At 43.6% G+C, this 136958-nt stretch overlaps 29 protein-coding genes and 1 non-coding gene across 30 annotated transcripts in view; 18 read left to right on the forward strand and 12 right to left on the reverse strand.

Annotated features, from left to right (window-relative positions):
• The window catches only part of K441DRAFT_266698 (uncharacterized protein), a 2183-nt gene extending 1832 nt beyond the window's left edge, over positions 1–351 (reverse strand). Inside the window, exon 1 of the mRNA XM_067640851.1 lies at positions 1–351. This exon is cut by the window's left edge and continues 73 nt beyond it. Coding sequence (XP_067499376.1) covers positions 1–60 — 60 coding nt within the window. The 5' untranslated portion in view covers positions 61–351.
• Positions 352–775: 424 nt separating this feature from the next.
• On the forward strand, positions 776–8260 carry K441DRAFT_582219 (uncharacterized protein; the record flags this gene model as incomplete). The annotated part of the gene is made up of 3 exons (XM_067644452.1): positions 776–2120; positions 2173–7941; positions 7992–8260. The coding sequence occupies 3 exons, from the start codon at positions 776–778 to the stop codon at positions 8258–8260; spliced, it is 7383 nt and encodes a 2460-aa protein (XP_067499377.1).
• A 3857-nt stretch (positions 8261–12117) lies between these two features.
• On the reverse strand, positions 12118–14048 carry K441DRAFT_689753 (acetyl-CoA synthetase-like protein; the record flags this gene model as incomplete). Its single annotated transcript, XM_067652329.1, has 5 exons — positions 12118–12170; positions 12228–12454; positions 12507–13414; positions 13474–13769; positions 13826–14048. The coding sequence occupies 5 exons, from the start codon at positions 14046–14048 to the stop codon at positions 12118–12120; spliced, it is 1707 nt and encodes a 568-aa protein (XP_067499378.1).
• A 351-nt stretch (positions 14049–14399) lies between these two features.
• On the forward strand, positions 14400–15477 carry K441DRAFT_666996 (bola-like protein). The gene is made up of 4 exons (XM_067649746.1): positions 14400–14536; positions 14598–14693; positions 14761–14771; positions 14832–15477. Exons 1-4 carry the CDS (start codon positions 14492–14494, stop codon positions 15037–15039), a joined length of 360 nt encoding a protein of 119 aa, XP_067499379.1. The 5' UTR covers positions 14400–14491; the 3' UTR covers positions 15040–15477.
• A 552-nt stretch (positions 15478–16029) lies between these two features.
• On the reverse strand, positions 16030–17528 carry K441DRAFT_266791 (glyoxylate pathway regulator). Its single transcript, XM_067640853.1, has 7 exons — positions 17384–17528; positions 17209–17320; positions 17053–17140; positions 16807–16980; positions 16583–16748; positions 16300–16535; positions 16030–16219 (listed from the first exon to the last, which is right to left on the reverse strand). Exons 1-7 carry the CDS (start codon positions 17405–17407, stop codon positions 16114–16116), a joined length of 906 nt encoding a protein of 301 aa, XP_067499380.1. The 5' UTR covers positions 17408–17528; the 3' UTR covers positions 16030–16113.
• Positions 17377–18256, forward strand: K441DRAFT_266766 (uncharacterized protein). The gene has a single exon (XM_067640852.1). The coding sequence runs from the start codon at positions 17650–17652 to the stop codon at positions 18118–18120; it is 471 nt and encodes a 156-aa protein (XP_067499381.1). The 5' UTR covers positions 17377–17649; the 3' UTR covers positions 18121–18256.
• Positions 18257–29239: 10983 nt separating this feature from the next.
• On the forward strand, positions 29240–31214 carry K441DRAFT_667002 (P-loop containing nucleoside triphosphate hydrolase protein). Its single transcript, XM_067649747.1, has 5 exons — positions 29240–30163; positions 30213–30301; positions 30355–30527; positions 30580–30616; positions 30684–31214. Exons 1-5 carry the CDS (start codon positions 29452–29454, stop codon positions 31086–31088), a joined length of 1416 nt encoding a protein of 471 aa, XP_067499382.1. The 5' UTR covers positions 29240–29451; the 3' UTR covers positions 31089–31214.
• Positions 31215–32661: 1447 nt separating this feature from the next.
• On the forward strand, positions 32662–32967 carry K441DRAFT_582019 (uncharacterized protein; the record flags this gene model as incomplete). The annotated part of the gene is made up of 1 exon (XM_067644440.1): positions 32662–32967. One exon carries the CDS (start codon positions 32662–32664, stop codon positions 32965–32967), a length of 306 nt encoding a protein of 101 aa, XP_067499383.1.
• A 510-nt stretch (positions 32968–33477) lies between these two features.
• Positions 33478–34396, forward strand: K441DRAFT_618765 (uncharacterized protein). Its single transcript, XM_067645842.1, has 2 exons — positions 33478–33823; positions 33933–34396. Exons 1-2 carry the CDS (start codon positions 33603–33605, stop codon positions 34177–34179), a joined length of 468 nt encoding a protein of 155 aa, XP_067499384.1. The 5' UTR covers positions 33478–33602; the 3' UTR covers positions 34180–34396.
• Positions 34397–34415: 19 nt separating this feature from the next.
• K441DRAFT_581909 (WD40 repeat-like protein) lies at positions 34416–35983 on the reverse strand (the record flags this gene model as incomplete). The annotated part of the gene is made up of 5 exons (XM_067644434.1): positions 34416–34885; positions 34936–35125; positions 35178–35252; positions 35308–35528; positions 35581–35983. The coding sequence occupies 5 exons, from the start codon at positions 35981–35983 to the stop codon at positions 34416–34418; spliced, it is 1359 nt and encodes a 452-aa protein (XP_067499385.1).
• An 896-nt stretch (positions 35984–36879) lies between these two features.
• K441DRAFT_582190 (ER-derived vesicles protein-like protein ERV14) lies at positions 36880–37725 on the reverse strand (the record flags this gene model as incomplete). The annotated part of the gene is made up of 4 exons (XM_067644451.1): positions 36880–36972; positions 37194–37260; positions 37326–37481; positions 37625–37725. The coding sequence occupies 4 exons, from the start codon at positions 37723–37725 to the stop codon at positions 36880–36882; spliced, it is 417 nt and encodes a 138-aa protein (XP_067499386.1).
• Positions 37726–38196: 471 nt separating this feature from the next.
• On the reverse strand, positions 38197–40028 carry K441DRAFT_667007 (putative methionine aminopeptidase, type I). Its single transcript, XM_067649748.1, has 5 exons — positions 39602–40028; positions 39514–39544; positions 39143–39459; positions 38527–39073; positions 38197–38468 (listed from the first exon to the last, which is right to left on the reverse strand). The coding sequence occupies exons 1-5, from the start codon at positions 39740–39742 to the stop codon at positions 38296–38298; spliced, it is 1209 nt and encodes a 402-aa protein (XP_067499387.1). The 5' UTR covers positions 39743–40028; the 3' UTR covers positions 38197–38295.
• Positions 40029–41077: 1049 nt separating this feature from the next.
• Positions 41078–42334, reverse strand: K441DRAFT_582115 (uncharacterized protein; the record flags this gene model as incomplete). Its single annotated transcript, XM_067644444.1, has 2 exons — positions 41078–41896; positions 42119–42334. Coding segments are annotated over 2 exons (1035 nt in total), but the record flags the coding sequence as incomplete, so codon positions are not given.
• A 780-nt stretch (positions 42335–43114) lies between these two features.
• K441DRAFT_667009 (FAD/NAD(P)-binding domain-containing protein) lies at positions 43115–45244 on the forward strand. The gene is made up of 5 exons (XM_067649749.1): positions 43115–43291; positions 43341–43346; positions 43413–43532; positions 43675–43889; positions 43940–45244. The coding sequence occupies exons 3-5, from the start codon at positions 43415–43417 to the stop codon at positions 45146–45148; spliced, it is 1542 nt and encodes a 513-aa protein (XP_067499389.1). The 5' UTR covers positions 43115–43291; positions 43341–43346; positions 43413–43414; the 3' UTR covers positions 45149–45244.
• A 1452-nt stretch (positions 45245–46696) lies between these two features.
• K441DRAFT_618783 (uncharacterized protein) lies at positions 46697–47864 on the reverse strand. Its single transcript, XM_067645843.1, has 2 exons — positions 47488–47864; positions 46697–47433 (listed from the first exon to the last, which is right to left on the reverse strand). Exons 1-2 carry the CDS (start codon positions 47747–47749, stop codon positions 47036–47038), a joined length of 660 nt encoding a protein of 219 aa, XP_067499390.1. The 5' UTR covers positions 47750–47864; the 3' UTR covers positions 46697–47035.
• A 473-nt stretch (positions 47865–48337) lies between these two features.
• On the forward strand, positions 48338–49664 carry K441DRAFT_667012 (UPF0103-domain-containing protein). Its single transcript, XM_067649750.1, has 4 exons — positions 48338–48544; positions 48601–48669; positions 48732–48956; positions 49024–49664. The coding sequence occupies exons 1-4, from the start codon at positions 48363–48365 to the stop codon at positions 49544–49546; spliced, it is 999 nt and encodes a 332-aa protein (XP_067499391.1). The 5' UTR covers positions 48338–48362; the 3' UTR covers positions 49547–49664.
• A 102-nt stretch (positions 49665–49766) lies between these two features.
• K441DRAFT_t28 lies at positions 49767–49854 on the forward strand. Its single transcript has one exon. It is a non-coding gene; the product is annotated as a tRNA-Val (tRNA).
• A 466-nt stretch (positions 49855–50320) lies between these two features.
• On the reverse strand, positions 50321–52321 carry K441DRAFT_699516 (uncharacterized protein; the record flags this gene model as incomplete). Its single annotated transcript, XM_067653165.1, has 3 exons — positions 50321–52099; positions 52224–52286; positions 52316–52321. 3 exons carry the CDS (start codon positions 52319–52321, stop codon positions 50369–50371), a joined length of 1800 nt encoding a protein of 599 aa, XP_067499392.1. The 3' UTR covers positions 50321–50368.
• A 5508-nt stretch (positions 52322–57829) lies between these two features.
• On the forward strand, positions 57830–59202 carry K441DRAFT_734353 (uncharacterized protein). Its single transcript, XM_067654275.1, has 2 exons — positions 57830–58423; positions 58507–59202. The coding sequence occupies exons 1-2, from the start codon at positions 58215–58217 to the stop codon at positions 58826–58828; spliced, it is 531 nt and encodes a 176-aa protein (XP_067499393.1). The 5' UTR covers positions 57830–58214; the 3' UTR covers positions 58829–59202.
• A 1171-nt stretch (positions 59203–60373) lies between these two features.
• Positions 60374–61749, forward strand: K441DRAFT_667014 (uncharacterized protein). Its single transcript, XM_067649751.1, has one exon. It carries the CDS (start codon positions 60860–60862, stop codon positions 61415–61417), a length of 558 nt encoding a protein of 185 aa, XP_067499394.1. The 5' UTR covers positions 60374–60859; the 3' UTR covers positions 61418–61749.
• A 2148-nt stretch (positions 61750–63897) lies between these two features.
• On the reverse strand, positions 63898–67406 carry K441DRAFT_618790 (UvrD-helicase-domain-containing protein; the record flags this gene model as incomplete). Its single annotated transcript, XM_067645844.1, has 2 exons — positions 63898–64551; positions 64619–67406. The coding sequence occupies 2 exons, from the start codon at positions 67404–67406 to the stop codon at positions 64322–64324; spliced, it is 3018 nt and encodes a 1005-aa protein (XP_067499395.1). The 3' UTR covers positions 63898–64321.
• Positions 67407–68422: 1016 nt separating this feature from the next.
• On the forward strand, positions 68423–69342 carry K441DRAFT_680767 (uncharacterized protein; the record flags this gene model as incomplete). Its single annotated transcript, XM_067651398.1, has 3 exons — positions 68423–68855; positions 69026–69043; positions 69281–69342. 3 exons carry the CDS (start codon positions 68423–68425, stop codon positions 69340–69342), a joined length of 513 nt encoding a protein of 170 aa, XP_067499396.1.
• A 304-nt stretch (positions 69343–69646) lies between these two features.
• On the forward strand, positions 69647–70638 carry K441DRAFT_708035 (FK506-binding protein 2 precursor). The gene is made up of 2 exons (XM_067653758.1): positions 69647–70053; positions 70110–70638. The coding sequence occupies exons 1-2, from the start codon at positions 69705–69707 to the stop codon at positions 70160–70162; spliced, it is 402 nt and encodes a 133-aa protein (XP_067499397.1). The 5' UTR covers positions 69647–69704; the 3' UTR covers positions 70163–70638.
• Positions 70639–71413: 775 nt separating this feature from the next.
• K441DRAFT_451323 (uncharacterized protein) lies at positions 71414–72203 on the reverse strand (the record flags this gene model as incomplete). The annotated part of the gene is made up of 2 exons (XM_067641699.1): positions 71414–71821; positions 71907–72203. Coding segments are annotated over 2 exons (705 nt in total), but the record flags the coding sequence as incomplete, so codon positions are not given.
• Positions 72204–73262: 1059 nt separating this feature from the next.
• K441DRAFT_267375 (putative glutathione synthetase) lies at positions 73263–75325 on the forward strand. The gene is made up of 2 exons (XM_067640856.1): positions 73263–73282; positions 73495–75325. The coding sequence occupies exon 2, from the start codon at positions 73578–73580 to the stop codon at positions 75144–75146; it is 1569 nt and encodes a 522-aa protein (XP_067499399.1). The 5' UTR covers positions 73263–73282; positions 73495–73577; the 3' UTR covers positions 75147–75325.
• A 2140-nt stretch (positions 75326–77465) lies between these two features.
• On the forward strand, positions 77466–78614 carry K441DRAFT_667016 (uncharacterized protein). The gene is made up of 2 exons (XM_067649752.1): positions 77466–78468; positions 78559–78614. Exon 1 carries the CDS (start codon positions 77960–77962, stop codon positions 78395–78397), a length of 438 nt encoding a protein of 145 aa, XP_067499400.1. The 5' UTR covers positions 77466–77959; the 3' UTR covers positions 78398–78468; positions 78559–78614.
• A 554-nt stretch (positions 78615–79168) lies between these two features.
• On the forward strand, positions 79169–79567 carry K441DRAFT_689765 (uncharacterized protein; the record flags this gene model as incomplete). Its single annotated transcript, XM_067652330.1, has 2 exons — positions 79169–79345; positions 79451–79567. The coding sequence occupies 2 exons, from the start codon at positions 79169–79171 to the stop codon at positions 79565–79567; spliced, it is 294 nt and encodes a 97-aa protein (XP_067499401.1).
• A 1311-nt stretch (positions 79568–80878) lies between these two features.
• On the forward strand, positions 80879–87137 carry K441DRAFT_582046 (uncharacterized protein; the record flags this gene model as incomplete). The annotated part of the gene is made up of 3 exons (XM_067644441.1): positions 80879–82972; positions 83050–86781; positions 87012–87137. The coding sequence occupies 3 exons, from the start codon at positions 80879–80881 to the stop codon at positions 87135–87137; spliced, it is 5952 nt and encodes a 1983-aa protein (XP_067499402.1).
• Positions 87138–87606: 469 nt separating this feature from the next.
• K441DRAFT_581917 (uncharacterized protein) lies at positions 87607–88044 on the reverse strand (the record flags this gene model as incomplete). Its single annotated transcript, XM_067644435.1, has 1 exon — positions 87607–88044. The coding sequence occupies one exon, from the start codon at positions 88042–88044 to the stop codon at positions 87607–87609; it is 438 nt and encodes a 145-aa protein (XP_067499403.1).
• Positions 88045–89600: 1556 nt separating this feature from the next.
• Positions 89601–89921, forward strand: K441DRAFT_581993 (uncharacterized protein; the record flags this gene model as incomplete). Its single annotated transcript, XM_067644438.1, has 2 exons — positions 89601–89678; positions 89739–89921. Coding segments are annotated over 2 exons (261 nt in total), but the record flags the coding sequence as incomplete, so codon positions are not given.
• Positions 89922–136958: the final 47037 nt, after the last annotated feature.

Below are 136958 nucleotides of genomic sequence, written 5' to 3' on the forward strand. Positions count from 1 at the left end.
ACCCTCTTTGAGGTTTTTATCTATTTCCGGGCCCAACCAGTCGGTCAATAGATTAGCCATAGGCGCGCATAACTCCCAAATAACTGGAAGATGAAGGCAAAGAATGGACTTCAAGAAGGTGGTTCAGGATATGGATGTGGAGAGCGGTAGAGAGACCCGTCCGCCGCACGCATGAAGTGAGTTGGTTGGTTGGTGCGATGCATCTGACTATTTCGGAAACTGCAACTGAGGATAATCTCTAGACTGTGGTCTAATGCCACCGAAGATCGTTAGGTATTCTCAGATGAAATAAAGTGGTGCTTCATCTAACAGAGCCGGTGATCAGGTCGTCTCTCACAAAGGCGGAGTATTTGGCGGTGCAGTCAGCCCGTGCTTCGTGACGGTGATGCCAAGACATCGTCATGTTGAAAGTTGCCTTCTAGAGACGGACACATAAACAACACCACGAGCGCATGCTGGTTCACTTCAGCTTCACCTCTATTCCCTGCTCACTAAGGCACCAGAAAAAGATACCCCGGCTCGTGGCCCATCAACAGATCATACCTCGTTCTCAGCCTGAGCCCGTCCTACCAGCGCCAATCCATCTGATCACGTACTTGAACTGCGAACAATGTCCTGAAGGCATTTCCTATATGCTTCTCAACCATCGTCAGCGATCTCATGCTTTCTCATACCATCCATCAGGCTCATCAGCCTCCTTATATCCCTAAATCCTCGAGATACTCCAGCTTGCTGATACCGCAGTGCTTCCAACCTCCAACTTCCTCGAGCCTCCATGATTCCTAAAGACCCTCTTGGGCGTCATTCAAGACGTAGCTCTATCGCTGGGGCCCTGGATCACATACATACTTCTGCATCTCGCTCCGGTACTCTTACAACATTTGACGACTTCGCATCACCACCGCCTTCGACATCTGGCGGGGATGGAAAAGGAATCGAGCTCGTTCAGGGAGGTCTTAGTGGATTATACAGCCGGATAAAGGCATCCATAGAAGGTACAAAGGAGGGAAATGATAACGCAGGTGATGTATCTCTCAGCAGTTTCAGAGCTAGAGCAGCTTCGAAGACATCACAGACGCCAAAGAGTCCGACAGGCACCGATGTCTCCTCACTAGTGGTTGTTTCTGTTCCATCCTCGAGATTGCAGTCTCCTCTTGCGACAACATTTCCTGATAGCCAGCTCCCCCCCACAAAAGCCTCCAATACTTCAAGTCCCAGTGCCTCGTCAAAGGTATCTTTGAATGGACCCATGTCACCGCCCAACACCCAACCAAAACCAAAACCCTCGTCAGCAACAAGATTTGCGGAGCCGTTAAAGGGTGTCGTAGATGAAGACCTTCGATCGCAAAGTCCAGAAAGTTCGAATTCAAAGTCAAGGGGCAGCTCCGTCATTGATTCTTTCACCAAAAATACTCCCTTTAGCCTTGCAACATTATCCACTGGAAGAGATGCTTCGCGATATCAAAAAACCGGCCTGACAGCTGATGAACCCTTTAGGCAACCAAGGGCGGACCGCGAATTCAAAGATGAGGAAAGCGACACTACCGAGGATGACGTTGTCATAGTCGATGGTGGTGGTTTATTGGAGGGCCCCAGTTTTTCCTTTCCCCCTGAGGCTTCTAATACTGAGGATCCACGCCTAGTCCTTCAGAAAAAGTCTCGCAGAGAGGACAGCCAGATAGCATCCAGCCCCCCCCTCAGAGACGCCATTGCCCAGCGTCCTGTATCTCGAGAAGACAACCCAAAGGCTCTTCAAACGGTCAATACCCCTCTCAAAGACGTCACTACTCTTCTTGCTCCAAAACCCCAAAGGCCGCCTCTACTCCAGATTAGCCACTCACATCTCCCTGGCTTTAGGCTATCGCGTGCGTCGTCATCGGACGGTGGCCTAAGCTCTGTTACTACTGTTCCTGCCGCACGAACTCCAGCCGTTGAGACTTTAGAGGAACATCCACGTACTATTTTAGGTAATACCAGCACTGGGAATTTACCTAATAACGCCTTCTCGCAAATGAGACGGAAGATTTTAGGAAAGGAATTTTGGATGAGGGATGAAAATGCAAAAGATTGTTTCTATTGTGGCGATGCATTCTCAACGTTCAGACGAAAACACCACTGTCGTAAGTTATGTCAAGTTATAGCATAGGGGTAATGTACTTACATATGCTGTAGGGACTTGTGGTCAGATATTTGATGCTAAATGTACGTCACTTGTCTCTGGCAAGCTCTTTGGGCAGTCAGGTAATCTTCGTGTTTGTAAACCCTGCGAGGCTATTATCTATGGTAACGACGATGATTCATCTGTGTACACCGAAGATGCAGACCAAACTTCAATATACGAGCAGAAAGAGACATCTGGATTCATGGACGACTCGGAGCGGAGTGTTGACCCGACCGAAAGTGATCATACCAAGATTGGCACTCCCACCATTAGCATTCCAATGTCCCGAAAAGCTGGTGAAAAGAAGCGCCGCTCTGCTGTAATTGAACTTGGTGCACCACCTACGCTAGCCAGACCAAGTTCGTCAAGATCCCTTCGATCTCTTAGCGGAAGGCCTCGCTCCTCAAGCCACAAGCGCCACCACTCACGCCACCAGCACATGCGGAATGTAAGGTATGATGAGCGAGCACCGTTTCATCGACATGAAGTGGAAGAATCTAGTTCGCGATCGACTTTACCCGCCTTTCACCATGATAACATCATTGATCCAGATTTGGCACCGTTTATGTCCGATGAAGGTTCTAGTGAGGATGAGCAAGTGAGCATCTTTGCGACCTTAAGCGGAGACTCGCCGTCACACGCTAGTGGTGAGAGTGAAAGAAGTGGACTAGGAGGTTTATTAACGGCGATGAGGAAAGGCAAATCCCGAGCTGGCGAAAAGAGCGTTGGTGGACATGGTCGAGATCTGGACACCGCCAGCATAACAAGCCGTCACTTAACCCGTCATTCCAGGAGACGAAACCTCAGTGTGAGCAGTGTTGCTCATACACGACCTTCTCCAAGAAGAATGAAAAGCAACACTCTTCTTAAATCATTTGGTGTTGGATTGGGAGGCATAACTGGACAATCTCCTGCGCATCCAGCGCAAAGCACCTCAATTTTAATAACAAGCGGTTCCAAAATGACCCGTAGCGCTTCCATGAAAGGGGGTAACGCTCCAGCAATCGAACTGAACCAAGCTAGTCTCCAACATGTTCGCAGGCTTTTGAAGCAGATGCTTCAAGATGCAACAATTCCAAATTTATCAAGCTGGGAGAAATCGCTTATGCCTATCTTGCTACAGTGCACTGATGATGTCAACCCTGATGTTCAGCGCAACGACGATATTGACATACGACATTATATCAAACTGAAAAAGATTCCGGGAGGAAAACCCGGGGATACATCATATGTATCTGGTGTAGTCTTTACTAAGAAAGTGGCACTAAAGAGCATGCTCAGGAGTATTCCGAATCCACGGATCGTTATCGTCACATTTCCGATTGAGTATGCTCGCCACCAACAGCATTTCATGAGTCTGGAGCCCGTAATTGCACAGGAACGAGAGTATCTGCGAAACCTTGTCAACCGTATCGCGGCACTTCAACCTTCAGTTCTCCTTGTCCAAAGGAACGTTGCAGGTCTTGCATTGGAGTTTCTCGAAGAAGCAAAAATTGCTGTTGCATACAACGTCAAGCCAACAGTCTTGAACGCAGTTTCAAGATGTACTCAGACTCGTATGATCTCTTCAGTGGACAAGCTAGCAGTTGATCCCTCTTATCTGGGGGGGTGTGAAAGCTTCGACGTTAAAACGTATGTGCACAACAATCAAAAGAAAACGTACATCTACTTGTCCGGTTGCCAGAGTGACCTCGGCTGCACGATCGTCCTGCGTGGCGCTGATACCGAGACGCTGCGAAAGTTGAAGAGAATCACGGAGTTCATGTGCTTTGTTGTTTACAACCTTAAGCTTGAGACATGCCTTATGCGAGATGAATTTGTCCTCATCCCATCCACTACAAGAGGAGGGACTCTTTCACCAGACAAGAAATTGGGAAATGGAGCCGCTGATCCGTCTCAGGTCAAACGGACAAGCTCTGAGAACACTGCATCCCTACCCAGTCAACAGCCTCAGGATCATGCTGAGAAGATGATGGATACTGTGAATCTAACGGAAGATATTAACAGCAAAAATACTGCTAAGACCCCGAATGGTTCAAAAGATTCATCTACCTACTCGAACACTGGCTCAGTAGGTGATTTATATATACCGGAGGACGCCCCGACGCCATCTTTTTACGATGAAATGGTCGAAAAGCATCAAACCAAAATTCTTTCCGCGTCACCTTTTGTCAAGTTCATGCAGCCGTACCTTTTAATGCAAGCCCGAGAGCAAGAAAGACGCCTGCTCTACCTGAAAATTTTACGTGATCAATATTGTACTAATGATGAGAAGAACGTCACCGAAGGCTTGCCTCAAAAGTTCGAGTTGGTCCAGCCTGAAATGGTTCATGTCGTTGTGGAGCAAGCATCCAAGCAAGTGCGAGACTTCTTGCATGCTGTACATAACGCAGAATATAACAAAGCCCTACACAACTACCAGACTCAAAAACGCCAGTGGGAGGCCTACGTGTCTGGAAATATGAATCTTTTCGATCCGTTCAATCACCAGAAGATTGCCGTTCTCTACAGTGTAGTTAATTCCGTCACGTCGACTCCTTGCGTCGGGCCCGAAATAATTGCTATGGGATTCTATCACGAACATGACTACGATGATGGATTCACGCCAGATTGTACACTTGGCCAATACGTGGAGGACTTATGTCACGGTGCTAACACTGTTTGCGACGTGAACGGGTGTGACCGAAGGATGCTGGACCACCATCGCCAGTACGTGCATGGCGAAGGACAAATGAGTGTCATTGTACAGAAACACCCATCGAAAATCCGTGGTTTGCACAACACAATTCTTATGTGGAGTTGCTGCAGGATTTGTGGGCAAGAAACACAAGTAATACCCATGTCGGAGAATACTTGGAAATACTCCTTTGGGAAATATCTTGAGTTAACCTATTGGTCCAGCGAACTACATCCGCGAGCGGGTATTTGCCCCCACGACATTCATCGAGACCATGTCAGATATTTCGGACTGAACAATGTCGCTCTGCGGATTCAGTACGACACTGTACATCTTTACGAAGTTATTGTACCTAGGCCAACAGTGACTTGGAAAGTTGATAGCGATTTGAGACTGAAAAATGGGCAATTCTTGAAGATTGAGGATCGACTGGATAGGTTTATGGCATCGGTTAAAGCCCGCCTCAAGAGTATTCATGTGGAAAGTGTAGTTCCAGAAAAGATCGAAGCGTGTAGAGCAGAAGTGGAGAAATTGACAAAGCGTGCCAATGAGGAGCATGACTGGCTGAGATGCAAGCTGCAAGATAAATATATGAGCTCGAGGTACTACGAAACAATCCCGCTCAACCGGGCAATCAGAGCAATCCAGGAAAAGGCAATTGCTTGGGACGATACTTTTGCGGATTTTGAGCAGCAGTTCTTCCCATCCGAAAAGGATATCAGACGACTTGCAGCACTCCAATTGAAGAAGTTATTCCTAGAACGGGACGAATCAACAAGTTCTTTAACGTCGGTTGACGAAGGTAACGAGGAAACGTTGGAAGCAAACATCCCAGAGAAGGGTAACGCACTTACTCTAACACCGATGCCATCACATATGTCACCGGAACAGGCAAGAGACATGTTAACCTCTGTCGTTGAAGAGGATCAGTCTTCAGGTGCGAGGCAGACAAACGACCAAACAAACGCTGTTAAATCACAGCAAATTGATGACTCTCACAACACGTCTGATGAGGCAAGTGGAGCTTTACCTGCACAGACACCACTCGAGGCAATTGAGAGAGAAGACGTCCGTCACCTTGATTTGGCAGTCTCTTCCGATTATCCGGATAACCATCCAGAAAAAGAAGAGCAAGCTTTGAAGATGCCAGTGATTCCCTCAGAGTCAAGCACGATGCAAGAAGCCATTTCCAACACACCATCCCCAACCGCCAAACCAGAGCCCTTAGACCAATCCGTTTCAGATGCGGTCGAAAATATGCAGGCCACCACTCCATCCTTCAATCAGCCACCTGGCGGGACTCTTGAATCTAAGATACCACGTTTGGTAGATGCTATTCGACACGAAGGTGCAATGAAGCCTCCATTGAATCGCACCCAGTCACAGCCTAGCGGAATGTTACGGAGAGATCAACCTAGCAGTACGTCATCCAGCAGTACTGCAGCTTCCAGTACCCTAAGTAAAGGGGAGTCCCCTAAAATGAGCTTGAGTGAATCTGCAAGGGCCTTGGAGAAAAGAATGTCAGAGCGACTAGGGCTGGGCACATTTAAACCAGGGAAGGCAGCACCCCATTCAATGATTCCTCGGTCAGTACCCCGAAAACGTAACAACTCAAGGGTGTCAACTCTTGCAAAACACTTCGAACAGTTGAGCCGCGAATTTGAGAAAGAACGCCTGCGTGAACGACGTCAAAGGGCAGAAAGAAGCCGGCAAGCACGCGCTTATCCACTTGCATCGTCCAAACCGATCGTGGAAGTATACCGCGACGTCCATGAAGCTGTCCAAGAGCACAATCCATCTGATGAGGACCTTCAATCGATTACACCTCCCACTCGGCTGAGCACTGACACAAGCACGCTGGAGGATAGTAGCATGACTGAAACTACCGATCCGACAACTAGATCACATTCACCTGTAGATAGTCGCCATGCAAAGGATGCATCTACCAAATCCCTAGAAAGCGAGGACCAAACAACCAGTACAAGCCACCCTACGTCTGATGTCGAGGGCGAAGCTAGCGACATTGAGAATGCTGTTCTCGACGAGCTCGGTATACCTGACAGTATCGAAGAATCTCAGATGCTGTCTCCCACAGACTCTCAACTCGATATCAGCCTAGAGTTGCCAAAGCACGAGAAAACTTCCTTAATGAAAATGCTTACTAGTTTCTGGTCTGAACGCTCAGCAAGCGGCTGGGCGCCTCTCGACTACCCATTCGCGCAAATCGAACACGTATGGGAAGATTCGGATATCATCGTTCGGGAAGATGAGCCAAGCTCAATCATTGCACTAGCGCTATCAAGTCCCGACTACCTCACGAAACTGCAGAGCTTCCGATCGGAGCAGAGCTGGTCCGAAAATGACTCTGGCATGCCAGGCCTTTCAGACTCCGAAGCATCAATTGAACGCAATCTTCTTCATCAAGCAAACACAAACATTCGCTACGGTTTCACTAACCGTGGCGTCAAGGCACAATGCAAAATCTTCTATGCGCAATCTTTTGATGCGCTGCGCCGCAAATGCGGCGTCGCAGATCGTTTTGTCGAATCGTTGTCACGTTGCTCGAAGTGGGATTCTAAAGGCGGCAAAAGCAAATCGCTCTTCCTCAAAACGTTAGATGACCGCTTCGTGCTCAAATCGCTTTCACCGATCGAGGTCAACGCGTTCTTCCGGTTCGCTCCCAATTATTTTGCCTTCACGCACCAAAACTTATTCAAAGGTTTGCCCTCGGTCATTGCAAAGATGTTTGGCCTCTTCCAAGTTCAAATAAAAACTCCTACAGGCAGGGACTTCGACTGGTTTATGTTGGTCATGGAGAACCTATTTTATGATCGCGAGCCAAATCGCCGATTCGATCTCAAAGGGTCTATGCGTAACCGAAAAATCCAGAGCACGGGCGAGCGAGATGAGGTGCTTTTAGATGAGAATCTTGTCGACATTATATATTCCGAGACGCCAATTTTTGTACGTGAGCATACAAAGAAGCTCCTCAAAGCTAGTGTCTGGAACGATACCTTGTTCCTATCTCAGCAAAACGTCATGGACTACAGTCTTATGGCCGGCTTCGACGACACTAGGCGAGAAATTATAGTCGGCATTATTGGTAGGTCATCTCATCAATAATCGAGTTCCTACTTACATTTTCTTTTGCAGACTGCATTCGTACTTATACCTGGGACAAGAAACTTGAAACCTGGATCAAAGATCGTGGGAAGAATAAGCCTACCATCACGTCCCCTAAGGACTATCGCAATCGCTTCCGCATTGCAATGGCAAAGTATATTCTTCAGGCACCTAATTGTTGGCATCAGTTCCAAGCCCAGCAAATCCAAACACGGCATGTTAGATTAGAATCAAGGCCGCGCGGTGAGGGTTTAGATGCGGATTTAGATGCGGAGGCACAGGCTGCGGCGGGACTGTAAGTGATTTGAATCGCATTCTTAGCGCTAAGACAATTTTATCATGAGATAGGACGTGAGCTATGGCGCGAGGTTCTTTGACGGTAACTATTTATGCATGGCGCTGAGGAGTTTTTAAGGAAACTGCATGAGCGAGCATAGCCTGTTAGACATAAGCGAAGCTTTGAAATCCCAATCCTAGGAGGATGTTGGCATTTCTACATCAAAGCTACAGTACAGGCAACCGTGCGTCTCATGTCTATACAAAGCAAAGCGTACCTACCATTACATGACCAACCCCGGTTCACGGTTGAATCCCCGCCCCACCTCCCTAGTTCACCGCATTACCCACAATTGTTTCGCCTTTGCACTAGCCAGCAGTCTATACAAGCCTACAAAGGGTAGCATGAACAGATTATTAGCGGCTCGGCGGATTTGTAGAGAGAAAGTGAGCATTCTCATACATTCTATGCCAAGGCGCTACTAATCCGCGCCCCGGCTGTTCCGTCGTTAGAGATACCACTCGTAGCGGACATCATCTACAATTTCGGCGACTTTGTAGATTTTCCCCGTCGCCATGGGTTTGTCAAAGATAATGAAGAATATCTGAATGTTTTCCTACCTCGAGATAGGGTTGCCACCTTCCTTCAATCCTGGCTCTAGTTTAGAGTAGTCGCGGAATTTTCTGGACATCCTATGGGCTTTGATGAGTTTACTTGCCGGCCGATAGTTAACAACGGGAGCCAATGTGCCAGTTTGTAAGTGCTGGACTCTATAACCTTAAAGCCAATATTGCAGGAGTGCAATCAAGGTAATGCTTAGCCACATCGGGGATGTCTGTTGACGACCTGCGTCGACCTGTGTTATTATTAGATGGAGCTGTTTTCCGGAGCCAGTGGCTGGATCCCTACATAAACGAGGCACCATATCCAATTCCTGAAATTCTCCTCTGTCAAAATCCTTCTTCTCTCATTTTTGCCGTTTGTAAAGAACTATATCAGTAATTTCAGACCCCCTATGCCGTATTCGTTGGGCATAACACATCCAGTCCCACCTCCTGCACAGCTTCTTATTGATTGGATGTCAGAAATCGGCTGGTGCCCCTTTCGTGCGTACCAGAGGTGCCTCAAATTTAACTACCTTGTGATTTTGTCGATCGGTAGTCCGTGCACCGATTGTAAGAAAAGAAAAACTCGTGTGAAGATTGATCTATGAAGAAAAAGAGGCTATATATACACAAGGTAGATGCAGGTCCAGGGGGGGGGGGGGTACGTAATAGGGAGTCGGTGACTGAGTCGGTGGCCGAGTCAAGGGGTAGGTAACTGAGTCGGCGGCATGACACCCGACTCAGGTCGACAGATTTTCTATGTCGCTCAGATTCGGTACCACGATCCCTATAACCTTAACCACGATACTTGCTTAATACCCTCATGCGTCACAAAAAAGCCTAACAAAGACGGCTCGGTACAGCATACGAAGCGTGAGTGCCAATGCTCCTTCATCTCAGTTCTGACCGAGGATATCGCGAAAATCATTCAACTGGATGGCATTCCCTTGATTTCCGTAGAGATTCTTCCATACGGAAAAGGAAAGCTTCATGTGGAAAAAGCTACAGATAGAAGTAGCTACATCGCAATATCTCATGTATACTCACATGGCCTCGGCAACTTATCCACAAACTCTCTCCCACAATGCCAAGTAGAGCGGCTGTCTAAGGATATCAAATACTTGCCGGACCCGGTTTCAAATGGTTATCAGATCGCCGGGCGCAAGATTGATCCCTTGTCCCTTGACCCTGCCCGCAGTGATCTTGTTGGATTGGCGTGGCGTGGATCTGAGGCCAAATCCACGCCATCCACCAAAAAGACGATTTGCCGCCAGGATCGCCACGGCGCTCCAGTGTAGATATATACTATATATAGTAAGTCTTNGCATAGGCTTAGTGTTATAATTAAGGAGTAGAGTGTAGTTGAACTTACTAAAAAGGGTACTAGATTTGCTTACCACCTCCCTTTAAGCGTCCCTCTATAATCTTATCGTCCTTAATAACTTTTACCTTATCGCTAAGTGCACCCTCTACCTTAAAGCCCCCNATTGCGTTAAACTCTTCCTTAAGGCCCTTACCCTAAGCTTTACTAACTACTATATATAGCTAAGGCAGAGCTTCTACAGCCTTACGAGCGGCAGAGGCTTATGCGGGTGGGCGCGGCCAGGCTTATAGGAAAATATCGCTCTATATAATTGAGGGAGGCAAAATAGAGCTATAGCGCGATCGCGTATGGAGGAAGGACGTAGGAAGGAAAGCAATATAGGCGGCTCCCCAAGATTGTATAGAAAACACTCCTATTTTTAAACTCCGAGCTCCACCAATTGGCTTAACACCACGCTTTAACACCTTATTAATTCTTCCTCCTTAGCCTCCTTCTTCTAATTGGGTATAGAACTGGCGCTCCAGGAGCTCCAAAGCTTCAAGATCCACTCCGCGCCACCAATTAAATCAGTAGATCCACCGCCAAAGCAAATTGGATCCAGCCATCCACGCCATATTGCCGCCAATCCAACAAGATCACTGCCTGCCCGACTTAAGTGCAAAGCCAGAAGGGGTTAATACAAAATCCACCTTGATTTATTCGTTTATTTAAACATCTACCTCCTATAAAATAGAATCCATCTCCTGCCTATTAAGCCTCAATCAGCAGGTGGACGTCAAAATAAATGAATAAATTAAGGTGGGTTGTGGATTAACCCCTTTCTAAAATCCAAGATAACAAATTGGCCGCAGTCATTACCCCTGACTAAGCAATAGATAAAGTAAGAGAACTGTTTATAGTTATGCTGTTAACGACGGATTGTGGGTATAGTTGGCTCTCGATGCATCTTTATAAACAAACTGTTGGTATTTTTAAGGGATGTTGAATTCTTTTTGGTGTATTCTGCTTACAGCCTTGGCGGAATGCTATCCGGAAGCGCATCAAATGCTGTCACGGTACATTTTCCCTTAGTGAATAGAGATGACTCAATTATCCTAGTAAGAAGTCTGGTCTCTATTATAAGCCTCCCGCGTTTAATGAAATAAGCGTAGATTAAAAATTTACAGGAATGGTTGTCGTTTGAACGCATCAGATCTTGTCCGCTAAAGCTTAACGTGCACTCGTACGCGATTACGAAGTCACTCTGACTCGGTGATATACAAGGCAAATGCTGACGCAAGGTAGGCTTTTATATTACTTGATGCTCTTAGAGGGAGACTTTGTTCAGTCCCCAAAAGACTCTAACTCCGTCATATCGCCCCAAACGGGTTCTCCGATAACTCTCGCCAAGTTAATATTAACCACGACGCTGTATTGCATTTCAGGGACCGCCGAACCGTTCCGCCATCTCGTGTTAGGTAAGTGTTTTGATCATGAAGGGTTCCGCCCAGAAGTGGATACATAGGAGATGGCCCAAAGATGACGCGCCCGGAGACGAAGTGTGCGTTCTCTTCAGTGGGACACCGCTTTACATCCTTAGGCCCATGGCGGACTACGACGTTTTTGTTGGAGATACCTATCTGAACGATTAGGATATCATGTGGGGCAAAGCAACTGGGTCAGTGAAAGCGGGAAGAACTGGCACAGCTATCGAAACATTCGAACTTTGTTAATGCACTGCCGAACTATGATCCGGTCACAGATTGCACATACTAGGAGACAGAAATTTGCTTACACCACCGGGTTCTCTGCATTGGCTAAGAAGAACTGAAGTTCTGAGATAATAGCGGGGATTCTGCCTGATCTTGTTCCTACGTATGCGTAATAAAGGTCTTATCTATCGTGATTCACAATAGCCCTTGAGGTGCTAGTACTATTCTAACTAACTTGCATGAGCCTCAAAGGCCGTAATTAAGCCGAAGGCTGATCGCCCCAGACGTCCTTCACAAGGAGTTTCTTGTTAACTGCGACACGGCTTCATCAGAAAAATTTCCGTGCGGATAAAATAGTGGAGAACTCACTCTTGCCCATAGCATTCTTTGGGATGGATTCTACCACTTTCATTTCTTGCGGAATCTTGTAGTTTGCTAATTGCTCTTTGAGTGCTCTCCGCATATCCATGGGCCCCCAGGCTTTTCCTCCACGGCCTCCAGTCTTACCCTCTTCAGAGAGAACGACAACTGCGGCTACTTTCTGACCCCAGGCATCTGATGGGAGAGCAACAACAGCGCACTCTGCTACCTGAGGCCTGCACGGGATGTTAGCCTCCGAAATATCCAACAGAAGCCCTCGACACTTACAACGATAGCATTTCTCGCTCAATCTCAAGAGCGCTGACTTTCTCGCCTCCGGTCTTGATAATATCTGCACTCTTCCGCCCTTGAATAAAGTACATTGGACCTTTGGCCCAATCTTGGGAGCTCTTCCCCGCACTCTCTGCTTCGCGTCGCACTGCGACATCTCCGGTCTTGAACCACTTTCCCTTTCCATCCTCACCCTCAACAAACTCGCTGGCGGTCGCATCGGGATTCCTCCAGTACTCTCGGAAGATGGTTGGGCCTCTGAGTTGGATCTCGCCGTGTCGTTCCTTGCCGTCTTTGTCCAATTCTTCGCCAACATTGATGATTTCATTGGTCTCCGTGTCCACCAGGCGTGCTTCTACAGAAGGAAGTGGCCAGCCTACGCTGCCATCAACTCTATCCCTAAAATCAAGCCCACAGCTGAGTGCCATTCCAACTTCCGTCATGCCGTATCTTTCTAATAATACGTTGCCAGAACTGAGCTCGGTCCACGCAGCCTTTGTGGGCGTCGGCAATGCCGCAGACCCTGAGATATTTAGCCGCATATTCTCGGGCGATATCGCTTTTCTCGCTGCTTCCTGTAGCTCCGGAGATAGACTTTTATGTGCTTGTAGGAGACGGTTGTAAATTGTTGGAACGACGGTAAGGAATGTAATTTTCTCTTTTGATTTGTTTGTTTCTGGGAGGAAAGGTGCTGCCAAGCGTTCCCAAACGGCCTGAGCATTAAAGGGAAAGATGAATTCTATGGTGGAGCCTGCGAAAAGAGGGGTAAGGAGCGCGTTCACTGTGCCGTGGATATGATGAAGAGGAAGGACATGTAGCAGACGGTCTGTAGATATGTAGTTCCACGCTTTAAGCAATGATAGTGACTGTGCAGTAAGTACGGATTGTGGAAGAAGGACACCTTTCTGCCAGCGGTCAGCATCGAGTTTGGCGAGGAGATTAAATCTTGCGGCTCAATGCATACCGGCCTACTTGTTGTGCCAGAAGTGTAGAGCATCATGCCTCCCTTGCTACTAATAGGATTCTCTAGTGTTACAGTCTCAATTGTGTTTCCAGCCAATATCTTGTCTGGCTTATAATTTATCGGTTGGGTCTCAAGACCCTCCTTGAGAATCTCATCCGCTTTGTCTTGGAATTTGTCCGATGATAACAGCATCAGACTCTGACTCTGGTCGAGGATGTAGCGGAGCTCGTGAGCTGGGAAGGTTGGAGAAAGAGGTACGGCGACGGCATGACTCCCAAGGATAGCGAGCAGAGTCACTACATTCTGGTCAAACCGCCTGTTCTTCAACTTTTTGACGTAGAACTAAGCGCACCTACATAGTCGTAGCCATTCTCAACAAGAAATGCTATTCTCTCGCCCTGTGTAGCTTTGCCATTGGTGTTCCGCGCCAGCTTATCCTTAGCAGCAGCAACATCGTTGAGCAATTCGCCGTATGTGAAGCTCCGCCCGGACAGCGAGTGTACTATAGCTGTGGACTTTGGATTATGGCTCGCGACGGCCTCGAAAATAGGAATCTTGGGCAAAGTCGAAGCCATTCGGACGGAGTGGAGTATCCTGAGGCTGAAGGAAGCTGGGAGAGATCGCTTGGTGAATGCACGCGCAGCACCTTGCGCCCACATTGTCGATCGAAGGAGGGGTGTCAAGGTTCGGAGCTACGACCTTGTCCTCTGCAGCATTGTCATGCTGCCTCTATTCCTACGGTCACCGCGCCAATCCCGAATTTGCCGACTTAAGTTCCCGCTCGCTCCGTAATGCCGATGGTCGTTGTCACCGCCGAATTGGGCAGCCGGACGGTGGTGTGAAGCCCGAGAAGGTCGGGCGAGAGTATGCTTGGCAATCATGGCCCGAGTTGGCGAGGCTTCCAGCAGCCATCGCTTGTCTTCCTAATTCCATCACACCTCTCGTTGATCACAGTCTAACGTCTTTTTTTATGTTGCCGAGGGTCGCGATAGGAGCGCGCCTGAGGCTCATGTCCACCATGGCCCAGTCTTTAACACCCATGGAAGATGCTATGCGAGCAAAGGAAACTGATACCCCTGCCTTCAATGTTGCAGCACCAAGAATAACATTTTTTTAATTTGCAGATAACAGCAGCTCTTGCGCCGGCCACTCTAGAGATATACAATGATTCACACATGCATTCACATCACAAGGCTATGCAGGGCAGCACGTCTAAAGAGGTAATAAGCTACTTTTTATATTAATTATGTTAACATTTTAATTACGTGTAGCTAATGAGTCTCTCAGACCCATTTCCGGTAGCAAAGGCTTTTATTCCCGGGTGATCTTTGCATTTTCGAATACTTACGTTGCTTCAGAGTCGTCGTAACATCAGAGGCTTTTAGATCGAAGATGCAGCCGGCCAGGCATAGAATGGTTTACGCTTTGCTGAGGGACGAAATGGCACAGGTTGGTGGCATTCATGCTCTACAGCTCCGAACTCGAACGCCAGAGGAGGAGGAAAGACAGAAGCAGCGCGAAGAGGCTGAAAGTGGTGAACGAATCGCAGACGTGGAGTTAAAGTAAAGACAAAAGACCACGTGTTTGTGGCCTAGATGCAGAGGTAATGCGAGGGAGCGCGAGCACAATTTTGGAACCAGAGGTTCGGAGAGTACCACTGTTAATACATGTGGAAAAAACACAGGACTCGAGAGGTTATGGGCTTTTAAACCAAATCGATGGGTTTGGCTTCACAACAAGGATGTCACGATTTCTGGCGTCTTGAATGAAACCGAGGATCTTATATATGGAATCGGAAGCTTGCGCATACAAACGGAGGCACTGCTGGCATTTTGCTGGCCAATCTTTTTGAAAGACCTGTTGATATGGGGTGTCCCGGTAGCTAAGCCAGAGATTGATTAAGCCGAACTAAACCTCTTTGTTGCGTGTCGGGAGGTTTTTGTTTTTGTACTCCACATGCTCGACACGATCAAGTTTACTTTAAGACGCGAAGTCTAGAAGCAGGCCTTGTAGCAGAGTAGCACCCAGCATATTCCCCTGGGTGCCATCTTAGCAGGTCAACTTTGCTTGCATACAAAGCGAGAACACCACAGCTGCAGATATCGTTAGACAGCTAGTGCGCGTCGATTGAGGTATTTTGGTAATGCCGCCTCTTGTGCGGCTGCATACCCAATTTTCGTAGGCCTGCATCGGGATAGTGGACCATTCGATATCGTCCAAGGCGCTGCATTTTCGTCTTCATCCGGAAGCAAAACAGTATTGGTTCACATCACTGTTTTTTGTAGCGAGGTCGGTGCCGTGCGACCGGGAATGCTCGAGTCATGCCCAAAAGCCGATAGATCCGGGTAACCTCTTGGCCTTCGGAAGAAAAGATGCCAAAGTTGAAAAGGCGATCTTTGCGAAGGTCGAGATCTACAGCCCAGTCAAGTAAGACGTGAATCGGTACGTGAGCTCGTGATGTACTGGAAAACATAGAGGGGAAAAGAATTTGAATTTATTATGACGTCATGCCATAGGCATGCAGTAAATACTATTGGCGAAACCTCTCCCCGTAGCATCCAAAGGGCTTGGCTCGCCGCAGCCACCCGCAGGTCGCACCCCACTAAAAAGCAATTACTGACACAACCTGCATTGGTCTGCCTATGCTAGAACTGATGCATCGCGCGCGACATCATTGTTGACTTTCTGGCGTCGCTCACGGCCCTTGTCACTCCATGGGAAATGGGCGACGGGGATAACGAAGAAGCTGCGAGACAATTTATTAGCGGAATGCTCATAAAAGGAAAAAAGAGAGGAGGAAAACGCGCGACATCTTGGAGTAGTTACCTGTTGGAGTTGTCCGCAATACCGGCGAGCGCATTGTACCAGGCCAAGAATGCCGCAAGGATACCGAAAGCGCCTCCAGCCTTGATGCAGCCTTCGTTGGGAGCGCCGCTGCCGTTCTGGAGGTAGCCAATGCCGAGGAGGAGGAAGGCCATGTCAAGGGTGAAGAACAACAGGAAGAAAGCGACGGTTGACCTCAGGGTGCAGATGAGCAGGATAAAGGTGAAGATGAACCAGCCCTACGTTTTATTAGCTAACATACCACAGAAGAATGAGGCTTTCGCACCATTAAGTAAAGACCAAAGGAGTTGTAAAATGGGTAAGGGCTGGTTTTTGTGAGCGATTCCTCAATGTTAAAGCCACCAGGGGTAAGGACAATGGCGAAGGAGATCCAGAAGCCTCCGTAAGATGAGAGGGCTGTAGCACCGAAGGTGTTTCCCACTGCCATTTCCCTGAAATAGTTGTGAGTTCACATGCTTAAGTGCAATCAAATGCTAAGCTCAAACATACCACATGCCGGCCAAAAGCTGAACCAAGCCACCATAACCATAAGCAATAGCGACTACTAAATTAGGTGCAGCAATGTCGCGGGTGCCCAGGTTGATTAACGACAGGACGAAAGTCGTTAACGCGAAAGCTGAGAGACCCAAGGGAGCAGGGTTGGCGAACTTCCTAGATGGGGCCCTAGAGGCATGTTAGATATTTATTGGGGATATTTAAAGCTTAAGGCGGGTTGGCGCATTTGTGGTTTCGTACCTGTAGAGGCCCGGTTGGAATTCACCACCAAAGGCAGGCATACGAAGTTCAGGATCGTTCGTCCGGATGTGTGCGAGAGGATTGCCGCCTGCTGTTGTGAGCGGACTGTCGAAGCTAGGGGAGATGTTAGGTCTTTGGTATTCATTGAGTACGTACCATAGTCATATGGCTTCCTTTCTTTCGCTGAATTTCCCGCATAGTCAACGGCACTGGTGCCGTTGGTCTCTTCATTATGGAAGAGAGTCTCACCACCAGTAGCATGAACATCCTATTGTTGGTTAGACATTTGGCCTTGTGGCATGTTTTGGTATAAGACGCAAGATTGACATACAGTTGTTTCCTGGGCGGTCGCCATTGCTATTTACTAAGGCTGGAATGTAGACGAAATATAACAGCAGACACACTAAGAGTGATTGAAGAGGTAGAAGAAAAGGATATCGTGCAGTAAAGACAAAATGGAACCCGCCAAAGAAGTATCTGTCTCAGCAGAAGTCGCGTACGAACAGCTAAAAGAGGTGGAGCAATACGGGGAATGGGGACAGATATATTTCCAGGTAGGCCGGTCCGCGAGCTCAACCACTCAAACTTCTAGACGACATGATCAGGCCCCATGGAAGCACCATGAACACTAGTGTCGACGTAGGGGCAATTAATCAGGCCAAAACAGGCCGGGGTAGGCCAGTTCGAGGGGTCCATTGTGTGCTCTTCTCCAGGCCGGGTGAAGAGGTAGAAACTGCTGACCGCAGCGGCGCACTGGCGTCTACAAAGTTAGCATGCCGTTGCATCGAGGCCTCGCAAGCGACTGGCTTTAGTGGACCGTCCACTAAAATGACTGCCGAGGTGCCGGACGACCCCAGAGCTAAGGCCCATCGTCTTCCAACGGGTGCACGAACCGATCGACCCCAGTTCGTCATTGCAGTCTTGGTGTGCTGGCGTGTTGCTTCATCGAGGTGGTGCTCTAGCCGTCTTCCTATTCGAGCGAGGAACGATCTTCCACGCCGAACCGAGAGAGCCGTCATAATTATACTCACTTCCCTTGCTTTGCAGGATTTCCCCATCTCCCCTTAGGTAGTCGACAGGCACATAATGAGACGTTCGCCTCGCGCTTGGTCTTTCAGTGGACTTGAACTTCTTTTAATCCCAATATCATCATCAAATCGTCACAGTATGTGAATGGTAAATGGGCAACGGCCGTCTTGCCTGTCCCCTTTCTGCGCTGTAATTTATGGGGCTTCCGCGGCGCTGTCAGTGTCGAAAGAGACAGGTCTTCGATCCCCAAGTCACATACTCCCCGCAAAAAGCAGCCAGTATCTTTTGTCCTCGAAGCTCCCCGCTGCTGTTATCGCTGTTTATTCATCCGGAAGCGATCGCGATGTGGTATGAACGCCGAGCTTGGACATGCTTGGTTTGGCTTGGTGGCTGATGGCTCGTCTCCTGAGCCATGAGGACGGGGATACGTATCGTCAGCATGCCGGAAATAAGCTTTTACATAATATTTCGTTCTCGCCACCAAGCAGCGATAAAACATACCACGGGTTGATGTCAAGAGCCAGCAGGTAGTGCGCAAAAGATGGCTTCGATGGTGATGTGGGCATGACGGCCCCGGATTATCTTTGAGACCTCCACACAATGAATCCAATCGCATTCACCTCAAGCACCTTAAGCTTCTCGAAGCCGTCAACCTGAGATCTCAGAGGCGTGATCTCGCCTAGCCTCTCAGGCGTCAGCCCAGCGAGAGCACGGCAGTGCATAGTCAGGCTAGCGAAAAACAAGCGTTCGGTCTGCTCGAACCGAAAGGCCAATGTCGGGGGAGGCGCCGGCTGGAACGCACGTCCAAGAAACAAATTTCTCTTGTACTCTTCCAAAATTGGGGCTGGAGCTCCATTATGACCCTTCATTTGGCAACATCTGTGCTTGGTTTTTATTTATTTTTAACATGCCTCTAGGATCCTGCGACCGTGGCATAATCGTACTGCTTACAGCTTCTCTGGACTAATTGCATTGGAAAGAGTTCTTGCTGCTTGGCCCATTGAGCGACTAGGGGCGTCCAGGCGCCGTCTGGTAATTTAGGCTGTTTGGGTTAGACTGCATTATCTACATCCCTACTTCGGATCCCAAAAATGCCGCCAGGGTTTGGGCCTATCAGTAGTGGAACATAGTCCACTTCCAGATTTGGTATTTCCCAATCGACCACTGAAGAAGCTGCGACCTGTGCACTAATACTGCGGGATACGCGATCCTTTTAGATCCTCTTCAGACACCAGGAGCGTCTCTATTTAGGGCCGGAGACCGAACACGAGTTTGAACGCTTTCAGTTATGATACGGGGTAACTATTCGTGCACAGGCACACTCCTATACATATTTTGTGGTGCCTGCTTCTAAGAACTTAAATCCAAAACTTAAATCCAACTACTTTCACCAGGCTGATCCTACTCTGTTCAAATTTTTTACGGCGCTACCTCCTGGGCATCAGACCCCTTTACATCCGCGCACTCATCCATCGTTAGAGCAACTTCTTCCCCCGATTATCGATAAGTAGGGACAGATAGCCGATAATCATGGTCCTTGCGAAACGAAGCCTGGACTGTTTAATGGTTGCTGCAATATACATTTGAGAGGAAATGAATATGCGGAGCAGCTTTTGCAGCCATTTTAATGATATCTTTGCTTCTTCAAAGCCCTATTGTACCCACTTTCGCCTTTACTGAGCGACTTCAAGCCCTTGACGAGGTCGTGAGAGTGTAGGGAAACTGGCTAGCAACGATTAAACAACCTAGGCCTCGGGGCACTCCCCCTGGGCTTGATTGTTGTATGCACATCTACTGTGCCTCAACAATCGGACATGATTGATGCAAGTGGAATCATCGGTGTTCCTGACCCCTTTCCTCCAAAGCCTGGGATTCTAGCCAGCCTCCACCTTATTTCCATGGATCGAATACGATCTAGTGGGCGTTTGCAATGTCTGTGGGCATCTTGGAGATGCTGTTTGGGACCGTCTAGGTCGTCTAGCGCATATTTCAATGCGTATGCAGGACAGTGGGCCGGCGGCAATGTGGAGAGTTGCGGAGTGTGGATCTCTAAACAACGCGGTGGAAAGGAATGACCCTGTATCGCAGACGAAATGAGCTCGGCAGGATAGCAGGTTGTGAAGTGAGATGGTTCTCATGCCACCTGCGAAGTTATCTCTGGGCAAAGCAAGCTATGAAGTCAAAAACACGTGTGTCATGTGAGAATTGCGTGTGTGGTGCCACGAGGAGGCGCCTTGTAAAAACGTTTCCGCCCGTTGGGCTTTCACTGGACGGTCTTTTTACCATAATGATCGCGGCAGGGACCCCCTGGTCTTAGTGGATATGGCTAGCGATTTAAGGATGTAGTGCTGTGTAACATCAGACAACATCGTTTTGCGTGAAAAATATTTGAAATAAAGGTCTTCATTAGTAATTCAAATAGGGCCGAAGATCTCGAGGCTCAAAACATTGGATCTCACTACCTGATCATGTGAGCTTCAAAGTTGGTGATGTGAAACACCTAGAGGGTTTTATCTCATGAATCAGACCCCCGGGGAGAAATTGCGCCACGACGTAGCTAAGGGCTAGCGCTACGCTTGTGGACCTTACCCTAGTCCTATGGACTCCTGGACCAATCAGATCGCACCGAGAGGAATTTCTCCCTGAGGGTCTGAGAGCTTATGGGCGCCCTTTGTATGAGAACTCAATGTTTTTTATTAGGCGACGACTCTTCCATTACAACGCTGTATCTCGACCCTTTTATAACGTCTAGTTATTATAAAAATACTATAAGGTAGGAGCTCTTTAATTTCTCTATCTATTGCAATAAATAACGACGTCGTAGCTATATTAGTTAGTCGTATTTTCGTTGGTCGTATTTTCGTTAGTTGTATTTTCATTGGTCGCAAAAATCGTCAGTCGCAAAACTCGTCGGTCGCAATCTTACCTCATTGCTCTGCTCGAAGCTCTGCACGAGGCTCTGCTCGAAGCTCTGCACGAGGCTTTTCTTGAAGCTCCGCACGAGGCTTTTCCCGAAGCTCTGCACGAGGCTCTGCTCAAAGCTCTGCTCGAAGCTCCATACCTTATATACTTCTCTACGTCTAATTATCTCTAAAATACTACAAGTTAAAAGCTCTTTTTCTTCTCTATTACCTCTACGTTATAGTAATACTATAGCTCTATTTTATAAGAAGTTAGATATAGGCAGTTGGTCGTTTTAGTCTATTTTATTATAATCTTGCCTTACTACCAAAAATTACATACTTCTCTATGTCTAATTATCTCCAAAATAGTACGAGCTAAAAGCCCTTTGTCTTCTCTATCGCCTCTATATTATAGCGATATCGTAGCTTTATTATATAAGAAGTTAGATATAGGTAGTCGGTCAGTTTTGGCCTAAAATCTACAAATATTTAATTCTAAATCTAACTTAACTTTTGCGATAATGTATCTCGCCTTTTAATACTCTAGGTATAGGGCTATAATATATATTTTTAAAGATATAATTACCTAAAGAGCCTATTACATCGAACAAAGTATTAATAACTATTAGTTAGGCCTTAGTAGAGCCAGTTAAAGTTGAAATACGCGATCTAAAATAATTAAACTCACCAAAGCGACGCCTATAAGCTCTCAGACGCTCCGCAGAAGATTTTACTAGGTGACAGGGGTGCGCAGGGGGCTGATATTAGTGCGCTACCCTGATTGGTCTAGGAGTTAGCAGGAGGTCTGTGTCACCGGAATAAATCTTTTGCGGAGCGTCTGATTTATAAGATAAAGAGGGTTGCTAGACAGCGAATCCTTCGCGCCCCTCAGCTGGAGAGGGAGGTAGCCGATATTCGTCCATGCGCGCACTAAGCTATTTACACTATTTTAATATAAACAAGACTTATTACCACTCTCACACCTTACAATGCCTTCTTATAAGGTAATTAAAGTACGTAAATTAGTCGCGCGCCCTTATACACCCCCATAGGAGCTTTTTGCGGACTCTAAGATCCTTACTACGCCTTAACGGTGTAGTATTTTATAGGGGAAGCCTTTTAGCCGGCATTTAGGCCTCTTAATTAATTAAGAGATAATAGAGGTAGTTATAAAGGTCCCGCCTTAATTATAGATAAGAATTCTTACCTTAAAACAGCTAAGAATACTTTATAATTAAGAAGACCTTAGCCCTAATCCTTGTGGATATAAGAGAGCTCTTAAACGATCTAATATAGCTGCCTTGCTTTCTACCTTAATAACCTTACTACTACCCTTAATAATAAAGGCTAGCCGTGGCTTGACCTTGCTAAATCTGCGGGCATTACTTTACTAAAAACAACACATATTAAAGCCTCTAAATTTTAGGATATAGAGCTATAAATAGTATAGAGGGCTTATAAGGTAGACGAAGGGATAATTAACGCGGTATATAAGGAGGAGTAGGAGCTTATAGATAAATAAGCGAATAGTAGATTAGATTAGAAAAATAAATTACTTACCGTATAGCCTTACTATAAGAATTATGGCGACGTAGTCTTTATAAATAAGTTTTACGTTAGAATTATAACTTAAATAATAAAGAAGATTAAGCGTAAGATAGGTCCTAAATATAAGTATAAAAAAGAGAACGTCTACTATAAGGTCTCTTTTAAGGACGTTAAAGCTAAGGTAAGAGAGAATAAGCACCTGTCGGAACGTTAATCACGTAACGTAGTCACGAGGCCACGAAGTAAGACTAGCTATCTGACTTTAGAGCAACCCCTTTCTTCTAGAATTAACTACCAACTTCAACACCGCATACGTACCACTACAAGTAATATTCGTGCACGTTAATAAAGAGAGTTATACTAACACTAATTAGTAGACGTATAGATCAGGAAATACGTAATAGCAAAGCTTAAGAACTAGCACCACCCAGTATTCAATAATCGCCGAGCTATCGCCCTATTCTAGTTAAAGGAGAAAGCTACGTTACCCTTAAAGCTCGAGACTATATATCAGCTTACTGATATATAAAATCGCCTAGAGAATCGTATCTTTACTTAGAAAGAGCTACGTTATCCTTAAAGCTCGAGACCACGCATTAACTTAACCGTTGACGCGTTAGATCGCCTAGAGGACCCTTAAAGCTTAAGACCACGTATTAACTTAACTGTTAATGCATAAGATCGCCTAGAGGACCGTATCTTTACTAAGAATCGTCTTCGGTCTTTAGTTTTTAAGAACTATAGATTTATTAAGGGGACACGTATACACCCTTATACCCTTACTTTTATATACCTTAAACCTTAAACTTAACCTTAAACTTAAACCTTTAGAACCTCTACTTAATTCCGAACTATAATATCTATAAAGATATAATAATATAGAAATTGACTGGAAGGAAAGAATTGCTAAATACGGTAACGGAATTGACTTGGAGACGGCTACGGATAATAACCTAGCGGAGTATTTAGAGACTAAGATGCACCTATATATATAGTATAACCTTACAGACTTTTTATTATAGACAGCGTTTTAGGAAAACTTTAAAGACTTTATACCAGAGCTTTTTAAACGAGTACGATCCGAAACCAGAATAGGAATCCATAACTACCTAGTTAAGAGAAGAGTATACGTTATTAAGCAAGATAAGAGATATACCCTTGGTAGTGTGCTAACGGACGTTGCTAATAAAGAAGAGCCTTATAAATAAACGGACGAAGAGATTAACCTAACTATTATTAAGATCGGGCTAATAATTACTATGGCCCTATGGAACTAACTTAATTCGACCTTAGATAAGCTTGCTATACCACTAGCTACTCTAATCGCTGTACTACCAGCTACTCCGGCCGCTGCCCCCGCTACCCCTACTACCCCCCCCAGATCTACTCTAACCGCTACACTGCCAGCTACTCTAATTACTGCCCCCGCTACCCCTACTACCCCTCCCGGTCTTTAATCCTCTAATTATAACTAAATCCACGCCCTTATCGACTAATTACTATGGCCAAGAGAGTAGTAACTACAGCAGCTATAGTAACTGTAGTAGCTATATATATATACACTACCTAAACTAGCTATGCCTAGTATAGAGTAGGGACCTAAGTAAGGACCTAAGTAAGGACCTAGATATAGTAAGGAGGTGGCTATAATTATAAAGATCTATATAGACGACCAAAAGTATAATGGAGTTAATAATAGCTTTAACTTTAAGCTGACCATCTTTTATAACATCTGTAAGAGATCCGACTTACTACTAGAAGGCTACGTAGTGGCATTCCCTAGTATACTAAAAGGGCTTACTTAGGACTACTACTATAATAGTAACCTTAAGTTAAGACCTTTTACTAAAGCCTGTAACCATATATAATAGTTCTTTAAAGGGCTAGAATACTACCGTAAGAACCTTATAGAGTGGAATAGTATAACCCTTTAAGGAGTTATGGACGAGAACCCTAATAAGTTAATCTATTAGAACTTCTAACTACTTATAAACAAGCTGTTAAAGTAACGTTATAGATTATACCTAGACTTCTGTATAAACCGTATCCTTATAAATAAGCTGGTTACTGCTTACTAGGGAGTACTAGTATGCTGTATTACTGTCTCCAACCCTTTAGAAGACCTCTTTTAGTTAATTAGTAAGCTATAATCCTCTATTATTGCGTAGGAAAAAGAATACCCCTTATAGGCCTTAATAAGATCGTCTTACTAAGCCTTTTTTATGGATTAACGCTATTACTAAAATAACTAGAATTGAGACTAAAACACTAATCGCTATGGCAGTAATCGCCCCTATAGAACTAACGGTAGACTAAAGGCTAAGTGCTACGTCTATAAGAAGGAGGACTGTTATTTATAGAAATATATAGAGGAGGAGTGTAGTTAGTCTAGAGACGACTATAAGAGATGCTTTACTAATATTAAAGGCCGTAATAAGGGTAACTTTAATAACTACTTTAAGTAATACGTCGCTGCTTGCGAAAGAGATAAAGATAATAATTTAGACTTTAAAGCCTATATATAAGACGCTAATAACTCTAGGAGCGATGCTGGAGAACCTAACAATAGTTCTACCTATATCACTACCTTTAGAATACTTACTATGGAGGAAGTAACCTCTATAAGTGTAGAGCTAGCTAATAAGGCTTGTATATACCTGCTTACGGCTTTAGAACTTACTATGGAGTTTACTACGGAACCTTATATAGAGACCGACCCATTTACCTATAGTACGGCTACAGCTATAGCGTCACGATATACCTTAACGGTCTTTATAGGAATTATAATTAATATAGGTGCTTCGCGTAAGTCTATAGCTAGCTATAGTTAATTTTAAGCTCTATAGGCTGTAGACAAGTCCGTAAGTCTTAATACGTTAACTAAGGGCTAAGTAACTGTCTAATTTAGGATTAGAGCCTCTACATCTATTGGAACTATAGATATTAATAGCCCTATAGGTAAGGTATAATTCTATATCGTTAAAGTAGATACTCCCTTCCTACTTTGCTTAGCAGATATAAATAGACTCTATATTAAATACGATAACCTAAAAGATGTTATTATTACTCGCACTAAAAAGGTGCTAGTAGTTAGACGATTTAGCCACCTATTTCTCCTATGGAGCTTCTCCCTATAGTCTTATTTAGTTAAGTCTTTTAATATAAACCCTTGCTACTTAACTAACGTAGAACTACAACGTCTATACCGTTAGTTTGGTCACCTATTAGTTAACAGACTATAAAAGCTTCTTAATAAAGCTGGCTACGGCTATAACACTAATAGATCTGCTATTGAAGAACTAACTAGACTTTGCTACTACTGCTAGAAGTATAGCAGATCTCTAGGTAGATTTCGCTTTACCTTATAAGATAATATTAATTTTAATTATAACATTATCGTTGATATTATATATATTAGCGGCTCCCCCCTACTATACGTAGTTGATAAAGCAACTTGATTTTAAACTGGTAGATAGCTATAAGATATTAGCGCCAAGCATATTTAGGATATTCTTTAAATGTGCTAGATTAACAGCTATTTAGGACTATTAGACTTAATCACTATAGACGCTAAGAAGAACTTTGTTAGTAAGGAGTTTAAGCACTATACTGCCACTATGGGAGCAACTATAAAGTTAGTTCCAGTCGAATTATACAATTCTATTGGAATGGTAGAACGCTACTACGGTCCGCTACAATGAGCCTACTAAATCATTACGACTGAAATCCCTGAAATTAGCAAGGATATGGCCCTATAAATGGCCTTTAAAGCCATTAATAATACGGCTGGCCTAGAAGGCCTAGTCCCTATACTCCTAGTCTTTAGAGCCTACCCCTAAATGGTTAAATTGGACGCGCTATCACCTTTAGTTATACAGCGAGCTACGGCTATTAAGAAAGCAATGGTGGAAATTTAGAAGCTATAAGCTAAACAATAGATCGCTAACGCTCTTAATATACGAAACGGACTACAAACTGACGCTATTTATAGCCTCCTACCTAGTTCGCCTGTCTTAGTCTAAAGAGAAGGCAATACTAGCTAAAGCGGTTATTGGGACGGGCTATATATACTGCTTACCGTTGACGGCAAGACCTATACTATAAAACTACCAAATGGGCCTACGACCTTCCGCTCTATAGTTATAAAACCTTATTTACTAGACCTATAAAACCTAGTCGAACTATAAGAGTCTGTTAAATTAGATAAACTAGTACCTTTACTAGCTGAACCTTAATTGTTACCTAAGGCTAAACTATAGTTACCGCTAAAGCGAGGTAGAGGCCGCCCCCGTAAATACCTATTGCTTACGGCCGTCGCAGATATAGCTGTTATGGATACTATAATGGATATAGGCGCTCTTACGGGTGATATTGCGGATATTGCGGATATTGCGGATATTGCGGATATTGCTAATATCGCCATCTACTTATAGGACGATAATACCGTAGATATGGCTAACACTACTATTTACTTATAGAACGATAGTAACACCTAATTTAGCGCTTTACGACAAAAGGAGGTTATAGGCCTACTTAAGAAAGGCGTCTTTAAGATTATTAAACTATATAATATGCTAAAGGGGGTTAGACTCTTTAATTTATGGTTTATTAATAAAATTAAGAATAAGGGAACCGATAAAGTCTTTAAGAAATTATAACTTGTTATATAGGCCTATAATAACTTAGAGAAAGAGCTAGTCCTTACTTAGTTACTAACGATTTAACGAGTTAGTTAGCGGCTGATTCTCTATATTGCTGCTATACTACTATAGACACAACTCTACCTCTAAGACATCTTATAAGCCTACGTCTAGTCTACTATGAACCTAAACCGCGAGTTCTATATACGACCACTATATAAGCTAAATAAATAATTAGGAATTAATACGGACTCTGTTTTAAAGGTTATAAAGCCACTTTATAAAGTACCTAAAGCTGGAAACCACTGGTTTAAGACCTACTATTTATACTACGTTAATTAGCTATAAATGGACCAGTCCACGTACGACCCTTGTTTGCTTTATAGCAATAAGCCTTTTAGAATTGTTGGCCTATAGACTAATAATATACTATTCCTTATAGATGATACCTTTATAGAGGCTAAATAAAGCGAACTATATAAGGCTGAATTTATAGCTAAGGAGTAAGAGTAACTAACCGCTAATATACTAATTAAGTTTAACAGAGGACTTATTTAATTAACACGAGACAGGAGTATTATGCTGACGCAAAAGCGCTAGTGTAAGAATCTTAGTATGGTTAATACTACGCTAGCAGATAGCACTAGCTCTAGAGAAGTTACGTATGGCTTACTTACGCTAAAGGACTAGTATATCGCTTAACGCGCTAGAGGAGCCTATATCGCCTTAGTTTGTTAGCCAGAGGCTTTATATAACCTATTTTTTGCTACCTAGGTAATTAACCTAGTTAAAGATAATGTAAAGAGTCTTAATAGGCGATTAAGCTGGCAGATTAAGAACGCGAATAGAGGCCTAAAGTTTGTTAAGCTAGACGTTAATACCTTATAACTTCTAGTATTTATAGACGCTTTCTTCGCTAATAATAAGGACCTATCTTCGCAAATTGGCTATATACTTGTACTAGTAAACGCCTTAAATAAGGCAAATATTGTCTACTAGTCTTTAATTAAGTGTAAAAGAGTTACTAGGAGTGTATTAGCCTTAGAGCTATATAGTATAGCGTACGGTTTTAATATAGGCGCTATAATTAAATCTACGCTAGATAAGGTCCTACAGGTTAACCTACTACTTATTCTCTATACTGACTTAAAGTCTTTATACAACTGTCTCGTCCGACTAGGAACTACGCAAGAAAAACGCTTAATAATTAATATAATGTACCTTCGCTAAGCTTATAAACGAAGACAGATTACCAAAGTTAAGTAGATTAATAGAGACACTAACCCTACGGACGCTATGATAAAGGGTAAACCCTATACGGCACTATTATAGCTCATTAACACGAATCGAGTTAAATTATGGGCTGTAGGGTGGGTTAAACGGACGGATTTAGCTTTGGTCTAGCGTTATATAACTAGGTGTAACGGGCTTATACTATATAGAGCCAGCCGCCAAGGCGCTAGTAGTAGGCGAGCTAATAGCGATTTTCTATGCCGGGCATGGAAAATTCTAATTGGCTGGTTTAACGGTATAGCAGAATTTGGCAGAATTTAGCAGAATTTGGCAGACGACGCTCCAGCACCGTTACATGTGGAAGCTATTGCGTATTATAGACGGAAGAGCTAACTATTGCGTATACGCTACGAATAGTCTAGAAGAGACTTAACTTTGGAGTGTAGATTAGCCTTCTTTTTAGAGTTGCTCCAGTGTCGGAACGTTAATCACGTGACGTGGTTACGAGGCCACGAAGCGAGACTAGCTATCTGACTTTGGAGCAACCCCTTTCTTCTAGAATCAACTACCAACTTCAACACCGCATACGTACCACTACAAGTGATATTCGTGCACGTTGATAAAGAGAGTTATACCGACAGCACCTTAAGCTTCTCTACGTTTACGTCGTCCGTAGCTTAGGCTACTGCAAAATCATTCCGTATAAAGTTAATAATAAAGTAGGTAAGATAACTACAAAGGGCGAATGACTAGGTACTAGCTAGGTAGAGAAATTGAGCGATTTTAGTGCGGGCGCATGGACGATCCGCACTCCGCGTCAGCCACACGCATGATGCGAGCCTCAGAGTTCACCGAAAGCTTCAGATGGGGAATACGAGCTTACCATTGCTCTTCCAGGCAGCAACAGTGATTCCTAGATTGGTTTACACTGATGCACTTCTGCAACTAGATACTTCTCCACTGGTGGAAAGCCAATCTTTCAGGCTCCAAGTCTATCAACCGACCTCGTTCGGCTTCGGAAACTCGACGTTAACTCAATTGCCAACATGACTGGGTCGCAGAGCCTTGCAATCCGACCGGTGCATGACGAAACTGCTCGAGAGTACTTCCATCACTCCAGCGCCCAGCGTGTTAACACCGACATTGTCATTGTCGAAGCTCTTCGAAAGCAGTACCCGGAGTTCAATGTAGTCATTGCCCCCCAAGCTTCCTGCAACCTTTTGGCATATGCTGGAGCTGGCCATGCCATAGCAACGCCTATCGAAGACACGAATGACCCTATATATGCGCCTGTGAAATGGCGCCAATACCTTCCGCCGGCTCGCCGGCTCGACCATCAGCCGGGAGCGCTAGTAGATATGGTCTTGTTCGGGAAATACATGTACAGTTGGAACAACCACGAGTTCATTGTTTACATCGTAAATGGTCGAGATGGGACAGCATATTACCCCGCCGTCGTAAACAACTACATTCTCACCAAAGAGAGCTACCCGGCCGACCAATTGATTATCGCTGCTACTCGGTATAGCGCTGAGCTGCACAATGAGGTGTGGGTATTTGATCAGGGATATTGGCAGAAGTCTGGAGAGCTATGGCAGAGCGTCCAGCACTCAAAGTGGGATGATGTTATATTGGATCCTGGAATGAAGAAGGCCATCATCGACGATGTGCAGAACTTCTTCAGTTCTAGGGACACATACTCTAAGTTCAAAGTTCCCTGGAAACGAGGGATAATCTACTATGGCCCTCCAGGAAATGGTAAAGCTCTAGCATGTTTCTGCCCCATATTGCTAATTTACTCCCCTAGGCAAGACTATCTCAATCAAGGCCATGATGCATTCTCTTTATCAGCGCAAAGAGCCGGTTCCAACGCTTTACGTGCGGACCCTCACAAGTGTAAGCTTACCATAGGATATTCCAATGTGGTACATGACTTGAATTTGGTTTAGTATGCTGGACCCGAATACTCTCTCAGTCAGATCTTTATGAAAGCTCGTCAGGAAGCTCCCTGCTATCTTGTCTTCGAGGATCTTGACAGCATTGTTACCGATAATGTCCGAAGTTACTTCTTAAACGAAGTAGATGGGCTTCGGAGCAATGATGGAATTTTGATGGTCGGCAGGTAGGTCTTGGGAGTCCTAACTCAACTGGATAGACGTGATAACTTGCCATAGCACGAATCATTTGGATAGGCTGGATCCGGGCATATCGGTGCGTATTCATCTCATTTTCCGTGCTGATGGTTTTACAATCAGGACGTGTTGACAGAAAGCCTCAGAAACGGCCTAGTCGGTTCGACCGCAAATACCTTTTCCCTGATCCGAATCTCGACCAGCGAATTGCATATTGTCACTATTGGCAGGGCAAGCTGTCGGATAATGAAGATATTGACTTTCCAGACAAGCTGTGCACAGCGATTGCGAAGATAACTGACAAGTTCAGCTTCGCCTACATGCAAGAGGCTTTCATAGCGGCACTCTTAGCTATTGCGGTGTCTCAGGATGGGTCCAATACGGATCTATACAGTGGGCCTGAAGCGGATGTAACACTCAGTTCACAAATAGCGACCCATACACTTCGAGGCGATGACCCAGAGCTTGATGACTTAATCTTATGGCATGAGATCAAGAAGCAGATCAAAGTCCTACGGGATGAGATGGATAAAGATAGGATGCAGTACTAGAAGGCTATGGCTGCCTGATGGAACAGTCATCGATCTGTATGTCAGGGAAGAGATGTGGCTGCCGTTGGGTAATTTTGGTGTATGCAGGGCAATTTGGCTGGATGTGATTGGCTAATTCAATGCCATCCAACATGGCAGCCAATAGATCGGAGTTTTGTGCTACACTTGGTTGGAGCTATCCACAGGGGATATGCAGTCGATCTAAACAATCAAACGAATCGACCGGGCCAATTCTCTTAACATCCAAAAGTGATATCGTGTATTTCGCTGTAGGATTGCGCAGATGCCGCGAGAGGTGCCAATTGCATCATAGCTTGGCTGGCTCTGCGACGGAGCCGCAAATCAGGTGAACCCTGGATGCAGAGCGCTGGAGGCGAGGGAGAGAAGGATGTGCACAGGCTGTTTACACAGCCAGTTCTCACCTCGCACCGGTCAATTCTGATGCTGGAGATTGCAATTGTTGCTCAGCTGGTCGCGAAAGACAAGGCAAAAGGCAACTACTGCGCATGTTTCGTGGAGCGAGCCTTGCCGGTAATCCCCGCCAATCTCCACGTGAGGTTTCTCGTACCTAGCCATGAGCACCACCTCAGCTCCCGCACTTGGCCGCACCTCGCCGCACCTGGCCTCCTCCACGGCCTCGTCATCAGCACCGCCGACTGCCTCACCACGTTGCTTCCGTATTCTCCTTGCGCGCTCTCACGTCCAAATTTCATCGCCGCTCGGTGATGGGAAGGGGGGGGCCGGTGGGCATTTCTAAGTCACCGCTCAGCACATCCAGGCACCAACGCGCACCGCCCCCCAGCTAGCCTATCCAAGTCGAGCATGTTCAACTTACCCAGTGCGTTCAGCGGTGCCAGTCACTGGACCATTGCTTCAGCCTACCCTATCCTCTGAGAAAGCGTCAATGGCGCTCCTTCCTCGCCGGGCGGCAAAGCTCCCCCAGTCAGTTGGCTGTCCCTGCCTGTGTGCCTTGCAGCACACGTTCAGTCATCCGCCTTCTTGTCGTCAGACCTCTTCCTGCCGCACTGTCCTGGCCTCTTCAAGATGACGGCCGGCCATGTTCGTCTCCATTTCCTTCCAATTTCACCCGATGACTCTGAAAAGCGGTTGCGTTGGCGCGCCCTTGCTGCCTGTAGCTATCGATTCTGCCTCACAGCTTTGACCGCAAAAGACGCCAGGCACTGCCTCAATGAGTCCCAACAAGTCATACCTTAGGCTCCTGCCTTTCCCCTGGCCCTCTATGGGTCGTTTCCGTCTACACTGGAGACCTAGGGGAGGCCTCAGGAATCTGCCTGAAGCTATAAAAGCCTTCTCGTAGCGTTCTGTCTCTCTTTGTTCATTGTGATTCATACACTCAAGACTCATTCAACTATAGCTCACCTTGATATTCTACTCTCGTGCCTTCAGTTCACTCATACACGACCCTCAATTTGCTGTGTCAGATCAGATATCTCAGTAAACGAGCCTACGCCGCGTAGAACCTCGAACTCCGCAAATCATAACTACTGTTTCTGAGCCTTTCTGTGCCTCCAAACGCCTCAACCGCCGCATAACCTCAAGCCACCACGCAACAATGTCTTCCAATACGTACCCTTCCAAGCCCTCCAAGACTAGTTCGTCGTATGCCTCTCGCTCTCCATCTAGTAAGCCTCTCCATCTGCAAGCTTCCATCTGGCCAGCAAGACGTCGGACTAACGAGTCTTCTCTTGAAGCCTTACCCTCGAATTCCTCTCAAAGCATCTATGCAAACTCCGCCACCTCGAGCCGATCAAACCGTGGCTATGGTAGCAAACCTACTGTTGTTATCCATAATGGAGGCGGCCAGACCTATGACACCACTACCAGCAGCTCAGCTGGCAATTCGGGATACTATAACTGAGAGCGTCACATCTTCGGCGGCATATTGTATTCTTCTGACTCATGAGATGCCACTTCACTGGAGCGAGGCGGAAACTCTAACCGGCGTTTCTCTTGCATTTGGAATGGCTTCTTGGGCGTTTTGGCATAGATGTATGGCACAATGCCTTTGGCGGTACGACTGGTTTCATTGGGCGGGACTTTGGGTACTATGTTTCTTATGTTTAAGATTGGGATTTCTTAGGCTAGGTTGGGTTGAGAGGGCTCCCCCCTATTGGATGTATTATGAGTATTAGAAATCTAACGTATCGTTAAATTCCATGATTTTTCTCGAACTAATGCTTGTGACATGATGAAATATAACGTGAGTACTTTAGAAGGGCTTAAAGAGTACAATTCATAACAGAACAAGAGAATTAGTTTCCTGGCTTGTATTCCTTCTGTGGTAAAACAATGATCACCACTCAAGCTATGACGAAGTTCCTTGCCCCTCGCCTTAGTTTAACCCGAGGGGAAATTATGCTGCCCCAACTCTCCGCCCCGATTATTATGCGTAAGCAATTGAATTCTTCCATCTCAATATCCCATACCCCTAACAAAAAAATCCTACTACTCAAGCCCCATCTCCCCATATCCGTCTGAAAATCCAAACCCACAATGCTCTCCCGCGCCCTCACCCGCCGCAGCCAGCACTTCGCCCGCGCCCTCCTCCGCACCTCTCGCCCTTCTCGCTCTCGCCACGCCCTAGCAGCAGCACCACCCGCAGCACCAAGCTTCCAAACCATCCCAAAACGACACTTCACAGCCTATCCAGCCAGGCGGAAAAAGACCAACCCGCAACCCGTCATCGACCAGAAAATGGAGGAGATCCAGGACCTGTAAGCCTCGCCCACAACGCCCACATTCCCCTCTTCCCCCGCCCGCCCCGGTCCCCCCTCTCTCTCTCCTCCAAACAGCTCAAACCCCCCAAACTAACCCCCTGCACAGCTACGCCACCGCCCGCGACGAATTCGAGATCGCGGCCGAGGAGACGGAGAAGCAGACGGTGTACGCGGCCGACGACCGCGCCGCGGCGCGCGACGAGCTGGCGAAGCTGGTGGAAGCCTACAAGCGCGTCGTGGAGGGCCCGGATGCGGAGGTGGGAGAGGAGGTGCGGAGGCGGGTTGGGCAGCGGATTCGGGAGCTGGAGAACGCGGTCACGGCGATGGAGGAGATGGCTTTGGGGCAGGGTTGAGGGGGCAGGGGAAGTGGAGGGGGGCCTTATGGCGCTGGGTGTATTATGGTGGATAGGGCTTTGTAAAAGTATTTGGGCGGGCTTGGTTGGAGCACCGGGTTGCTTTGTGTATGATAATGTGTCGTAGCAGACCGTGCGGGTATCATATTCGTCAAATCTACTCGCTAATCCTACCATCCAAGAACGGCGTCTGTGTCTCCTTGGGTGAAGTGCCATCTCCCCTTTTACGTTTCTGCTCAATCCCAGTATTTAATCGCTCCACTCAAGTCCCCGGTAACCACCTTGGACGTCTCCCTCGGATGCCACTGCACCGCCAGCACCGGACTGTCGCCCGTCTGGATCTTATGCCACATCTTGCACGTCTTCCAGTCCCAGAAGCAGACGTAGCCTCCGCTATCGCCGCTGGAAATGAACTGGCCGTCCGGACTGATCGACACGTCGCACGCGTAGCCCGCCGTGTTGTGGCCGTGGAACTCCTTCTTCCGGTTCTGTCTGAACCGGTCCGTCGACGCGTATACCGTGATCTTGTTGTCGGCGCTCTGGAATGCGACGTACTTGCCCGACGGGTGCGGCGCGCTGCGTACCATGCTGTACATGTATGGCTCGGCAATGAATTTGATGGGGACAGGGATGCCGTATTCCCAGGCGCGCAGGGACTTGTCATCCGAGGTGGTGATGAAGCGGCGGTTCTCGTCGCAGAAGGTAACTTTATTATAAATTAGTATGAAGATTGTGGATTTTGTTGAAGTTACTCACTGGTATTGACTGGACCAAGGTGATGGTCATACTCCTGAACAAGCTCTCCCGATCTTGTGTCGTATTGGACGATCCGCTTGTCGCTCAAGCCTGCCAAAAATTCGTGCGGGACGCTGGGGTTGAAGCGGACGACGTGGGGCGTCTTTCCAGTGGTGAATTTGGAGACACATTGACCAGTTTCGGTGTCCCACTACGGATAATGATTAGTATTTATCTAGAAAACTTAGATGTCTCATGCTTACAAGCTTCATGTAACGATCATAGGATGCGGAAAGGAATTGTTCGCCAGAGGGGTTGAAATCAATATCATTGACACTCTGAGAAGAAGTCAGTTTTCTGAGAGCTTGCCTAGCATCAAAGAAGAGCACTTACCTTGGTATGACCAGAATACGTCCGTAGGAGCTCCCTGTTCTTGAAAGCAGACCAAATCGCAATCTTATTGTCTGCCGATGCCGACAAGAGCAGGTGGCCAGTATCGGGGAAGAAGCGTAGCTGTGTAATGCTCTTTGTATGGTATTTAAATGTATGCACAAGTTTTTTCGGAATAAAATTCTTGATGCCGCTTGTGTCGCCTTTCAGATTGATATCCAGATCTACCATGCGTCAGTAAAACCGTCATAAGCATCCAAGTTGGAGTTAACTCACCCATAGGAACAGCCATATACGTCCTGCCCTGATAATCGTACTGCTGCTCCCCATGGAACTCCGTCCTCTCCGCTCCAGCCCCAGAATCCTCATAGTCCGTACCCGCTTTCGTTGGCGGTGGCAGCGGCTGTGGCTCAATATCATCCTCTTCATATTCCACCTCCACCTCCTCCTCTTCTTCTGAACTCGCATCCGGTTTTTCCTCTTCGTATCGTGCCCACGGCCCCTTATAGCTGTTGGCTCCAAAAACGACACTAGCATCGCCCTTGTGCTCCCGCTTTCGCTTCTTCGAAGGGTTCGGAGCGGATTCGATGGCTCGGTGGGCGGCTCTAAATGAAGCTTCCGACACGAAAGTTTCCTCTGCGTAGCCGGTTGGCACCTTTCCTTTGGTTGAAGTGGTCATCTTGTCCGGTCCTTCAGCGGACGCTGAGTGCTTTCCGGCGCGATTTAGTATTTCACTCGTGCCCGCAAGTTGTTTAGCACAACCGGTAAGTAGCCAAGAATATGGTGATATTTGGAAGGCCTAGCGGGGTTCCAGGGGCAGAACTGATGGCCTTGTTAGATTGCTTGGAGTTCAAGACTGGAAATTTATGTGACTAAGCGTAGACATCATACATCGCCAAGAAATCATTGACAATGGTATTGTAAAAGGACATTATATCGATTCGTCCCAGATTAAAAAATTATTGGTTTATAGCTCTTAAAATCTTCAAGATTCTCCAGTACCGCCATGAGCGGCGAAGATTTTCAGCGGAACTCTCCTAAGACAGTTGTGGAAGGCGTGAAAGATTCATGTATCAAGCATTCAATCACAGCGAAGCTACTATTATCAAGCGTACTACCTGCAAGACACGTGGCCTCAGTGAAGACGGCTAACGAATAGAATCTCCCGCTGGCAGGCTACGCAAGAGTCCGACGATTATACTCAGGACTACAGGTAAGAAAACCATTCTGCTCCGATTCCAAAACAATGACTACATTAACATCGTCGCCTTGATGCATACAATCCATGATAGAGAGACACGGTATCATAGAACATAAGAATTTCGACTCAACAACTTCTCTTCTGTCCTTACTCCCGACCGTTTCATTCCTGTAGATGCCAAGCGTAGCGTGAAGTGGATCCACATCTATGTCGAAGGCCGCACAATCTCCTGGTTGGAATACTTCTGTACATGCATTCCGCTCTTACCTTTATCCAGCCGCGCACATATGAAACAGAGACCTGGCACAATTAACTGTCTTTCAGTGCCGCCCTTTTCTTCCATACTGCATGTTTTTGGCCGTTTCAGCTTGCAGTCAGTGAGACTCGTCGCGGATTAAAGCGACGATCATGCTGTAGAGGTAGAAGAAAAACATGACAAGGTGGAATCCAAGCTTAATGAACGATTCCTATTATCATCGCGTGTTAGTAATGATTTGACCTCCCAAAAAAAAAACCTCGTGAGTCTTCGAATAAATTCGTGACGACTGAAAAGACAAGGGGCAGACTTAATAAGACGTAGAAAGAAGGGTATGAGGTACATTCCCACAGCCAGACAATGTCGCGTGACCGGACATTAGATGATAGGTCGCCGAGAGAGCGGATAAATAGAAAATGACAGGGTAGCTACCTTCTTATGTACGTTCAATTTCCTAAAAATTTCCGTTGCATCCAAAAGATGCTGGTTCTCAAATATTCTAGTCCACAATCAGCTACAGCTCCCCAAGTATATCAAATTGTGGCGATCTAGTCTTGCACATACTTCTTTCCGTTCCATACTAAGAGCGGGAGATTCAACAAAAGCGCAATCCAGTATCCGTTGATGAGGAAGAGGAAGGTGAGGAAAGCGTGAACGGCGGCTTCGGGGACAATATAGGTGTTGAGTCTGTTGCAGAGGTCGATGGGGTTGATGTAGTCACTGGTAAAAGTTTATCAGCCTTGCAATCATTCCTATAGTTGTTGTAGTTTGGGATTGTCGCAAGCTAGTTTGTGATGAAGACGGGAAGGCTGCATGCGAAAAGCTGGCGTCTATCGTCTAGACGTTGAGCAGAGAGCACGTACCATTCCAAATCGCTGTACATTATCGTAAAGAAGACTTGCAAGAAAAGGTTGACGGCGTTTATCAGGACGGCTAATAAGTATAGCCATGCTTCTCCGGACATTGTGAGGGTTTTATGTGCGGCGCAGCACTGATCCGACTAGATGAAAGCGATGTTTACGAGATTCTTGCTCTCTTTATCAAAAGTATTATTCTGTTCGAGTAAGAAGCTTTGGTGCTGGGAAGTAGGCGAGGTTGTGCGGATAGTGGAAGTTATCGGGTGAAACGCGGAAGAGAAGACAGTGGGTAGAGAGTCGTGACTTGGATTAAGTTCGGGGACGGAGGAACTTGCAGCTCAATGGATTTGACAAGCAGGGAAGCGCGAGGCTCCAGGTATCTTGTGAAACGTTGTCTTCACGGGCGATGGCAGGCTGCAGAATGTTTTGGATGACGTTTTGGAAACGAGCTGGTGGTGCTGTTGGCATCGGCACCTCGCCAATTTTCCGTGTGGAAAGCCCCCTCCACTGGCTTTAATGGTGACGCCCAGAAAGCTTGGACATTTCATAACATCACCATGCTTTCAATTTAATTTCATAGCCAAATCAATTCAAATAAGCAAGAGTTAGATATCTAGCTGCAGTTATAGCTGCGCTATGTCCAAGATGCATATACAGCGCAAAGGCCGTAGAAAGACTTAACCAAATTTCTCGGAAAGTAAAGAAACTGAGGCAGCAGTACTCGAAGCTAATGGCTCTTTGGAAGCATCACCGTTCGTAGTGTTAGGCATCGGAATAGGGCCGCCGGGCGAGTCCGGCAGCCTTGCTGTCAAAATCTCAACGCCATTCTCCGTAACCAGAAGAGTATGTTCTAGAATAGACCATTAGCAAAGTAAAGAGGCTCCAAGGTTAGATGGATGTCAACATACCAAACTGAGCTGTGCGGGATCCATCCTGGGTAGCACTTGTCCAATCATCTGGCCAAGTCTTGTCCTTATGTGTACCCAAGCTAATCATAGGTTCGATAGTAAAGCACATGCCTGGCTTCGCTTGTCCAACGGCCTTGTTCTTTGCGTAGTGAGGGACATTTGGTGCGCAATGGAACAATTGGTTTATTCCATGACCACAATATGTCTTGATAACACTGCAGTTGCGGGACTTTGCGTGCTTTTCTATGACAGTCCCTGGATCTCGGAAGAGCATTCCTGGCTTGACAATCTTAATGGACTCATCAAGACACTCTCTTGCAGTCTCTACGACCCTTACAGAGTCGGAATCAGCCTCAGCTTTGGATCCAACATAGTACGTCTCATTTAAGTCTCCGTGGAAGCCTCCGTGATATAGCGTAACATCAATATTCAGAATATCACCATCCACGAGGATTCGCTGATCCGGTATGCCGTGGCAGATGATTTCGTTAGGTGAGGTACATAAGGATTTGGGGAAGTGGCAATAATTGAGGGGTGAAGGATATGACTGTGAGCCGTGAGTATTATCAGCCGCAAAAAATGTACAGCGAAATGGACAGAGTAAAGCAGCACTTACATCTCGTTCCAAGCAAGCCTTGTGAACTATCTCATCCAAGTAATCCGTCGTAATACCTGGTCTTACTTCCCTCGCGGCGATATCTAAGACTTCTCTGGCTAACCTGCAAACTTTCCGCATACCTTCCTGCTCCTTCTCATCCAATATTCTAATTTTATTTCTGCCAACAAATACTTGTTCGGAGCGCGGTATCCCATCTTTGGCATAATCAGGGTGCTGGATACTCGCTGGCACTTGTCTTCGAGGCGAAAGAGGGTATACAGGTCTTAAACTGCCTGTAAATGGAAAGGTAGGGAAGGGATTAAAGTGGCCGGTTGCTGGGTCGGGTTTAGAGACAACTTTTGGTGGAATAATATTACGGAGAGGATTACTTTGTGCTTTGTGTATTGCTTTATGTTCGCTCTATAGGCTCAGTCAGTAATCCTCAGTCTTCTTCACGAGGCCCTCCTTACTAAATACCCAGTTGCGTTTGAAGCAGTCCTGCGAGCAGAAGTAGCTCTCTTTCCCAATCTTTTGGCAAGTAGGACATTGCAAGGCACTAGCGTCATTCTCGCAATCTTTGCTTAGGCATTTACGCGTAACGGGAGTGTCTGCAGCCATGGCGCGTGTCGTGCACCTTCGTTAGTGGTAATATCAAGCTCGTTGCGGGGCTAGAAAAGGCAGCTGAAAATTTTTAAGGCAATCTATGATGAAGAGGAAGTATTCCTGGAGCCCGTAAGAGAGTGCTCAGCGGAATTTAAAGTAAAGGATGCCCCAAGGAAATTCACTCTATTTCCGCGCTCTGACGCTGTGGAACGCCGAACAATTCAAGCGGAGTTGAGGCGATCTGCGACTGACGCTTGGACCATCCGCTTAGCAATGTGGCGGCGGAAGAGGCAGTACTTGCATCTTAGCCCCGCGTGCTATGCAACAACTAAGAAGAATATACAATATCATACGGAGGTCGGTAACCAAAGTTTTTGCACCTTCCTAATTAGGAAGTTTGGCTCACCGCCTACCGGCAGAACATGAAGTTCAACCCTAGCCGCATCAAAATTGTACTTAAAGCTTCGAACGAAAGGCAATATATATAGATTTGATTGACTGATCAATAAGCTAACTATTTAGAAGGTGTTCAGCTTTGCGCAGGCGTAGCTTTCGGCTCTGCGGAGGCTTAGAAACGTCCCCCACTGGTTGAGCAGAGTCCTCTGCATGCTCAATTCGCTGCCGTCTTTCTGCCTTCTTCGAGATCTTCTGTATAGAGCTTTGGTGTAGAGGCTCTGGCGGAGGCTCTGCAGGAGGCTCCGCAAAGCTTAAATCTACGTCAATAGAGCTTAATCCAACGTCAATTGACCTGCCAGTAGAGCTTCTGCTCTTATCTACAGTCTCATTAGAGGCAGCAGAAGAGCCCTTCTTCCTTACCCACTTCCTCGTCGGCTGATTAATTGTATTCCACCTGGTATCTACCTTGTGGTGTTGAACTTCCTCCTGCTGCCGCTCCGGCTGCTGCTGAACTTGAGGCTCTATAAAGCTGACTTTGAACGCTGCCTTCTTTGAGTTTCTGCCCTTTGTATCCGGTCGGTTCTGAATTGATCGAGGCTGCGGTGGAGGAGGCTTAATAGGTGGTAGAGGCTTAAATGGAGGAGGCTTAAATGGAGGAGGCTTAGAGATAGCTGTTGGCTGAGGGCGAGGCTGGTTAGGTGCCCATATGGCCCGTTGGCGGCGGCGAAGCTTTGGGGTGTGAATTTGGTGTAGAGGCTCGATATCCATTAAGGCGTTCGGTAGATGAGGTCCCATTTGCATACGCTGCGGAAGCTCTGGTGGCTGAGGCTTCCTAAGTGGAGGCTCATTCGGATCAACACGATTAAGGCTTAAAAGCACCTGCTGTCGCATATAATCAATCACTTGGCTGCGATATCGATCCATCTGTTTAAGCGCCTTCCAATCTCTTGCATCATCAGCAGCACCCTCGCGATATTCGTTGCCTCCTCCGCAGCGAATAACCTCTTGAATATGACGTGGAATTCGCTCTATCCAAGCTTGAATCCGCCACTGTTCAAGCTCGTCCCATGCCTTCTGCCAAACTCGCTCAGCTTCTGCTCGATTCTTCAGTACACCCTTCTTTATAGTAACTCGTTTGAGGTAGTACCAGCATGGCTCAATCATATTTAGATCGGGTGAATTGCCTGGCCAAAGCAGACGCTGGAGGCCTGCTGCGTCGAAGTAGATCTGCTGGTGCTTTGATGAATGAGCGGGAGCTTTATCCTCTTGGATAATCGTATCTGGGCGATCAATCTGGCACTTAATTGCGAAGGGAATAAGGACTGGAAGGAGGCACTTAGTAAGGTAGCGATACCAATCAATACCACCTTTCTTAGCTGTACGTTTGATAGCGCCGTTTTCCTTACTCATTTGAAACTGAGGTTTCCTACCCGGCTTATTGCGGAGGCCCAGTCGTCTTAAACCAGTGGTGAGCTCCCACGCCTGACGAAGCTCTGGCTCTATCGCCTCGTTGATCTTTTGAAGCTCCAGCTTTGACGCCTTCTTCTCCTCTGCAGTCTCGGGCTTCCAGATCAGGCATGGCGACTTCCGATTATACGAAAAGGCGCCCCAAAATATAAATTTATTAGCCCTCTTAAATCGAGGACGAATAGCTGACTTATTGACCTTTTCCTGAGCCAAGCGCCAGAGTTTATAGCCGCCTCTTCTATGGTGTAGAACAACGCCCGTCTCGTCGCTCCATATAACGTTCTTCCAATCCTTAATCGTCCAATCCTTATATCGCAGGGCAAACTGATAGCGAGCTTCCTTCATAGCTTTTGTAAGACAAGGCTTCTTTGTAGGCTTTGTTTTTCGGTATCCATGACGTCGCAGAACTCGCCAAACAGTTTGGGTAGAGTAGCCGCATTCGGCAGCGATATAAGCGCAGGACTTCTCTCGCCCATATCGATCGGAGGTGACTTTCTTAAGGATTCGTTGTTCGAACTCGCGGGTAACTTTAGGCTTTCTACCAGGACGTGGGCCGTCGACAATATAGCCATCAATAATAAGAGGATTTGTAGTAGGATTCCAGCCACGATTAATAGCTTTTGTAAACAAATACTGGAGGGCGCGTTGTTTAATCAAGGTAACGCTCTGGATGTGCTCGAGGGTGGCTCCCATAGCTTTCATGGCCAGGGCCTGAGCCCTAGTCGCGAGCTGATGGAAAACCATAGTTGGTACAGTAAGATTCAAGCTTAGAGAGTCCTTACCAGCAATTTTAGAGTGGCAGAGAGGCTGCAGAAGTATTCTGCCGCCAGCGGTCAGCGGGCGGTGAGCCAAACTTCCTAATTAGGAAGGTGCAAAAACTTTGGTTACCGACCTCCGTAAGCACACTACCATAACACAGTCTCGGATTTTATTATACCCGAGTTTTTCAACCGGAATAATATAGGCAAACAAAGCTGTAAAGTTTAGGCAATTTGTTGGCGATTTACGTCTTAGCAGCCACCAAAGCGAGCCACCTAAAATTATACTTTATCCCTTAGTCTGGTAAAATTCATCCTACGGTTATCGATAAGAACAAAGCCAATAGAACCAATCAGATCAAGTTGAGACGCCAAATTATCATTTTGCCAGTGTATAGATCACTACATAGTAGGACGCTACCAGGGGAAGGGATGTACTAATAAATTTAAGTATTTAAATTAATAATTTATAAATTTTTAATATTAAAAACCTAATTATTTAATTAACTTTTCATTTAAAATATAGAAAATTTTTAATTGTAAAAGTATAACTTTAGTAGAAATAATAAAAGCTTATTGTATTAGTAGCATAAATGTATGAGTATTGATTTTTAAATTTTCACATTTATATATTAAGTAGTGGTAGAGTTATTAATATATAAAGTTAGCTGATCTCGGTGTAATTTTAGGTGGCTCGCTTGGGCGGGTGGCTAAAGACGTTATCTGTCGCGAGTCACGGTAGTGTCATCTATCTTATCCGTCAACATACCAACTCAGCAGCCGTCAAGTATCTGCGAGAAAGTCTTGATCTGAACCTGTTTGATTATTGTATTTGTATGTTTAAGTAAGCCTCAAGCGGTGTGCCTCGAGGATCTCACGCGCTCCATGAGAAGTTAAAGAGGTAATTAGCCGGCCGCGGACCACTATAAATTGTAATATAAAGGTATGGGGACCCTCTTTTTAGTCAAATAGCCTTCTAAGAGTACGCATAGCATGATGTCCGTATAGTGTTCCATTCCGCCGTATCCGCACGATAGTTCCATAACCAACTAAATACACCTCAGACATGGCTACTTCAAAGAAGCAGAAGACTGTAGTGGTCGGTGCTGGGCCAGTGGGGTCATTAGCTGCTCTCTATGCTGCGAAGAGAGGTGACGATGTTGAATTATACGAGTTAAGAGGGGGTGGGTCTAAATTTCATTCCTGGTTTCTGTGCTTCAGTTTTCAATTATTTGTCACAAAACCCAATAACGCACTCATCTCCTTAAAGCCATAGAAACAGCCTTTGGGGATTTAGTGTGAGCAAAATAGGCTAACGCTTAGGAGATCTCCGTGATCCCTCTACTACGCCGCTTAACTTCACCAAGTCTATCAATCTTGCTTTATCAGAGAGAGGAATTAATTCAATGAAGAAGGCCGATTGCCCTGGACTTCTGGAGTCCGTGCTCAACGAAACTATCCCTATGCATGGTCGCATGATTCATGGCCAGAAACACGGCAATCTTTTTCAGGAGCCTCAGTTGTATGATGTGCATGGACGGGTGAGTCAGGCTTCATCGCCATCTGAAGCCCTGGTCGCTGATTGCTGTAGTTTGTTCGCGCTGTTGATAGAGCAGGCCTAAACAAAAGCCTTTTAGACGAGCTAGAAAAAATGCCAAATGTCAAGTTCTTTTTCAATCACAAGCTTACCGGAGCCGATTTCAGAAAAAACCTTGCATGGTTCGAACGGCAAGGGATTCTGCGTTCCGATATCGCTCAGAAACCAACGCAGCAGCCAGCCGACAAACGGGGGACAGAAATCGAAGTAAAGTTCGACTTCATGATTGGCGCCGACGGGGCACATTCCGCAGTGCGGTACCATCTGATGAAATACACAAGGATGTCATACCAACAGGAGTATATCGATGCCCTATGGTGCGAGTTTCACATTTCCCCAACGAAGGACAATGATTTTATGCTGCCTCCAAATTATCTCCACATCTGGTCCGGTGAAGAGTTCATGTTCATCGCAATCCCAAGTCTTGACAAAAGTTTCACCTCAACGCTTTTCCTACCCAACACTCGATTTGCGGAACTCGACGCAAACCAATCATCGCTTACCGACTTCTTCAAGTTAAATTTCCCAGGGGTCATTCCAAATATCATATCTGAAGCGGAGCTACACAAGCAATATTCCGGAAACCTTCACTTACCTCTGATATCTATCAAATGTACGCCCTACCATTACGGGTCCAGTGCTGTGATCCTCGGGGATGCAGCACATGCAATGGTTCCCTTCTATGGCCAAGGCATGAATGCTGGCCTAGAAGATGTCCGTGTTCTGTTCGATATCCTTGACGAATACTCTGTGGGTCCTCAGAACTCAGACACTATTCGGGAAAACCGAGCGAAAGCCTTAGAAGAATATACGAAGCAGCGTACCCCAGACGCGGTGTCAATCAATGACCTTGCTTTGAGAAACTATCAGGAGATGAGGAGTGATGTCCGGTCCCCTATGTACCGCCTGCGGAAGTGGACCGAGGAGAAGCTGGACGCATACTTACCTAGCCTAGGTTGGGCTACTCAGTATTCTCGCGTGAGCTTTGGGAACAACAGGTATTCTGAAGTGGAAAAAGCTGCAAGAAGACAAGGCAGGATACTCCTGGGCGTTATGGGGCTTTCTCTCGTCTCCGCCTTTGGTCTGGGGAGTTTGTGGCTATCAAGACTCAATTTGAAATTTCCTCCTAGGAAATTTCTAAGTCAATGGTTCCATCACCTTTTTAGCAAGTTGGCGGAGCTGAAGAGTAGATGGGCCCTGTAGGCAAATTAATTTCAAATCAGGCACCGCAGTCTTGGAATACGAACCTTACATCTGCTAGTACAATCAGCCAATAACATTAGAGTAACATGCCCGCCCAAATAAAGTCTCCCGCGCCTTTGATATGGTGACTTTATCACAGATGCTATGGGATCTAATAGGCTACAGTAATAGAGCATGACACAAACACCGAAGGAAGTCTTCTTTAAATAGAGGAGGAACCGCGAAAGATAATATTGTGGCTGCAGGCGGCTGCGTCTACGAAATCAAAGCCCTTAGCTTTACGCCGCACGTATCCAGAGCACCCGCGAACGGAAGTGTTTTCCATGGCCCCCTATACCAACTCCGGACATTTAAGATGTGGTAATGGGTCTTGGAATAATTAGAATCCAAGTCCTCCACGCAGATGACTTAGTACAAGCGTCTATGTTTGCTACGTTATTCAATGCATTCGGATTCTCCCGAAAAGTCGTGTCAAGACGACTGACTTGCCTCGATCAGATTCCAGCTGCTATTTTCTCATAGAGACTACTTCAATTGTCCGATTTTGAAAACAGAGTTCTTGCAACTTCATTTCGAACTCAATGCCATGTCTTCCATCTGATTTTTTGACCGGCTGATCTCTAGCTTATAAATTTCATTTCGTAGAGCCTCGGGAAATCCCATGAATTGAACCATTTATCTTCACCTTCAGCAGAACTTTGCGATGCAAACGCTATCCTGCAGTAAAAAGAGACGCAATACACTTTGTACTATGTAATTATTTCCTTACCTGCGGAAGTTCTCAAAATAGTAGTGATTTCTCAGCTTCACTCTTCAATATTAAATCAGTTCTAGACCTTTCACGAAACCTTCGAGAATCACTCTAGCGTATCGCAAGATGTTCAATGCGGGCCATAGGTTAATAGTTGCTCATGTGTAGTTTCCACGCTTCGATTATTTGCCTAGTTTTTATTGCAGTTAACCTCGAGCTTTAAAAGGTTGCTCGAGGAAGGGGAATAACTCCTTTAGCATTAGATTTTCTCACAATAGAAAATCTATTACTTTCTCGAAGTAATCATACTGCCCTTATAAATTATGCTTTGCTAGGTTTTTTTGATCAGGTCAGTATACAGTTAAACCCCCTTAATACGATATGGGGTATATCACGATATCCTCTACATTACGATCTACACCCCTTGATCAAACCTTTTTTGGTGTAATATTACGATAATCTGGCTTTTGACGATATCGTTAAGGTAGCTCTACCAAAATCGGTGTAACCAGATAAGATTTTGTATGGGGAGAGCCCTATTTAGCTCATACAGTAGCTTATACCCTTTTAGGGTGGTTGGCCTCCCTTTTCCTGCTTATTAACGCATCACGTGACTATTTAGTATAACAATACCATTGGTATTACGATATGCTCGGCTGCAAAAATGGTATCGTATTAAAGAGGTTTTACTGTAATGTCGATTACAGTGATTTAAATAACCCACTGGAAGCTGGGCGAAAGTGATTAATTATGCATTACTCACAACCTTGAAGTTGATGTTGAATAGCAAAGAGGTTCATCATTTTAGCTTTTCATGATTTCGATGTGGCCCCAATCTGAAGGAGAGTCCACAGGGCTTAAACTTGACATACAGCAGTATATTGCTCTAAAGTTCATGGTCAAGGCATTACCAGCGCACTTACACAAAACCGAAAAAATTGCACTCCCGAATCCTATTCTGAAAATGAATAGTGGTATCAATTAAAACCACTTTGACATACGCCTGACCACACGTTGCGCCGCATCCAATCATCTAATCCAACCCAGTCAGGCCCAGAACAACCGATAATACTCACAAGAGTACCAGCATACATTGACGCCAATCATTTCCTATTTGATTGTCCCAAAACGTATATTTACCAGCCTCGCCGCGTGCTTGCACCCATTGTCGCGCAATGTAAACAATTCCGGTTGTCACCAACAACAGCACAGGTCCCGCAGATACTTCTACCACATGATCGGCATTCGAATTGGTCTGTGGAACTTGAGTCCCCGTAGTCGATATCCATTTCGCCATCACCTTGGAGAGCGCCGTCGCAATCATCACAACGTGGGGGCTGCGTGTTTGAAACCGAGGATGAGTTCGCATGCGTGAAAATGGGTTGCGGACGAGAGCGCGGCAATGACCAGAAGGAATGTAATGTTGACTTTTGTGTTGGGGTGGAACTTCGCACCAGTGGTTGAGACTGCGATAGGATTGGAGCAGCGTGGGGAAACTGCCGTTGAGCAGAAAACAGTTTATCCATTGTTGTTTCTAGAAGTTGATTGTTAGCGAACGTTCTCGACTGAGATTTCCGTGACGCTTTACCATGTATAATGTTGTCGTTTGGTCTATTGTCTCTGAACCTTTTACGCGTTCTGCTATTCAAATCCAAAGACGAGAGTTTTCCAATGTCCATATTCCACGATAATACGGGAATAGATGAAATAGGTGTCTCTAAATCCATTGCCCCATTAAATAGACGTGGGGCTGGAGTTGGGCTTTGCGATCCACGCGAAGTAGACGTTGTGAAACTAGAAGTCGAAGCTGGGGATGAATTGGAGCAAGATCTCTTTCTTTTTAGAGCCATGATGAGAAATATTTAAAGTATCGATACGGTGATGCGACAGGGTACAGATATAGATGTGACAGTATTGCAGAAGGCAGTAATGTGTATTGTGAAGGGCAATGGTTAAGTGGTAAGCAGCAGAAGTAGTGGTAGAAGTAGCGATGATGAAATGAGGAGGCTGGAACGCGACGCGCGAAAACGCCGCACGTGCGCGAAGCACACTACCACGCATAACACTAGACGGCTCATGCTTGGGGCATTGAAGCATACTGAACGACACTTAAACAGATATACTAGACATTCAAATACGTAATGAATGCCTCATATTATACAGCAGTATTCTATGTCTTCCACTCTTTCCTTGAGAGAGTCGGCCTACTTCGTAGCGAGATATTTGCTGCATTTACTGACCATATAGACCTCTGGAGTACTTTAGTAGCTCCAAGAGTAGCTCCAAGTCTGCAATCTAAATATATATCTAGTATTTTGCGACGATTCAATCGTTGTGGGGCCTCCAGCGATTACTTCATTCCTCCTGCCCAGCTCTCGGAACCCCGCTCTCGTGCCCCTCGTTTGTTTGAAAGCTCCTAGAGGTCTTCAACATATACTGTTAGCAACAGTTATTGCAAAAAAAATGTCCAGCAGAGACGCCAGCCACGCCGGCTCGTGGTATTCTTCGCGGAAATCGGAGCTCTCTGCTCAACTAGATCAATGGCTTGACCAAGTTCCAGACACTACCAAGTGTATCGGCACGGAATCCTCCAAGCAAGCTCCTGCCCAGCTACCTTCCTCTGGAGCAAGGGCTATTATTGCACCGTAGGCGTCACTGTCCACTGCCGGTGAGCTGAATGGGAGAGCTCATGGCAAAGCAGGCATGCCGGATATTCTTACTCTGGGCCTGCGGCAGCATGGGCTTACAAGTCTTTGGACCTGTCTAAGGCGTAAGCCAACCTATGCCGCAGCTACTACAGCTGCTCGAGACATGAGTTCTAATCATTTGCAGTAAACGCGTCTTCCTGCTTGGACCTTCTCACCACCACTATCTCACCGGATGTGCACTCACACAGTGTGACACATACGAGACACCTCTCGGAAATCTCAAAGTCGACAAGCAGACTATCGCCGAGCTGCACCAGAAAGCTTCCTTTGACAAGATGTCCCTGTCCATAGATGAAGCCGAGCACAGTCTAGAAATGCACCTCCCATACATCTACAAAGCACTCAGCAGGTTCGTTACTACTCCTCCCACCGCCTCACCTCACCTCGCCCCCTCGACAGCTTCTCACGACTCTCAGGATATTCTCCGATCCCGCGTCTTTCCCTCCCCTCATCCCCATAATGATTGGTGCGACTAACGCAACCACCGAGCGCCGTTTCGGCCAAATCCTCGCACCCTACCTCGCCGATCCCACCTCCGTCTTCATCATAAGCTCTGACTTCTGCCACTGGGGCTCCCGCTTCAGATACACGTACTACCAGCCGAACTCCGGCTCCGCGTACTCCCTCCACTCGTCAGACCGAGCGCCCACCCAGCCTCCTATCTACGAGAGTATCGCACGTGTAGACGGCCTGTGCATGGATGCGATCGAAACAGGCTCGCATAAGAGTTTCTTGGATATTTTAGATGAAACTGGGAATACAGTGTGCGGGCGCCACCCTATCGGCGTAGTTATAGCCGCCATAGAGGCGCTGGAGAAGGAGGATAAAGTGGAGAAGGGGAAAGGAAGGTTCAAATTCATGAGGTACGAGCGGAGCAGTGACTGTGATAGCGCGAGGGATAGTAGTGTCAGCTATTGCAGTGCGTTTGCAATTTTTTGAGCAGATGGGAAGAATTTTCCTTCTTTTTCGGCATGAAACCAATACAGCTAGACGACTACACCTAGGAACCTGAAAATATTACAATATTTTACATAAGAGAGATATTCAATACCCTGGGTTGGAGCTGCTTTCGATGAGCTTACGTTTATTCCTGACCCCACTCATGTGGCGGTGCTATAAGTAATGATTAATTTTCAATTCCAAATTATTTCTAACCAAAGCAGAGTTAGTCTAGTGGTTATGATATTCGCCTTACATAAACATTTATGTGGCGCGAAGGGTCGCGAGTTCGATCCTCGCACTCTGTAGCGGTTCGTTTTTTGCCTGTTGGTCCCTTTCTTTTTTGGTTAGGGAAACGTAGGATGGGGTTATGAAGGTGTCCACACGCTGTGCGACGTCTCCGCGTCGGCTCTGCTGAATCCGAAGACCAGCAGGTGGCTTAATAATTTATATATAAAAGATTTTCTTAAGAAGATTCTTTATAAATTTTATATATATCATCTATATAAGACGTGGTTATTAAAGATAGGTTTACGTTGTAACTTCTTTTGTATAGGACGTCTTATTGAAAAATTTGTAGAAGATAAGAAAACTGCAGTATCAAAGTCGAGAAATACGGATTTAAGGTAAATCGGCCACCGAAACATATCGACTTGTCCGACTTTCCTATCTCGAAGGTGTTCTTATTACAGCAGCTAGGTAAGATCATATCAGAAACTTAAGAAATATATGATCAGCATAATTAATCAATTGCAGTTAGCTAAGATAATGTGGGTCGAGTCCAAGTTCGAATTCCGTACTGACGTACTGGGCCAATCTATTTTATGAAGCATGAGGCCACGCGTTTGACCACCCCGGAATCTCGTAGGAACCTAGCGGAACCCTACGAATTGAAGCAAACGACTCAGCCAGTAAATAAAGCCTAGCAAAAAGAACTGGAATGAGCCCGACCCCAAAGCTAACCCTGAATGTCCATTGAATGAGAGTTTCAAAAACCGGATTGTGCTTCTCCAGCCACTTCAGGGATGGGTATAAGGATAAGGATAAAGTGAATGAGCACCACGTCGCAGCGGTGATGGCGGCGCTAATCTTCCAGAGCAACTGTTCCGCATAGCTTGGGAAACTGTTGTTCCAAGCTGCAAGATGGACACCTCCAAAGGTCAACCCAATGAAGGAGATGATTAAGGCTTGAGCCCATAGGTTTCCTCGTGCGTCAGAGAGACGCTTGTAAGCGTCGTCAATAACCTCGAAGTAATATCCTTCTTGGCTTCTCCCGTGGAGGTTGAAGAGGCTCTGATACATGAGTTTCCCGAGCCCTGAGCGGGAGGTTAGATAAGCACGGCTGGTGGGTCGATCTTGGCTGGAGGTATTTGCCTCGTTAACAGTTGGGGATGAAGCCTTCTCGATGTCTAGAGAGGTGGGGTATGCGCGGCTGGCCATTGAATCTTGGCCAGAAGTAATAACTTCACCCACAGTTGGAGGTGAAGCCTTCTCGATATCCGGAGATTTGGGGTCAGCGTGGTGGGTGGACGGACTTTGGTCGGAGGTCGATTTAGTAGTTTTGCCCCCCGGTGGGTTTTCGAAAACCGTCAATGGATCAGTCGGGTCGAGGGTGGTTGTTCCTCTCACCAAACAAGAAACCAATCCCTTGTCTCTCTCATAATTGAGAGGGATGGTCGTCGAGGTTTCGATGTCAAGGGGTTTATACCACCATATAATATACATGGACACGGCGCAGAACGTGTGTAAGACGGTATGGAGCTCCAGCAGTGTTACTGGATAACGAGCAGCGGTGCGACCAATGACCTGAACAATAATCCAGAGAACTTGCGAGATGACGATACCTTTAGTGAGGGTGGTGGCGTTGCCTTTATCGCGCACTTCTTCGGCGGTGATTGTGGACAGCAGCTTAAGTCCCTTTCCATCCTCCGATTCCCATTGCGCCACTTCCCAGACTCCGTGAGGTGTCAAGGTTAGTTTTTTGTTTCGCCTCTTCGCGGTATCATGGACGAGTTCCTCGGACTTCGCGGTATCATAGACGGCTTCCGGAATGACAAACCCCCCCATGACAGCGTAATATGCCAGCGAGATATCCCATCCCTTTATTTCCGAGTTGCCCGGCAATTTTGAGTTGCAGGCATGTGGGCGTAAGTCGTGGTAGACTTTTACTAAGCACTTATGCTCGCATGCCTGGTTGCTCGGGTAGACTCTTTCGATGGTTTTATTGATCTTGTCACGGAGGATGTAAGCAGCCTTCCTCTCGTACGCCGCGATAGCCATCATCCCTTCTGGTGCGATGAGGATGATGCAACTCCAACCAATTTTTCGGACTGTTTTACGGGCCAGAAATGCCTCAAGCTTCTCATTAACCCAGGGTTCTTCTACTTCGGATCCAAAGATTGCTTTCAAAACACGGTCTAAGGTCTTGTTGATCTCGTTTTCAGGCTCGATGTTGACGTGTACTGTCGTCCAGATGCATAGGGAGAGTGTTATGACGCAGCTGAAGATGAGTCCGAGAGTGCCGCGATTATGGGGCCCTGGTACCCAGCCGGGCTCGAAAACTTCAGTAGTGACGGCCGGCTAGCAGTCATTTCCGCTCGGCGTGGTTGTGGCAGCTGCGTGCTCGGAGATCAAAAGTAGCGCTGGAAACCATAGCACCCTCAAGTTAGGCATGTACTTTCAGACTGTCTGTCAGCATGTGGTGTTTATTTGAGATCCATGGCCTGGCTTTCGATTTTGTCTAATCACCAATATTCCATCTTGACTTACATTCATGTTAGTGATACTTGGAGTCTTAATGCAGGCAAATGTATTATGGTGAAGATGAATGGGGGTTGCAGCGAGCAGTATGCGTATCGTTTGCTGCAGTGAGTGAGCTTAAGCGTAACTGCACTGCGAAGTGAGTTTAAATAATCGCGATAACGTCCGATGCGGTCGGCAGGGTCTTCCGGACACGTACCAGACGCGAGCATTTGCAAGACCAGTAATCTACTGATGAGGTATGAGGGAGGCCTGAAATTGGTACCTACCTCTGTTCTTAGAAAAGAAGCTTGCTGATTTGATTAAAAATTATGATTACACTGCATCCCTTTCATCAATCACTGATGGATGCCGATAAGATGACGAGCAAATAGGCACTGACTAAAGCCGAGGAGTTCAGGTGTTTACGATCATTGGCAGCCATTTGCCATAAGCATTCGCAACGTGTGACAGCTCACACTTATTTCTTCCCCTATTTGTTATTTAGGGATGAGAGCAGCGGCTGCCCAGTGAGCTGCGGATGAGAATCAAGGGCTTGTGACAACTTCACTGTGCAGCTCGACGGAAAAAGACGTCAAAAGCAACAAAAGCAGCAAATGTGGTAAATATGCCGAAAGTCTAAGCTTTGCTTTGCCTTACCACGTAACATGCACTCAGCTGCAGTTCTATTTTGTTGGTCCTCGATGAATAAGGCCCGACTCCCATTGTGAAATGTTGCATGTTGTACGTTGCATGAGCTCCTGAGCAGCGATACGTGGACAGCAACCTGCATATCACATTTTCGCTGTGTGCAGCAGGAGGTATGGAAGGCCTTCCTCTGTGTCTCGGGCGTTGGGGGCCTGGCCGTCTTTTGGTGTGCTCGTTTCCCATGGAGCTTCATGGCAGACTGCCTGGTCTCTTTCAATTATGCAGGGAAAAAGAGGCTTCATGCACTCCTAGTTGTTAGCTGTAAAACTACATTTTGCATAGCCGAGAAGGGCAGGATGGGCTGAAAAGGGATGTAGAATGCGGAATATTATTTTCATACTTTGTCGCGACGTCTACGAAATATCATGCTACTAAGCAATAGGTGGCAAGAGCCTAGCGATATCAATGATTTCTCACGGGCCCGGTTTTTGCTTCTAGATTCTGAAGGAGAATCCCTTCGAACAGGTCAAAATACTTTTGCGCGGCTGGTGGACCGATGGGTGGTAGACTTGACGGGTATAATGGGTTGATGGGTTGGCTTGATAGGGTCGAAAGGGCTGGTTAAGGTTGATGTGTTGATTGCGCACGGGCTCACTTGCAGAACCGGGGAGTTCGGTCATCTAGATTTGCGGAGATGCCTGAGATTCTGCTGAACGGAAATCTTGATTAGGTTTATGGCGTGCAGATCTTCCGCTTTGCCCCTCTAGTGCGTCTCCACTTTGACCCTGCCTCTTTCCGCTTTCAGCCCCACCTGCTTCTACCGCCTTTGCCTTGACGTTGGCGGAGAGCGAACAACGCGTGACCCACAACGGAAAGAGAAACATCCAACGTAGCCCACCAATTGCAGCAATCTGACCCCGCGAATATCTATCACATATCGGGGGGGCTGATTTGGCGCGGTTACGACCCGGGTTAATACGAGGTTAGGCCTACCCCTGCTGATAACGCGCCCGAACCCCGCACGAGGTCGCGCAGCGACCGCCCCCGAGTACTTTCGCACGCGATTTTGGGCGAAAAGGTACATAATTTGTGTTAGATCGGTACTTCTGGATGGTCGCGTAATATTACTCTAAATTTACAACACCTAAACGGGCTCTATTCCTATATTAAGGCGTCTTAGTTGCTATAATGTAGTCCTATATTAAGACGTCTTAGTTACTATAGTATAGTCCTATATTAAGGCGTCTTAGTTAATACAGTGCAGTCGTATATTAAGGCGTTTTAGTTACTATAGTGTAGTTTTGTATTAAGGCGTCTTAGTTACTGCAGTGCAGTTATATATTAAGGCGTCTTAGTTACTGCAGTACAGTCCTATATTAAGACGTCTCGGTTACTAGTATAGTCCTACATTAAGGCGTCTTGGTTATTATAGTAAAATAGGTATTATCTACTACTTAAGAGGGAGCCTCCTTTGCCTTAGATATTCTTATAAAGCCAATCTAAAGAATGCCGGCCTTGTAGCTGTTTTAGCTAGTTAATAGCCTATTTCTTATCTCTTGCCGTACCGTTTTCTACGCGCCGTCTTATATCCTTAATAATTCTATAGCGACGGCTATAGAATATAGCCTTACTATTAACCTGCTAGCGTGCCCCCTAGCAGCGATTAAGAGCTTTAATTAACGGCCTACCTGCTAGCCCTAAAGTCCACTTAGTCTAGAGCTGGAAAACTAAATTACCGCCTTAAAGCATTTTATATTTCCTTAGCGGCGCCTATAGGTTAAGGATAAATAGGAGAGATAGTTAAGTATTAGCTTATGCCTACGCTAATAGGGGCGATGCGGATATAGTAGACGGCTAAGCGGGCGGTGCGGATATTATAGACGGCTAAGTAAACAGTGCGGATATTGTAGACGGCGGCTAAGTAGGCAGTATAGATATTATAGACAGCTAAGCAGGCGGCGCGGATATAGTAGACGTTATAGTAGACGGCGCGGGCTTGCCTAAAGGTAGATATATAGACTCTATAGGCTTTATCTAGATACCTATCTTCCCTTACTAGATCTATATAGGTGCGAATAATGCTAATAACCTTTCTATTTCGCTAAGGCGTTCTAAGATTATCTACACGCGTAATTAAACCCCCTTTACCTTAGAGATCGCGGCCTTATATCTTAGCTTAGCTACGGCCTTATAGGCGGGCCAGTATTTCCGCATTATTAGCTTATTTAGCGTAACTACGTTAGCTAGCGAACTTTCTACCTATATGGCGAACCTCCGGTATTCCTTGTAGCTAAAAAGGGGGTCCTTCTATAGGGGGTAGAGCGGGAACTACTTGCGTAGGATTACTAAGTTCTATAATAGGATTACCCTAAGCGCGTAGAGGAGGCGTAGAAATCCTAAGCCCGTAAGGTTAAGCCGTACAACCTTATTATTAGCCCTATCTAGGTAGTAGGCCTCTATACGTTTTAGCTAGATATTAGTCTTAGGCCATATCTTTAAATAGAGGGCCTCCTCCAGCACCTCCCGTACGCGAGGGAGAAAGTAGCCCTTTTCTTTCTTTGGGAAGCCGGTAATTGACTATATAAATGCATGGGGTAGGTAGCTAAGGTAGGCTCCTATTATCGCATCTATATTCTAGCGTCCGGCCCGTCTAATTTAGGTCTCCTTAACGCCGCTAAGCTTGGTATATCGGACGCTCTGCTTACAGGCGCTATAGGTCTTCTCCTTTAAGTAAATTCCTACCCCCTAGAACATCTTTTTATTCTATTTAAACTGCGTATAATAGCTTAGCGGCTATTACGGTACTTTAATACTATTAGGGAAGACGTATAGGTTATAGTAGTCCTTCGGCTGCTAAAAGGATGGGAAGCTTTTAGCGCTATCTTTACCCTAGCGGTTAAAGAAGTAGAAGGCTACTATAGAGAGGGGGTAGAGAATAGGGTTAGCGTTCTGTATATAGCCTATATACTTAACCTTACCGTACTAATTCTACTTCCCTTATATTATTAACATAATTATATATAGCGCTAACTCGTCTAGTTTAGGCCCTTTATTCTTTAGTTTAATAAGAATAAGATTAGTAAGCTAAATATCTCGTCTACTTTTACTATAGGTAATAGTAGTATGGCCTAAGGAACGGGTTAGAAAACGGTAGCTATATAGACTAGATAGGGTATATATAAACCTAATAAATACTTAGCTATAGTTTAAAGGTAAGACTTAACTAAACCTAGTATCTTAGAGCCCGTCTCCTAGTACTAAGTAATCGCCTTTTTAAGCCCTTTAATATTATAGCCGCTAGTAATTATAAATAGGCCTTAATTAATAAAGTTAACGCATTAAATCTAGTCCTTATTACGGCGGACGCTATCTAGTACTACTAAGAGCTTTACCCCCTATAGCGGCTGTAAGGTCTTACCTTCTAACTACTATATATAAAGCTCGGTAATAGTAAAGATATAGCTATTTATAACTAAGTATTAGACTATCTCGTTAAATAGGGCGTCTAAGGCCTCCTTATCCTATATCTCCCCTTCCTCCTTTACAGCTTCCTCCCCTATGCTTGCGGCTGCCCCTATAGCTGCCCCTACGGCTGCCTTCCCCCCTAGCTGCCCTACCCGCTTAACTGTTTTCTACCTTTTCTTTACCCGCTCGCTATCTTTCTATATCTCTTTCCGTTTTAACTTCTATTTTTAATAGCTAGCAGCCTATAATTCTTGGTTAATGACTTACTGCTCTAAAAATAGGTAAAGCTTATCTTTTGTTACCTAGGCGCCGTCCGTATTGCCTTTTAGTATTCTTTAAGCGCTAGGCCTTATAAATATTATATAGCCGTGCTGTCTAGGCCTTAAATTCGCTCTAGAGGCTATAGGGGGAGGAGGCTAGGGGGGCTTCTATTGACTATAAAGTGGACTATAGGGTAAGGAGATTCTTAAAAGACTCTATATCCGTAAGAGGTAAGGGGGAGACGCGTAAGCGCGGCGTAGGTAAATAAAGCCACTAAACGCGTAAATATTAAAGGAGAAGAAGGAGAAGAGGGCTTTATATTATACAATTATAATTACAGTAGGCCTTTCTATATAAAATTAGAAGCCCCGCGTAAGCTAGCGCGGGCATAAGGATAGAAGAGGGTTGGAAAATGGATTGTTAAGGCAATAGTGAGGTCAAAGGCGCGCTAAGGCCCTCTATACTAACCTAGTACTAACCTAAGCCTTAAAAACGCGTCTAAAAAGTAGGGGCCACTACCAAAGGGGGGGGGTGATATTTAGACGATATGTCGCGGACCTTAGGAGACCTCCGATACCTGAATATCTCAACATCTGCATGAAATTCCCTCCTGCCAAAGCCAATCATTTGGTACTTATTTCACGGTACATGAGATAGAGACGGCCACAGTATATCAAGATGCAAGATTATCCAGATGCGTGCCAGCTTGCCAACTTGCCAACTTGCCGGTCCGTCGACCCGCCAACCTGTCGGCTTTTATCTCGTCAACCCGCCTGCACCGTAACCTGCGTCATCTCGATGTGATGCAGCTGCCAAAGCCTTGATACTGGAAAAGCTTTGATGCTGCAGCGCTTTGACGCTGTTAGCACAGTCAAAATTCCGTGTCACTCGCTCCCGTCACTCGCTCCCCATGACTCGCCCTATGCATCCGTGCCCGTTCCCACCCTCTCAACCCTTTCCAGCCATATCGTCGGTCTTCAGTGAGGCATCCTGGGCGAGATTGGCTGTAACTGTATTACCGCTTAGAGCCGCCTTTCCTCTGTCATATCTACGCTACGGTCCATCCGGGCCGAGTGTCTAAGCTGTCTATCTCTAGTTGGGCTGAACTACTTTGTTGTAGACGGAGAGAAAAATAGAAGAGTTAATACCGGCCTTCCACCCGTTTGTTAATCTATATCAACTACATGCTCGTGCTTCTGCCTCGCTCGTTTCCGTTTACATTGTCGCTGGTCTCCTCTCGCATTGCCTAATATCATAAGATGCTCCTTTCACTTTGGCTTGCTTTCTTTTCCGTCACCTTCGCCGTAGTTCAAGCTGTCAGCCTATTCGAAGGCCTCCACAACGCCAATGCCATCAAATTTGCCCAATGGATCCAATCTGATCCCGACCTTGCTGCCATCTTCACCAATGCCCCCGTTAAGACCATCTTCGCGCCCATCGACGGTGCCTTTGAGAACGGCAATAAGACCTACTTCCGCCGCTCGCTTTTACATAGGCAGATCAGCAGAATGGAACCCTGCAGCAATGCAGAGATACAGAAACTAACCTAGCCGCCATGGGTGTGCCCCATGGGGATAATGTGCCTACCAAACTACCAGCCGATGGTGGGAGGAACCAACCGGTTGTGGCGCACAATAACACCGCAAAGATGTTAGAAGGGACGGGGACGACGGGCATCCGGCTATTTTCGGGGTTGGGGAATAATGTGACAGTCTTGAAAGGTGATACGGTTTATGATGGGGGAAGGATCCAGACGATTGATGGGTACAGCAAACTAACCCCACCCCACCGCCCTTCTATTTTTGTTCCCGAAGAGTACAACAGCTAACCTCAAAATATGACAAAAGATTCTTCACCATTCTCCAGTCCCTCACTAGCACCCTTGCTGCAAAAAATCTCACCGGCTTTGCTGCTGGCATCCAGGCCACGAACCTCACTTCCATCGTCTCGAACCATTCCGCTGCGGGTGTCACTGTATTTGTTCCCTCAAACGCCGCCTACGCCGCCGCTGGTCTATCCCCTAACATCTCGTCCCTTACCGAAACGTTGTCGAACCACATTATCACGGGCTTTTTAGGATATCTCCCCTCACTCAATGATGGTGCTATTTTGACCACACATTCCGGCATGACAGTTATGTGCACATTCAGGGAGAGGATTATTTTATAGATGACGCAAAGGTTGTGGCTGGGGATCTCGTTATCTCGAACGGTGTCGCACATATAATTGACAAGGTAGTCCATTCCCCGCATTTCAACCCCCTTACCTTTCTTCTACGATCTCAATCTCGCTTTTACCCCGATATTATCAGGTCATCACCCCGGCGTCTCAAACTTTCACAGGCGCAGCAGAGCGGTCGTTGAGCCAGATATCCTCAACTGTTACTGTGGTTTGGAGTGTGGCTATTTCGTTACTTTTGAAAGAGTCGGGTTAATCCTTCAATGAAATGTTACGATTTGCTATTTGTTCCCCCGAACCCCTTAGTCCCCACTTATGGTCCCATTGAAATCGGGCCCTGAATTTGGTATAAAACAGTCAACAGCCGTGATCAAGAGTAGGCAGGTTTCTTGCTACCTAATCTCTAATAAAATGCATATGCACCTGCAAAGCTTACATTAAAATCACATAGATATCACATGAACGTACTGTGGCTGCCTGTATTAGCTTCCTGCATGTACCATGCTTGTGTAGAGCCGCCGGTGAATATTCTCGGGAGCAGCACTGCCGATTCAGGGTGCCTTGCCATGGCACGTGCCAGAATGACAACAAATAACTCATTTCCTCTCTCCTCATTTGTCTATGTAATATGGTTGCAAGGCAATAGGTTAGGAAACTTGGGCGCCGATGCGTTTGCACTGAGGTGTGGTTTGTTTTCTCCCCTTGGCTTCGTAACCTTTGACTCTTGGCCATCACCCCCTTAATCTTTGTAATGTTCATTTATAAAAATCATGATTAGTGTTCTTTTACCACCCTACTCAATCATGATATCTTGAAACCGTACTCTGTTTTTTTTTTTTTGTATCCGTCCGTGTGCATCCCCAGTTTGCGAGGCTGCTTAACCCAAAGACCAACACCTAGCTATGGATACTCAACAACTGAACAATACCTACATCTTACTCCAACGTTTTCACTAAAGATGCCATTGCTGTTACCAGCTATAGCTGCCTCATCCTTGTCTCCCTCTACACGCTTATGATCGGCTCCACTATCTCGCAAGTCTGGTCCTTAGTCGTGTCCCTCAGTATTTTCTTCTTCATTCGTAAGACGCACAGCCAAAACCGTGCTGCGGCCACTGCTGGCATCTTCAATGCCCAGTTATCCCCCACCTCTGTGATGACGATAGCTATGAGCTACATAAGCCGATGAAATAGGAAATCTGGTATCCACTTTTGCGGACTGGCCTTGCGATTCTGGCCGCGGGTGTGGCATCTTCTACCTCGATCCTCCTCCCGAGACTCTTACGAATTGGAAATGCTGCCCCTGTCAACCCCTCTGCGGTATATGTCCCCAACCCGGCCCCTAACGGCACCACCTTGAACACAGCCATGATCGGGAGGGTCTTCGCACTGGGGGTGCCAGGAGCGCTGCGCACAGCAGGCCAAGTTGGAATAGAACCGAACGTCATGGTAACAGGAGACGGACACCTCTTTCGGATTTATGCGCGTCAACTACCACTATAACATCACCGCTGCTGAGTTTGGGCTACAGAATATACCCGGGTTAATTTTCTACGTAAATGGGTCTTGCTATACCGAGTACGGATGGTTCAGAGGTACTATCAATGACAATGTGTCAACGACGGATGTTTACCACCTATGAAATGATCCAAATTACTTAGAGCAGCCCTCCACTAGAGATGGCGGACCTCCTTTCCCCCTTTTCAAGTCTAACCGTACGTCTAGACCAATCCTAGGTAATAACAGCTACGCGATTGTCATCTCGTCCCTAGATCGCTTCAGCTATACCTCGGGCACAGATCCCTGGTATCTGACCATCCCATACAACACATCCGACAGCCCATATCCATTCATAGTTGACACCGGCCGCCCTGCGCTTTCCTGCTGGGAAACAAACATCTTTCACTACCAAGGCAAGATCTCTGACGTCTGGAATCTCAACGAACTCCACCCTGCCTTTGGCTCCTCCCCTAGCACTCCCAGCTTCCTCGCCGACGTCCTCCAACTATCTCTCAATGAACCCATGATAACCCTCATCGGCACCTGCCTCGGACGCTCCGCCCTTGCCTCCTCATCCTCCTCCGCTCTAGGTGTTGCCTTCGACGCAAACACCTCCTCCATCTACCGCGACCTCGAGTATCTAGCCGTAGCGTCCTACGTTAGAACCCGGGATATATTTGCCGAGACGACGCGGTTCGGCGAGCAGGGCCGCGAAGGAATCCCGGACCTCGCGCGCGACAATGACGATAAACCGCGCGCTGAGACTGGGGACTTTGTCATTACGAGCCCAAATATCGCGACGCTGTCGATACGCGCCTTGATAATCGTCCCCGCGGTTACGGGAGGATTGGTTTTAGTGGCCTTTCTGTTCAAAAGGGTGTTGAGGTCTTCGGACCTGAGCAGAGCGTTGGGCGCAACAATGCTGTACAGTTATCTGCACGAATTAGCGGGAAGAGAAGGACGGGAGAGCGAAAACTGGAATCGGGAGGGAGACGTGGCATTTAGCTCCCAGAAGGTGCCGGCGAGGATCATGCCAGTGTTGCACGAGAAGGTGGTCCAGTGGAATTTCCAGTCCAAATAAGAGGATCCGTTGGTAAGGTAAATGGGCCTAGTTCTCAACTAAGCTAGACAAGTGATGTTAATCGGAGTCTCTCGATCTAGTGTCTTAAAGTAATCCAATACAGACGATGGCCAAATCAAGAAAGCTTTAAATCGGCCAATTACGGCAACAAGAGACAGGACAGTGATAATTGACGGATAGATCATTGGATGGGACCGCTAGGGATGAAACGGGAAGGAACGGAATCGAGTGGCGTGGGAGGCAAATATATCTTCCAAAGAAATACCAATTAGATAGCAGTCTGGCTCTAAGAAGCCTTTTTATCTTTTATCTTAAAAGAAACAGAATCCCCGTACTTCATTGTCGTCGTTAATACAATTTCCCATACCTATTACCTTCGAGCATGGTTATAGTGATCAGTGCCGATATCCGTATTATTAAGACTAGGCAGCTATCCCTTACATAGATAGATTCGTCCGTAGAATAGTGGCCTGAGCTTAACCAATTAAACAGCCGCGTTCGTTGGCGGCAAGGCGTTTTGCCATGCATCTAAGGTTCGCGTAAAGCTCCAAATATACTCCACAAGCTTATTCAGCAACTTAATAGTCCAAAATAGCTTGAATATTTAATGGGGATCGCCAGAATCGACGTGGTGTGGAAGCTTTGGATGTTATCCCTTAACCCGCCGAGTTGCGTCCATCTGTTATCGATAAGGATTTAGCCAATCAGATCAATAGGATCAAGGCTCCATGACCACACGATTCTGGTGTTCCGCACGGACCATCTACTAGATGGACGCCGGCGGGTTAAGGGATAGGTGTTTCATTACTGTCGATCGGAAGACCAAAAGATAAAAAGAATGATAACTCTATCTCATTGCAAGAGGCTCTAGAGCCTCATTATATACACTAAGTAGATGGCAAAGACTAACTGTCGATTTAGGTTGGATTTAGCCTATTACCCTATCCTTGTTCCTATTCCGGTTGTACTACTACCCCCGTTTCAGTTATATACCCCCCCTACCCTTATTACCTGCACCTACCTTATGTATAAATAGTTTCTTTTCTTCATAGTTTGAATAGACAGATTCCTCATTTCTCTTCTTACAATCGGTGCACGGACTACCGATCGACACTAACGTCGACACTGACGTCAATTTGAAACTGTTACCTCATAGCCACTTAATCGACATTGGGTAATAGGTAATAGAAAGGTAATAGAAATAGTATAAAGTCATAAGGTGATAGGCAACTAGAACAGGAACAGGGTAATCACCAAAATCCGACCTAGATCGACAATTGCGGATCGGCAGAGGTCTGAAGTAAGGCGGTGGTTTAGGCGCAGGCGGTAGCTTTTTATCGACCGCCAAAAGGAGGTCAGGAAAGGAGGACTCGTGTATTAATTAATCTATAAAGAAAAGAGACTATATATGCATAAGGTAGATGCAGGTACAGGGGGGGGTACGTAATAGGGAGTCGGTGACTAAGTCGGTGACCGAGTCAAGGGGTAGGTAACTAAGTCGGCGGCATGACACCTAACTCAGGTCGACACTTTTTCTTTATCCGACGCAACAGTTTAGGGTATTAAGGAGGCGGAACGAAGTCCTCATCGTTTGTTTGCAACGATTTTTGTTAAACGGACGATCAGGAATAAGAACTCTGTTTATTAAAGAAGGCTCTAGAAGCTCTCTATATACATCAGGTAAGTGGTGACTACGTCGTTATTCAGTCAGTAATTGGTGGTAGGAATAGGTAATAAGACATTCGATAAGACATTTAGTCGTAAGTTAAGGGACAACTAAGACAAAGTACGTAAATACGATCTGGGTCGACAGACAGTAGTACGATGATGGTAAGGAAGTCCGATTCAGGTCGACAATTTCTGACCATATTGGTTGTCTATTTGATTGATAAAGCTATCTAGTTGCTGCTGGTGTTGAGGAAGTTGATGTTCAGGCTTGCGGTCGATAGCCCCCGGATACCTGTATCGGATAATCAACCTATCAGCTGATAGTATTACAAGAGTATCCGATAATTCTCCGATACTTTCAGCCACATTTCTTAGCGTACGACTATTATATTAAATTCTCTTTTTTTACCCTCCAGCTACCGTACGATAAAGAAACTATAAAGGAATACCTAACATGTGAGGCACGTGCGCTACACGTGCCTAGGGAAAACCCTTCCTTACCTCGGACACTTTAGTTTATTCTAATACTTTAGGAGCTGCTTCTTAATAGTACCAAAAAATAGTTCTTAAAGCAAGAGGTAGAGAACATTTTATTCTATAAAGGGTGCAAACTGCGCCCATTTGCCCTCAGACCCTCGGTAAGGAATTACCCCGCACGTGCCTTGGTGTTCACGTGGTGCTGCGCCTCCTTTTATAACCGAATTCATAAAATTCACAAGGTGCAGAGGTAGATTCCTTAACGAGGGTCTGGGCACCTGAGATAACATTTTGACACTTTAATTTTCGTGAGGGAGATGCAAACAAATTAAATTCACGTGATGTTCGAACCTGAACAGGCAGGATCTAAGCCTGTTTAGACGGGGGTGTACGCGTATCATTTGGGGGGTGTATGATTATTGTTGACCAAAAACAAAAACCCCTTTTCCAATGAGACCTCTGACCAGTATTTACCTAACCCCAAACACCTTGTCATGCCGCTAACTGTATGAGAAGTGGACGCCGCTACATACTAATACATCGCCACCAAATTTTAACGCCAGGTCCCCTTCCTCTGACTTTGAATTGACAAAAACAAATGCTTCGCGGGTAAAAGATATCAACGCAGAAATATGCACAAATTAACGCTTTGACAATCACACAGGATGTAGATGTGTATATGGGTGATGGTAATACAATAGGAGACGGTTTGGTGCTGTGAGGTGTAGAAACACCTAGCGACCGCCACCATGGTTGGTATTATCGAGGCCGTGGCGGTTGGTGTGATTTCACGCTCCAGCCCTGTAAACTGCGACGCATCCCAAGCGTCCTCCTCTGCGGCGCGGATCGATTATGACTTTGCGTGAAGCTGGTGGCATGGAATGTTGAAGCAGGTCGAAAGTCGTTTAGAGGAAGGTTGGGTTCACGGCTATTCGGGGATGAGAGGGTGATTTTCGTGGGACTGGCTGCTTCGTATTTGGTAGTCACATCTGATCGAGATTGATGTTAGCAGGGACTAATTGTAGAGAAAAGAATAGGTGGTATATTGGAGCTTACCATTTTGCGCTGCAGCTCGGTCACCATCGTCCGACTTGACGGGTGAGCTTGAGAGAAGCACGTATCGTTTTGTGTCTATTCCCTCCTCATCCTCCACTTTCCGAGGCCGACCAAGCAATGGTTCACTGCGTGGTTTATGGGTAGAGGTCGAAGGAGGAACATATGGCGTGTGGGAGGCTGAGCGAACATTGTTAAGAACTGCCGGCCAAGATCTTTGGAGAGATGACTTCGATAATACGGATTGTTTCGAAGGGGCCGTTGATTGAGCTGGTCTTCCATTCCCCTGTACCGTCGTCACACTGGGTCTGGCGAAGAAATTGGTTATACTGCCTTGTCCAGCCAGCCGTTTCTTTGCCGTCTTAGTTGATAAGCCAGCAGTATTTGTCCCACTCTCATCACGGCGCGCTTTCTTTAGTACTGCTTCTCTAGCAGCGGCTGCTCCACGAGCAGCCTCGGTCTCTCGAAGAATCTTCATGTGTGCGCCAGCACTAACAAATCCGCTGTGTATAGTGGTAGAAGAGATGGAGTATGCAGACGGATTGTGCGTAGTCACAGATGCAGTAATCGTGGTGACTGCAGTCGTAGCTTCGACTCTGCGACGTTTTGATGGAACCTCTAATGGGAAGGTGCTATTGCTAGGCTCCGAACGATCCCAGTAACTATTTTCGGGGTCCAGCTCTTCCCCATCCAGAGGCCAAAGGTCGTCCTCAACACGATCTACTAGGCCTCTGGCGTTCTGGATGGTAGATTCTGGCGGGCATGGTCGTCGAAGAATGCGGGATAGATCTAAAGTAACACTGAATCGGAAGGAAGGCCCCTTGGGGTCAAAGACATTGGCCATACTTCTGGAAGATATGAATGGTGAGAGAATCGTTTGTTCTCTTTGAGAGTTCTTCACCGGGCAACTGAGGTATAATAATGACTGGGCCCTGGTCATGCCAACGTAAAGAAGCCTCCTCTCTTCATCAGTATCTTCAGCCCTTGAGTGTGGTATGGATCCTTCGTATGCCGCTGGGATAAACACAGCCGGCCATTCGAGTCCTTTGGCAGCATGTATAGTAGATATGGTTACTTGGGAGACCTGTTCGCCTTCTGCTTTCTCAACTTCGGTGGATAGTGCGACGTTCGCGAGGAACTTTGACAAGGTGTCTTCAGAGGAAAATTCTCGTTGGTCAATATCTTCGACAACGGGTAGTGCTTCTTCTGTGGCCACCGTAATATCAGTTGCTTGGGCCACAAGTTCTTCGACATTGGCCCATCTTGCCTCAAAATCCTCCGGATGGGTCTTCCGGAGAAATTCTTCAAATGAGAGTTTTCTCAACAAGTGGGCGATGAGGTCGATGAGGTTGCAGCTCTCTTCATCAACACTTTGAAGTTTCTTCCGAGACGTTAGGATTAAGTTGACAAACGTTTCAAGCCCTTTCTCGGCTTGGCTTGAGAGCTTTGTTTGCGGCCTTGCCTTTCCCTGTACCACATTCAGGACTAGGTTCCAGAGAGGCGTCTTCTTGGCTTCTGCTTCTTCCAGGAGGTGCTTGATAGTAACTTCCCCGACCTTTCGTGAAGGGACGTTAATGACTCGCACCAGGGCGTCGTTATGATCTGGCTGGTTGATAACCCGAAGGTAATCAAGGACAATCTTGACTTCGACTCGATCGAAGAATCTGTGACCACCAACCATTCGGTAGGGTATTCCTGCTTTTCCAAGTGCTGATTCAATGTGGCGAGAAAGAGAGGCGGAGCGGAGAAGGATGGCGAAATCATTGTAGGCGAGAAGCTCTCCGGTTAGAACTTTGGCCCGTCGAATTTCTGATACGATCCAGCCAGCTTCGACAGCGGCAGATGGCAGCTTGCGAAGAACAGGTCGTTCACCGACGCAATGAGTCGCAAGGAGAGTTTTATTGTGTCTGCTCTCATCTTGCTGGATAACTGCCAAAGCGGAATGAAGAATAGATCCAGACGACCTGTAGTTCTTCTCGAGGTTGACAACTATGGTCTCCGGATATTGATGTCTCATGCGTTGCAGGTTTTTTATTTCCGCTGACCTGAAGCCGTAGATGCTTTGGTCTGGGTCGCCAACAATGGTGATAGTTCTATTCCGCTGAGCAAAGAGACTCATTAGTTCGTATTGAACACGGTTGGTATCCTGGAACTCATCGATGAGAACTGCTTGAATACTGGATACGCATGCGGGATGTTTTCGAAGAAGGTCACCGCATCGCAGGAGAAGGTCGTCGTAGTCGAGAAGACTCGATGCTTTGAGGGTGTCTTCATACTCCGCGTATATATTGGCAAATTCCTGTTGATCGGCCTTCTTCGTAGTTGCGATGTATCCTTCACAACTGATGCTGCGGGCTTTGAGACCAGATATCCTTGATCGGGCAGCAGATGGCTCAACATTAAAACCTCGTCGCTTGATGATGCGCTTGATTATTGCTAAGCTGTCGGAGCTGTCTGCAATGCCGAAGTTCTTTTCGATGCCGATATGATTGCCGTAAAGGACTAGGAAGCGACGAGCGACGGAGTGAAAAGTACCCAAGATCAATCTAGACTCAACCCCCTCTCCAACAAAGCCACGTATCCTTTCCTTCATCTCTCGTGCTGCTTTGATTGTAAATGTGCAGACGATAATATTCCATGGGAGGAGGCCATGGTTGATCAGGTACGCGACTCGGGCAGTCAGCGTTTTGGTCTTTCCTGATCCAGGAGGAGCGAGAACTTGGACTACTGAAGCTGGACTTGTAACAGCACTTTTTTGCGCAGCATTGAGTCCATCGAGAAGAGCATCCATAGGCGTAATATTATAACGCGTAAAGTTATTCGGGCAGAAGGAGTTGGAGTTTGAGATGCGTACTGAGAGCGCCATCACGTGGGAGCTAAGCGAATTTTCTTGTTGAAGTAATCTCATGAATCAGACGCTCCGTAGTAGAATTTTAACCGAACTCAGTTAGATCAGCACATATTTGGTTACGGGGCAGGATACGCTCATATCTGCTCCCTATATTTTAAAATTCTAACACGGAGCGTCTGAGAGCTTACGGGCGTCGCTTTGGTGAGAAGTGAATGTTTTAGGAATTAATTTTTATCGCTTTTTATGGACTATAGCCCAACCACAATAGTTATAGTAGATTTGTTTAATGTATTAAATTCTCTAAGTAGTAATTTCCCTCCCTAAATATATTAGTGCCCTATATCTATTATATTAAGGCACGAGATACAGCGATATAGACAGAGTTAAATTTTAAAAAGAATCTGGGGGAAACTATAGGGAGCAGAACGCACGTGCCTCCCCCCCTTTTCTGTGAGGGTCTGAATTATGAGATAGCGTTGAAGTGATTCTGACTTCCACTACTTGCTATTGATCAACCATGAGTGCGAAGCCATCAGCCTGCTGAAATTATAGATGGTAAACTGTTTTAGGAGAAGATGCGACTGAGTTCATGAGCGGGAGCGAAATCTCAAGGTATCAGAACGAGCGGTGTTGAACGATGACTGAGGACGCCGCATAGAATCCACGATAGATGAAGGAAATAAGGATGCCGAAGCAAGAGCAGCGATAAGAATGGTCGGCGCAATTGGTGAGAAAATTATTGTTAGCGAGCGAGACTAATTTTCGGATTGAAGTAGTTCGGCGTGGAATTGGCGGAAATATTTTAGACGACGGCCGGAAGAGTTGCTGGAGCTTGACAGAGGAAGGAAGGTAGCGCGTCCACAAGAAGGCGATGTGTTATGGATCACACCTTTTGTAGAAAGACTAGATAGCTTTAGTTGTCGTCTTCATTCAGCCGCTTTTCTAGTACTTTCTTGATGGATGCATCGCTACATTTCCACCATGGAAAAGCAGTGGCCGTACTTAAGGCTATCGCTCTCGTGCTTGATGATGGGTGTCATCTTATAGGGCGCGTATCGAGTAGAATCGCCGATATATTGATGGATGTCGAATTCATCAGTAGGAACAGTGACTGGAGTCGTCACCTTCACTTTCTCCGTTTCAACCATCTTCTTGCCCTTGTTAACGATTTCCTTAACCTCGAAGCGCTTGATCTGCACAACAATATTCCTAGGTGGGATTTTGAGCCCAATCCATTCTTGCGCTATGCTTTGTTCTACGTAGAGATCATAGCGGAAGTCACGAATTGGCGTTTCAACCGTCTTGGCTTCAGCATGTCCTCGAAGGGTCGTCGGATCGAAAGATGGTGGAGAGAAGGACGGGAGGTCGCGACGATGGGCTTCCAAAAAGGTGTGGCCCCGTCAGTCGCTTAGCCGGGTGATTCCCAATTGGTCCATCAGGCTAGGAATCTTTTGTGAATCTTTTGGTAGTTTATGATGAATGGCGCTTGGGATGTTGGTAAATTGAGCTGGGCCGCCAGGCAGATCGCCAGGAAAATTGCACCAATATGGAATATATAGATATGCGCCAAATCGATGGTAAGTATGTATATGCGGAATCAAATACTCGATATGCGATATATTGGAGGCCCTGAGAAGCGTTTGGAGTGGTCTGTTCTATTAGAAGATCACGATTGAGGGTTTTCAAACTGCATTCAAAACTATAAGAGGAGGGCACTCCTAATATTTGACTAGATAGATCTTGCTCCATTGATCCTCTGAAATGCAGTAAAACATTCATTCAAAGCAATCATTCTAGCTAATGACATTATGTAGCAATCACAGTGATAGCTTGTCTAGCTAAGACGGGTGTATCTTTTGGAAGATTTTTGATATGAATGGAACTGAACAATAAAATGAGAGAGGAATTTTATAGTAGCTTGTTAATATATTAATCTACTCTCATGCGATATTCTTGATGGTCTTCCTAGATTGTTTTGATTTCTGCGCCACGAAACGCGATGCGGTGGTGAAATGGTCAAACCAACTAACCAATTAGGGGCTCCACGCCGCCTGCGAAACGAACAGATCGCAGGAACCATGCAGATCCCCACAAAGCTCCACATGGCTCGACACCGCCGCCTTGATCTCCGTCTACGTGTACCACAACCACCAATTTCCGGTACCATATAACCTCAATTACCTGCCAAATCTACCCTACATCATCCTATAATCTTCAAAAGCAGAGAATAGCTTCACAATGCGATTCTACGCCCTCCTCGCCCTCTTGCCCGCTGTGGCCCTCGCCCTCGACAAGCCTCTTAACATCGAAGTCACCCAAGAAGCCGAATGCGGCCGCAAGACGCAAGCCGGCGACACAATCGACGTGCACTACCGCGGCACACTTGCCAAAGATGGCTCAGAATTTGATGCCTCCTACAATCGTGGCACGCCATTGTCATTCAAGGTCGGCAACGGTCAAGTGATCAAAGGATGGGACCAGGGACTGTTGGATATGTGCCCTGGAGAGAAGAGGACGTTGACGATCCAGCCAGAATGGGCATATGGCGACAAGGGCGTGGGACCAATTCCTGGGGGTTCCGTGCTTAGTGAGTCTACCGTAGGCGGATTTTTGGCGAGGTGAATCGGACTAATGCAGATACAGTCTTCGAGACCGAACTTGTAGCCATCCAGGGCATATCTAAAGACGAATTGTAAGATATTGGCAGACTGCTGGCTTTGATGAGATAGTCGCGACGATTGGTATGATTGATTGGGTTATGAAAACAGCTCGAAAGAGCACCCAAAATCATGGATAGAGAGATAATTCACACTGTTTCTTCTCTTCATTCACGCGTGTCTTTTTCGCACCCTTAAATGGCACATCTCGTGAATTCACATAACAAAATCGCAGCTGTCGGGCTTTTTACCGGTTTGTTACGAAGTCTCAAGCTCGTAAAAGCCGTGGGAGTTAGCTAAATACAGGCTACAGCCTCTTCAGTTAATCTGATACAGGGCTACGCCCTAGAGGCAAAATGACTCAACACAACTTTTCTCTGGCGCCTTCTACCTCTCCATCCACACTCCGGTCCAACCCACCCCCAGCAAACGTCAGGGTGCCGACCATAAAACTCTATTCAGCGTACGTAAACCAAGTCGTCTATGTCTGCGGCGAAGCCGACAGCAAAATGCACCTCGTTTCAAACAACTCCACCCCACCGGGCCCCTTCCCCGACATAGACCCCAACTTTCGGACCCGGGCCCTGAACCTTGCTGGTCTTCTTGCCTTGCATTTCACCGATAACTCGCACGCCTTCCTGTTCTCCAAGGCCATGCTGGGGAGCGGCGACTGGGTTCTTTCCGCGGCGGCCAGCGGCTGTGTGACAGCGCCATGTTGCGGTTGCTGTCTAACGATTCTAGGGGCATGATAAATAACGATGGTGTGCTCACGTACGGGGGGACCGCGCGGGGCTCGCGACGGGATGAGATCGGGGGCGATAACCGGAACGCTACTTGGTACAACAGGGTGCTGAGGGCGGCTTACAGGGAGAGTCCACTGGGGACTTTGGTAGTCGGTGAGTGATGGGGTTGGTCGTGACTGGTAACTTCTACCGGTTCGGGTTGGTGTGCAGCAATAACGTGTTCTGAAATACTAGCCTGTGGCGAATGTGAGGACATCCGTGGTCTGCTTATGGTTGTTATAAAATTTACAAGGTTATCAACAAGGTTAACAAAGATTATTCGCAGGCTTGCATATTAAGGAAGATTTGAAACCCCGGAACTACCCCAGGATATCCCTCTTGTTTCAATATACAGAATGATAACCTAAAGCTCGTTGCTGAACTTCAGACTCGTGGCTCCGTCAACAATTCGTGTTTTCACTCTTAAGACTGAAAGAAGAGGTAAAATTTCTCAAGAACCGCATGAATCAGCAGTTCTGAGTGCACCTGGACACTTGACGCTCGCCACACATCCAGCTGGAGCGCCGTCCCAACCCGTCAACCGACTCGTGATATCATTTGCATACACCTTCGTCTTTGGGTTGCCATACTCTTCCCTAGTCAAGTCTTGACTAGATATAGTACCCCCGTTATAGAGATGGACGGCCGCGTAAGGGTTCCCCCAGTATTGGGAGTCAATCCAATAGAGATCGTCAGGCCCGCCATTAAGATATTGCAGGATACCAGGTGCTCCATGCGGCAAGTTCTCGCTGGCTTGGACGGCCCGGAGCGGATCGATGCCGTAGACACCATCTTGAATCATATTAAGAATGCTGCCAGACGGATCTTTGGCATCAAAGCTGCCACTGCCAGGAGGAGCTTGCATGAGCCCACAATGATTTACATCCGTGCAAGCCACATTGACGTTACCGGCAGACTAGTAGAGAGTTAGGAGATAAACAAGAGCAGTGTATCTGATTTGTAAGGGGTGAAAGGGCGGACTGGTTAAAAAAACATAATACCTCTTGCAGGACCACTGCGAGAATGAGCCGAGCGTCTACTTTCGAATCTTGAGACACCTTCTGTATGGCATCATGAATTAGAGAAGGGAAATTTGACCCAGCCTGAGAGTTGACGGAGGTGATGTGTGGCAGGTTGATCTCCCACATCTTATCAAAGCTTAACCACTCAGTTATAGAGGGATAGTCGTTCATCATTGGACCTGCGCAGTTGTAAAAAGCCGAGGGATCGCCTTGGACGGTAGCCAGGCCCTCCGTCGAATCCAGCTCATACCATTTTAAAGCAAAGCTATTTGAAACAGTCTCTGTGGAACCATAACCGATGCTCCGTTGCGAAAACCTCGTAGTAGCAACGGCCGATCTATGTGTAATTGACAGGGCAAGTGAAGGGGTTATCGCTAGGAGGGACGCGAAACAAAGATAGAGCTGCTGTCGAATTAGTTTCATATCAAAGAATGGGGCTCTAGAAATTTGAGATGAGGTAGGTGAGAGAGTACCATCTTTGTGATATTTAAAGGAAATGATGATTGGCGCGATGAGTAGCAAGCTAGATCAGAAGAATAGAGGTATAATACGGACTGGTAAATAACCCAGTGATAATCTATCAAAAAAAAGCAACCGAGAGAAAATAAAATCTGTGGGATTCAGTGCATGAGGCAAAGCTGTCCTATCTATACCTGGAGCTTGAGGCTCTGGACCATATAGGACACATATTGTGGGAGGCGCTTCAGTCCTGTCATGCTGTATGATTCAGTCGTGAACAGATATACAAGAAATAGCCAGTACCTATTCTGTGGCGCAGTAAGGATGGGAAATTAAAGCAATCCTTTGAATGGCGTTGAAGTTGACAAGTAGTCCTTTGAGGGATTCGAGTAACCTTGGCATGGTATAACAGAATTCAAGGTGAGTAGCTACGGCAAGCCAATTCTTGACATACTTTAGGCTACATAATCTCATGATAGTTAATTCTATAAGATTTGCTCATCAAGAACAATATCAAACTTGTGCTATTGCGTGTATGCGATGTTGGCTCCGTCTAAGGCACGGACCTGAGCGTCCTTAAACAACTCCGTTTTACCGAGAAACTCCGTTCCGCTTCCACTCAGCAACACCTTAACGTTACGTGCTTTGACTGTCATATGCCAAAGCATGAATGCGTCTTGGTAAATGATAAAAAGTCTTCCGAGGCTCACTACAACCTTTCAGCCCGACTGCCCCTAGTCATTTTTGAATTGATCAAATGTTCCATATCGTAAGCGTCGTTGGTAAAGGTCTATGCTGAACCAAGCACAAGCAAGGCATGAACTGCTTCATTGATATTACACTATATGGGCTTTAGACGAGAGTTTTGGCTACTTCAGAGAGCCTGATATCCTTAAGTAAGTTAAGGTCTACTTGAGCATTCAACGTGATTGTCTCTGGGCTCTGTTAAAGTGGCTGGAGCCATTTGCAGAGGTGAAAGTGAGACTGCGTTGACTGAGAAAAGATGTCTGTGATATATTGGGAATCGGCAAAATCCTTTGAATATTGTCTGGAATTGCATATCGGATTGGCTGAGATAATCTGGCCTGACTCCCTTCACAATCTCCAGATATTCGGGAAATAGCACATGGCAGCATTAGACTCCCTTATACGGGAATTACAAATACAAAGTCGAGAAGAACACCTGTAATAATGGGATCATCACTCCACGCACCGTATCCCCCTCCATTATCAGAGGAACATCTTCTAGCTCTCCAAGCAGACATCCAGGACTGGCAACTGACGCACGGCTCCCTAATTAAAATGTATACCCACAACGAAGACCGCGCCGTGCTAGCCCGTCCCATCGGCGTGAGCATGTTCCCGACTCTGTTCCCCAAATCATGCTTCTCGCACGCTCTGGAGCTCCAGGAGAGTTACAACGAACTCTACGCAAACATCGCAGAAGACGAAGGCTGGCTGTTTGACGTTCTTCAGGACCTGATTCTGACGGACCCCTTCACAAGAGCTCTGTGGGGCGTGCACGAAAAAGTAAAAGAGAAAGGATACATACAGCCTCTCACGCTTGGAATCTTTCGCTCAGACTACATGCTCCACAGCCCCGAGGAGCCTCGCGAGGGCGAGTGTAGCCGGCTGGCTCCTGAAACCAGCGATCTAGCACCAGAACCGACCATTAAGCAAGTCGAATTCAACACCTTTTCCTGTGCCGGCGGCACGCATGGAAACATCGTCAACGCCATGCACCACCACCTCGCGCGCACCGGCGCGTACGACTTGGGCACCAGTCCCCAAAACCCCATCACCCCCTCCGCCCTGCCGACCGCCGAAACCACCACCTCTATCACCTCCGGCCTCGCCGCCGCCCACACAGCCTACGGCCTGCCGCGCAGCGCCCCCGCAACCACCACCGCAATCCTGATAGCCGTCCAACCAAACAACATCAACATCTGCGACGAGCGGCCCCTTGAATACAGCCTGTGGGCCCACGACCCCGCGATCCCGACCTACCGCGCCCTCTTCCCCTCCGACATCACCGCCCGCACGACCCTCACTCAATCCCGCGAACTCCTCTTCTACCCCCCGCACGCCACGCTCCCCGTCGAGATCTCAGCCGTCTACCTCCGCGCCGCCTACGACCCCGCCGAACACGACAGCGCCGGCATCGCCGCCCGCACGCGCCTCGAGCTGGCCCGCGCGATAAAATGCCCCTCAGTCCTGGCCCAGCTCGCCACGTTCAAGAAGGTCCAGCAGGCGCTATCGCTGCCGGGGGCCGTGGAGCGGTTCCTCCCCCCGCCGCGCGCGGCGCAGGTGCGCGCGACGTTCGCGCCGATGTATCCGCTCGACGACTCGGAAGTGGGACGGCGGGCGCGGGCGCTGGCGGCGGATGCGGGCGCGGCGGAGCGGTTCGTGCTCAAGCCGTCTTTGGAGGGCGGCGGGCATAATGTGTATCGGGGGGATATTCCGCGGGTGTTGGAACAGGTGCCGGAGGCGGAGTGGCGGAGTTACGTGCTTATGGAGTTGATGAGACCGCCGTCGTTGAGTAATATCTTGCTTGCGGGTAGAGGGGTTTATGAGGGCCGCGTGGTGTCTGAGCTGGGTGTGTTTGGGGTTTGTATGTGGCGGAGGAGAGATGGGGGTACCGGGGCGGAGATTGTTGAGAATCGGCAGGGCGGGTGGTCGTTTAAGACGAAGGCGGAGGAGGTAGATGAAATGAGTGTGATTAAGGGGTATGGCTGTTTTGATACGCCGTGTTTGGTTTAATACACTGCGTTGTTGGCTGGAATTGGTCCTAGGCTCATCCCTTAACCCGTTGATTCTGGCGCAACGATATCGATAAGGATTAGCCAATAGGAGGCCCTTATTTGAACCTTTGTGATAAGAACTAGCAGTAGCTTTATTTAATAACTAAATCTAATTAATATTAAGACCCTATTATAGTCAGATTTAACTATACTATTTAACCTATTTACCCAATTTCCTTATTAAATTCTTGTTTTCGGATGGTTTCTATTTAGTTTAACACCATGGATATTTCCTATCTAGGTATATCCAGCTAATTACCTACCAGTTAATCAGCTGGGGGGGGTGTCGACCTGAATCAGGTTACCCATTGACTTAGTCATTGACTCGGTTACCTACCCCGTTTTTTACCTCAGCGAGCTCAGACGCGATTTTTTAGCTAGCATCGGAATAACCTACGCCGTCTTCCGAATTGCAAAATCACGTCTGAGAGGGTTTGGCGAGATTTGTTAAAATCCTAAGCAAAATCNNNAAAANNGAGATTNCNNATATCTAATTTATTTATTCACACAACGCGTTATTATTAAACCCCGTAGTTACTTTTTTTTTAAGACTTAGGGCTTCTAAATGGTATAAATTTTATTATACGGCTACCACTTAGTCCTAATATTAATTTCGTTAAAGTTAAAAAACGCGTTATTAAAAGCCTAAGCATATATTATATCTTATTAAATAGTCTGCTAATATAGATAAAACTATACAGATATATAGGTATCTACTACTTAAAGCTATTGCAACACCTAGTAGGTGCTATAGTTGGGTCCTTCCTTGAAAATATCCTCCCTTGGCCCAGAGCTACTACTAGGGGGTAAGCTTTGGGCAGAGCCTTATGTAGAGCCTTAGTAGAGCTTCGTATAGAGCTTCGTGCAGAGCTTCGTGCAGAGCTTCGTGCAGAGCTTCGTGCAGAGCTTCGTGCAGAGCTTCGTGCAGAGCTTCGTGCAGAGCTTCGTGCAGAGCTTCGTGCAGAGCTTCGTGCAGAGCTTCGTGCAGAGCTTCGTGCAGAGCTTCGTGCAGAGCTTCATGCAGAGCTTCGTGCAGAGCTTCGTGCAGAGCTTCGTGCAGAGCTTCATGCAGAGCCACGTGCAGGCGTGCAGACGTTCGTACGGGCGATCAATTGCAGAGACGTTTGTAGAGACGATTGTATGGGCAATTGATCGATTAATTGTATGGGCGTTTGTACGGGCGTTTGTACGGACAATTGTAGAACCTTCCTGGTATATTAGTGCTGCGTGTTAATAGAGCTTTAGAGCTCTATATAGGTGAAGAAAAGAGACTATATATACATGAGGTAGGTGGCGAAACGCTAATAACGATGCTAATGATAGAGCTGACGACTACGACTTGTAATTGCCACTGTCGACAACGCCACTCAGTTAGTATTTTGGTAATGGGAATCGACAATAGGGCTTCGAGTAGAGCTTCGAGCAGAGCTTCGAGCAGAGCTTCGTGTGGAGCTTTGTGCAGAGCTTTTGCAGAGCTTCGGTAGAGCTCCGTGCAGAGCTCTGTGCAGGTCTCCCCCTAAGCTTCGTTCCGCAGAGCTCTCGCAAAGCTCCACAGCTCTACGCAGAGGGCTGCCAGCGTAGGCGTAAGCGTTTAGCGTTGGTGTTTACTGCGCGGCTCGGCGGTGCAGAGGTAGAATTGGGGCCTCTACGGTGACGACTTCCTCTTACCGCGCGCGGGTATAAGGAGCTAAGGGTCTCATAGCCTTATAGAGTAGGCTTTTCTCTATAATTTAGTGTAATTTTTATGTCCAATAAGTATTATGGGAGGGTAGATCAATTTCGTTAAATTGATGAGGTCTTCTCATATAAACGGTGTTTAGGTTTTCTACAAATCTCGCTAAAGTCCCTTAGACTAAGAAAACGATTACCGTCCTAAATCAGCTTAGCGGACGGTGCGGATATTCCAATATCCGCAATCGATTTCTTGGTCTGAGCTTCTGAGGTAACCCCGTCTCTTCAGCGCCGATAAAAGCGGCGGAATAACGGCACGGGCCACAAACACCAAAACACCCCCTAAACAATTACAATAAACAACAATACGCGCACCAAAACACTCCCAAGATTGCCGGCGTGTAAATGGGCAGATAACACAGTATTGAGCATAAATTGAGCGTTTAATTGTATATAGAAATCAAGGTATGGCCGAAAATCTAGTATTTATGGCCCGTGCCGTTATTCCGCCGCTTTTATCGGCGCCGAAGAGCCCGTCTTGACTCGCTCACTACCCCTTGTTTCTACTGCCACCCCCCTCCTCCCTACACCTTTCTTATGTATATATAGAGGCTCTAGAGCCACGATTCAATAGACAGAGTTCTCATTCTTTTCTTACAATCGGTGCACGGACTACCGATCGACAGCTTACTTTAGTATCTTGCCATTGGCCGCCTTGCTCTTTCGGCTTCAACCTTCCCGCTCTGTTGCTGGGCAACGGTGCACCGAACACAATATATTATTCTTCGTCCTTCGCATCCACCTAGGATATCTTTATCATTGCTGCAACTCGAGAACTCTTCAAAACTATTTTCATGAAACTCCAACATACCAATTATCTCCATTCAAGAGTCCACAGAGGTCTCAGACCAGCAATACGGCACCATCTTTGATTGGCTGCAGTCATGTGAAGTCGACCTCCAAACCACGAATTCATTCCAAGTCCCCTCTCCTTTCCCGAGTCCGCGAAAGTGGATTCAACATTACAAGGCTGCTTCAGACGGCCGTCGTACTCTTATTCGACGACTCCGGCCTCGTTCCCGATCACTGCCTACAACCTTCATGGATGATGGTGACCAGCACGCTAGACGTGGGCGAGGCGGAGGGCGCGGAGTAATGACACGGTCGCAAAGCAGAAAGAACAAACTCGAGGCAAGCGTCGACGGAAAACTTACCTCAGTAACAAAGTCGCCGACCAAGAGACAAGGGCAATCGTCCGGAACCTATCCACATGCTCAGACTACCTTGATTCCTCTTCATAACACCGCTTCTAGCGATCCAGACCTCGCTGACAATGTCAACATCGATCAGCTCCAGCTTGAAGAGCGCCTTTCCACTGTAACATCCGAATTTGACCTTCACACACCCACAACGTTCTCCCGCTCCACCACATTCACAGCAGTAGCCAACATTACAAGCCTCAGCCGCAACCACACTAGGTCGCGCTCGCGTAGCCTGACAAAGGATTGGCGACTTGAGGGCAGCGAAACCGCCCATTAAAGTGGAGGCGGCGATAAAGGTGCCACAAGATGTCAAAGCGCTGTTAGACAGGTCCATGGATATCCACGATGGTATTGGCGTCCTACCGCAATGTCTAAAGATGTTTTTTTCTTCCGATGATAAATTTCGGTGGCAACGGCTTACAAGACACATGTTCGCAGGCACAGCTTAACGCGCTCGATCACCGCGAGTATCGCAATGTCTTCTTCGACAATTCCGATAATCTAGTTACAGCGTACGACCGGGAACTACTTGAGAAACTGCGGTTGCTTCGAGATGCCGCGTTACGATGTTAGGATCTGGGGAAGCCAGAGCCCTCCTGGGGAGAGGAAGTTTTCCGACCGCTGCTGAACCTGGCTGCTGAGCTGGAGAACCGGGACAATAACTAAAAGATCCAAGTGGAGGATGTGTATGTCTTTCCTACGCCATCGTCAGCCACGTGGATGCCAAAATTCGGCGAGGCAGTCTCGCACCTGCCAACGCCATTTCACTAACGCCATCTTCTCACACAGCACTACAACTCAAATATTCCCAAGGTCGCTGGCCCCACTGACCTGCAGGATCTACCCTTCGAATCCAAACGTGTAGACTATTGCATCTACCTCTCCCAAACCGAAAAGCAAGAAGTCCACACGCGAGACATACTCGCTTCCCGCAATGTCGACATCAATAACTACAGCATCAATCAGGCCGGCTCTGCAGACTACGTCAAGTGGCTCCCACGACTCGCGGTGATTTGAATGCAAGAAGGCACTACCTGGAACAGACGGCATGGTACAACTGTGCGTCTGGATGGCTGCCCTAAGGAAGCGGTTGGAAGGGCTCATGAGACGGGAGGAGGTAAAACCTGAGAAGCAGGAGGTGCATTTGAAACCAATGCCGTGCTTAAAGGCTGAGGGCTTGGATCGGAAGATGTACTGGTGTTGTATTGGGGAGGAGGGCAAGACAGTGAGTTGGTTTTATGCTCTGTGATTGTACTCGCCTAGACGGTGTCCATGTTCGGTGCGCTAACGTTGGCCGTCCATAGATGCCCTACGGACCTGAGAACCTCAGCTCGACGAAGAGATGAAGGGCATGTACCAGATTTTGAAGGCGTTGAGGGAGATAGTGAAATATGGCCGGGATGAGTATTGGCCGTGGTTCCGGGAGACGATGCTCTGGGAGAGTTAGGGCACCTTGAATTGGAAGGTGGCGTCTGCGAACTGGCTCCCGGAGGACCGCACTGGCTTCAACCTCATCACGACTCTGTGCTTCTTCGACGGCCTTCCGCTGCAGAGGAGAGACGCGGCACTGCGGCTCTGGGGGCTGGCTTGCTCCTGGAGGGAGAATGGTCTTGGACTTGAGCCTGACCGTGGACGAAACTGAGTGCCCCACCACGTGCATCTACTCGTCGGCCGATGCGACGAGCGTTCCAGCAGCAAGTGAATGCTCGCCTTGCTGGCACTCAGCCTTGCGTCTGCCTGCATCCTAAAGAGCTCCTACCGCTGGGCTCAGAGATAACTGCCAAGGTTGCTGCCTCGACAGATGCCCACTCCCAATCCGAACTGTTGCCTTCACGCTCTAGGCATAATACGGATAACTACTCTGAATATTTTCTGCCCCCAAAGAATTCTCCAAAGCATGGGCACCATGAGGGACACATCTGCCTTTCTCAGCCCCTTTCAAGCGTCCGGCGTCGTCGTACTAACCTCTAATTCGACTTACTTCCCGCTAGAAAGCGATAAACACTTCAGCGCTTCCTGAAATAAACTCTCTTCAGTTGTTATTCTATGCTAAGTCGCTAGACCTTTATTGTGAGGATACTTCCCAGCCAATAAAAGGTAGCCACATTTAATAGATGTGCGGAGGGCTGCCACGATTGGTCTTACAATAAAACTTGGCAGAGCCCTGTGCAAATGTTCAGCTGTTTGCCACTCCAATAGTGTCCGGCGCTAACAGGTTAATACAAGGGGGTGACAAGTGGGCTGCCCGCCCTCCCTGCAAGTTTTAGTGGCATTATAACCATATCGGCAGCATTTTAGCGGGACGCTACTATAATGCCGCCAAAACTTGCAGGGAGGGCAGGCAGCCCGCTCCCGCTCATGTCACCCCCTTGTACAACCTCTCTTAGTGCACACCTCTAATCTTATGAGTTATGACCCAAAAATTGTGGAGCTTGCTGCCGTCATTCGATGGTCCTGCTGCAAGTGATAAGCCACGCTTCTGTTCTTTCACCCACTGCATTCGTGTGGGTCAGCATACGACTCAGCGCCTGTACGTTGCATATGCAGCTTGCCTTCTACGACAAGTATCGATGATTCGGGCAGATGCTGTTGCCTGGCCTCTTGAAGTTTGAGTAGGATGTAATCATTACTGTCATGGGTAATCATAATCAGCCTCCTTTCTAACTCTTTCTCCTTTCTTTTTCTTGTCTTCCTTTATTTACAACACCACCTACTGAAGTTCAGTCAGTCAATCCTTAACAAAGCCCAATCCGGTGTCATGAACCCGTGGGGCTGTGGGACACGCGGCCGGGGATCTGGAGGCGGATTTGGAAGAGGCAACGGTTGGCGTGGAGGAAGGGGAGGAGGATCGGGTAGACACAGGACAGACCAAGGAATGTGTCGATATTTTCAGCAGACTGGCTTGTGCAGATTTGGCTCAACATGCAAGTTCTCCCACGATCTTTCGTCAGAGGGAGGTGGCGAGCGGTTATCAAAAGAGCGGCCATCAAGGGCTGAGGAGACGCCTGAACAACAGCGAGCCAAAGCCGACTACAATTCTTGGAAAAGAATCATCAAAAACCCACCTCTACCAAACGACGAGAGGACAGTTGAGCAGCTATGGAATGGTGCTCTTGCGATCTTGAACAGCGATGAACGAGAATGGAAGCAGATGATCCCGAGAGATCTTGATAGCGAAGAGTACTTTGGTCGGGAGCACATCAGGACTTTACTGACCATACGGACACGGTTTGGAGATTATAGCACATTCATTCGACTTATTCGGCCTTTCCTCCTAGTTATAACGCATTCGTCTTTCTTAGATTGTCTTTCCGTCGACACTTTCGTGGGAGGACTGTATAACTTCATCAGCGGCACAAATGGTACTCGGGCCGTTCCTTTCTTCCGGCACCTTTGCGAGACGTTGGTCAACGCACATGTCAATACGATCTCCTCGGCCACAACGGCGACTGTTGAGACAACCCTAGTCGCCATGTCAACTACCCTTCGCGAGCTTCTCAGAAGGGAGTCTCGAGCCAGATTCAATGATGACCTTCCAACTCTGATTGATTCTATGGAAAATACTGTACAGATGATCACCGGAGAAGCCCAATCCCAAACTCCCACAATCGTGCTCAGTCAAATTGGTGAGGTACGGGCAATCGTGGCGCGTGCAAAGGGATTGCTAGTTCAGGAGGAAGAACAGCAGGAGGCACCCCCCACCACCACCGTTACATCGACCTATCCTCGTAGCTTGGTAAAGCCTCGAGATCGCCACGACAACGATAAGGCAGATATCACGAGAATCAAGATCTTCCCTACCCGTGAGGAGATTCTAAGCGAGGGGGCAGATTTCTTACCGTCAACCGATTTAGACCAGCCTCATTTTCTCACCGACCAAGCTGAGCGGCATATCGATACACACTTCCGCCTTCTTCGTTACGACACTTTTGGAGAACTGAAAGACGCTCTCGGGGGTCTGATGCATGCTGTGGAGAACGACCCAACCTGCCTAAATAATCCCAAGCTTAATTTTGGTGATTTCCGAGCTTACCATTACCCCAACGCCTACATCAGCTATGTTTCCTTCGACAATCGCCGAGGACTGGGAGTGGATATATCATTCCCACAGCTTTCCGTCGTGCGCAAGAAGCCGGCCTCTGAAAGACGTAAATGGTGGGAAGAGTCCAAACGGCTCGCTGAGGGCGTTCTCCTATCCTTCATTTCAATTCAACATAGCGAAATTCAGCATTTATTCTTCACCGTGACCGAGAAGAATACAGACACGAGGAAGGATCACAGTCTCACCAAGGAAGACCATCAAGGCACGATTACTGCGAAGCTGGCGAGTCACGATCAGATGGGTGTAGAGTCAGCAGTTCGCTTAAGCTGCCAAAAGGCACGAGGGGTGCTGATAGAATTCCCTGGGGTCTTGCCTGCCACGTTCATACCAATACTTGAAAATTTGCAGGACATGCAGCGGCTGAGCCGGTTGCCATTCCGCCAGTGGATCCTTCCTGATAGGATCGGTGATACCCAGGAAGTTGGGAAGGGCAATATTCCTCCACCGCTCTATGCCCGGGAACCCGGTTTCACTTTTTCGTTGAACCCAATCCTCAAGCCAGAGAGATCACATAACGGAAGTATCTCCATCAACCCAACCTCATCGGCGAACGATCCAACTATTGTCGATGAGATGGAAGCGCGAACGTATTTGGATCGCGGCCAGTGTCGAGCTTTGCTTACAGCACTAACCCGCGAATTTGCATTCATTCAGGGACCGCCCGGAACTGGGAAGTCCTATCTTGGCATCCAATTGATGAAAGTCCTAATGGATCGCAAAGAGACGGTGGATTTAGGGCCAGTAGTCGTAGTGTAAGTTATTATCCTTGTTTGCGGTTCATCGGCTAACGACAAGCAAGCTGTTATACGAATCACGCGTTAGATCAGTTCCTGGAGCATCTACACGCGATCGGTATCAGGAAAATCATTCGAATTGGAGGCCAAAGCCAATCTAGCCTACTGGAAGAGCACAACCTTCGAAAGGTATCTCAAGCAGAGACGAAGACTAGGTCAGAGAGCTATCTCCTTGCCAAGTCGTACGAGGCTTTGGACCGCGAGACAAAGCGCATCAAAGGGAATCTCGGGAGAGTACATGGTATACTAAAGCGAGCGAACTGGTCAAATTTGCAATACCATCTTTTGGGAAAGTACCCGCGAATACATGCCCAGTTTGGTCAGATTGACGAGGACGGATTTGAGGTCGTCGGTCGGCATCCTTTTGAGCTGTGGGCGCCAAATGGAAAGTCATTCACCGAATCAGAAAGCATAGGCGAAACCAAGTTGATAGCAAGCGAGCTCAATCATGTCCTTCAAAAAGCGGAAACAAACGTCCACTCGTTATCGCAACAAGAAAGACGCGGCCTTGTAGAATTGTGGAGTCAAGAGGTTCATGATCATGCACTAGACGATCTGTTCGAAAGAGTGAAGGACACCGATTCCATCCAACGGCAGTTAACAAACATTCACGACGAGGTTGATCGACGGGTGTTACAAGATGCAGACGTCGTCGGCATCACTACGACGGGTTTAGCCAAACGAATCTCTACTCTACAGCGTATAAGATGCAAGGTTGTAATATGCGAGGAAGCAGGGGAGGTCATGGAACCGCATATGATATCCGCGCTACTTCCGACCATCGAGCATTTCATCCAGATTGGTGATCATGAACAATTGCGTCCGCAAATCAACAATTATAGCTTGTCACTTGAGAGTAGGCAGGGCGCCTTGTACCAATTGGACCGCAGTCAATTTGAAAGGCTCTCGGTTGGAGAGCCTGGAAGGCCTAAGATGCCAGTAGCTCAGTTGAATGTCCAGCGGCGCATGCGTCCTGAGATCTCGATGTTGATACGGGAGACTATCTACCCCAAACTAGACGATCACCCGAGCACTACCGATCTTCCAGATGTTGTCGGCATGCGAAAGAACGTCTTTTGGCTTGACCACGATCACTTTGAAGAGGGCCAGCACTCCGAGATGCATCATAAGTCACATTCCAACATCTGGGAGGTGGAGATGGTGCATACGCTGGTTCGCCATATTGTCCGCCAGGGGGAGTATAGCAGCAGCGATATCGCTGTCTTGACACCGTATACCGGCCAACTTCAAAAGCTTCGTTCAGCAATGCGAAACGACTTCGAGATTGTCCTCAGTGACCGGGACCAGGATGCGCTGGAGAAAGACGGATTCAACGTTGGGGCGACTAGTTCCGGGGACGAGGAACCCGACAACCAGTCCGGCCATAGGAAAGCACCTTTAGAGAAGAAAAAACTAAGTGATCTCTTACGAATATCAACTGTCGATAACTTTCAGGGCGAAGAGGCCAGGGTCATTATCGTGTCCCTCGTCAGGAGCAATAATGAGAGAAAGGTCGGGTTCCTAAGGACGACGAATCGAATTAATGTTCTCCTTAGTCGTGCTCAGCATGGCATGTATCTTATTGGCAACACGGATACCTATTCTAACATACGTATGTGGCAGAAAGTCATCGATATGCTCCGGGCCTCGGATTCCGTCGGCAACTCCTTGGGCCTTTGCTGCCCGCGACATAAAGACACCCTCATCCAAGTGTCCGAGCCGGATGATTTTCCCAGGCTTAGTCCTGAAGGTGGATGCCGGCAAGCCTGTCTCTGGCGCCTCCCTGACTGTGGTCACATGTGTCAGGCCAGATGCCATTCAGAAAGCATGCACAATGTCTTTTCGTGTCCGCAACCATGTCAACGCCTCCACGATCCATGCAAGCATGCATGTCAGAAACAAACTTGCGGAGAGGATTGCGGAAAGTGTCTCATCAAGCTGAAGGACGTCCGGCTTCCCTGTGGCCACTTCAAGGACGACATTTTCTGCTACCTAGCTCAAGATCCTGGTGCGATCTATTGCGATACTCTGGTCCAAAAGACGGTTCCCGGATGCAATCATACGGTAGAAGTGGCGTGCTCCCTGGACGTGACTTTGGATCGCTACCGATGTCCAACGCCTTGTGCAACAATACTTTCCTGTGGCCACCCCTGTCCCGGTACTTGCGGGCAATGCAATACCAAGACAAACACGGGGCAACGTTCTGTTTCTCACCAGAAATGCCGGAAGGTCTGCGGGAGACGATTTGGAACCTGTAATCACACCTGTCACAAACCGTGTCACGATGGAAAGGATTGTGGCCCTTGTCTCTCTCCCTGTGAGGTCCGCTGCCAACATTCCCAGTGTACCTTACTTTGCCACGAGGCTTGTGCTCCATGTATCGAAATATGTACATGGTCTTGCGAGCACCAAGGGTCTTGCACTATGCCCTGTTCTGCTCCCTGTAACAGACTACCATGCGATCAGCGCTGTTCCAAAGAACTTCCCTGCGGTCACCAGTGTCCAGGACTTTGCGGCGAGATATGCCCCAAAAGGTACTGCCACAAATGTGCCATGAGGCAGGACGCCCGAGTTGATCTACTCGAAATGAAAACATACGCCGAAATTGATGTCAACGAAACACCAATTGTTGTTCTCGGATGCGGCCACTTCTTCACGACAGAAACTCTTGATGGCCTTATAGGAATGCACGATGTTTATGTTACCAACAAATTTGGCCAATTCACAGGGCTTGCGGATATCTCTGGTGCTTTAGCTAGCAAGATCCCTCAATGCCCAGACTGTCAATGTCCGGTGAGACAGTACGTCACTCAGCGATACAACCGAGTCATCAACAGGGCCGTCATCGACGGGATGTCAAAGCGGTTCCTCGTCAATGGGAAGACAGAGCTTAGAGGACTAGAAAATCAGGTTGATGGGCTCGAGAAAGAATTCGAGAAATCCCGTTCAGACGTCACGCGCTCTATAAGTCTTGCCGCTAACGGCAATTTGGCAGGACTTGCAACAAATGTTGCGAAACAAATCCAGACTCGATATGACGCATCTCACAGATTGAATAAAGACATGAGCTCCTTCCTCAGAAAAGTTGCAGACCGCCATCAGCCCGCTCAGAAACTTCACGAGGCTACGGTCCACGCCACCAGGACGAACAAGTCGAAATCTCTCGATGAGGCACTGGCATCTCTGAGTATCCGGGACACAGTTCCTCTTGTCGAGCGCGACCGCCGTGTTACGCTTGGTGGACGAATGATCCAGATCAAGGCCGAATGCATTGTTCTCGAAGACAAATTCAGCATCGCAGGAGCACTCAAGTCCGCATTCTCCGCCGAAACTGCAAAATTGCCCGGCGGTTCCCCTGACAAACTCACAAAGCCTTTCCTCCAGATCTGTGCGACATTCATCACGGATTGCAACACCGAAAGTCTTCCCAAGCTTGCGGTCGAAGCCACGCTTTACTTCGCTAGAATAGCATGGCTTTATCAATCCTCTGGGTTGTCTGACAACAGCGACAAGGAGAAAGCGACAGAGTACGTGAAAGAAGCAAGGGAGTTACTAGAAGGGGCTCTCGAGCTTTGCAAGCGGCCATTCCAGAATGCCGAGCAGCTGAAGAAAGCGGCCGAAGAGAGTATCAAGTTGCTGCGAAGGGAATGGTACGAAGTGGTCACACCTGAGGAACTCGCCGCTATCAAGCAGGCGATGGTAAGCGGGCTGAGGGGAATTGCGACGCACTCGGGGCATTGGTATAATTGCGTCAATGGACATCCGGTACGTATGAATTCGGTTTCTTTTAAGTCTCCGGACGTCCGTTTATCTCTTCAATTTCTGCATCAACGCTCCCTGTATCGCTGCTGCGTGCTCCAGTGATATTTTTTTCCCCTACACCTCGGATTCCTCTTCGTCGCCTCTAATTTCTTCTCACCTAACCACCATGAACATACTTTCCATCCTTTGAACCTTTCTCGCCCTCCGTCACCGATATTCTGACCCTAGTCCAGTTTGCAATCGGCGAATGCGGTATGCCAATGGAGCAAGCTCGCTGTCCAGAATGCGGAGCACCTATTGGAGGATTGAATCATCAAGCTGTTGCAGGCGTCACGCGTGCCATGGACATGGAGAGGTGAGGTGGTCGACGTTTGAGCCCGCTGGTGACAGTTGAAGGAGAATGGGCTACGTGATGGCTTGGATGACGTGAGAGGAAAGTAGCGATTGTAACTTTGACGATTTACGCCATGCCAGGGACTTCCACAGACAGAGACTGAGTGTATGGAGAATGTGCGAATCAGCTCCGTATCAGCTTGGGTAGTATCCGATCGATAGGAGTCAAGAAGAGCTGGGCGAGTGATGATGAGAACGCGGATCGGAGGCGATATCAAAAGCGATGCTGGACGCCGCCCCGTTAAAGCAAAAGTGGAAGCCATGAGTGCGTTTGACAACGTCTTGCGAATCTAGAGTGGGTAAAGCACTGTCGGGGCAGCTCCCCGAGTTGTAATTCTGGTTTGGCGCTTGGTACCCTGCCTCCGATGCCTACCATTAGGCCGAACCGCACGGATACGAATTTCGACTTCATCTGGAGGGCATCAATGACTAGGATCAGCAGCTTTGGAAACAGTCCCGCGTCGAGTTTAGAAAGGGGCTGATGGATGAGCTTCTCCCACTGGTCTGTAGGCCAAGGCTACCAATATTGCTTTTCTTCGAGACGGCCTCGCATATGTAGCCCTCAAAGTCAGAGGACAGTTCGGCCAACTCTCTTGCCAAGATTATGAAAACCTTCCCTGCAGACCCGAGGTCTCCTCCGCCTCTTGAAAAGAAGAAGTTTGCGCCCAGGCGTCCCTCCTTACGGTATTCTCGAGCAATGGTATGTACGATGGTCAATTTCCCAGTCCTGGCCATGCCACTGAGCCAAAATATGCACTTCTCGTCAGTAGCGTCCCGAAGGCATTCGGAGGCATGCTGTTTGTTGGATGTATTGAATGCTGCCTGATTGGCGTAGGGAAGCAGCTTCAGTAGATGATGTAATGTTATCTCCATGAACGATATACAGTTATGCTTGAACTCCCACGCGGGAACCTCTATTGTTGAACCAAGCATGACGAGGACCTGGTGGGTTAGCGTCGGCAGATCGTCGCATGATGGCCGCGGCCCCGGTCGGGGTAAGACTTCTTGGAAAACCGATTTGAGTTGCACTGCCGCCAATCAGAGCCGTTTCACTTCATGGCTGCATTTGCTGGGCTATGTTAAATGTTGTCATGCAGTGGAGTTGACGTTCGTCTAATAGTGGAACCTATACCAGCGCCGGTAACTACGCGATTCACTTTCCCCGAGCAAAAGTTACCCCTAGCCTGCGTCTTGCGGAGAGTGGCCGGGGGCAGTGCAAAACTGCAAACGAATACCTCTCTCGTCTTCAGTGATCTATTTGGACTGGAGCGCCAGTTTACGTTTATCAATTTTAGGAAAGCGCTAAACCTATAATTGATAAACGTAAACTGGCGCTCCAGTCCAAATAGATCACTGCTCGTCTTGGCCAGGTCTGGAATATAATGGACCCAGAGGCGCACTTTCGAAGACGTGCTCTAAAGTGACTTCTGCAGATAATTCGTAGCAATACTGTTTGCAGTATTATAAACCCGAGCACCTCAAAATGGAGTACTACAGCTTGAAGCAATACAACTGGGAGTACTACGGATTGTAATGCGACAACCCGGAGCACTACGGCTTGTGGCATTACAAACCCGAGCACTACAAAATGGAGTTCTACGGCTTGAAGTAATACAACACGGGGTACTATAGATTGTAATGCGACAACCCAGAGCACTACGGCTTATACTACTACAAACCAGAGCATTATGAAATGGAAATTACAACTAGGTTCCCCCCGACCCTCGTAGGCTTATGTACTTGTCCTAATACATGTTCCAAAAAGTGTAAACGCCTTTCAGGATTTGTTCGCACGTTTTAGAAATATACTTTCGGTTAGGGGCTTAAACCTCTTCTTCCCCATCGTTCCATGCGCCTATCCTAATACGTGTTCCAAAAGGTGTGAACGAGGCTATTCGCATTTTTCCTATCATGCATCAGCGCGGACAGACAGCATCCTTTTCTTTTCCCATTCCACAGACCGGACTCTTGTGGAACCAGCCTTTTTTGGCTTAGCAACTTCACTCTGCTACTTATTGTCTGCATGTTCTCTTGCGTGGTGGCTCTAGTCAGCTTTTGTTCCCATTTGTAAGCCAGTTGCCGGCGGCCCCATGTGGGCTTGCATTCCGTTTCCCTGCAATCTACGTCCAGGACAGTTGGCACCATATGTGCACCTCAAACCATTATGCGGCTACGGTCAGCAGTTGAAGGTTATACTGGGCCAGAAATATCATACGATGCAGTCAGAGTTGCAGCTGGTAAACAGCAACTGATAACCGGAAGAACTGTGATCTAACACACGGACACAGAATGTTCAGCTCTATACGAGGGCTCTGAGCTTTCCCATCTTTCTTAATTCAACAATACAATGCCGGCCAAGTCGGGGATCCACCTATTGACCCGGCTCTAATTGAGGACTTAGAAACACCGTCGCATCCGCCAATGTGTCCGCCAGTAACGCTGGTGATGAGCTAACCTGCCAGTGGTCCGGGTGCGACAAGTCACTCCAGACCCTGGAAGAGCTCTATGTGCGTAAACTGATCTCAACCCAGGCCCATCCTAGTATCTTTCCGCTAACTCGTCTCCAGGATCACGCTTGCCGCCATGTTGGTTACAAGAACGATGGAACCTTTAATTCAACCTACAAATGGAGCAGCTGCCGCAAAAAGGGTGATCGTCGTTTTAGCATGGCTGACCATATCCTTGTGCATGTCCCTTTGAAGCGATTTCTTTGCAATACCTACGGAAAAAGATTCGGGCGCAAAGAATGACTTAATCAACATAAGGGTGTATAGGATTAAGTAGTATTAAGGTTTATAGGGTTATATATAGAGCTTTTCGGTTTTAGAGAGGGATCGCGCTTTAGGGTATATACCGGTTTTATAGAGTTTTAAATATAAGGTATAGTTGGCTTTAGAGAATAAGTCTATTTCTTATATTAAAGATCTTTATTAATTTATTAGTATATTATAGCAAATTCGGGTAAGTCTTTTAGTAGTTCCCTATCTACTAACTAGGCTCTAATTTTATCTAAAATAGCTCATTAAAAATGTAAGGCACATTGCCAGGGTGTACGGTAGGGAGCAGGCAAGCCGAGCATGAGTCACATAGGGAGTCGATGGAAGAGGACGATATGGTAATGAGGGTAGGCAATAGCCTAAGAGAGAGACGAACCGATGAGGAGGGAAAGGGCTACAAGCCCGAGGGGCTTATAAGGAGGTGCCAAGGGCTAGCCGAAGGCTAGCCTTGGCGACCCCTAAGAGCCCCTAGGCGATGCAGCCGAGTAAGGGCCAAAATAACCCTTACAAAAAAGCAGTAACTTTAGCAGCTTTATTCTAACCTAGCTCGCTAATAAGGTCTAAAAATTCTAAAAAGAAGCTAGTAAAGTCCCGGTTCCGTTATTTTAGGGTTTTAAGTTTAATAATAGCTATATATTTATAGCCGGCGTTATTATATATTTATTTTAATAGAGAGATAAAGATTTTAAAATTAATAAAGGTACTATTATAGAAGAATAGATCTATAGTTTATATAGCGTCTTTGCTTAGATAAGACATTCTATAGCTAACCTTACTAGCTTTAATAGGGTATTAGTTAGAATTTATTAAAAGTTTAAAATAGAGCTTGGTTATAAAGGGATATCCCTTACGCCGCTGAGGCGTCCACAATATGTGGTCCGTGCGTGAACACCAAAAAATTAACCAGACTTGCGGCTGACAGAATATCCTGTTTATCTCGGTCCCAGACGATCAACCAATCATAAGCTGCTTACATAACAGATTAATTATCTTATGTTGTTGTCGTCTGGTACACGGTTCGGAAATTTATTAGTCCCTTACGCCGATTTATATATAATTCTTATACAAACTCGCGCGCTATACTAAATTCTTTAGCTATTAATTAATAACGAACCAACGCCTTTATAAATAATCGGCTAATGTTATGTTCTAGAACTTTATAGGGCGATTCTAATGCTACCAAAATTATTGCGAACAGCCTGGTAGTTACTACTATATTTTGCCTTAAATAAGCAAATCTCCTCTTTAAAGCTCTGCTTAAAACTCTACTACTATTAATTAATAATAAACTAACGCCTTTATAAATAATCGGCTAATGTTATATTTTAGAGCTTTATAAGGCGATTCTAATGCTGCCAAAATTATTATAAACGGCGTTATGGTTACTGCTACATTTTGCCTTAAATATTACCACTAAAATAGTAAATATTTAGCTAGAGCTATTAACNATTACNAATCCTTAACATTTAACCTCCTATATTAATATTTATAGTAGATAAATACCTAAATAGCTAATGTATTGTATCTAGACTAACTCTNGGCCTTATTACCTGCTTTATTGCTCTTCCGCTGCCTNCATAAACGCCTGCACGAAAGCCTGCACGAAAGCCTGCACGAAGCCTGCACGAAGCCTGCACGACGTCTACACGAACGCCTGCACGAATACAAACTCTATATAAAGCTCTGCACAAGGCTCTGCACGAGGCTCTGCTTAAAGCTCTGGTCGAAGCTCTGGTCGAAGCTCTGGTCGAAGCTCCGGTCGAAGCTCTGGTCGAAGCTCCGGTCGAAGCTCCGGTCGAAGCTCTGGTCGAAGCTCTGGTCGAAGCTCTGGTCGAAGCTCTGGTCGAAGCTCTGGTCAAAGCTCTGGTCGAAGCTCTGGTCGAAGCTCTGGTCAAAGCTCTGGTCGAAGCTCTGGTCAAGCTCTGGTCGAAGCTCTGGTCGAAGCTCTGGTCGAAGCTCTGGTCGAAGCTCTGGTCGAAGCTCTGGTCGAAGGCTCTGGTCGAAGCTCTGGTCGAAGCTCTGGTCGAAGCTCTGGTCGAAGCTCTGGTCGAGCTTCTATACGAGGCTCTGCTCAAAGCTCTGCACAAGGCTCTGCTCGAAGCTCTACTCAAAACCTTATATAGGAGCTTTAAGCTCTACTAATACAGCACTAATATACTACGAAGGTTCTATAATTAGCTATATAACCACCCTATATAATTATTATTATTAATTCTATTTATTGCCCAATTTAGTCCCTTTTAGGTCCTAATAGGAAAAGCCTATAAGGGAAAATTCCTAAGTTATTTCCTTTTAGCTAGTCCTATTTGTTCCGCCTTAACCTCTTAGTATATCTTTTTCTTCTAGTCTACCTATATATAATACTTTCCTAGGTATATTAGAAATCTAAAAGGGAGTAGTAAAGGGTTTAGAAATTCGCAGTAAGCCGCCTAATGCTAGGCGGGGTATTTAGTCCTTAGGGCTAGAATAGGGCGTATTATTAGTATCCTCCTATTAGATCTTATATGCTTTAAAAGCTACTAAAGAATTCCTTAGCCTATAAGCTATTTTACTACTATTTATAAGTCCCTACTATTATTAGGAGAGTTCTCCTAAGTAATGATTATTTTACCTCACGCTAGTAAAGTAGCTAGTCCCTTAACTACAGCGGTTAGCTATAAAATATATAGTAGATTAATATACCTCTATATTACTTAATTAAATTAGGTGGCCTTCGTAATTATATATTATATAGGTAACTAAGAAGTAGTCTATTAGGTAGGATTCCATAGCAATAGGGATCTAAATTAGACGTTAAGTAATAAATAAATATATATTATATATTAAGGTAAGATTATTTAGTAATATAGATATTAGCTTATATATTTAGACCTAGGGACCTTATTATCTATAGTAGACAAATGGCTATAGATTTCCCTATCGTTAAGTCCTTTATATATAAAAAAAAGAGTTAGTCTATAACTATAGGGTATTGTTTGTATTTACTTAATAATTATAAGTATAGTTATATCCAGGGGCACGAAATACGTATAGTATCGGTATAACTCTTTGGCATGGTTGGTGACTTTTTTTAATTGTATATAAATAGGAGGAATTTAATGAGGATGTTTCCTTGGGCTCGCTTAGCTCCACTTAATTACGTCTATAAATTCTCGTGTCGAGACTTCTATATAGTATTAGGTATGTCGTATTATAGGCTACGTATTTGTTTTATTATACCTCTCTTTATAATTACTTTAATTTTAAGGATTCTACCTATTCTTATATAATTAGTATAGTAATCTCTATACTCATATAGTAGATCGCCTATCTTCTATTGCCTTTAATAAGTACTCTACTAGTTATAACGCTAAGGGTCTTTATCCTAATAAGATAATTATTTCCTTATTTCCTTTTCTCTCTATATTTATAGGTAAAGGGCTTCCTAGCTAGTATATTTAGGCATATTACCTCTTTAAGGGGCTATCGCTTCTTATATATTATCTCGTTCCTTATATAGTTTTGTTTTAGTATTTAGTATATAATTTCTCTACTAGGTAGGCCTTATACTATAACTACTCTCCTATATAGTGTTAAGTTACTATATAAGTCTAGTAGTAGAACTATACTACTTCGCGATTTTAATATAGCGCGTATATTCTTCTTATTAGGCCTCATACTAGTTCTTATATACGGCACTAGTTTTATAGCTTAGCTAATAGCGCTAGTAAGCTTTTTACTAGTACCTTAACCGCCTAGTCCTAAGCCTAGATTTAGGAGCGTATAGCATTATTAGCCTTACTACTACTATATATAGTAGGCGTATATATTTAAAAGAGGGTCTTATATTAAGGTAGTTATTTATAATACTGCTAAAGTACTACTCCTCCCTTATAAGTAGTCTATATAATATACTTATATTCTAGTTTAACCTAGAGTCTACCTTAACCCCTAGGACCTTAAGAGTAGCTTCTAGTTACTTTATAGCTTAAGATATTTACTATTAAAGACTAGTTATCTACTTACCCTTTTTTTCCTTATAAAGTAGATAAGCTAGTAATTATCTTAGACTATATACCTGTACGGATAACGCTTATTAGTTGCCTTACTAGCGTAACAAACCTGCTAAAGATACGTTACTAAGAATTTAACTTAATAATAAAAAGAATATACCTAGGAAAGTTACTAATAGGCTAGTAGCTATACCTTAGGTTATTATTAGAGAATATCTAAAGGGATTATAAGTTAACTACTTAAAAGAATACTACCTAAAGGCCTAGCCTAGAAAATACGCCTACCGTAAATAGTTACTAGAAACGGCCTAACTACTTATAGGCGTAAAAAGGGTAAGGTAATAGTATAGCGTAATAAATAAAGCCTACTACTAATAGAGCTATAAGGCCCTAAAGAATAGGCCTAAGAAGATAATATAAAAGGAGGGTAGAAATAGCTAGCGCTAATTTCTAAAAGAAATTACCTTAAACCTTACTAAACTATATAATAAGGGACTCTAGTATATATTAAAGTAGGCCGTCGAAAACGGACTCTGCACCTGTACGTGGTGACGGCTACAAACCTAGGTCTTTGAAGTTCAGACTTAGAGCCAACGCAGAGACGTCGCACAGCGTGCGATAGGACCTGGTGGTCGTGGTTATGAGCGTTATGGGCGGTGGTGAAAAATTTTCAGATGGTGAGATCTCGAAAACCACTACTGTGGCCCTCTACAATTCAGCTACGCTACTCTCCTATTAAGGCACCTGTACGATCCAACGTGGATATATAGCATTCGATAGCATCCCCTGACCCCCAACAGAAAGCATCGACGACCTCTCATATCAACGAACGAGCGATCGTAAACGAGCAAACGAATGAGCAAATATACGGCCCCTCCTAACCCCTAGGGCGATCGCCCGCGGAGCATACGGTCACTCGCCGTTAATAAGTACCAAATACCCAGCAGCCTGGATTGCGACCCACGGTTTTCCTTATCTCCTTTCAACAGAGTGGTAACCCTTAGAAAGGGCCTAGCTGGGGCCTAGGCACAAAAGATACCCAATACAACATATCCCGCTGTTAGTATTACGGTAATTAGAACGGATGAATCCCCCTTACGCCTTTAATAGGCCCTAGGGGGGGGAGGCATGGCGTATATAGCAATGGTTAAATAAGAGATAGCACATATGGGATGGCCAAGATATGGGAAATAATAGTAAGACAGTAATTAAGTAGCAAGGCCTAGCTGGGACGTAGTAAACCCTAGCTTGGATAAGCTAGAGAAGGAAGCAGTGGTTCCTAAGGAGTTTAAACATCTAAGGAGGATAGGACGTAGCTATAGGCCCGTAGGGCCACTGCTACGTACGGATATAGCAAACAGGGTTTTTTATCCTACTGAGGTGGCTTATAGGGTTTTTCCTCCCCCCCAGCAGCAAGGGTTTTTTCCCATTAATATTACTTTTCCCTTATATACGGAGTAGTCTGCGTAGGGCTAGATAGCATCCGTATTAGACGTTAATTAAAGAATTATTATTATTATTATTATTATTATATATTAAAGTAAAATAGGCGAGCTGCTAAAGAGACGTTAGGGGACTTTTACCTATTTATACTTTACTAGATAGAATAGGACTAGTATATAAATAATAATAAGAAAAATATTAAAATATTAGTAGAGGTTTTTTTTAGGCGCGGGCTAAACAGACCTATAGAATATTAGTAGCTAATTTTACCCCTTACCTATTAATATAAGTTATATAATATTAGTAAAAGAAATAAAGGACACTATATAAAAGCTCCTTACTAGTAAAGCGTTAAGGCTAAATAAGGCAATTAAAGCTATAGTAAAAGCGGTAGTAATATTATTCGCTAACGTTATAACTACCTACCTTTAGAGAGGCAAACTACCTAAATACTTTAAAGTAATAACTATAGTCGTCTTATAAAAGGTATAAAAAAAGACCACTCTATTTTAGAAAACTACTAACCCTAAAAAGGCTCTTAAAAAAGATAGTTATAAAACGTATATAAGAAGCGGCAGAAGTATAAAAGCTACTACCGTAGATATAAATAGGCTTAAGAAAGAAAAGATTAACCCTTTTAGCCCTCTTCTTAATTACCTCTAGTATTTAAGCGGTATAGTAAGCTTACCTAGAATATATTAGATTTATACTAATGTTACGGGACGGAGGCAGTGGCTATAAAGCGTATGTATTTGAGGAGTCTATAAGATGTTGCGCGATCGATTGTAAGGGTCGAGGGCGTAAGGAGGTAATATACCTACGCGTAGCTAATATAAGCTATACGCGAGGTGTACGCAAGAGCACGGGGCTCTCCTATAGAGGCCCCTGCGGTGGGGTTCCGTAATACTACCCCCCCTCTTATAGAGGCGGAGCTCTGGTGATGCTGTGGTTACTATATATATATAAAAGAGACACTTAAGGTATAGAAAAGAAGAAAAGGGGGGTATTGCTAAAGGCTTAAAACAACGTTATGTAATAGGGCTTGGCATCTAAGAATCCGACTAATTAGATAACTTTAACCGCTAGTCGAAGTTCCTAGATATTTTAACGATATTCTAGTTACGTAATCGCACTTTACTACAATCTAACGGCAATCTAACGGCAATTTGCCCTTACGTGGTAATATATAACGGTTTAACTCTATAAGGGCTCCTATAGAGGATTAGGTATAAAGTCTCTGCTTAGGCCTAGTTTCTATAGGTTTATATAGTAAAAGTCACTAATTAGATCCTTTGCATTTTCGAAGTCTTTCTATAGTTGCCATTCTGGCTAATCTATATCAAATCCTGTATATATAGCTCTGTAGTAAAGCCGTTATTCTCTGCCTTTACTAAAGTATTTAGAGTTAATAATTCGTTTAACGGTCCACTTCTTATAGTTCTCGTCTTTATTCTTATCTTAGATTAGTACTAGTAGGGGTTTAGGCTATATCTGCCCTGGTAAGGGGTTAGGCTAATAGAGGTGTAGTAGCTATAGGTGAAATACGGGCTATATCCTGCGGGTAGCTAGGGTAAGTAGGAGTTCTAGCTTATATACGGCTCCCCTATTAATAACTTGTTTAATTAGATAGGGGCTAAGGTTCTTATAATTAAGTGACTTTATAGGCCTCTATATAGAGATATTACGTATATCTAGCTATACCTAGTCGCCAATATATATCTCTAGTGGTGGTGTTCTATAATAGTTAGTAAAGTAAGCCTACTTTACTTAAGCCTAAGCCATTTCTCCCTTACAGTAGTTAAGTAGATTTTTTATACGGTCTATATACTAGTTAGTAAGTAGTATCTTAAGGCGTTTTCTATATAGCAGTTTCTTATTAATAGGTTTTGGTAGCTCTATACTAGATTGGCGGTAATAACCCTTATTCGCGAAGAACGGGGTAAGTCCTATAGTAGTTAAGACATAGTTATTCGCTACGAATTTATTTAGTAGGAGGTAATCTACCCAGTTATCTTAACTATAGGCGACTACCTATTATAGGTACGCTTTTATACTAGCGTTAGCGTTTTCCGGTTACCTAGTAGTTTTATAGTAAAAGGATATAGATATCTTAACGGAGATGCCAAGGCGTTAGTAGATTCGTCTCCATATATTGGAGTTAAATTATATGCCTCGGTCGGATATAATTGAGTTAGGTAACCTATATAGTCAGTAAACTTCGCGAAAGAAGGCGTTAGTAACATTGCTAACGGCTACGCCTTTAGTTAGGACGTAGTGGCGCTCTTTTATAAGTTGGTATATTATTATAAGGATGTTCTTATAGGTACGGCCATATTATTTATAGGGTAGTAGGTTAATAATAAAATCTATAGCGATATCTGCCTATTGTTATATAGGTACTAGTAAAGGGTGTAGTAATCCTTAGTACTTTGTATTAAAGGCCTTAGCGCGCTTATAACCGTAGTAGGCGCCTATAAAGCGTTTAACTAAGTCTATTATTTTNNGCNAGAAGTAGTATCGGCTAANAAGCTTATAGGTTCCTCNTNTNCCTANGTAGCCGCTTAATCGGAGGTCGTAGGCCATTTAGATTAGTTACTATTATTGACCCGAGGTACGAGTAGTCTATACTTTTAGGTTGGGTGTTTAAATTTTTAAACTCCCGCTAAGCCAGCTTTTAATTGGTTTAAAAGTTGGCTTCTAATTAGTTAGAAAAAAACTTGCGGGCGGTAGGTTATAGCAGAATCCACGTAACGAATATCAATAGTATATCTATAGGTATATTTGTATAGCTGAATCAGCGGCTGAGTCACGATTACGCGGGCGAGGAGGTCCGTGCGTTTGGCGACTGTGGATGTTACCCCATATCTACAGTTGATTTTTGATCGCTAGCAATGCTATACTCTTAACACCCGTCGAGCGCTATGCGTAGAGCCTGCTGAGCGCTTTCTACTCGCACTAGAATGGTAAGAATCGGCCGTGGGTTAATGAAGATATTCGCGTTTTAAGTTGCGCGCCACTACCCTAAAGCACCCTATTAAACTTATACGGCACCAAAATAAGCCCCTAGGGGGCTATAGACGAAGGTTTTAATAGAGGACCTCTTAGTATCTTATTAGAAGTTATATATATAACTATTTTAAAGCCTTTTTACCCGCTTAAAGCCGTTTACAAAGCTAATCTAGTAAGCACTGCATCTGCTCCTGCCGTAAATTAACCTACTATATAGCCGCTTCCTCGCTAACCTTTTAGACCTACGTAACCCGCTTAATCTCCTTAATAACCTTAAGCTATAGGGAGTATTATTAAACCTCCTTTTACTAGCCGGCCCGCTATTTACTACCCTATTTAGAATCTAGCGCTACTATAGAAGGATTACCTCCTAGCCCTTTGGTCCACTTACGCTAAAAGGCCTATACGGAGTTTACCGCGCGGCTTATATAGTATATAGGTAGAGACCTAGACCTAGGCTCTAGCTACGGCTGCGGCTGCGGCTGTTACGGCAGCGGCGGTGGCAAAGCTATACGGGAAGGAGAGCCTATAGCGCTTACCTAGGCGGATATATATCTGCTAGATCCCATAACAGATAGAGCTAAAGGGGCCGCTTCTATAGGTGGACGCGGGGGGTTAGTAGACCGGCCCTAAGGCTATGCTATAGCTGCTACCGCAGCTATAGCTAAAGGGGCTTCTAGTTAAAATGTAAGGCCTCTGGACGTTAGCAATTAAAGCTACAAAGACTGGGCCTGCTAGGACTTATCTAAATGGTCTAATAAGTCCTTAACCTCGCTAGCTGTCTGCTTATGTTTGGCGTATAGAGCCTTTAGTTAGTTAGTAAGGAGTAGTATAGCCTAGTAGAGAATTAATAGCTGATTTAGGCTCCCTTTTTCCTATAGGTAGGGCTCTAAATCCTGCGTAAAGGCCTTATACGCCTTATACTAGAAGATAGGGTAGCTCTATACTGGATGGCTTAGGAATATCTTATAGAGGGCTACTAAGTCCTATAGAATGACCTCGCGGAGGTAAAAAAGAAGGTTCGTAACCCCTATAGCGGTAAGGTTATTAATCTAGTATAGCTATAGGCCAAAATAGCCCTTCTATTTGTCCAGTTTGGGCTATATTATTAATAGCAGTATATTAGGCGGCGTAATACCCACACGGCGGATTTTAAAGCAGCCTATCTGTAAGGGGTGCCCTACTATTGACCTTATAAACTCTTATGGGAGAGAGTTTAAGTAATAGCCTACTATTTGCTCTTAGTTTTACCTCCTAGCGCACTAAATCTGGTCCTCGCTAACCCCCTTTAGCTCCGCCGTCTTGGCGCTAGCGCTCCGCCTAATATACGTCTTCTTCTTTAAGAAGACGCTAACATACTAAAAGGCCTTTACGACCCAATCTCGCTGCAAGTTATACAAGAGGGCTACCTCGCGGTCCCTACCGCCCTTAATTAGGCGTATATTATACCATACTAAGCGCCTACTAAAGTCCGGAAACGGCTTTGTACTAAAATTCCAGCAGTATAGGAGATAGAAAGCTAGCCCGCTAAGCATATAAATGAGCAGCTTTCTATTCCATAGGGCCCTAATAGTCTTAAGGCGGCCGTGCTAGTTCTACTTACCTGCGCGTATAGTGAATATTAAGGGCATATAGCGCGTAGGGCCTTTACCCTTAAACTTAAAGGTAAATAGATCTAAGATCTCGGCGGAGCGTTTATTGCCGCTATAGGTAAGTATATAGTGGCCTAGTAGGATATTAATAAGCGTGCGGAAGTAGCACTCTAGGGATAAGGCGGCGCCCCTGGCCTAAAGCTTACGGCAGACGCTCTAGAACTCGTCCTTGGTATAGCCGTTAAGGAGGGTATCTCTACCCTTATCGGCGAACTGCTCTTTCTTGCGCTGCGCATCCCTCCGCTGTAACGTCTTTAGGTACTCCCTAACGCTATCCTCCCGCGGAGACGGGTGGCTATTTATTTCTATAGCTTTCTGCATCTAATAGAGGTCCGTTAAAGCAGTAATATAGCCGTAAACTAACCGCCATAAGAGCCGCGTTTCCTCTTAGGGTACGTTAATATTGGCTTTACGGCTCTTCCCTTTTAAGGGCTGGCTTGCAACCTCCTTAACGAGAAAGAGAAGTAGCTTATCCTCCGTAACGGTATCGCTATTATAGTACTGCTTTCGTTTATAAAAGGCCTAAAGCCGGATAATACGTTAGCTATAGGCCGCGATACTTTTAGGAGGGGGGGGGGTATTACCTTAAATTCCTTCTGCTTTGGATTATACGTTAAAGACGTATTCTTAGGCCTTATGGCATACATAAGGGCGAGGATATACTGCGCGTTAGCGCGTAATTCGGCATTATTAGCGATATTAATCTCTACGCGGTTAATCAGCGCTATTTTATATAGTAGGTATAATAGCAGATATGCTGCCGCGATTAAGGATAGGTAGGGAGGACTTTTTTATATATACTTGGGGCCTCAATGGCCCTAATTACCCTACGGTCGGCGTTAATTAGCGGCTCAATTAGCAGGTGGCCCTAGATACGCGAATCTCCTCAGCTTGGCGCTGGTGGCGCTGAGGAGATCCTTGAATCTAACCCAGGTGGCTAGCTAAACACGTGATTTTTCGGCTGACCGAGGATCAGCTGGGCAGTTAATACCAAAATATTCTATACTTTAAGAACGCTATACACTAAGCTCTACTAAAGCCCTGTAAAAGCTCTGCATAAAGCTCCGTATAAAGCTCTACAAAAGCTCTACCAAAAGCTCTACCAATGGCTTTGCAACACCTCTACCCACGTAGTGTACTAGCTACGCAGTAAAATAGAGCGCGCAGTGCGCAGGGTCCAAGGGGGTCTCCCCCTTAAAGCTCTGCTCGAAGCTTTGCTCGAAGCCCTATACGGAGCTCCGAAGCTCTACTAACACGCAGCACTAATATGCTAGGAAGTCTCACAAACGTCTCTACAAACGTCTACAATCGCCTATACAATCGTCCGTACGAACGTCTACGGTTGTCTCTACAAACGTCTGTACGAATGCCTACACGAACGCCTACACGAACGTCTGCACGAACGCCTGCACGATCGCCTGCACGATTGCCTGCACGAACGCCTGCACGAACGCCTGCACGAACGCCTACACGAACGCCTATACAAAGCTCTTCTTAAAGCTCTATACAAAGTCGTTTATAAGGCCTTTAAAAATAAGCCTAAATACAAGCTCTATAAGAGCTCCGCACGAACCTCCATATAAAGCTCTGTAAAAGCTCTACTAAAAACTCTACCGAAGCCTCTACCGAAGCCTCTATAAGAGCTCTACCCACGCAGTAAATAGAGCACGTAGTGCGCAGGTAGGGTCTAAGGGGGTCTCCCCCTTAAGCTTAAAGTTCTACTTAAAGCTCTACTTAAAGCTTAATACGGGGCTCTAAAGCTCTACTAACACGCAGTACTAATATACTAGGAAGGTTCTATAATTGGCGTACGAACGCCTATACAATTAATCGCCATATAATCGTCTTTACGAACGGCTCTACGAACGGCTCTATAAACGTCTGCATAATTGCCCGTACGAACGCCTATACGAACGCCCATACGAACAATTAATTAAACGTCTATACAATTGCCTATACGATCGTCTCTATAAACGTCTCTACGATTGATCGCCCGTATGAACGTCTACACGCCTATAGGTGGCTTTATCGAAGCTTTATACGAAGCTCTATACGAAGCTCTGCAGAAGCTCTACTAAAGCCTCTACAAGACCTCTGCCTAGGCAGTAAATAGAGCACGTAGTGCGCAGGGGGGGTCTAAGGGGGTCTCCCCCTTAAGCTTAAAGCTCTACTCGAAGCTCTACTCGAAGCTTAATATAGAGCTCTAAAGCTCTACTAATACGCAGCACTAATATACTAAGAAGGCTCTATAATCGTCTACACAAGCGGCTCTATAAATGGCTCTACGAATATTTGCACAATCGCCCGCACAAACGCCCATGCAATCAATTAATCAATTAATTAAACGCCTGTACGAACGATCAATTAAATGTCTATATAATTGCCTACACAATCGTCTCTATAAACGTCTCTGCAATTAATCGCTAGTATAAACGTCTACACGTCTATATGTCTGCACGTCTGCACGCCTATATATAGCTCTGCACGTAGCTCTGCACGTAGCTTTATATATAGCTTTATATATAGCTCTATATAAAGCTCTGTATAAAGCTCTATACATAGCTCTATATAAAGCTCTATATAAGGCTCTACTAAAGCCCTATTTTTTTTTTTTTTATATCTATTATATTATACTACGTACAATANTACGCATGCAGCCTTAGGCTATAGCGCTATAGTTCTATATACATAAATCCTTTCTAGGCAGCTTAATATGTACTAGTAGCTATGTCCTAGTAGTTTATANNNNCCTANNNNANCACTAAGATACTACAACTACTAGGGAATGAGAAAATGGTAAGAAAAACTATAAGAAATCCTAACCCCTGTCCCTGTCCTTTTGTAATTTATTTCTGTCCTTTTGCTCTCTAATATCATTTTAAGAGCCTAGTAGGAGTTACCTCCTTCTAGAATCCTATCTGTTTTTATTCTTCTATAGAATCTTCTTCGCGTACTAGTTTAGCAGCTTTAAGAGTCTCATAGTCTTTACTATTAGTAAAGTGTTTTTCTTTACAATTAATGCAAAGAGGGGTGGTATACTGGCAAGGCTTGCCTATTATTATATAGGTAGAATAGGAATTATTACGGACGCTTTAAGTACTATATTATAACTACTTGGAGAGGAGTCGGAAAAAGCTAGTTAGTTAATTTAAGTACGGTCTAGTATGGAACTGGTGGAACTATATAACGAGGAATAGTAACCAAGGTCATATAATGTGCTATGTGTTAAATGAGAGGAATAAGAGGAACTTACATACCTTATATATAACCCATATATTACGTATAAGAAGGATTTCATAGAAGTACGGTTGTGTATTTAAGGACTCTTAGTCCCTACCTAGATAGTTCCTTCCTTATAGTAATTCTTAGAATACAATTAGAGTTAATCTATTAGGCAACTACTCCACTAGTTATTATTACGTTGTTAATTACTATCTTTGCATTTCCTATACACCTAGCCTATTAATAAGCCCATCGTAGTTCTTGCTATAAGGTTCCGTTACATAATTACTACCCAGTTATAGTATTAAATATAGGAAGTCGAACAATATGCCACTAAAAGCAGCCACTATAACACTATTGACGGCGGCAATTACGTTAAGGTCAGGGGGTGATACTAGTATAGCGGACACTGACTCGCAACAATCTGTAACGGTAGGACAATTATAAGAAATAGTTAACCAGTTAATAGAAAATAATATAGCACTTAAATAAAGGATTAACGGGATAGGCGTAGTAAAGGTTAAGTTACTATTAATTAAAAGATTCTTAGGAGAAAGATCGAAGCTTAAAGGATTCCTTACGTAAATGCATTTTAAAGTTGCGTAAGAGGGAGCAAAGCTAGCGATACCTATAGATTAAATAGCGTATGCAGGGTTATTCCTAACAGGAAGAGCACTTAAATAGTTTAAGCCTTACTTTATAGAGATATAAGTAAACAGAATAATAACTATAAACTAGGAAGTACGGTTTATGTTTTTAAGCTAGAACGGATTTATAGAATAACTTATATAAATGTTTAGAGACCTAGAGGCAGTAACTATAGCGGAAAAAAAACTCTAAGATATTACACAGTAAACCTTAGTAATTAAGTACATAATGTAGTTTTAAATATTGGTAATATAAGTTAAGTAAAATAATAGGGCGCTTATAGCATAATATAAGTAAGGACTTAAGGCTAAAGTCTAGGATATAATTATTCTAATAGAAGATGCGGATACCTTAAGGGAACTAATAGATTAAGTAATAAAGATTAATAATAGGATTTACCAAAGGGAATAGACTAAGAGAGGTTAGGATAGAGTTTTATAGTTATATAAGATATAGAGCACGTAATAACTAAAGCTAAGTTAGAAACTATAGTATAGCGCAGAGCTAATAGACCTAAGTGGTACTAAAGAAGCCTATAAGAGATGGAGTAAAAAACTATAAAAACCTAGAGGTTAAGGATCTAGTAATTACAGGACTAAGGAGTAGAGGCTAAACTAGGGATCTTAGTAGTAGAAGACGTTTAGGCGGACTTTATAGTAAAGTTAATAGTTTAAAGACGGAGCTTATATAAATTATGGGAAATAAGGTTATTTTGTAAGGGATTATAAAGATGGTTAAAGTTACTATATAATAAAGGAAACCAAACTAATAGTAAAAGACACACACGTATAGAGAAATAATAGTGTACTATAAGGAATAAAAGAGTGTTTAATTAGAAGTTTCGCGTTTTGTTATAATAACGTATACTAAATTTATAAAGACGCTAAGTATAGCGCAAGCTATTGGCCATAAGAGCTAGAGTTAAAAGGACTTAGAGGAACCAAAGAGTTAGATAAAAAGTAAGATTAACTCTATAAGCTAGATTAAGATATTACAGTAATATACGGATAAAGATTAGTAATAATAACAATAGAGTTAAAGTACTTATTAATTAATAGCGACAAGGATAGTAAAGGAACTAACTAGGGGTATCTAAACCTTAATAACGCGATAGAAGTAGAGACTAAGACCGCTATAAAGCAAGGTTCAGTAACGGGTATTATAACACCGTTAGATACGGTATCCATTGCTTTATAAGACGGAAGGAGCAATATCTAAAAGCGATTAAGTAAGTAGACGACTGCTAGTACTAGCTTACTACTCAATAAAGGCAAAAGGCTAAAGGCTTAAGATTCTTAAGACGAGATAAGAGATAACTAAGATTCTTAAAGTGAGATAAGGTATACCTAAGGACCTATAACGGACGAAAACCGATAGAGTAGGGCAGTAGCTTAGTTTAAAAACATACGAATAAGCTTAGAATAAGAATTCCCAACGGCATAAGACTTTTAAGACGAGATGAGTAAGATTTAAGACTCTTAAGATAAGATAAGAATACTAAGTAAGCCTAGTTGGATTAAGGCTAGAGCTAAGCTTAAGTTAAAAGCAAGCTTAGGATTAAAAAATCTAAGGGGTTAAGAATTTGGAGAATGAATTAGGACACCTATAGGTAGGAAGTAAGGAGCTTTATTATAGATTAGAGAATCTGCAATATAAATAGTAACTAAACTAGGAGATAGATATATGGACTTAGAGGACTTACTAGTAGAATAAAGTGTTTGGACTAAAGATTAAAAAGCCAATACTAAGATTAAGAAGTAAGGAGACTTTAAGGATCTACTTATAAGACGCGACACAAAGGAAACCATGGAGGAATTTAGAGTAAGAATTACCTTATAGCAAGAACAGAAACTAGATAAGAGATTTAGTATATTAGGACGTATAAAGGACAGAGCGCTAGTATAAAGGGTTATTAATAGGCCTAGAGTAGGCACACTAAGAGCTAAGTGGCTTATTAAACTGGAATAAGAAGAGGATCTAGGGATTCCTATTAGGTTTAAGGAATAACACACTAAAGGTTATTACGACGCAGTAATAAAGAGATATTTCCTTATAAATAAGCTATATATACTTAAGCAGCTATACTAAAAGTGGTATAGGCAACGACACAATAATAAGTAGGAAGATTTCTATATATAGTTAGACGAAAAAGTTATCTAAGACCACCCGATTATAGAGAAGACTATAACTTATATTAAGGGAGCTTTAATTATAATATTAAAGGATCTAGAGGAGCAATTAGAGGACTGGAGAAGCGAAAGGTAAATCTTAGTACCCGCGAACGAAGTCGCAACGCTTAGATTAATGCGAGAAAGGTTTAAACTTAAGGGCGAGGATAAGCCGAGAGTTGACCTAAGATATTAAGCATATTATACACTATTGTAAATAGTATGCGTGGATAATACGTGTAATATGCATAGAGCACTAAAAGATAAAAATTGGAAGTATCTAATAAGGATATATTGGATGATGGATAAAGTAAAGTATCGAAATGCTAAGTATATATATAGTTAGTACCTAGTAGAAGTTTAAGAATAAGGGGACTTAATACTTTAACTAGGAAGATTTCTTACGGAAGAATGCCTAGATGGATAATAATGGTGAGAATGTTTAAAGAATACCTGTCTATGGTATATTAAAGACAAAAAATAAACTAAGTATTGGCCTAAGTTAGACTAAGTATAAATAGGATCTAGTAGCTAATAGTTAGGAAAAGTAGAGGCCTACGGGACTAAAAGGAGCTAGTAGTAGAGCCTTAGACCCTTAAGGGAATTTAAGGACAATACCTAAATTTATAAGTTAAATAGCAAGATTAATAGTTTGAGGTATTAATAGATAGTAGAGTAATAAGGAACCATATCTTACTAGTAGTAGTTAAAAAAATGGGGTTACTATATAGGTAGAAGGAACGTCTTTACCTATTAGTGACAATTTTAGGAGATCCGATAGCCTATAGAGGAGGCATTATTAATCTTAAAACAGGACCTATTTAGCTAACTATTAAGGGAAGATAAATTGAGATGTCTTTCGATATATTACTATTAGGGAATGATAAGGCAGTATTAGGAATGCCTTAGTTATAGGAATATAATCTAAGAATCGATTAGATTATAGGTTAGGTCAATATTAGAGATACTTAACGCCGCAAGATACGATAATAAGCTAAGTTAGTATAGTACTAAGTAGGAGCGACCTATAAAGAAATGGAAAAAGGGCTAAGTTATATACTAAAGAGATACTATAAGTATAGTAAGAAACTATAGTTACTAGAGAGTAAAAAGCTGTTAGAGTATATAGTATAGGACTATAAAATAGAATTAGAACCAGGAATAAGTCTAAGGTTCTTTCCAATCTATAAGTTTACTAAAGAAGAAGGTAGAGTATTAAAAGAGTTTATCTAAGAAAACTTATAAAAGGGATATATTAGACTATTATAGTTATTAGCGGGTTATCCAGTACTATTTATACTAAAAAAGAATAGTAAACTAAGGCTATATATTAACTATAGATAGTTAAACAGCATTACCAGAAAGAATAGGTATCCTTTACCCTTAATTAGCGAAATCTAAGACAGGATAGGTAATGCGCAAATCTTTACGAAGATAGATCTAAGATAGACGTACTATTAGATTAGAATTAAGGAAGGCAATAAATAAAAGGCAGCCTTTAGGTTAAAGGAAGGACTATATAAACTATTAGTTATATAATTTAGGCTTATAAACGTACTAGTAATGTTCTAAAAGCGTATTAATAATATATTAGGAGAATATTTGGATAAATTTGTTATAGTATATCTTAATAATATTATTATCTACTTAATAACTAAGGAAGAATACGGGGAATATGTTAAATAGGTCTTAAAGAGACTATAAGAAGAATAGATGCTAGTAGCAATTAAGAAATGCGAGTTCTTTACTAGGAAAACTAATTTTATTAAATTTATTATTAAACTAGGCTAACTTAGTATAGATCTAAAGAAGATTAAGGCTATAGTAAATTGGTAAAAACTAGAGAACGTTACGTAGTTAAGGTTATTTTTAGGGTTTTGCAATTACTATAGAAGGTTTATAGCGCAGTAGTTAAAGGACATTAAACCACTTACGCGATTAATAAAGAAAGAAGAACTATGGGTATAGGAAGAGGAATAGTAGAAACTCTTTAAGAAGATTAAAGAGTTATTTACCTAGGAGCCAGTTCTTAAGATCTATTAACTAGGACTAGAGACAGTTATAAAAATAGATATATTAAACTTTATACTAGGAGTATATTTTATATAAAGGTATTTAGATAGATGGCATCTAGTAGCATATTACAGTCGGAAGATAATACTACTAGAGTTAAACTATAACATCTATAATAAGGAGTTGTTAGGTATAGTTATAGTACTAAAGGAATAAAGAGCGTTCTTATAAGGTATAAAGAAACTATTTATAGTTAAAATGGATTATAAGAACCTAATAGGGTTCCTAATAACTAAAGAACTTAATTAAAGATAGGTTAGATGGGCAGAGATACTTATAGAATACTATTTTAAGATTTAGTATACTAAGGGTATAGACAATACGCGAGCCGATGCGTTAAGTTAAAAGGCTAAACTATAAAATAATAATAAGCTATTAGGGGCTTTACTATAAAAAGATATAGATAGATTAATTAGGTATAATTATCTAAAGATTATAGCAACTTAAGAAAATAAGTTAGAAAAGGTATAAGCTTTGCAGTGTGTGGGAATTAAACAAGCGACTTAATTGTAAATCTATGGAAATCAAGTGGTATAAATACATGAAAGTAGACCCCGAACTCTAAAGCCCATAACTCATTTCCAACGTATCTGAGATATACGAGGGTAGTGCTAACGCAGGTGAAACAGGGTAATATGCAAGGTCTAGTAGTCGGTTACACACCCCCCTAGATTTGACGGTGTAGTCAAAGCTGTAGAAAACAATTAAAGGTAGAAACTGTATCAAACAGGAGTAACAAAAGGGTCGTTTTAGACTATATCTCCCCAACTTTATATCTCTGGATATAGAGCTGTATTCAAAGAGATGTCCTCCCTAGCCTCTCAGGAGACTATGTTCAAAAAGGCGTCCTCCCTAGCCTCTTAGGAGACTATATTTAAAGAGGTATAGTAATTTGATCTGCATTCGAGGCAGTCAATTAATCTGTGCTCGCGGTAGATCTTTTTAATCTATAGTTGAGGTAGATGTTCGATCTGTATTTGAGGTAGTTATTTGGGCTGTAGCTATATAAGCTGTAATCGAGGTAGATCTAGAGGTAGTCACTTAGTGACTCTGGTGACGTTAAGACGTTATATCTGGTGACGTTGCGGTCGTCGCAACTGGTGCCGATAAGGCTGGTGCCGATGAGGCTAGTGCCAATAAGGCTGGTGTTTCGGAAGGGCGTCTACAGCGTGATGGCTGCGACTGGTTGTAGTGTTGGTGTCTATAGCGTAATAGCTGCGACTAATTGTAGTGTTGGTGCCTCCCCAGGAGGCCTTGATTTGATTTGGTAATAGGCCTATATTAAGGCTCTGGTGTTCGCTAGCTGGTCGTTTAAACGGTTGTCTGGTGCCTTCCTTATGTCTACCCAGTATCCTTATCTCTCACCATTAGTATATCCAAGCTAGCTTATGCATCTAGCATTTACTGGCTTCGTGCTCTGGCGTATTGCACTAGCTTCCGTGCTCTTTTAGCTCCGTGCTCTGGCATCTCGCACTAGCTCCGTGCCCTGGTTATTGCGCTGGCTGGGCTCTTACTTAGACGCCATATAAGGTCGTTACGCTGTGGTAGGTAGGTCGATTTTGTTAATTGGTTGTGTATCTGGGTTAAAGGAGGTTCGGGTTTGTACGGTCGGGTTCGTACAGTTAGGTTCGGTTCGGTTTAATTAATGTTCGATGCAATTGATTATCCGTCCGTTTGGTAAATAAAGGTAATTATAAATATAAGAGAGGTACCCGGAAAAAGCTCGAAATACTTGCAAAGGTGGTAGATTAATTGCTTAGTAAGCGCTGAATATACAGATCAAATACAGTACGGTAGGCAGGCCGGGCTCATAACTGTAAGCTTTGCAGTGTATGGGAATTGAACAAGCGACTTAATTGTAAATCTATGGAAATCAAGTAGTATAAATACATAAAAGTAGACCCCGAACTCCGAAGCCCATAACTCATTTCTAACGTATCTGAGACATATAAGGGTAGTGCTGACGCAGGTGAAACAGGGTAATATGCAAGGTCCGGTAGTCGGTTACAAAAGGTCTATAAGATACTAGAAAGCTTTTAGGTATAAAGAATTCTAAAAGCATAGCTAGAAGATCTATAGTTAGATATATATAAAAACTAAGAGGCGAAGTATATCCTAAGAAGTATAGCAGAGTAGTTTATAGAGGACTTCTATAAGGGATTAACTTAAGGACATAACAGAGTTATGGGCTTAGTGTTAAGACTTTAGGAGGAGTATATTATTGATAGAATCTAGAGGATAGCTAGAAAGGTCACTAAGGAGTATCTAAATTACTAAAGGAATAAACTAATAAGGTATAAGCCGTATAGAGGGCTATAACCTATTAAAATACCAGAAAGACTATAGGAGGTCATATTATAAGACTTTATTATTAAGTTACTAAAGTTAAAAGATCCTATTACCGGATAAGATTATAATATAATTCTAGTAATAGTAGATAAGCTTACGAAGTGGGGATACTTTATAGTATGTACGGAAGAAATTTTAGCGGAAGATATTACTAAAATCTATATTAAAGAAGTGTTTATAAGATATAGAGCACTAAGCAAAATTATATTAGATAGAGATTTAAGATTTATAGCAGTATTCTAAGAGGTATTTTTAGCGGAATAAGGAGTTCGAGTAGTAACTTCTACCGTATATTATCCGCAGACAGACGGCTAAACGGAAAGATTAAACTAGACACTAGAGTAGTATTTAAGGTATTATATTAATTACGCATAGAATAATTAGGTATTGTTGTTACTAGTTATATAGTTTATATACAATATAACACCACAAGAAGGAATAGGTACGTCACTATTTAAGGCGAATTACGGATACGAGCTAAGAATATTATTATTGCCACGTTAAGCAAAGAAAACGAGTAGTAGAGCTAAGTAAAGAATGGAGACTTTAATAAATCTTTATGCAAACCTTATAGAAACAGCTAAGGTAGTATAGCAAAGAATAAAAAAATACTATAACGCTAAGAGATCTAAGGGACTAGATCTTAAGGAGGGAGATAAAGTATAGCTACTATATAAAAATTTTAAGAGTTAATAACTAAGTAAGAAGTTAGACTATGTTAGACTAGGACCTTTTAAAATTATATAAAGGATTTCACCGGTTACATTTAAGTTAAACCTACTAGCTAAAATAAAGATCTACCCTATATAGTATATTGCGATACTAGAGCTAGTATACGGGGATATTAAGCTATTAGTTTACAAAGTAGACACGTATAGAGGATAAGAAGAAGATAAATAGCAAGTTTCGAAGATTATTAGTTATAAGGACATTAATAATAAAATATAGTATAAGGTTAAGTAGATAGGCTATAATAAGACTACCTAGAAACCACTAGAGAATTTAAAGAATGCTATAAGAAAGGTATAGGAGTATTAGAAGAGAAGAGGTTAGGTAATATTAATAAAGAAGGATCGCTAAAAAATAAGTTACCTAAGGGGGACCTAGGAAGAGCGACTGCCGAACTACTCGGAGTTGTTTCCTTTAGAGGAGGAGAATTAGTTCTCTTATTACCTAGTTTCTAAAGACCTTATTCTATAAGTTTTTACTCCTTAAAATAAACCTTTTTATAAACCTTCTTAAGGTAAAGTAATTAAGTAGATGCCACGATATAAGTATTTAAGGCCTTCTGTTCCGCATTATAAGAACGTTCTAACTTAGTAAGGGCTTAAGACAGTTTACTATCTAGCTATATAGTAGTAGATTAAATATAAGACCCTAAGATAAATTAATTAAGGAACTAGACGACTATTAAGAGTAATAGGTTACGTATATTTAGTATTAGAGGTAAAGCAAACATTACAGGATGAATGAATATTCGCTTTAGTACACTCTAAGTAAGAGGACGGTTATTATAAAAAAGGACTCGCTAACGTAATATAAACTAACCCCTCTTTTGTATAACGAGAATACGGAGATAGTATAATTTCACTAAGCGATAATATGGCAGCAATAGTGCGGGCATAATATTACGCGTATAAAGAAGAAGATGCTTTAGGTATAATAAGTAATAATATTAACCAAATTAATTAGACGGATATTATACCTCTAGTAAATAACTTAGAGATATTTTAAATCTTTAAGGATAAAGATATAAAGGAAGGAGATAGTGTTACGGACACTTTAAGTACTATATTACGACTACTTAAAGAGGAGTTAGAAAAAGCTAGTTAGTTAATTTAAGCACGGTCTAGTATAGAACTAGTGGAACTATGTAATGAGGAATGGTAACTAAGGTTATATAATATGCTACATATTAAATAAGAGGAATAAGAGGAACTTATATACCTTATATATAACCCGTATATTATATATAAGAAGGATTTTATAGGAGTACGGTTGTGTATTTAAGGACCCTTAGTCCCTACCTAGATAGTTCCTTCCTTATAGTAATTCTTAGAATATAATTAAAGTTAATCTGTTAGGCAACTACTTCACTAGTTATTATTACGTTGTTAACTACTATCTTTGCATTTCCTACACACCTAGCCTATTGACGGGCCTATTGTAGTTCTTACTACAAGGTTCCGTTACAGGAATAGTCTTTAAATAAATATGCAGCCGTATAGTATCTATAGGCCCTAGTAAAGCACCTGTCTCCTATATAGCCAAATTTTTAGTAGCTCGTATACTGCGTAGTAGGAGAGACTTCGAGGTATTTTACTACCTTAGTAGCTGTACCTGCAATTGATATCTCTTTTTGCTTAAGGATTTCTTGTCTTTTTTCTTCGTTTTCTATAGTAAAAACTATAGAGCCGAATCTNGTCTGTNGATCGTGTCTTTTTACACTAGATAAGATCCATCTAGGTAGTCCTTNTATCCTTATAGGATTAAAGGTCTCAATTTCTTCTTTTAGAAGCTTAGAGCCTCCTTCTCCTAGGAAAGGTAGGGTAGGAACCCNATNGGCTATAATTTGAACCCATNGTTCTAGTTTTTGTTNTCTTTNAAAAGTAAAGCAATTATGCCAGATTTCCTTGTATTTAACTAGGAAATCCGCATTATACTCTTCCGTAGTTATAAGAAGAATATTTTGTTTTCCTTTAGTTCTAGCTATAGATACTAAAACAGGTTTTTCTACTTGCAGTTTTAATGCAAATAGTTAATTGACTTTGTTTCGTATAGAGAAGGTATCTAAAGGTTAGTCCTATTAGTCTGTAATAAGGACTAGCTTCCTTTCTTATAGCTGCTTTTTCTTACTTCTAGTAGAAGTAGAAGGGGTAGGAGATGGTGTTGGTAAGGAGGGCAGGGGGGATGAGGAAGGGAGGTTCTTCTTTAGTCTCTCTGCGTAGGTTTCCTTAGTAGGAGCTACCTCCTTACGGAGAGCTCTTACTTCTTCAACTAATCCTTGTAGGATATCTTTTGCCTTTTCTTTTCCTTTTATAAAGGGATTTTCTCCTGCTAGAATACTCCGTGTATAGTTCTCTAGCTATTTAACTTGTTCTTTTTCTTCTTCTTTTTCTTCTTCTTCTAGCCCTTTATAGGCCTGTATTAGGCTTTCTAGGGCCTTTTGTAGGTGTTGTTTAGGAGAAAGGGGAGGGAAAGATATACTAGGTATACCAGCCGTAAAAGTCATTAATTTTGTTGTCTTTTTTGCAGGTTTTTGGTTTTCTTTTTCAGTAGAAGACTAAGGATGTCCTCTTTTTTCTCCTGTCCCAAATAGGCCAGGAGAAGGAGAAGGGGCAGAAAAAGTGAATGTAGTCGTAGACTCATTATCACTTATTTCTATAGGAGGTTTTTTTTATGCCTATTAGACTTTGGCATCTTATAGGGGGGTTTCCTAGTTTTTTCTACCCTTATACCCTTTCTCCTTACTAATCCTACTAGAAGATTTCTGGGGAGATTAGGCTAAAAGGGAGTAGAAAGACTAGCCCCTATTAGTATTAGTATTGGTAATAGTAGTAGTGGTTTTAGTATTCCTGTCCGTGCCTTACTTATAAGCTAGGACCACCCATAGAGAAAATTTTCTATTAGGATAAGGGGGTAAAATGACAAATAAATCCACCTTTAGCTCGCTAGGCGGTAGGAATTAGGTCTTAAAAGTTAGAAAATCAATTGTTTTTGATGGTAAGATGGGTATACGTAAGTTTTAGAGTGTGGCGCTACCTTTTGGTAAGGTTGCATATGCGGTAAAGATTTATACGGTAGTTACCAAAGCCCTATATAAGGCTCTACTAAAGCTCTATATAAGCCTCTATTAAAGCTCTATATAGGCCTCTATTAAAGCTCTATATAAGCCTTTACCTAAAGCTTACCCCTTACTATAAAGCAGATCCCATAGCGTAATACGACAGAGGTATATATATATTACTTCTAAATTAAGCCTAACTTAAGTAGGGCGCCTTAGTTACTATAGTAGATCCTTTTAATAAGATAATACTACCTAGCAGTAACTAAGGCGCCTTAGCCTTACTACTACTTCTAAAAGCTCTATAAGGGGGTCCAGGGGGTCTCCTTTTAGAAAACCTTTTATATATATATATATAGATATTAATTAGACTCTATATTACTTCTAAATCAAGCCTAACTTAAGTAAGGCGCCTCGGTTACTGCAATAGATCCTCTTAGTAAGATAATATTACTTAGTAGTAACTAAGGCGCATTAGCTTTATTACTACTTTTAAATTAAGCAAAAGCTCTATAGAGGGGGGGTCTAGGGGGTCTCCCCCTAGAAAACCTTATATCTATATATATATTAATATATTAATAAAACTATATATAAGGCTCTAAGTTAAAGCTTTTAAACTCGGGTCAAAGTTTACGTAGGGTACCTAACGTTCCGCATGTTAGATTTTCTAAGTTAGGGATAAATAGGCGGCCTCTATAATAGAGCCTGTTCTCTTTTACTTCTAAGGCTGCTATATTAATCTAGCCTAAGCTTTAAAGGTTAGTAGGTAGCGTACAGGCGCCAGCAGTCTTTACGGCAATAAGTTAATACAGTAATAGGTTAGTAGAGGCGTTATATACCGTAGTAATAAGCTCGTTAATTTCGGGAGGTGATTTTAGTTTTATGGTATAAAGCTAGGGTATAGTTAGCTCTATTATAGGTAGTATACCTAGGGCTAAATTTCGTGCTTTTAGGATTGTCTGTTGTTAGAACTAATTATAGGGGTTATCTTTAGACTAAGGAAGGTCTTACAAGCGGCGTATTAGGCTATTAGGTTTAGTACCTTATACTCCTAGTCTATATACAATTTTGAAGTTAAAACTAGAGAACTCGTTCCAATATACTTGGCGTTAGTTTAGCTACTTCGTAGTTATAAAGTACTTAAGGTTACGATAGTCCGTAAGGACTTTAATTGGCTAGTTAGGCTCTACTAAGAAGAGTTCTAATTAGAATTCTTTAAATACTTATATAATTATAAGGAGTTCTTTATTATAGATCTTATAGTTATACTCTTATAGTATAAGCTTAGATAAGTAGAATACGACTAGGTAAAGAAGACTGTTATTGCCTATCTAGGAAAGGACGCCTGCGTTAATATAGTTTAAGGAGTTAGTTTTAAGGTAGAGTTATTATCCTAGTGTAAAGTGAGCTAGGACAGGTACTTTAGTAAAGGCATTTTTAAGGTTTTAGAACGCCTTCTTGTATTCAGGCGTCTAGGTAAAGTGTAGGTGCGTTTTTCTTCCTTTTACAAAAAGGCCCTTCGTTTACATTATTGCTATAAGTAGTGCTACTACGCCTAAGAAGTTGTATATAAATTTCTAATAGAAGTTAGCGAAACTGAGGAAGGCTTATACGTCCTTAATACAGTTAGGGGCTTGCTATTTAGTAATTATATATACCTTCTTAGAGTCCATATAGACACCCTTAGTAGTAATAATTAGTCTAAGGTATTTTACTTCTATAACTAAGAATTCGCATTTCTTTAAATTAATATAAAGTCCTACGTCCCTAAGGCGCTATAGGACCTTTTAAACGTGTTCAGTATGCTTAAAGGGGTTATTGCTATAAATAAGTATGTTGTCTAGGTACGCAGAGCAGAATTCATTAAGGTAGTCCTATAAGGCGTTATTAATATAGCTTTAAAAGGTGCCTGGGCCGTTATATACGCTAAAGGGTATAATAGTATATTTAAATTGGCCAAAGCGCAATGCGAATACGGTTTTCTATTTATTACCTTCCTATATTTAAAGGTGATTAAAGGCGGCAATAATATTAAGCTTAGTATAGATTTTAGCTTAACTAAGCCGCTTAAGGGTCTTACGTATAAGCGGTACTGGGTATTAGTTTTTAATTATAATAGCGTTAAGTTCTCTATAGTTAATGTAGAATTAAATACCTTCTTCTAGCTTCTTAGCGAGAAGGATAGGGGCGGCTGCTAGTAATATACTAGGACGAATAAATCCTTTATTAAGGTGCTCGTTAATATACTTTTTTATAACTAGAAGCTCGTCTTTTAATATTAAGTAGGGTCTCTTATAAGGTGGCATTTTTCCTTATTTAATGTTAATGGTATAGTTATTAGGTCGATATAGGGGGAGTATATCTACGCTCTTTTATAAGCATATATTGGTAAAGTTATAGTACTTCTTAGGGAGGATCTTGCGGAGTTCTTCGTTGGTAAGTCCTTTTTTAAGCTTTATAAACTTCTTAAAGTCTAAAGGTAAAAGTCCGTAGAGTTCCGTAGGGGCGTCATCTTCTAAAAGGTTAACTATATCTATCCTATTACTATAGAGGACGTAGTCCTATTCTTTATTAAGCTTATATAGTCGTAATTAGGAAGCCATAGTAATGGTCTAGCCTTTTTTACGTGCTATATAGTAGAAGGCCGGGGCACTTATATAGTAGTAGTTAGTTATAGGTGGGGTAATAAGGGGTTCCTTAGGTTAATATCCTAGGGAGTAAATAGAGGCGGCTAGGCTATGCCCTAGGCAAGTCTCTCTACAGTATTTAGAGTTAAAGGTTACTTCTCTCTTCTTCTAGTTAATGGCAGGGTTGTATTATTTAAGCTAGTTTATTCTAAGGATAATAGGATAGTTAATAAGTAGTATTATATAGGCCTAGAGTTCTTCCTAGTACCTATTTATATCTAGGTGGAGTTATACTATATAGGTAATCTTCTATACGGTATAATTACCGTTAGCGAGTTATAGGGCGCGGGCTTTAGTAAGGGGTAAAGTAGGTAAGTTATAAGTACGCACGAATTAGGTATCTATAAATTTATTAGTAGCTCCGCAATTAATTATAGAACGGCTTTTATATTATTTTTTAGCAGTAGTTCCTATTATAGGTAAAACTATCTATTTCTATCCATTTATCTTTATAGAGTTATTTATTAAGTAAGCCAATATATAAATCCCTCCGTTATTAGGGCGTTCTAACCCACAACTTAGGGCTAGGACTTAGCGTTTTCCGTTTCCGTATCTAACTCTACCGCTATTACTACGTCTTCGTCTTATACGGTAGTGGCGTATAGTAACGTATTTGGTGTTTAGGGTATTAGGTTAAGTATTAGGTAGCGGTTACTAAACCTAGCTATTAGGCAGTTTAGGTTATCGCAATAATAGCCTTCTTAACGGCATTTATAGCAGCGTTCTAGTTTTTAGAGTAGCTCGCGCTCTCTATCTAGGAGTTTCTATGGGAAGGTTAGTATAGAGAAATTAATATTAGTTCTGGTAGTACTTAAGGTAATAGGCGTTAGTGGCTTAGTATATATAGGTTTAGTAGGCCCAGGGGGCTTCTATAAAGAGGTCTTTAGGTAAGGGTTAGCAGTAGCTATCTAATTTAGTTATTATTCGATCTTCTATAGAGCTACTACTATATTATAAACATCGTTATAGTTATAGCTGGCGGCTGCGTAACTAAGGNAATAAGTAACTTTTTTAAGGAGGTCCTTTTAGTCTTTAGTATCGTCTTAGGCGAGGGCTCTAGTATATTCCTAGAATTTAATATAAAATTCGTTAAATAATTCAGTAGGGCCCATCTTTAGGGCATATAGTTTAGCTCGGTTGGTGGCTAGTAGGTCGTAATTGCGGTATATTAGGTTGAGATTATTAAGGACTTCTTAGTAGGACTACTACTTTTAGGGGCTACTAGTCTCCTATTAGGCGAAGAGTCTATTAAATAGTATACCCTTTATTCGCCTAATAATATAGCCGATCTTAGTGTCTTCTATAGGAAAAAGGTAGGCACTCTAAGTTAGTTTCTCGCGGATTTGCATCTTCTAGTAGCTATATTTCTTATGGTCTCCCTAAAAGACTAGGGAATTAGGGTAGCGTATATTAGACCCTACGGTAGCAGTTTAGGTCCAATTATTATGGCTTTTATTATTACTGCTTTAGTAGGGGTTCCTATTAGGTAAAGCTGCTTAGCGCTAGCCCTCTATTAAGCGTTAAGTAGGTAAAGTTGCCGGGGGCGTAAAGACTTAGGTGGCGTTATATATAGTAAAGAGGTGTCTGGCGTTATTATAAATATGCTTATTAAGCTAAGTTATAGGTATTTAATTATACCTTCTCTTTTAGTAACTGTAGCAATTAGTACAATCTTAGCCTTCTTTAACTATTAGACGTCGCGTTTAGACACGCGGAGGTTATCTTTGGTTTCTTATCGTATATTATCGGCAAGCGCCTTACGAGCTTATAGGTCTTGGATAATATCGCGATTTTAGGCAGTACGCATCTCGGCTCGTATAAGCTTTAGGTAATAGTTCTATAGAAGGTGGTAGTATTTATTAGGGTCTCGTGCTACCATTTTTATAAACGTCTTGGCGTCTTATATTTTAATTTTAATAGGTAGTAGCCCTTCCGTTTACTTGTCCGTAGTTATATAGTTAATAAAAGATAAGATATTATCGGTGTCCGTCTCCTTAGGGGTTAAGGCTAGGGCTAATAAATCGAATTCTCTTGGGATTGATTGGCGTCGTAGGTTAGGTATAGGTATTAGATTATTCTTTAGGTTTAATATAGTAGCTAGTAAGGGATATTGTCTTACTACTATAGGTTCCTTAAAAGTATAAAGTAAGGTAATTTATAAACACGCTGCTTCTAGCAGCGCCTGCAGTATTATAGAGATATAGAATTGGTTGTAGGCTAAGCGTTAGTGGTAAAAAAGGCGTAACGTAATGTTATGGGACGGGGGTAGTGGCCATAAAGCGTATGTATTCGAGGAGTCTACAAGACGTTACGCGATCGATCGTAAGGGTCGAGGGCGTAAGGAGGTAATATACCTACGCGTAGCTGACATAAGCTGTACGTGAGGTGTACGTAAGAGCACGGGGCTCTCCTATAGAGGCCCCTATGGTAGGGTTCCGTGACAACTAAGCCTATACCTAAGCGGAATATTTAATAATATATTATATAAGAGACTTCTATAAATCCTAAGAAATAAAGGCCTATTAAACTAGATAATTAAGTTTATCTAAGCCTTTCTGATAGGGTGTACTATAAAAATTATAATTAAGGGCTATAAAAGCGAATTAATACTAATACCTATAGGTATTATATAGGGATTACACCTATTTCTAATTCTAATTCTTTTCTTTATATCTAAACTACTAGAGATATATAATAATAGCTAGAATAATAGCTATATAGAATTATAGGGGCCTATAAAAGGACACTATATGCCGTAATAGAACGTAAAGTAGTAGTACTGCTACTAGACGTATATATAGAAGCAACTGCTATATAGAGGGCATCCATAGTATAAGGCCACCTAGTAGAGAAGGAGATATACTAGATAATAGAGCGTATATAAGAAGTAAGGGCCCTATAAAGAGGTATNACGCCTAAGCTTATAAGTTAAAAAGCCCTTTATTTATAAGTAGTAGAGAAAGAATAGGAAATATAAGAGCTACTATAATACTTAGCGCCACGCTAATAGAACATTATAATAATAATAGAGGATATAGGGCCATTAGTATAAGTGGAGGTCTACTATATACATCGCAAGATAGGTAGATATTAAGTAGAAACGATGCTAAAAGAAAGCGGTAAAAGCATAGAGAGGAACTACGTNGAGCACCCTATAAATAATATTAACTTTCTCCCTATATAAAGGANAGATAAAGGCAGAATTTATANCTGCCTTTCTATTATAGATAGAGGTCTTAGAACTAAACGTATATCTAGTAAGCATCTATATCCTAAATACTATACTATATTATACTATACTATACTATACTATACCATACGTATAAATAGCCTATATAGTTAGTACGCTATATAATACTCTTCTATAACTACCTATATAGTAAAAGACTAGCTATTTACTAGGGCGGGCATAAATAATATTACCTAAATACTATTTATAAGTAGGGGCCTATATAAAACAGTATAATAGTTTATAGGTTAAGAAGTCCTCTAGTAGTTTTAGATAGCGTATAAGATCTAATAGGAGGACATAGGGAATATGCCCCTTTTTAGCCCCTTAGGGACTAAACAACCCTACTAAGCTAAAGGCGGCTTATAGGCGACTTACTATACCCTTCCACCACCCCCTAGAACCTTCTACCTTAAAATATAAAAGGAAATATATTATTAAGAAATAGGCCAGGCATAGGAGGGGTAAAACAAGCTAAAAGAATACACTTAGTTATTCCCAAGGGGGTTTTTCCTAAAAATAGAAGGTAGGAAGCCTATATAGACCTAGTAAAGGACGTAAATCGGGCTAAAATAGAATAAATAAAAAAGCCTTAAAAAGGATAACAAACTTATTTTATTTTTAGGTAATAATTATTTTACTCCATATAAAATTATAGAGGCAGAAAACTTTTTCTCTATTTTACCAAACTACTTTTAAAATAAGAATAAGAAAAGGGTTTTAAAAAATTAGCCTTAAATATATTTTAGAAACCCCCTAGTTTAAAAAAAGGGGAAAAAAAACCTAGCCTTAAAAAAAAAATTCGGGGCAAATTAAAACTCTTAAAGAAAAATTAAAAAATAAATAAAATCAATGTTAAATAATTAGCTAGGATTTATAAAAAAAATAGTTTTTCTAGGTTTTAGAATTTTTTTTTAAAAATAAAAAGATCAAATATAAAAACTTTTAATTTTAAAATTTTAAAATAGGGAAAAATAAAAAAAAATAAGTAGTAGAAAAACCTTTATTAAACTCTTAGGGCTAAAAAAAAAAAAAACTAGGGCCCCCAATCAATTAAATAGGGTACAATTTTTTAAATATAGGGAAAAAAAACACAAAAAAAAATCTATTTTAGCCGGCTGTTTTAAAATTTGTTTGTATTTTAAGAAAAAAAATTAAAAATTGTTACTTAAGCTTTTAAAAAATTCTCACTTTTAAAAATTAAGGGGGAAAAAAAAAAAAAAGGGTTAAAAAAAAGGTTTTTTTTTTTTAAAAAGCCGAACCCCTTTAAAAAGGCTCTTAATTTTAAGTAAATTATATCCATAAGAGCCTTTGCGGAAAAGTTTTTTTAAAAAAAAGAAGAACCTTACCCTTAAGGAAAGCTTAGACTAAAACCCTAGGTTTAAAATAAGGAACGAAGTATATTATTAGAGGAGAGATCTTTACTAGGTAGTAGTAAGTTTTTATGGTTAGATTATAGAGCTTACTTTGATGCTATTTCTACCTAAGAGTAATACCGCGTCTAGTCCTCTTTTAATTAATACCTAGCATATGCCTTCCTTCACTATATATACTTATAGTGTTATTCTTCATAAAATAATGACTATACGATCTAGAAGTTAAATCTCTAGTGTGCGCGTGTCTATATCTCGACTCTACTAGTTCATTATTACGTTGCTTAACGTTACTTGTAATACCTATATATCACAATTAAGCCTCTAATGTAATCAGAGTCTCACCTGACTAGAGTCTCTCTCGCGTCTTAAGCGGTCACTACCCTAGTTGTACATTTAGTATGTCATATAACTATATATGTAAGTAATAGAAGGAGACTATCGCTATCATATAAGTCACAATAGGCGCTGTATAGCTAAAGAAAAAGTTAATAGTAGAATTATGCTCTACTATCTCGTATACACTCGCCTGTAGAAGGCCTCTTAAGTTTAGTATCTAGAGCCCTGCTTTTTATATAATTAAAAGGGTCTACTATATCCTAGAAGGAGCGAGAACTACAAGTAAAACCAAGGTAGTAAAAAAAAGGACCTTTAGAAAAAGTTAATAACGCAATAAAGCCAAAGCTTTGTTATAGCCTATAGGCCCGCTTACCTATTAATATAAGTTAAACTAGCGCCTTAAAAATAAGCCTAAGAAGGAAGGCTCATTATTCCGCATTACTAAGGACACTGCGTAACTTTTAGGCGTTAATTAGTAAAAACCGACACAGCCGCCATTAATTGCATAGACGATACTATACAGCGGAACATTATAATAACCATATAATACGCACAACCCTAAAGACTTATGAACGTACGAGAGTCGGCAATACAGTTAGAAGGCTACAACCTAAAGGAGTAATCGACACTAACAATATAACACGACCCAAAAACCATGACGACAAACGCCCAGAATAGCGACGGATATTAGCATCAAGAGACAAGCACTAGCAACATCCCTACAGGTAAATAAAGACTATAAAAAAAGTAGGAAACACCATTTAATGAATAACCTCTCTAACCTAAAGTCAGAGGCCTACATAAACTACCGATGAGGAAAGGCAAGAAAATACCAAGTCTCATAAGCTAAGACAAGCAGAGTACAAGAATAAGATCGAACTAATAAAGCAGAGTATATAGATATAAATACTCTAGCATACAGTGACGAGTGAGAACGGAACGAAAAGACAGGCCTATAAACATGGCACAACAGAAACTTTAGGCAAATAAATCCGAGCCCCTTACTTATGAAAACGAAATAAAACTAAAAAACGAAGCAGCCCGACGCCACACAAATAGTAAAGGAAAGAGAATAAAAACGAGCAACATACACCTCTGAAATAGATAAGCACTACAAACCCTGAACACCCACTAATAAATATCAATTATAAGCCAAAAATCGCATAAAAAAACTAGAAGCGATAGGATAAATAAAAAACATGTAGTCAACCGAGAAAGCACCAGTACATAGAGAGCACCATTACAATAAGCGAGATAACTCCAAAAAATCGAAATTAACTGCTAAGCCCTTAAAAGAATTAACAACACTCATTAATTAAGCACACAACTACTACTCAATAGAGGTTTTAGGCCCACGACCATGAAAATATATAGCTACTAAGGCATCGAGGATTTTAAACACCGTACCATCTAATATATATAACGGCGCCCTACCCTAGTTAGTACGCTAATATAACCATTCTACAGTTTAACGCTTAGTAAGAGCACGAGCTATTTATAGGAGACGCATAAACAATACTTACCTAAGTAACTCTCTATAAGTAGAGGCCTATAGGTAGTAATAAGATAGCTTACCAACCTAATAAAGTTCTTTAACACGCTAAATAAGTATAAAAGATCTTAATAAGAGGATACTAAAGGGGATACCTCCATTCACTAGCCCCTTAAAGACTAAATATCCCGAACCTAGCTGTAGGTACGACCCTAGGCAAAGTCCAGATACTTCGACGACACACACCTCTAAATCTTCTAATATACCTAAAAAATACAGTACATAACGTAGACCTAAAGATATAAAGATGACATTAGTTTTAATAAAACCACCTTTACAAACTAATATACCTTTATACCAGCACGGTCACCCTAACACACTCTATTACCTTTTTAGTATATTAGAGACCAAAGCCGCAAGTAATAAGAATATCAACCAATTTATTAACCTACTAACCACACCTAAGCAGCAGTACTAAGCCACGAACGCAAATAAAAGGAACATATCAATCAGTGTCCACCTCACTAAAAGTGCTATAGGAAACTATAGAAAATACTACGAAAACTCCCTTAGCCTATAAGCTAATAATTTAAATACTACCATAAAAAGAGACAGCTACTCACAGAGATATAAGAATAACTATAATTTATACCTATACTAGTAAATAACTAATACCATCTAAAGTAGATAGGAACTATAGGAAAGTAGTATATAGTATACTAACTAAATAAGGCATATCTATAAGTGTATTAAAGGTATAGTATTTAGAATATAGATACTTACTAGCTATTATATTTAGGCTTAAAATCTCTATCTATAGTAGGAAGGCGGATATAGAATTTTACCTTTATTAGTCCTTTATATTAGGAGGAGTATTAGGATAACTATAGGGTTATTCTATATAGCTACGTCTTATATTTATTACTACCTCCTTCTATTATCGCTTCTATTTAAGGTCTACCTAATTTTGTAATAAGTATAGTAGATCTCTACTAGTATAGCGCTAGGTCTCCACCTAGTAAGCTAATATTCTTATATTTTCTTTTCTTTCTTTACTACTTATAGAGTAGAGGCTTCCTAGCTAGTATACTTAGGCGTATTGCCTTTTTAAGGGGCCCTCAATCCTTACATACGTTTTTAGTTATTAGCATATATTTTCTTTACTAAGTAGCCTTATACTATAAATATTCTCTATATAGTAGTTATATTAATATATAAGTCTACTAGTAGAACTACTACTTTAATATTCTAGTATAAGCGCGTAATATCCTCTTATAAACCCCTATAGTTCTATATAGGTACTAGATTATAGCTTAGCCTAATAGCGCTAAGGAGCTTTTTATTAATACCTTACTACTTAGTCCTAGGCCCTAGATCTAGGAGCCGTATATAGTATTATTAGCCTTACTATAAATAAATAAATAAATATCTATTATAATTTCCTATATAATTATTTCTAAAATTTGTAATTAATTACTAGTATAAAAATATATATTTATACGCCTATATATTTATATAAAGCTCTATATAAGGCTCTATATAAAGTTCTATACAAGATGCCTGCACAAAGCTCTATATAAGGCTCTACACAAAGCTCCGCTCGAAGCTCTACTTAAAGCTCTACTCGAAGCTCTACTTAAAGCTCTACTCGAAGCTCTGCTTAAAGCTCTGCTTAAAGCTCTGCTTAAGCTCCTCAAAGCTCTGCACAAGGCTCTGCTCGAAGCTCTGCACGGAGCTCTGCACGAAGCTCTGCACGAGGCTCTGCACGAAAGCTCTGCACGAGGCTCTGCACGAAGCTCTGCACGAGGCTCTGCACGAGGCTCTGCACGAAGCTCTGCACGAGGCTCTGCACGAAGCTCTGCACGAAGCTCTGCGTACGGAGGCTCTGCACGAAGCTCTGCACGAAGCTCTGCGTACGGAGGCTCTGCATAAAGCTCTGCACGAAGCTCTGCACGAAGCTCTGCACGAAGCTCTGCACGAAGCTCTGCACGAAGCTCTGCAGAAGCTCTGCACGAAGCTCTTACGCGGAGCTCTGCGTAGGGCTCTGCGTAAGCCTCTACTAAAGCTCTACATAAGGCTTTATTAAAGCTCTGCGCGAGGCTCTACCTAAAGCTTACCCCTTCTATAAAGCAAATCTATACCTACTAAGTAGTCCTTAGTTATTATTTAAAGCTGGCTCGTCGTTTGGGTACTCTGGCTGCGGTAGGAAGAGGTCGTGGGAAAGGTGCGGCTGCTACGACTCGGGGGCGTCGGGCGCGACGACGAGATAACGAATTGGAATCGGGCAAATCGGGCAACGTAGTCTTCTTCGCCAGGTTTAATTTGGTAATTCTAGCCATTAGGAATAGCTTAGGGAGCTGTGGAAGTTAAGACAATTTGGCTCAAAGTAGGTGTATATAGGCCTAAATACCCCGCGCGGGACTAACAAAAATCCGAACCGTGTACCAGACCTTCTAACGAAGGTCTTGCCAAAAGCGGCTAGCGGCTTGGCAAGGTAAGCCTTGGCAAGAAGGTCTGGGAACGAGACAATATCCTGTCAAACTTATCTCAGTTGACTCATCCGCTTCGCCGAGGAATTTAAGGAGGCGGCCACCCCTTGCTCCCGCCCGCGCCACAGGAACTTATGAGCCAACCAGACGGTCGCTCTAACTCATGGGTACTTATTAGCCAATAGAACGCCGCACTACTCCTACCACCCCTACCACCCCCCAAAATTCCTCTGCGAAGCGTCTGAGAGATTATAGGCGTGCGTTTGGTGTAAACTGGGTCCTTTTTCTAACGTGCGTTAATTTTAAACAACTCTGGCAGCGTGAATATACCAGCTATGGTCTTAGTGCGCGATGCATTTAAATTATAATCTCTTCTTTTATATAATTATAATAATTACAATTAGCTAACCACCGTATTAGGGGGCGAGATATAGCCTCAAAGTTCGAAGACGCATTTTTGAAATTGGTCCCTTTCCGCCAGCTGCATCGAAACAGCAGCCGTACTCCACCACTACCACTCCGTTTCCTTCCAAATTCACAGAGGTGCCTCTTGTACTCTATTACAAACAGCTCACCTAATTATACTATACCTATACTAGTAGGTATAGATTTGCTTTGCAGCAGGGGGGAAGCTTTAGGCAGAGGCTCGTATAGAGCTTCGAGCGGAGCTTCGTGCAGAGCTTCGAGCAGAGCTTCGTGCAGAGGTTCGAGCAGAGGTTCGAGCAGAGGTTCGAGCAGAGGTTCGTGCAGAGCCACGTGCAGAGCCACGTGCAGGCATGCAGACGTGTAGATGTGCAGACGTGCAGACGTTCGTACGGGCGATCGTGCAGACGTTCGTAGAGACGATTGTATGGGCAATTGTTTGGACGTTCGTACGGGCGTTCGTGGGGCGATTAATTGATTGATCAATTGTATGGACGTTTGTATGGGCGTTCGTGTAGGCAATCGATCGCAATTAATTGATTATATGGGCGTTCGTACTAGCGTTCGTGCAGATTATAGTCTTCCTAGTATATAAAACTTGTATTTGGGCTCGTTTTTAAAGGCCTTATAAACGGCTTTGTATAGGCGTTCGTGCAGGCGTTCGTGCAGGCGTTCGTGCAGGCGTTCGTGCAGGCGTTCGTGCAGGCGTCCGTGCAGGCGTTTGTGTAGGCGTTCGTGCAGGCGTTTGTGTAGGCGTTCGTGTAGGTGTTTGTGTAGGCGTTTGTGTAGGTGTTCGTACAGGCATTTGTAGGGACGTTTGTAGAGACATTAGGGGCACAATTAGGCTCTATTGTGGATGGATTCTGTAGAGCAAAAAGAGGGCTTTTAAATGGAGGTATTGGTGAGTTGAGCGGTGGTGTATTAGGGGGCGATATACCGCGTTAAAGGTGATAACGACTGTCGTCTACTAAGCAGGTGGCCTACCTTTACAAATCGCGCCCATAACTAATCTCTCAGACCCTCGGAGAGGAATCCAGCTCAGGGCTCTGTAATTGGCTGCAACAGCTAGCGCAAGCCTGTGGCGTGCTACCTGCCACTGATTGGCCCATAAGTACCCATGAGTTGCAAGGGTGCTAAATGTGGGCTCCTGTGGCGGCGGCAGCCGCTGATTGGCTCATAAGTACACATAAGTTCGTAAGTGGAGGCCTGGGCTGGATTCCTCTCCGAGGGTCTGAGTCAACTGAGATAATGTCAAACCTGTCAAACAGACAGGGTATCAGCTGACAGGGCTGTCTGTCAGACAGCTGTCATAACAGGGCTTGGCAATCTAAAAATTAATCTACCCTCCTACAATACCTATCGACATAAAAATTACACCAAATTATAGAGAAAAGCCTACTCTATAAAGCTATGAGATCTTTAGCTCCTTATACGTGCGCGACGTTAAGAGGAATTCGTCGCCGTAGAGGCCCCAATTCTACCTCTGCACCGCCAAGCCGCGCAGTAAACACCAACGCTAAACGCTTACGCCTACGCCACCAGCCCTCTGCGTAGAGCTGTGGAGCTTTGCGAGAGCTCTACGGAATAAAGCTTAGGGAGACCTGCACAGAGCTCTGCATAAAGCTCTACTAATACGCAGCACTAATATACTAGGAAGGTTCTATAATTGCCTGTACAATCGCCCGTACAAACGCCCATACAATCAAATCGATCAATTGCCCATACAATCGTCTCTACAAACGTCTCTGCAATTAACCGCCCGTACGAACGTCTGCACGTCTGCACAGCTACACGTCTGCACGCCTGCACGTGGCTCTGCACGAAGCTCTACACGAAGCTCTGCACGAAGCTCTGCACGAAGCTCTGCACGAAGCTCTGCAAAAAGCTTTTATATAGAGCCTCCGTAGTAGAGCCGTCGTACGCAGAACCGTCGTACGCAGAGCCGTCGTGCAGAGCCTCCGTATACAGAGCTTCGTGCAGAGTCTCCGTACGCAGAGCTTTGTGCGGAGCTTCGTGCAGAGCTTCGTGGAGAGCTTCGGTACGCAGAGCTTTGTGCAGAGCCTCCGTACGCAGAGCTTCGTGCAGAGCTTCGTGCAGAACTCGTGCAGAGCTTTGTGCAGTCTCCGTACGCAGAGCTTTGTGCGGAGCTTCGTGCAAAGCTTCGTGCAGAGCTTCGTGCAGAGCTTCGTGCAGACCCTGAGTAGGCGAATCACCCATTCGGCGGCGCTTTCCACTAGAGTCGCATTGTTTGATAAACCTCGCGAAAGTCTCTTAGACCATAGAATTAACTTTTTAATAAAAAAGGTTAGCGATATCCGCTTGCGGATATACGTATGTCCGCTAATTGATTCTATGGTCTAAGCTTGCTGAGGTAAGGGCTGATTAAGGAATTCTGGGTATCCCTTTATAGTTTCTTTATCGTATAGTAGCTGGTAGAGGGTTTTAAGATAATAATAAATTAAAATTTCCTTTTATGGCTTAGGCTGTTAGACCCTGTTCTGATAATATCTTGATACTGTCAGCTGATAGGCTGGCTGTTTAATAGGGCTGTCAAGCCTGTTACCCGCAAGTCTGAAATCAACAAACGTCTCCACTATAGAATCTATATAGCTCCCTACCTCAATTATTTACTACAATGGGTCGCAAACGTACTTCCAATGATGCAGATCTTATGTAACCTGACCAATATATTGTTCCAAAGACCAAGAAGGCCAAAATCCCGCCGCAGCAGCCCTGGCCGCTACCTAAATTCGACCCTCTGCCTATTGATCTTCCTTATACTAATGGCGCTCCAAATCTCCTACCGCATATAGATCCTTCAGATCCTATCGCCTTATTTAAACTTATATGGATAGACGACTTACTTAAAGAGCTGGCAGCTTATACAAACGAGTATACAAAGCTTTATCCTTTCCGCGAACATAAGGATAAGAACAGGAGGATCTAGAGACCTCGCCTATAGCAGCCAACTACTGCTAGGGAGCTTCTTATATACTTAGCAGTAACAATTTATATAGGGCTATTACCAGAATTAGATATTAAGGACTATTGGAGAATAACCCGTAAGAAAGTAGTTAATTATTTTACTATTAGGGAGTATATAAGTAAGAACCGTTAGTAGTAAATAGATTTAAAGCTTTATATATCTTTACCTAGGATCTAAGCAGTAAGACAAAAGAGTCTCCTTTTAATAAGATTGATATACTTAGTAATACCTTACGCAACCGTTTCCGACAGTATTAGAAGCCTAAAACTTACCTTACCGTTAATAAAATAATTGCTTAGTTTACTAGGCGAGCTTATAAAACTATTAATATTCCAACTACCTATGACGTTTTAGTTTTGTAAACTTAACCAACACTACCTCGCTAGCTAGGTAGCTGCTGGTACGGTGTACAGCCTACTAAGGAACCTAGAAAATTATAATATATTCACTACTTATTTTTATAAGGCCTTCGCCGTACTGTTAGCGACTTAGTCAATCGAGATATAAGCACGGTAAAAGGGTCGCGCAAGCCTGTACGATTGGATTGTCTATAAACGAGAATCTAAAGCTAAAGAAAGGAAAGGAGAAGAAGGGGAGCGCCGCTCAAAGCTATATACGATCTTCGCGTCACGTGACCGCAATATGCGGCAATCTGTGGCAACTTGCTGGTGCGTGGTTCTGCCAAGTTCTGCTAGTGCCGTAATATTACCCCCCCCTCTAAAAAAGCCTGCTCTTAGGCTTTGCTGCTAAAAGTCTTAGTAAGAGAATCTAACCAATTAGACAACTTCAACCGCTGGTTAAAGTTCCTAAATATTTTAGCACCTTATATAACTAAGAAATTTCTAGGGCGTTTTTGTCCTTATATTCTTTTAGTAGCTTATTATCTTTATTATACTAGCATTCTATCCACTTATCTAGGTACTTTAGTGGTCTGGGTTTATTAGGGTAATAGCTATAGAACTTCTAAAGCTTATAGGGGCTACCTATAAAGTTCTATATAGGGTATTAAGTGGGGTCTAGGTTATATCCTTTCTAACTAATATAATACTTTAACGTTTCCTTTATAAGTTTATAGGCCAGTATTTCTTTAATTTCCTATTTATTATTGTCGTTAACTTAAATTAGTAGGGGAGGTTTATTCTTTTATCTAGGTAGTGGGTTATTTATAGCTTTCCATAGCTTATCTAGTAAAAAGATAGGGTGGACTTTAATTAAGTCTAGGAGCTTAACCTTGTACAAGTTGCCTACTTTATTAAGAATCTTATACGGTCCTACTATCTTATAGTTTAGCTTACAGCTAGGCCGTTCTATCTTTTAGTTCTTTGTTATAACCTAGACCATATTACCTATAGTAAAGTTAGGCTCGCGCCTATGCTTATTTGCCTGCTATTCTATTAATTTCTAGGCCTTTTTTAGGTTTATATAGGCTACTTTCTAAGCTTCTTTTAAGCGCTTAGTATACTACTAGGCTTCCTTATAAGATAGTTTTTTGCGTATAGTTTAGGGCCTTTCTAGTCTTTCCTAGTTAAAGCTTATGTGGGGTAGGTAACCCATTTCTAGTTAAATAGGGGTAAATCCGGTAGAGTTGTGGGGTAGGGTTGCTTAGGCGTAGTTTATTAAGGGGAATAGTTTAGCCTAGTTATTCTAGAAGTAGTTAACGAAAGGCCGGAGTCTTTAGTCTAAGTATTAATTTATAATTTCCGTTTAACTATCTATCTAGGGGTAATATGCTGTAGAAAGCTTTAGCTTAATGCCTAGGATCTAGGTAAACTTAGGGGTCATTCGGTTGCAAAAGCGTCAGATTGAATCTGAACTAAAAGTCCGGCAGAATGAACGCGTTCCTTCCCAATTTGACACGCGTCTGTAGCTCTACGGGTTACACGGACATGTGCAATCTAAAGCCTTCAGATTTAAATGAGGAGCTTAAAGCTCCTTATTTAAACTAACGCTAAGACCTCAGTTCAGATTCTATATGCGGTAAAGTTGCCAACTTTTTAGTAACTTTTAGCGTGTTTTTTGGGCGGTTAGAGGAACATTAAAAATTTGTGGCTGAAGTCAAGCTGAACTGGAATTCAACCGAACGGTCGCCTTAGAATTAGATTGGAGCTCTAGATCAGATCCATTCTAAAGCCCTCATTCTAATCTGAACTTATAACCGAACGACCCCTTATTCTAAAAGGCTAATATAAACTATAGTTTATAGTTAGATATAATAGTATCTAGTAGTCCGTAAATTTAGTAGACGTAGTAGATATATAGTTGGGCTGCCTCTTTAGTATTAATATTTTTGTGATAGGGAATTAAGAACGGGCGCTTGCTAAAGTGGTTAACTAAGATTATAACTATATTATATCCATTATAGTCTAGAGGTAGCTTATAAAAGTTTATAGAGATATATTACTAAGGGCGGTTAGGTATTAGGAGGGGTTTTAATCGTCCTAGGGTCTTATTTTATGGAATTATAGACCTATAGTAGTTATTGCAGTTCCGTATATAGCGGTTGATATTTATAACTATTCCGGGCTAGTAGTAGCGGTCGCCAATAATCCTACGGGTTTTATTCTTTCTAGGGTAGGCTGTAAAGACCTAGGTATATGCTTTAGTAATAAGCTAAGTTTATAAGTTCTATTTTTTTGCCACTACTAGCCGTTTCTAATACTTAAGTAATCCATTTTCGAGGGATTATGGGCTGGTAATGTTCTTTACCTTTTTACGGTACTCCTGTAGAGAAGGGGCCGTATAGTTTATCTATAGTAATTTGTTAATTAAGTTAAGTCCTAAAGGGTTAATAGGATATATCTCGGCGCCTAAGGAGTTTATACTTAGTTCTGCCTATATCCGGGGGTTAAGGTACTCTAGTTATAGTAGCGTCTAGGTCTATAATAAGATCTTCGCAGCTGTATAGTTACTTAGGTCTTATTTACGCCTAGTAAGAGTATCTATATAGTTTATAGCGCCTAGTTTATATATAATTAAGAAGTTAAACTAAGATAGGATATCCGCCTAGCGTGCCTGCCGGGCCGTAAGGGCCTTAGTTATTATAAAGTATTCTAGGGCCTTGTGATCTAATACTACTTTAATGGGTTTAGGGGTCCCCTCTAGCTATATACGCTAGTGCTAAAAGCTAGAAATAATAGCTAGCATTTCTTTATTATGGATGTAGTAGTTTAGTTTAGCATTTATTATAGTCTTTAAATAGTATGCAATAGGGTACTATTCTCCGTCTAATTACTTTTAAGAAAAAATACCGGCTATTACGCTGTCTAAGGCATTAGTTTCTAGTATTAAGGGCCGTTCCGGGTTAAAGTGGGTAAGTAGGGGGGCCAATACTAGCCGTTTTTTAAGCTTATTAAAGGCCTATATATATATAGCGTTAAAGTAAAAGGGCTGGTCTTTCCTAGTAAGGCGGTTAAGAGGCTAGGTAATCCTACTATAGTTCTTAATAAAGCGTTAGTAGAAGTTACAGAAACCTAAAAATAATTGCACCCCTTTTACGGTCTATGGGGGCGTCCACTAGTTAATTATAGTTGTTTTCTCTGGGTTGGCCTTAATTCCGTTTATGCTGATAATAAAACCTAGGTACTTTATATGCTTAACACTAAATTCTAACTTCTTAATATTAGCCTGGAGGCCAGCTTCGCGGAGCTATTATAGGACTTTATAGACGTGCTTCTTATATTCTAGTTTATTCTCTAAGTAGATTATAATATTATCTAAATAGGCTGTATAGAAGTCGTTAAGGTAGTTAAAGAGTATATTGTTTATATACCGCTAGTATATAGCTAATTCGTTGGTTAGTCTAAAAGGAAGTATCTTATATTTATACGTCCCGTAACGGGTTTAGAATATAGTAAGATCCTTAAACCTAGGGTTTATCCTAATTTAGTAAAAGGCCTAGCGGATATTAAGCTTTATAAAAACCTTAGCTCTACTTATTTGGGTAAGAGTCTTATTAAGTAAGGGTAGTGGGTAGCAGTCCTTACGGGTTATATTATTTAGCTTATGGTAGTTAATATAGAAGCGCAGTCCTCTATTTAGCTTTTTAATAAAGAGAATAGGTAAGTTAAAAGGGGCTTGGCTAGGCTTAATAAAGCCCTTATTTAGGTTATTAATAAGGTACTACTTTATAGCTTATAATTTAGCAATAGACTATAAATAGAGAGGGCTAAAGCTAAGGGTGCTTCCCTTGTCTTGCTTGATCTCGATCTTATGGTTATATAGTTAGTAGGGTAGAAGCATATTAGACGCTGCCTTAGAGAATACGTCCTTAAATTTCCGGTGTTAATTAGGTAGTTTTTGCTCCACTAGTTCTTTATTTATAAGCCCACTTTCCTATCTATTAAGCTCGCTTTTCTTTTCCTTAATTATTCGGTTAATTTCGTATAGGCTAGTTATAAAGGTAATGGTATTAGGCTAAACTAGGTTTTAGTAGAATCCTATAGCGCTAATATAGCAGATATTAACTAGTAGGAGGTCTGTAGGTTTCTTTAGCGTCCGTTAGGCCGTGGTTTGCGGTATAGGGTTTATAGTCTTCCTTAGCTTATATTCTATTTTCCATAAGTTATCCTTCCTATCTATTAGTTTAGTATAGCGTCCGATATCCCTAGCTTTCCTTTATAGCTTTATAGGGTTCTCTATAGGGAACTTAGCTAGGTTACTACTAACTCTCTAGGTTTCTAGTATGGGTGGCGTAATATAGGTAGTCTAAGGGCGGCGTAGTATATAAATCCGTTGCGGGTTAAGCTATACGTCCTTCTTAAAGGCCTAGTCTCTGCGTATAGTATTAGCCTAGTAAATAGTATTAATTTAGGGCTATATAAGGTTTTCTATTATAATGCTGATTTCTTTTATAAAGGAAGGGGTTAAGGGTAGAGTTTTGGGCTAGATAAGCCGTCTACTCCGTACTTTAAGCTATAAGCCTAAATAGGCTAGCTATTTTCTTTTTAAGATTATATTGTGGCTTTCTAAGTCCGTAATAAGAAAGGGGATATTATACTACCTTTGTTTGTTAACGCGGAGGTAAATCCGCAAGATAGTTGTAATAGGTAGCCCTATCCGTCCGTTATAACCGCGAATAGGGATTGGTTTAAGTAGTTCTTTAAGGGGTATATTTAAAAAGTTAGCCAGTTTTACAGCGCACTTTATATTAATTAAGGTAAAGATATTTACTCCTAAGTTAGCCAATATAAAGGTTAAAACTTAATATTTATTGCGAAATAAAGTATAAGGGATAGTGCAGCTTCTTCTACTAACTAGCTAACCTAGATCGATATATAATATATTAATCCCTTTTAACCCTAGAGAGGAGTTTTCCTCTAAGGTTCCTCTTTTTCTGGCTCTGTACTATCCTCCTAAATTAATAGGACCTTATTTGTCTTTACCTTTATTAGGCAGTTCCTTATAAGGTGGCCTATTTAACTATATAAGAAGTAAGCTCCTTAATCACTAAGGGCCTATATATAGGGGTCGCTGTATATAGGCCGGGTATACACCGGGCCTACAGTAAGGGTAGCTACGCGGCTAGCTGCTAAGTTAGCTATAGGAGTTGCCGATTATACTAGGGCACTATAGGCCGTACTTATAGTACTTATAGCCTAGTTTATAAGGTTTCTAGTTTTTAGCTAGTTAGCGTATACCTTAATTTAACGGAGGCCTTAGTTAATAGCTAGGTAATGGTCTATAAGTTCCTTTAACGTCTATACCATAATATAAGCTAGTAATACGGCCCGCTATAGGTCTAGGGTAAGCTTATTAAAGAGGTCTAGTAGTAAGTCTTTCTAGGGGATCTAGGCCTATTCGGCTAGGTATAAAAAGCGGGTTTAGAAGGCCGAAAAGGTCTCTATTATTTTTATATTTAGGCTTTTATAGCTAAGGCGGGCGTTTTATACTTTAAAAGGGTCTTTATAAATAGAAGATAAGTATTTAATTATTTTTTCTTTAGAGATAAAGGGGTTTGTTAAGTCTTTAGTATATTATAGGCGTAAATACATCTAAGCATCTCTACCAGTACGGCTAAAGACGTAGGCCATTCTGGCTTGGGCGTTAGGGAAGTAGTCTATATTAACTTTAAGCTTATCCCATAATTAAAGCTTCTAATTATTAAATATAGGGTTAGTTCCGTCTATAAGTAGTAGGGGGTCCGCAACCTTTACTAACCACTTTAGTACGGTATAGGCCTTAATAGATCTATTAAGGCGCTAGGATAGGGCCTAAAGGACTATAATAAGTCTTTAGTTATCTAATAATAACTTATTATTAGATATAGGGGTATCTCTAGCTTTAAGCAGCTCTCGCAATTATTTAATTTTGGTATTAGCAGCTATAAGCTCCGCCTAAGGGGTTAAAACGTTAATTGTTTCTTCGTTTGAAGTATTTAAGGGTCCTATAGCTGCTTTACCTACTACTATAGTTTGTGGCATAGTGGTAAGGGTATTAGGTAATTCTAGGTAATTTCTTTAGGGGTTCTAGTCTATGTGTATCTTATAGGTCCTTTTCTTAGGGTTCTATTCTTTTCTTTTAGGTCCTGTCTTTATGGTCCTAGTAATGTCCTTAGGGTCCTATTTTATATTCTCGTAGATATATTTAAGTTCCTTCTTAGGAAGAAAGAGTAGAGTAAGCTTTAGATAATATTAGTAACTTAGTTAATTAAGATATAAGCACGGCAAAAGGGTTGCGTAAGCCTGTATGATTGGATTATCTATAAACAAGAATCTAAAGCTAAAGAAAGGAAAGGAGAAGAAGGGGAGCGCCGCTTGAAGCTATATACGATCTTCGCGTCACATGACCGCAATATGCGGCAATCTGTGGCAACTTGCCGGTGCGTGGTTCTGCTAAGTTCTGCTAGTGCCGTAACACGTACTATAATTCCGTTAGCCTTATTGTAGGCCCTTATAACTTTACATCTATTTATCTCTTTGCGCTTCTAGGCCTTAATTACCTTATTAGCAGCCCTTTTCTTAAGCTTCTCTTATGCATCCTATAATACTAAGAGTTTAAAATTCTCTATAGCATTGCGCCTATCTTATATATAAAGTACGCCTCCCGTTTAAAGTGACTGCCAAGCATCCTTTTATATATCCTTACGCTTCTACACTATAGTAGTAGTGCGTAATAAGTCTCTATATACAGCCTTAGCTGCAACCACAATTGCTAGGCTACTATATATAAACTTTTCGTGTGGGATATACCACGTATCCTCGTCCTCCTCCTAATCTAGTAGATTAGCTAGTACTGTAAGCATATACGCATAAGCTGGTGTCTCTAGAAGGTGATTTTCTATAGAACCTGCATCTATAGGCGTTGTTACCCGTAGTAATAGCATTTAAATTTGGCTAAGTATAATGGTGGGATTAAAAGGAATTAGCCCTAATTTTGCCTAGGCGCTTAGAACTATACTTCTCTTAAATATATTAAGGCGAACTTTATATAAAGCTTATAGAAACTCCATCTTATTAAAATCTATATAGCTATTTTAAAAGGCCCTAGCTATAGCTTACCTATACTAGTACTTATATAGCTAGAAAACTACAATATTAAGAGGCTAATAGATATGCGTTATATACGGAATTATAGCAAATAGAATAATTAGATAGTTATTACAGAACTATATAAATTACCTAATAAAATAGCTAGTGTGACTATCTAGGATAAGG

Source organism: Cenococcum geophilum (assembly GCF_001692895.1).
Source record: "Cenococcum geophilum 1.58 unplaced genomic scaffold K441scaffold_52, whole genome shotgun sequence".
In the NCBI taxonomy this organism is placed as follows: Eukaryota; Fungi; Ascomycota; class Dothideomycetes; order Gloniales; family Gloniaceae; genus Cenococcum; species Cenococcum geophilum.

What these genes read in the sequence shown, in the direction of transcription:
- K441DRAFT_667016 (XM_067649752.1), top strand. Translation starts at nt 77,960, where the DNA reads ATGGATGATGGTGACCAGCACGCTAGACGTGGGCGAGGCGGAGGGCGC.
- K441DRAFT_618765 (XM_067645842.1), top strand. Translation starts at nt 33,603, where the DNA reads ATGCTCTCCCGCGCCCTCACCCGCCGCAGCCAGCACTTCGCCCGCGCC. An exon ending in ATGGAGGAGATCCAGGACCT is followed by an intron (nt 33,824 to 33,932) that starts GTAAGCCTCGCC and finishes CCCCCTGCACAG; the next exon opens with CTACGCCACCGCCCGCGACG.
- K441DRAFT_734353 (XM_067654275.1), top strand. Translation starts at nt 58,215, where the DNA reads ATGGGTGTGCCCCATGGGGATAATGTGCCTACCAAACTACCAGCCGAT. An exon ending in AGGATCCAGACGATTGATGG is followed by an intron (nt 58,424 to 58,506) that starts GTACAGCAAACT and finishes ATATGACAAAAG; the next exon opens with ATTCTTCACCATTCTCCAGT.
- K441DRAFT_667014 (XM_067649751.1), top strand. Translation starts at nt 60,860, where the DNA reads ATGATAACCCTCATCGGCACCTGCCTCGGACGCTCCGCCCTTGCCTCC.
- K441DRAFT_266766 (XM_067640852.1), top strand. Translation starts at nt 17,650, where the DNA reads ATGATCAGGCCCCATGGAAGCACCATGAACACTAGTGTCGACGTAGGG.
- K441DRAFT_708035 (XM_067653758.1), top strand. Translation starts at nt 69,705, where the DNA reads ATGCGATTCTACGCCCTCCTCGCCCTCTTGCCCGCTGTGGCCCTCGCC. An exon ending in TCCTGGGGGTTCCGTGCTTA is followed by an intron (nt 70,054 to 70,109) that starts GTGAGTCTACCG and finishes ATGCAGATACAG; the next exon opens with TCTTCGAGACCGAACTTGTA.
- K441DRAFT_667002 (XM_067649747.1), top strand. Translation starts at nt 29,452, where the DNA reads ATGACTGGGTCGCAGAGCCTTGCAATCCGACCGGTGCATGACGAAACT. An exon ending in GGAATTTTGATGGTCGGCAG is followed by an intron (nt 30,528 to 30,579) that starts GTAGGTCTTGGG and finishes AACTTGCCATAG; the next exon opens with CACGAATCATTTGGATAGGC. An exon ending in GGCTGGATCCGGGCATATCG is followed by an intron (nt 30,617 to 30,683) that starts GTGCGTATTCAT and finishes AGAAAGCCTCAG; the next exon opens with AAACGGCCTAGTCGGTTCGA.
- K441DRAFT_267375 (XM_067640856.1), top strand. Translation starts at nt 73,578, where the DNA reads ATGGGATCATCACTCCACGCACCGTATCCCCCTCCATTATCAGAGGAA.
- K441DRAFT_667007 (XM_067649748.1), bottom strand. Translation starts at nt 39,742, where the DNA reads ATGGCTGCAGACACTCCCGTTACGCGTAAATGCCTAAGCAAAGATTGC. An exon ending in ACTGCTTCAAACGCAACTGG is followed by an intron (nt 39,545 to 39,601) that starts GTATTTAGTAAG and finishes CTGAGCCTATAG; the next exon opens with AGCGAACATAAAGCAATACA. An exon ending in AGCAATACACAAAGCACAAA is followed by an intron (nt 39,460 to 39,513) that starts GTAATCCTCTCC and finishes AACCCGACCCAG; the next exon opens with CAACCGGCCACTTTAATCCC.
- K441DRAFT_266791 (XM_067640853.1), bottom strand. Translation starts at nt 17,407, where the DNA reads ATGGCGACCGCCCAGGAAACAACT. An exon ending in AAGGAAGCCATATGACTATG is followed by an intron (nt 17,141 to 17,208) that starts GTACGTACTCAA and finishes TCACAACAGCAG; the next exon opens with GCGGCAATCCTCTCGCACAC. An exon ending in CAGCTTTTGGCCGGCATGTG is followed by an intron (nt 16,749 to 16,806) that starts GTATGTTTGAGC and finishes CAACTATTTCAG; the next exon opens with GGAAATGGCAGTGGGAAACA.
- K441DRAFT_667009 (XM_067649749.1), top strand. Translation starts at nt 43,415, where the DNA reads ATGGCTACTTCAAAGAAGCAGAAGACTGTAGTGGTCGGTGCTGGGCCA. An exon ending in ATTATACGAGTTAAGAGGGG is followed by an intron (nt 43,533 to 43,674) that starts GTGGGTCTAAAT and finishes AACGCTTAGGAG; the next exon opens with ATCTCCGTGATCCCTCTACT. An exon ending in TGTATGATGTGCATGGACGG is followed by an intron (nt 43,890 to 43,939) that starts GTGAGTCAGGCT and finishes TGATTGCTGTAG; the next exon opens with TTTGTTCGCGCTGTTGATAG.
- K441DRAFT_618783 (XM_067645843.1), bottom strand. Translation starts at nt 47,749, where the DNA reads ATGGCTCTAAAAAGAAAGAGATCTTGCTCCAATTCATCCCCAGCTTCG. An exon ending in AAACGACAACATTATACATG is followed by an intron (nt 47,434 to 47,487) that starts GTAAAGCGTCAC and finishes ATCAACTTCTAG; the next exon opens with AAACAACAATGGATAAACTG.
- K441DRAFT_666996 (XM_067649746.1), top strand. Translation starts at nt 14,492, where the DNA reads ATGGCCCAGTCTTTAACACCCATGGAAGATGCTATGCGAGCAAAG. An exon ending in AAGATGCTATGCGAGCAAAG is followed by an intron (nt 14,537 to 14,597) that starts GAAACTGATACC and finishes TTTAATTTGCAG; the next exon opens with ATAACAGCAGCTCTTGCGCC.
- K441DRAFT_667012 (XM_067649750.1), top strand. Translation starts at nt 48,363, where the DNA reads ATGTCCAGCAGAGACGCCAGCCACGCCGGCTCGTGGTATTCTTCGCGG. An exon ending in GCAAGGGCTATTATTGCACC is followed by an intron (nt 48,545 to 48,600) that starts GTAGGCGTCACT and finishes ATGGCAAAGCAG; the next exon opens with GCATGCCGGATATTCTTACT. An exon ending in ATCTACAAAGCACTCAGCAG is followed by an intron (nt 48,957 to 49,023) that starts GTTCGTTACTAC and finishes CACGACTCTCAG; the next exon opens with GATATTCTCCGATCCCGCGT.